General features: G+C 37.6%; 3 protein-coding genes and 1 non-coding gene across 4 annotated transcripts; 3 read left to right on the top strand and 1 right to left on the bottom strand.

Moving 5' to 3' along the window:
• The first annotated feature begins 14,504 nt into the window (after nt 1-14,504).
• Trnas-uga (transfer RNA serine (anticodon UGA)) lies at nt 14,505-14,576 on the top strand. Its single transcript has one exon. It is a non-coding gene; the product is annotated as a tRNA-Ser (tRNA).
• A 19,036-nt stretch (nt 14,577-33,612) lies between these two features.
• LOC139118474 (C-signal-like) lies at nt 33,613-40,648 on the top strand. The gene is made up of 5 exons (XM_070681767.1): nt 33,613-33,835; nt 35,703-35,754; nt 36,824-37,014; nt 37,415-37,564; nt 39,603-40,648. The coding sequence occupies exons 1-5, from the start codon at nt 33,695-33,697 to the stop codon at nt 39,825-39,827; spliced, it is 759 nt and encodes a 252-aa protein (XP_070537868.1). The 5' UTR covers nt 33,613-33,694; the 3' UTR covers nt 39,828-40,648.
• A 7,209-nt stretch (nt 40,649-47,857) lies between these two features.
• On the bottom strand, nt 47,858-105,146 carry LOC139118495 (uncharacterized). The gene is made up of 24 exons (XM_070681788.1): nt 105,003-105,146; nt 101,884-102,274; nt 99,747-99,888; nt 93,368-93,487; nt 92,612-92,737; nt 92,373-92,489; nt 83,726-83,932; nt 75,090-75,302; nt 72,756-72,977; nt 72,070-72,279; nt 70,175-70,405; nt 69,295-69,513; nt 68,753-69,040; nt 68,340-68,492; nt 66,006-66,300; nt 65,419-65,522; nt 65,107-65,270; nt 63,719-63,832; nt 60,792-60,897; nt 60,141-60,213; nt 59,703-59,760; nt 57,464-57,534; nt 53,801-53,876; nt 47,858-48,698 (listed from the first exon to the last, which is right to left on the bottom strand). The coding sequence occupies exons 1-24, from the start codon at nt 105,086-105,088 to the stop codon at nt 48,561-48,563; spliced, it is 3,924 nt and encodes a 1,307-aa protein (XP_070537889.1). The 5' UTR covers nt 105,089-105,146; the 3' UTR covers nt 47,858-48,560.
• A 2,199-nt stretch (nt 105,147-107,345) lies between these two features.
• On the top strand, nt 107,346-116,123 carry LOC139118841 (uncharacterized). Its single transcript, XM_070682337.1, has 3 exons — nt 107,346-108,138; nt 108,665-108,835; nt 116,020-116,123. The coding sequence occupies exons 1-3, from the start codon at nt 107,346-107,348 to the stop codon at nt 116,121-116,123; spliced, it is 1,068 nt and encodes a 355-aa protein (XP_070538438.1).
• The last annotated feature ends 28,056 nt before the right edge of the window (nt 116,124-144,179 follow it).

The raw sequence follows: 144,179 nt of genomic DNA, 5'->3' as shown, positions 1-144,179 counted from the left end.
GGTAAGTGTGTGATAACACTGTACGGTTTTACTCAGCAAGGTCCATAGTTTGTAACAGCAGCTGTTGACTAAACATGCATTTGTAGCGAATACCCGAAATTATAGTCTGATATTTCTCTGTCCCGTGTGAACCATGCTACAGGTATTTATTGTTTCAGCATGTTTGTAGGTATCGAACACCGACTCCTCATGTTTTACAAAACTTTACAAAATCTTGTACACAGACAGCGATTTTACGTCCTTAAAGAGTTTGTCACCATGTTACAGCTTATGGTTCCGCACGCATGATACAGAAAGTTATATTTTCATCTGGAAAGACTTCCTTGGGGTCCTATCCTCGACCTTCGAATTCTCTTTTTTTAAGCAGGACACACTTCATTCTTAAGTTATTCAATTTCTTAAATATTCCTAACGCCAGTTCTACACCCCTTCAAGTTCGGATTCGATGTACTTTCTCTGAGGAAAGTCACCCAATTAAAGTGATTTCAGAAATGTGGCCAAGAAGTATCTTGCCTTTTGACATTTCAAAAGTTGGCAGAATGTCCATAAGAACACTAGCAAGGGTCTAACCGTGTCCCTGAATATCCGATCGAGCAGTCTCTCCTTACATTAGGGGACGACTGCATTAACTTGCATGGTACCGAAACCCGAGTCCTTTCCTGAGCAACTCGGGTGACAAACAGAAGACTTTTAATCCCCAAGGTGTGAATGTTCCATTGTTATGTTTATCTAATCCAGCTGGTGCTATTGTAGTGCCATTGTAGGAAAGGCAGGTCCGTGAAATCGATCCTCCAGGGAAGTAGGGTATTCCTAAGTTAATGGAGCCTTCCCGTAATTAATTGCTTTGGCACACAATTCTGCTATCGTTCGTAAAAATGGCAGAGAGTTGACCCAATATTATTTACTGCAACCATGTGACGTGCAATAAATAAATAAGGGACGTTGTTAACTTTATTCGCTATCGATTTGAGACAGAAGTAAGATAACATGTGGACTTTCGTGCCAACTGATCACACTGATAACATTCGTAGGCTGTGTTGTTGTTATCAACCACTTAATGGCACCTGTCTTCTGATAATGTCATTATCACAAAAATGTCATAAACTGATGATAAAATGCACATACCTAATGATATCTTCGGCTCCAAGATGTCCGGCCCACTTCGTGGTGGAGCGCAGAGAAAACTGAGTTCTGAGCTTATGTGTATGCAATCAGACACAATCGCTCGCTTACGCACATGTTGGATAGATCGCTTTAAAGCCTGCCGCACACGAGAGAAATTAGCTGAGCAAAATTTCATTCGAGACTGTTTGTTCAACTAGTTTACTCTCGTGTTCGCAAAGCGTTGAGCAAAATAACCAACGTATTTGCTATTTTTTGCCTCGCGAGGCAAAAAACTCACCGTGTGCGCCCGAGAAAGTGATTTTCCTCACCCGTTTTTCACTAAAGCACGCGTGTGGAGATCACATGACAGTACAAAATGACCGCCCGAAGCCTGGCCCGTAGCCAATTTATTGTAATTCATGCTGAACAGCCACACACTTTAGTATATACACGATTTCACTAGAATTTAGAAATATAAAACGATGTCACTATCGCCACGCGCCACTACGATCTTAGCGAGCAGACATTTTCCTAATCTCGCGCTGGCTTAATTTGTGTACGAATGGAACGTTTGCGGATAGCAACGTGCGTAATTAAATGGAGGTAGTTTAGAAATGCACGTGATTGCCCATATTTGGGCACCGAGGCGTGATACATAACAAAATGCATGGATGTGAGGGCGCTTCCCCCATAGCTTTACACCGGCACGTGAATGTAGGTATATGATAATTTTTTATTTATTTATTTATTTATTTTATTTATTTATTTATTTATTTATTTATTTATTTATTTATTTATTTATTTATTTATTTATTTATTTCGAGAACCAGCTCATACACCAAAAAACATACAGAAAAAAGGGGGACTGATAAACTATAAAAAAAACTATAAAAACACTAAATCATGATGGAAATTAAAACTGACAGACAGAGAAAACTTTAAAACAGTCTTTTCCAGAACAGGCTACCACACATAATATATGTATTGATAGCAGCACTAATAAGAGAATTTTCACTATTCATCAGCCTCATATAAAATTTCGAGCGTAAAGTGCGCTGTTTACTTTCGAAAGTCAACATGTTGCTCTGAACAAAAATGTCCGAGATACTTAATCTTCTGTCAATACCAAACAAGATTCTAAAACAGTTGTTATAAGCAACGCGAACATTATTGATACACTGATTTGTGAACTTACTCTAAAGATGTGAGCAGTACAAGTACAATATGTTATAAAAAGTCTCGTTTTGACAGAGTACAAACAGTTCCAAAACTCACGGCTTAACATGTTAGCTCTGGCATAAAACAACCTCATTTGACGCTTAATATCATCATTATCATCGCCATTGCTGTTGAAATGACACCAAGATAAAAATGCTTATCTACAAAGAAAGCTCTTTGTCATACAAGTACACATGCGGAATCTTACAAATATTAAGCATATTAGGCAAAATGGCAAGACACTTAGATTTCAAAGCATTAAAGACAATATCATGGTCATTAGCATATTGAGTACAAATATTCAAGAGGTTGTGATACCCTTTACACTAGGATAAATCAGTACTATGTCATCAGCATACAACAGGTGATACATGCACTTTCCACCGAGGAAGCAGCCGATATTTTTCTTAACAAGTAAATGACTAAGTTTATCAACATAAACTGAAAAAGACGTGGAGAAAGTATGCCTCCTTGTCTCACACCATTACATGTTTTAAAGTATTTAGATAACACAGAACCCCATCTTACAGCAAATTCTTGATGCCTATACCAATAAACCACATACGAACTATAAAATTCGGAATACCTCTATCAATCAATTTGCGAAATAATGTCCGATGGTTCACTTTATCTAAGGCTCTTGTCGCATCAAGAAAACAAAGGAAAACAGGGATATTATGACGCTTATAAAAATCAATTATTCCTTTTACTAAAAATACACACATATCAGTTGAGTGACTTTCTTAAAAACCAAATTGATGATCACTTGTGTACAGTAGACTATCACGCTTATCAAGAATGAATAATTCATACATCTTAGAAATGGCAGTGGCAATAGCAATAGGGCGATAATTCCCAAAATTAGTAACGTCACCATTTTTATTCTTTACAAGTGGAACCAAAGTGGTGTCCATCATGCGAGATGGCAAGTAACCATGAATACGCGCTGCAGTAAGCATCACGGAGAGAAGAACGTGCAGGCGTGCATGCGCAAACTTTAAATGCTCAGCTGTAATGCCATCTGGACCAGCAGATTTACCACTGGCCAATTTTGCAATGGAATTTCTAATGGCAGTTGGAGTGACAATCATATTCTCATCGAATGAAACACTCAAAATAGAATCTTTCACAAAACACTCATTACCGTTGTTGGTGACAGAGGAAAGCAGACTTGCAAAATGGTCACGCCATAAATTAGCAATGTCATGTTGCCCATTACAGCCATCAAATGTTGATGAAAGAGGAGACTTATTTTACTATTAACACGCTTCCAAAACTCCTTGTTATTATTGTTACAGAGGTTGTCCGCTAAGGCGTTAGCTCTCATTTGAGACTCACTCTTTTTATAGATCTTAAAAACATACTTAAGCTTAGCACGTGATTTCCTCGTGATATCAAAAATCGGGCCTTGTCTGGGACTGCCAGAGTCCCGCCACAACAGGAAAGCATCACGAGCAATGGCATGATATTCTTTAACATGTTGATTCCAACCTGGAATTGATTTAGCCCCATTATTACACTCAATGTTAGAAGGAATGCTTTGCAAACCAGCATCCTTTAAAGCTTCAACAATATCATCATAGCGTTTTGAAATTGATTGCAAATGATAAGAGTTATTACAGTTTGAATTTCTACAAAAGAAAGCATCTTTACCAATGTTAATTTCTCCGAGTTATTACATGAACTGTTGAGATAACTATGCAATGATATATGATTCACCTTGGACCAGTTAATGTGAGAACAACTAGAGTTAACGACGGGAGTTGAGTCATACTTTTGAAGATCATCAAGGTTACAAATGACACGTAGAGGGAAGTGATCAGATCAAATATACTCGTGTAAAATACTAATATCTGTAATACAGTTATGTGGAGGAGATGTGAAATACATTGATCAAGCCACGAAGTTGAATGGTGTGCTTCACTATAATATGTAAAAATACGTTGATTGTTAGTACCAAGTAGATTAACATCAGAAGGAATGTAATTGTTATCTTCACAAAATCTAGACAGTTCGTTACCAAAGTCAGAATTGCTAGTGATATCGGCATTCCAGTCACCAATAACCATAACACTATTAGTCGGTGCTTCCTCGATGCAATAACGGATTTTCTGTAAATATTCTAGAAATTCATGATAATTGTCTCTGTTTTGTGTTGGCATATAAACATTTAGAATAAGTAAAATACCTCCACTGTGTCTGATCTCAATACCAATTAAACGACTGTCATTGTAACGTTTTACATTTACAGTACCAAGAGATTTCCTCCACATTACTGCAACACCACCAAACGGGCGACCAAGGCGAATACCGACCTCATCGTTCATAGCTGATTCACCAACGGCGTAGAAATTTCATTGATACGGGACAGTAAACTGAGCTCAGGCTTTGACAGCCAGTGTTCCTGAAGAAAACATATGTCACAAGAACCACATATGTCCTTTATGGTTTCAATCGACGATTTAATTCCACGTACGATGTATAGTAAGATTCACAAATTACTGCTAGTTTCTTGCAGGATAGAACTTCCTCACCAAAGTGCCAGTTGGCCACACACTAGCATTAGGATGCGTCTATACAGATTTCCGAAGTCGAAATAAGCTTGAAAGATGAATACGAATCATATTTGGTCTGCAATGTCATTATTTTTACTTCACAAAGGCCAAGGTTTTCTAAATGTGCTGATATGTCATCTGCTTTAGTACCTGGAGAAAGACGGCTAATAAACAATGCACTGGGCTGGGTAGTATTCACAGCTTTAAGTGACGTCAATTCTGCATTGTTCCCAGTGATGACCGATTTAGGTTTGGGGGCAGATCGTTTCGATGGTCGATGCAGACGATTAACAGTGACGGAGCCATGGTTGCTGGAGGATGGAGGCAGGCGGGTGGGCGCATCATACGATACTCCTTGGCAAATGCTGACTACTCGATCTGGTACAGAACGATCGACGGCTGGGATGCCAGAAGTTGCTACTTCGCTATACGAACGCGAAACTATTTCTTTGACAGCTGTAATTTCATCATTATCAGCATCGCCAGCAAAGGTCGAATCATCAGTATTTCTCAAGTGTGATTGGTCACACTGTATATCAGGTTGCTCATTCATCCGTTGACCATCTGTGGACACGTCTGCTTTGGTATGCAATTTATTGTTCAACACTTGTTGCGTGAACGATTTCTTTCACGACATTCAACTCCCGTCTCAGGGATGCAAATTCTTCTCTTAAACTTTCACGTTCATCGAAGGTACCATTGCCCTTCAACTGAGAAACCTCCCGTTGCAGTCCTCTGATTTCTTTTATCAGGATGGACACATCAATGTGAGAAACATCAACAGGTGGCAATCGTGTCAGATCTTGTGCGACAAAACATGGCACATTACTCTGATCAAGTTCATGCAATAAATTCACCATATCGTGTAGGTTATTATTACGTTTGTGTTGGCCCTGGCGTCGTATAAAGCGAATGTTATCAATATTGCATGAATCAAAGAGAAGCCTTTTTGCATATTTGACATCTTTGTCATCATACGTATCAGTACAGAGTTTTACAATCATGTCTGTTGGTAGAATGTCAATTTTGTTCCACAGAAAGCATAACAGCTCATTTACAATGACGCTTCTTTCAGTTACACTGCGAGAAACTTCGAGTTTCTTACTTTTCTTTAGCGAGGCTCCCAACTTTGTCGGATTTTCTCTCCTTGCTGTAGCAATATCGGGGAACGCCTTTCTTCACAGACTGGGCACAAGTCCAAGTCACCCTGGCATAAGGATACATTTTCCAAACTTCCACAGTCCACACACTGCATTTTGACAGTGGCCTCACCAACGACGTATTACATAACAGCTGTACCGGTACATCAACTGAAAATCTGGTGATTTTTTTTATACAACTGGTTTTTCTAGCGAACAGTCCACAAAAGCGCTCAGAAAAGACAAGTCAGCCGACCAGATAATGTTCATGAAGGGATTTGACCTTCAAGAATACCAAAAGTACATCAAATTCACACCAGAAAGACTTACAAAGCAGGACAGCAAAATGACGACACCGTATTCAATATGGTTTGTTTGTTTGAAAGGAGTCCATTAAGAATGTAAAGGTGTTAGACATTTGAAACCAATGAAAGATGTCCTTTGAATATACCTCAAGATGAATTCCGATATACCTTTGCTTTTCAAAATGTTATCCATTGCTATAACTTAGTGCCAGTGCATTTCAAGAAAATGTTATTACCTGAACCTGGACAGTGAAGGTAGGACAGTGTGCTCCATAGCTTAGAGAATTAGAGGGGCAACTAATTCTCATAAGACAGCATAATTTGCATATTCTTTTGTACTGTGAAATTGTTTCCTTTTACACATGAATAGATTGTGGAAATAAAATAGAGGGGTAGCCCACCTCAACCATGACGGGATGCTTGCATCTAAAAAACAGTGCACTTTTTTGGCTCTTTCTGCACTGATAATATGCAATCTAAAGTGGTTATATCAGATATAATCAGACATTACATAACGCTTGGTCAACAACTTCAGATACCAATAGCTTGGCCGGTACTACTTTATGCCAAGGTATTGTACAGTGAAGCGGCACAAACTCAGTCTCGTGTAAACCTTGACAACAGTATTATCATTTCAGGACATCGGAATTTGTTCCTACTTTTATTAATTTGAACTAACATATATTGTAGTATGCTTATAGGTCCTATTCTGCGAAAACTAGGGTACAATGTTCAAAGAAGTTCAAGGCGAACGATTATCTGTGTGAGTGAAGTGTATAAGGCAGAGAGCTCTTCCCTGTACACTCGCTTAATCGCTATCTCTGATCACATATTGCAAACAGCTTACGAGAATGGCAAATAACTTTAATTAGGAGCTCCATACCCCTTCAAACCCTATTTCAAGGGGTGAATGTGCATTAAATGTGCACTGTTTTTTAGAAGGGAACGTCCCGTAATGACCCCCTTGTGAAGACCAACCCTGCAGAGCTATCGAGCTTATGCAAACATTTTGTATCCACTGATGCGTAATCACAAACCAATGAAAATTTGAAGATTTGTCTATTGCAAATGGAAAGGATAACTTTTACTGTGAAATTTTAGTTTTCAGCTTCTGTCTGATCATATCACTAAACTTGGTCTTCTAATTTGTGGACACAATTCTTACCAATATCGCATTACACAAACAAATACCATAAGTTTACGTTATTAATTTCATAAAATACAAAGCAAAGATTCAAACTTAACTTCCAAAATGCCATGAAATTATATTTGAAGATTGTACTTACATGTACACAACTGAGGAGCAGTCTGGTGTGCAGTCTAGAATATTAACAGTTCAATTTGACAGACCAGGAAACTAGAGATAATTTTCATTCTTCAATGATGTATTAACTTTGGAAATTTTGTAAGTTTCAGCTTCTGAGCAGTAGTACGAAATTTCAATCCTTGTATCACAAACTGCAATGGAAAATATTGAATAAATGGTTTCAATAATAATGGCTTTGTAGTTTCCAGATTTCATGGCAAAATTTGTATATGATGATCCTTACCTATTTTTGCAGACAGTGTAAACGAATGATCTATATTATGCGTTGCAGTCAAATCTTTGACTGTTTTTTCATTGATGAGGCTGCAGGGTGCATCACATTTATTACCGACTAGGAAGTGGAAAGCCGAGGAGACAAAAGAAGAGTATTTCAGTTCATAATTAGAAATTCATTTTGATAAACTTTCGTCAAATTACGTTGCACATTCAAAATTGTGGCCGGCCGTTCCACTTCCAGTTAATACACTGACAAGGGGTCACACAAAAAGATGTTTTGGCTAAAAATGCAAAGATTAGCCTATACATGTAGAATGCAAATGACATCATCATTTACATACATTTGAATCAGAATAGCTCAAATATCACTAAAAATGAGTAAAATTTTAAAGGCCAGTCTGACCTATTAAATTAGTTCCCTGTCGCTATCCATGGAGCTTAGTAACAGAGAAAGAGAGACATGTACTTCACATTGTCTGCTTTGCATTGTGTAGTTCTAGTCATTGTCTGATACATTTGCTGTTGCAATTTGTAAGTATTAAGCCTTGCTGTTGGGCTTTTTAAAAAGTAGTCTAGACTGTACTGCTATTGATACTTTTCATACGGTCTCAAAGTCATTCGTTTCTGTCCGCACAACAAAGAATAATATTATGGGTATACCATGAGAGATAGCCAAAGAAACTGAATTTTTGTTATGCGTATACCTGCAACACACACAATGTGTGTTGTGTATACCTGTAGCATTGTATATGTGTTTGTAACTGTAACATAGTATCGAATGTGTGTTATGTTTGTAAGTGGCTAACATTGTTTGTTTATTATCTTTGTAACAATAATATGGTATGTACGTGTTTTGTTTGAAATTATAACATTGTATGCATTTTGTATATGTTACAAAAACCTGTAATATTGCATGTGTATTATGTTTGTTAATATAATGTATATTTTGTTTGTAACTGTATTGTGTATGTGGTTTGTTTGTAACTGTAACATATATAGATTTGTGTGATAACACATAGTTTGTAAGTTCACAGAGCTAGCCCTCCTTCCAGGCCCATATACAAAGGGGGGGATTAACATGGAAAATGGAAAAACATATTTGCACAGTGGAGTGAAAGGCAAAGGCGAGCAACAACAGCGCAAGAAAAACAAAGAAACATCACTCTTGCATACATTAGTGGCTGGTTCAAAATTGAGCGAATACACGTCATAGTAAAACCAGCATATTCCAGTCATTTCTTAAACTTTCTTCTCTTAGCTTAAATGCCTTATATACAAAGTTACAGAGCCTGAGTATCTTTGTTGACCCTTTTTCTCTCATAAGTGTCAAAAACTTATGGAAGTGAGGATCTCTAACGACAATTTCTGGTACGTATTATTTTCTCAGGCTGTCATACAAAGGGCATACTAGCAAAAAGTGGTATTCGTCCTCAACTTGACCTCCTGGACACAACTTACATATCCTTTCTGTGGGTCAATGTTGTGATGTCTCCCTTCTTCTATTGCAAGTGGTAAAACACAACAACGAAAACAAGCAAATAATCTTAAATTTTCATGATTGTAGTTACTCAAAAGATACTTTTCAGGTTCAAGTAATGACTTGAATTGTACATAAGTACGCAACTTGGGTTTTGAGGCACAATATCCTGACCACTGCTGTTTCAATATATCGGAAACTCTTGTTTCAAATGAATGAATAAAGGTTCTTTGCTGCCTATCTCTTGATTTATCCAAACATTACAAAGCCATATGAGTAAAGAATGTGTTTGACAGAAGTAGGCCAAGTATGTCGTCCAAGGTTGTCAAGGTTACGTAACATTAAATATGATTGCCTTGGCAGTCTTTCCCTGGGCATTTCGGTCAGCTTAACCCAATAACGTATGAATCGCTTCACAGTGTGATAATATACAGGTAGGCGACCACATTCCCCTATTACGGCTTCATTTGTGGTATGACTTGGGACCCCTAACAGTTTCCTACACCAGGAACTTTGTACTTTTCTAGAAAACATCATAAAACTGGAATCCCCAAATCTCAGAACCGTAACACAGGATTGGCAAAATCATGGCATCAAACAGTTTGAAGTGACAGTGATATGAGAAAAATCACGTTTACAAACTCATAGCTTTACTAGCTTGATTGGCTAAAGTATGCACTGCTTTAGACCAAGAATTTCGAGAGGAGAGAAGTAAACCTAAATATTTATAGTAAGTAACGACATCGATTTGTGTGTTCCCAAAATGCCACTTTTCCCAACGAGCATTGTGCCCTCCTTTTCGGAATATTACAATCTTTGTTCTGTCCAGATTCACTTTCATACGCCACTTATTACAGAACTTTGAAAGTATGTCTATGAGATATTGTAAATTTCTAACAGAGTCTGAAAATATAACAATATCGTCCGCATATAATAATGAAAAAAGGTTGTACATGTCTTTAGTTAATTGTATACCCATTTTTCCTGATGCTATGAACAAGGAGTTAAAGGGGAAGTTCACCAAGGGGATGATTTTTACATATGTGCTAGCTTTGTGGTCACTTACCCTGGAAAAGCTATTTTCGCCATTATAACTTGCACGATTTTTACAAAAACCGATAGAAATAGTACAGGAAGTTGCCCATGTAATTTGAATCATGAAAAAAGCCCCAAACTTTGAGCTTGTTTTATGTGATATGGAGGGAACCATTGTCCCATGGGTATGGCATTGTCCACTTACTCACGCTCAAACTAGGCTGTGCGTATTTACATAACTTTTGTTTATACTGAGTATCCTTGCATAGACGATGAATCTCTTATAATAAACTGTCCACCGTCAGATTTTGTGTTGCTGTTTACTACCGTGTTACTGTGAGTGGACAATGTGGGGGCCATACTCGACCAAAGATGGTCCCTTCCATATCACATGATGCAAGCTCCAAGTTTGGAGCTTTTTCCCATCATTCAAATTACATGGGCAACTTCCTGTACTATTTGTATCAGTTTTTATAAAACATTGCGCGAGTTATAAATGGTGAAAATAGCTTTTCCGGGGTAAATGACCACAAAGCTAGCACATATGTAAAAATCATCCTTGGTGAACTTCCCCTTTAAGTTCTTCTATGAAACTACTGAACAACAGAGGACTAAGGATGCAACCTTGTCTAACACCGGCTGGACAGTGAAAGTATTCTGTAGTTACATTATCAGCCCTGACACAAGATTTGATGTTGCTGTACATTTATTGAAGGATATTATACATATTGCCCTTGACACCAGAGAGAATTAATTTGTACAGCAAAAGTGGAATGGTTCACACGATCGAAAGCCGTGGAGAAATCTACAAATAAACAGTAAAATTAGCCACGTCTAATGCTCAGGTATTTTTGTATAATAGCGTGTAGAACAAAGATGTTATCTGTAGTACAATGGTTCTTTCTGAAGCCAGCCTGACAATCTGAAATGATATTTACGTTATCAGACCACTTAGTTAATCTTTTATTCAGGATCGCAGTAAATATTTTTCCTAATGCGTTGAGAAGAGAAATACCCCTATAATTGTTCACCTCTTTTCTGTCACCCTGTTTAAAGAGTGGGATAACAATAGCGATAGTCCATTCTGACGGGAAAATTCCAGACTCAAAAATAAAATTAAAAAGCTCAACAAGTAAAGGTAGGATAATGTCTGAGGCATACTTGTAGAACTCATTTGGAAGGCCATCTGGACCTGGGGCTTTACCTGATTTTAATTTTTTCAGACATTTAAAACCTCATTTTCACTGATAGGACTATTTAAAATATTATTCGATTCATCATCATCATCATCATCATCATCATCATCATCATCATCATCATCATCATCATCATCATCACCACCCTCAGGCTGGTTGTTACCATTTGTAAAATGGTTAATAGCCTCTTCTACAGTCGGAGAAAATCCAAATCTCCTGACTCAATATCATAACACTCTTCATAAAGTGACATAAAGTAATTTTACCATGCATCAATACTGATCTCATCGGAAGCGTTACCTTTACATTTCAATAAAGATTTTAACATTGACCAAAACTCACCACAATTATTCTGAGAGGCTTCCTGAAATTGTTTACGTATCGACTCCTGGAATTTTTTCTTTGAGAGTTTACATGTTTGTTTGGAGTGTTTTTTTTTGCATTTTGTTAATCATTTAAGGTTTCCATAGAACTATGTTTTCTAAACAACTTCAATTTGTCATGAGCAGCACGTTTTGCTCGTTGACAAACACCAAACCAAGATGGCTGGTCAGATTTGCGATCATTCAGTCGACTGTATACTACGATATATATATATATTATATATATATATATATATATATATATATATATATATATATATATATAGTAGATGAATAAAATTGCACACGTCTACTGATCTGCTTGTATATTTTCTGTTTATTCTGTTGGTAATTTTGATACAACGTTTCGTCCTAAAAGTAGGACTTCATCAGGTTGAAGATGTCTACAAGGGAGAATACAGACAAATACAGAACAGTGTAAGGATAGTGTTGATCCTAATTAAATGCTAAACGGACTTTACAGGCTGAGTAAATTATAAACTTACAAAGGATATAGAATATGACAATTCTTACCGTTTATGTGTGGCGCAGATGGAAAGTGGCAATTCAAAATTGGCGGTAATGGTTATTTATAGTGCCTGTCCGAGGGCGCTGTGAGCAATTGTTATTTAAATTACTTTTAGCTAAGAATGTTGAGGCCGTTTGGTGACAATGTACCCAGTTTTGAAATCCAGATGGATTCTATTTTCTTGCGAAGCGTGTCATCTTGTTTATTTATTTTGATAATCCCTATTATTGAAACGTCGTGAATGGTGTGTTGATTTTCGTTGAAATGAATCGCGACGGGAGTGTTAGTTTTGAGTCTTATGGTAGATAGATGGTTATTGAACCTGAGGCGAAATTCTGTTTTTGTTTCACCAACATACTGTTTATTGCATCTGTTGCATGTGATTAGATAGACCAGGTTTTTGGATTTGCAAGTAATGTTATGTTTGATGGTGTAAACGGAGTTTGTTACGTGACTTTGAAATTGCGTGGCATTATTGGAGTACTTGCAGATGTTGCAACCTCTGTTTGAACCGCATTTGTAGAAACCTGCTGGAAGTTTTGACTGTTGTATGTCGCTATGGACCAAGAGGTCTCGTAGATTATGGCTTCGTCTATGAGCTATTATTGGTGGGTTTGGAATGGCAGTTTTGCAGCGAGTTGATTTGTGTAAGATATCGAAGTGGGAATTGACAATTTGTTTGATGTTGGGGTGGTGTGGATTAAACGTTGTTACTAATGGTATGCGTGACTGGTCTTGTTTTGATTTATACTGAAGTAGGGTGTCACGGGATATTTGTTTGGCGCGATGTATTTGATCATCTACGAGATTTCGGGATAGCCACGTTTAACAAGTGATGCTTTTAGCTCATTTAAGCGAACATCCCGCCAGTCCTTTTTGGAGCAGATGCGGCAGATACGCAACGCCAAGCCGTATGGAATGCCTGTTTTTGTATGCCTAGGGTGAGAAGAATTGAATAGCAAATATTGATTGGTGTCGGTCGGCTTTTTGTAAAGGTCTGTTTCTATGTTACCATCTGGGTCCACGTGCTGTGTAACATCAAGAAAGGGGACAGAAGTGTTAGAGACGGTCGTAGTGAATTTGATCGTAGGGTGAATGTCGTTGATAAATGTAAAGAACGCGGTAATTATTGATCGTTCACATGACCAGATGGAATTGACATCATCAATAAATCTAGCCCAGTCAAGTGGTTTGTGAGGTTTTGTGCAAATTTTTGATTCCAGTTGGCCCATGAAAATATTTGCATAACTTAGGGCCATCTTTTGACCCATCGCTGTGCCGAATATTTGTAAATAATGTTGACCATTGAAGTTGAATTATTGTTTATTGTTATGCAAAATGAGGGTGAGGAATTTGATTATGGTTTTTGTTGGCGGGTTCTTTTCTTTGCGGTTTTCCAGGGCAATTTCACATGCTTTGATTCCTTCATCGATAGGAATGTTAGAGTAGAGGGATGTTACATCAAATGTGGCCAAGGTACTACCTTTTGGAACTTTCCCTAGGTTTTTGAGTCTCTGTAGAAAGTGAGTTGTATCTTTGATGTGGGATGGAAGCTCGGAAACAGTGGTTGAAGAAAGTGATCTACGAACTCTGAAATCTTTTGAGTAGGGTGATTTATAGTAGAGATGATCGGACGGAAAGGTATACCAGGTTTGTGTATTTTGGGTAAAATGTAAAATTTGCCAGGGGTTGGGTTGGTGCAGATTAAATAATCTTTGGTTTCTTGGTTAAATTTCCCTCTTTGTATTCTTCTTCTATTGCGTTTGTTATGATTTTGTTGATTTGTTAGTGGGGTCTGATCGAAGTCGTTGGTAATGTTTGGGGTTGTTCAGGATTTTGTCTGCTTCTGCGATGTAATCGGTCTTATTCATGACCACATATATATATATATATATATATATATATAACTTGAAACGTTTCTAGTTACATATTTGCGGTTCCTTAAAACAACTCTTTCGAGAGAATAACCAGTGTAAATCTGAGGTCTCATTCGGGGAAGAAAAAGGGCCAACAGGACGGCGCACGTCAAACCAACTGAACTGATCCGTTAGCTCAGTTGGTAGAGCATCCGAACTGAATTCGGGGGACGTGGGTTCAAGTCCTACATGGGTCATTTTTTCAAGCCCCAAAAATTTGCTGTGCAGAGACACTCAGATGTAGTTGTGTGTTTTTCAATTTAGTTTCTACTATATATATATATATATATATATATATATATATATATATATATATATATATATATATATATATATATATATATATATATATATATATATATATATATTATATAATAACGCAAATTACTTCAAGTACATAGTAATGAAATCTGTTATAATGAAATGTGTTATTATCTATAACACTCTGCTTAGCATCGAGCACTGTAATTTCAGTCGAGGCGTTACTCAGAGTAACGCCCAAGCCGATTTTTTTTAATCATTATCGTTAAATTTCCCGACTGAGTGACTTACCTTGAGCTCATAACCAGTTGTTACTTTTGCTAAGTTACTCTTAAACAACCTGGAAAGTCACCATGTGTGAAGATAGACGTCAACAAGAGAAACGACAATGTCAAAGTTCCGGGGGTAACCGAAGTTCGCCCACGAGATAAATGGAGGACTCCGAACAAGGTGAAGTTACTGAGCTATTACGTAACCTGAAAGCAGGTCAGGAATCAATGCACAAGGCCTTTGATGGCAAGATCGATAAATTGAAGAATGAACTTTTTACTACTTTAGAAACAAAACTAAAGGAAATCAGAGATGAATTTTCACTGGCTTTGGCTAGAATGGAAAACCAGATGTCCTTGGTAGAAGAAAGGTTGTGTGCATTGGAGGGTCAAGGTACTGATGTTCAGTTTCAGGAATTCCTGTAACTAACCAGTTGGCTGTATCGGATGTGTCAGTTATAGCAACTATGATTGAGCAACAACCCGATGAGAATTTGACCGAGAAAGTGCATGAGGTAATTTCGGCACTTGGAAAAGAAGTCGCGAACAGTGTGAAATTGGTTAAATGTACCAGATTAAGAAGTCGGCAGGAAGGATTACCAAATTTGGTGAAAATATCTTTTGAGAGTGTTGGCCAGAAAATTGCGGTGCTGAGAGCAAAGCAGAAACTCAAAGACAGTGAACGTTTTTGAAAGTAAATATAAAGTCATGCAAATCTCATGTGGAACGCCTGATTGAAGTGAACGCACGTACTGTTCTCTCCCTACTACCAAATGGTGCAGACTTCTGAATTGCTGGTAGTGGTCGTATAATCCGCAAAAAACAACTATGAATACTTCATCGTCGAATGTCCCTAGCGGAATGTCTCGTGACTAGGACTCAGCCAGCCCTCGGACTGATAACAGAATCACACTCGCACATATATAGGCGAGCGGCAAACCAACAAAAAGGGCCTTATTTTAGGAGTTTAATGTACCCACCTTACATACCGCCACATCATACATCATTTGAAAGCTTATTATCTCTACTTTAAGAAAATGACGATGTGGAGCTGCCAAATAGGGCCATAACCCCCTAACTTGCATAATTCACAAGGGTACCCAATTTGCATAAATCCAATGTAAAATAAGAACATTTATTCTTAACTATTCTAAACATGCTTTAATACTATCGAGTGATATATGAAATGAAAAGTATTTGCATGCAGAACACAAAAATTATATCGAAAAAGCATATGACTGATGTAAATGGGGTCCATCTGGAATAGTTTACTTTATTTCATGCAAAGAAGTATGGGAGCATGGATCGCTGTGTATGTAGGTGAAGTTTCCAATCTCCTTCTCGCTCTGCACGGACATTTAACAGTAGTATTTGCACGGCCTGCAGAAAGTGATCCCAAATTTGAATATAGGAGATTCAGAATATCCCCATGCGTTGAAATCTTGTAATAATGGTAGTATATTGTCTGTTATTGCACGATCCACATTCTTTAGGGTTTGTTGTAAGGCTTCGCCTTGTCATATTGCAATGTTTTCTGTACATCAGCCAGCAACTGCCAAACAGTCGTAGAAATGATGTGATCACTTCCATCACGATCACACCATTTAACAAATGAGGATAACTTCACTGCTGTCAGTGCTTCAAAGACTAGGATAAACCACGAACAGCACGGCAGCACGGCTGAACTGCTTTCCAGCAAGCATTTGTTCTGCTGTGGCTGCTGCATAAACATCAGAATCAACAAATAGGTCTAGAAATCCTGCTTCTCCCCTGAATTTGCCAATACACGAAATGAAGCAATAAAGGCTGTGAAAGCCTTCCAGACGAAGCACGGTGTCATCAAGTTCACCTGGATGAGACCATTTAACTTGTTTTGCTATTGCATACAGCTGTTGATCCATGGTGTGTACAGAATTGCGTGGCCTAAAGCTGTGGACATTTTCTTACATTTCACCATGGTGGTATAGACTAGTAATGTCAGAAGGTTTAGCATCAATGATCGGTGCATATGAAACCGCTGTATAGGTGTTCCTCTTATTGGCCCGTTTGTGATTGAACCCAGTCCAAAATGGAACCACCTGAGTGTGCACGATATCAATATCAATCGGTATTGGTAGCATATCACGAAGAAGTAGTTGCAATAGGCACCACGAAATATCTCGCACAGCTTTAAAATTTAAAATGCACGAGTTTATTGTCTGGAGTACATCATTTTGGCGTGTTGGTTCTGGGCGTCTCTGTGGTTTTTCAAATGGTACGCATTGCATGAGTGACTCAGATAATCCTTGGAAAGTAAGCGACTTTCCTGCTCCACGCTTTACTGACACGCGTTGTGTTGATGTCTGTAAACCAATGGGCTGTTCCTGGAACACCACTCTAGGCATTGAATGGAAGGTATTCTTCCCATCAATTGTCTCTGCATTAATGTCTACATTTTCATCTCCTTCTTGAATTAGTTTCCCGTTCTCAGCGCGTGGTATGATGCCATTTGGAATGAATACATCTCCTAGTAGTCTGCCTATTTCAACTTTAGCAGTAGCAGTTAGAGAACGTCCTAGTTCATCATACCAAATGCAAAAATCACGTTAATGCAGAGTATCAATTAAGTGACGCGATCGAAACTCATGGTGCAACTGGGCAGCAAGACCCATGTGGAGCGGGGTGATCATTTTGGAACTGTTGAAGATTATACTCTCAGCAATTGCAAGACATCATCTGTGTATGTCTACTTCGGGAGTGTACTCGCTGTTACCAGCAATATAAGCTTTGGTATCAATTAACCAAAGGACTAGCTTTTGTAGTAACCTGGGTACAAGTGAATCGAAAATTTCCAAACTGATTTCTTCTGGATTTGGATAATTATCAGAGTGTTTCATTTTAGCCTTTTCACCACGAAGAAGCATAGCAGCATTGTACAACACCATTTCTGCAGTTTAAGCCTCATCACCGACTTTCAAAATATCCACCATCTGTGCTGATGAATGTAGTTCTTGTTTAAGTTCATTTGCAGCGTGCATAGCATCTGCAGATGTAATTGTTTTGCAGATAATAAAAGTAGATTTACCTTGTCCATGTTGTGCATGAAATGAAATAGCAGAACCATAGGATTTCTCCAGCCGTGCTTTTAATTTACTGCTGGTGTAGCTTTCGGAATCTACATCTGGAGGAAATAGTGTTTTGTATTGCAGTAGCAATGTTGAAAGTGAGAGTGCTCGCTCATTGGCATAAGATCGTAATTTATCTTCTCAATCAAACGATGAAATGCATTATCATAACAGGACTCTGTTGTTGCAGTCGAGATGGAGGATTGCCTCATTGCCCGAAGATTTGATTTACTTAAGTATGTCGAACGACAGTCTCTGTGATATACCGCATCCTTTGCTATGAGGTCTTCATCTGATATTCTCCTCAGCATACTTGTATCTTTTCTTAATTCTGCTGACTCCCTTAGATTGGCGACTCTTGTAAATGTTTCTATTTTACAGAGTTTTTTGTCCTGCTTGTGTTTTTTTTTCAAACAAATGATGCAGCACGACCAATCTGTGGCTGGTACACTCGATCTTGTTGTTACGGTAGTACTGGAATGTGGCATGGCCTGCTCCGCATTGTCTTTCGAAAAGCACCGTACATCTCTAATATGGGCCAAATTCGATTTACTTGTATATCTCTGAAAGCAGCTTCTGTGATACATTATTTGTGGCACGTCTTCTAAACCGTCAAACTCATCTGTCAACATTCGATGCAGATCATCAGCCCTCGCCAATGATGCAGACAACACAGAACGTCTGCTACTCAGTACGCCGCGCGCGTGGTATGCGTCTATGCATACAACGCGGGGGCCGCTATGTATCAAACGCACATAACTGTGCTAGTCACCTATGCGAATTCTGGTGGAATTAGCAAAATTTTTTTTGCTATTGTACTCAATTTGTACGCCGAGTCAGTAAGACTCAGCTTTCTCCCACGGGGCATGACCGATCACCCATGCTAGTGGTACTGTGGCGAACAGTAGCGTACGCGTAGACTCGTACTCCATAGCTTAGTTGACAATGGCCCCAGTGCAGAACGTTCGATGTTCGGAAGCTGAATCTAGTGGGCCACCGGAATTCAAACTTTTACTTTTTTGACGACATGTTTTTATCGATATCTCGCGATACGCGCGCAGTCGCCACGTCAAGTATCGACTGTTGGCATTAAAAAATGTTCTTTAAAAATGTTACAAGAGGGAGTGCCACTGCCTTAAGCTTACGCTGCCCTGCAAGTTTGATTCAGAGCGAGAATTTACGGAATTTTTTGTGCGATGAAGGAAATTTATCGTTACTAGTCGAATGACTTTATGCTTGTGCCTCCTATGTCGCTTTCCTGAAGATTCTACTGTACTCATTTATTCAGTTGAACTTACGATGATGTGTAGGTTTCGGTTTTATCGCCAACCGGGATCGCCAGGTACGACGTCCACATTGAGCCTACACGACTCGACTGGAGCCGCGACGTTACTGAGCCATTAAAATAAAACGATTGATGGTATCTCCATTCGATTCTCGGGAAAAGCTATAGTTTTAGCATATTAAATATGCCTTCTATGTTTCCATGTCTGGATTTATCGGGTCACCTTTTGGTAAAAATGTCGTAAGAGCCAGCACGACATCGATCACAATAAATCTGTCTCTGTCGCGATGCCTGCATGTATGAACGGTACCATGCATGAGAAAAGTTCCGGTTGATGACAGGGGTAATTCGGATTTCTTATCCGTTCTGTTCTACGTCACACAACTGGCGATTCGGGCCAGTTCATGTGATAAGGATTATAACAATACTTGTGTCAAGAAATATCAGCACGGTATCGGCAACATGGTCAAACTCGTTTATACATTAACCAGTAACTTATCCCTCATGTACTACCCATATTCTATTGTATTTCAACCACTTGTAGTATTGAGATGCTTTTATTATTTTAATTTAATCATGACGTGGATTTGAAACAAAAGAATTGTAGTATGCCACACACGGCCATGTGATAATTTGTACTTTGCATCTTTTGTAATGTTGGTAGAAATCAAAGTATTGTATGTCATCATATTATTTTCTTTATTTTGTCGGCGTGCGGCATAGCCTAATGGACACACACTAACTCGGACACCGACTCACACAGCCACACACTCACAGGCTTAACCATAGACAGATGTATCAGTGGCTTGGCCGTTAGGCCTAGCCATAGGTCCGTATTCAATAAACAAGTTCAAGTTCTACATCATCACTCGTCGTCAGTTCAAACGTCTTTCTATGATACGACAATGCGTTCGCAGATTTCATTATTCAGATAAACTAGTAAAATCAAGATGAAGAATAAATTTCAAGCAAATTCAACTAGGTCTGGTGGACTTGATTGACTAGACAAAAATTGAATGTGTGTAAATTTATTATTTTCTCAGAACCTGGCTTCGCCCTTTGTTGGGACAATGTTCAGAAAATGGCAACAGCGAGGCACCAATTGAAAAATATGAAGAACAAAATGATGCTTTGGGCTCTCTCGTATGGAGTTAGGAACAGGGTTTCTGCTAGACATCTGGAACAACAGAGCGGTACGATCAAAGCGACCCATCTTCCCTTGTCTACTTTTCTTCCGACAACGAAGGACTGGGATGCCCTATGGAACAGAATGACAATTATTGTCAAGCGCATTATGGTGAAGAGATTTGACTCCTTCTCAGATACTAAGAAGGCTGTTACATGGCACATTCCCCGTAAGTATTCTAAGAAATCTAAACAGAAAAGTCAGGTGGTGAGTAACCATTCACAACTATTTTTTCCAACCCGAGCCATGACCGATAGAGCGATATAAGAGTGATAAAATACCTCGAGGATCATGCTAATACTTGTAACTTTACCAAATCGGTGTTTAAAATTCGAGAGATTAGTCATATTTAGTATTGTGCGGACTCAAACTCAGAGTCCGTTTCAGTCCAGACACAATTTCCTGCTAGGCGTTGTCAGGTGTAAGGTCTGAATATGACCATAATGTTAACACTGAGACCTGTGATGAATCATTTAATTCATGTACAGCGATTTCAGGTGAATATGGGAGTCCTTAAGGAAAACCCATCCTCTGGGAAGGGTGTAATCGAAATCATGAGGCGACTCAGCTCATATGTGCCACTGAAAGATAGACGTGAACCATGTCGATATTATGCCACAGGGATCAGCTATCTGTGGAAAGAATGTTAGATTGCCAGACATCAATGGCAGCCAGTGAGAATTCAATTGACAGATTACTTTGCCTCGTACCACGACCACAAGAGTTTCACAATCAATGTGTGATGATGCAGGTAATAAATGGTTGTTCCAAAACGCATGTATTTGTACTTATTTTGTAATAGTAAATGTATCATTGATTTCAACTATAAATAATCTTATTAGAATAAAAATTGACACAAAGAGGACACTATCATGCCACTCTGCCATTGATTGCAATATAGCGCTCCAGTCATTTTCCTTGCAAATAAGACAAAGTAGGATAATAGCTTTTACATGATGATGTTTCCTATAACAAAACAATCAAAATATTTATCATCGGAAACATCATCAGATAGCAGCTGTATATTAATACTTAAGATAAAACAGCTTTCACAAAAATATTGACAATAAATATACTTTACATTTAATATGAAGGAAACCATGAACAGCTTATTCTGTGGGAAAAGCGTCGCAGATCCAGGAACTCTTTTCACATCAAGATGCGATTTTGTCACCGTTCGGTGAAGAAAAAAGTAACCGATGCCGTGAATCACGTCGTAGATTTTTTGAATTTCAACACGGAGGAAATGGTTTGCCTCCTTCCCATAAAGTTTTGCGGGTTGCAGAGTTTGAGTGATCCGCTACCAGGAGACGACAACATACAGCCCGCGGATCTACTGGAAGACACGGCAAGACGTATCGTCAATTATATTTGGCCTCATATGGACGATATCTATGACTTGGAGCTGCCAGAGGATTCACTTTCAGACAATAATGCCATGGAGTCTGAATATTGCTTTTGCAAAGGAGAAGGTAACATCTTGTGTTTCATTTCGTTTAACTTAAAATTTGATGTCACTTTGCTGTATCATAGTATTCCTTTGTTGGTTATCTGTGTACATCATTCTAACGTTCAGAAACTAGGTAGTGAATATATATATGTACATATAAAACCATAAAATACTACTTATTCTATAGATATTTCAAGACGTTTCTTTCATGTGAGTTGGCGCTTGAAATTTTGATACATAGCTATCCTCGGTGGAGCTGTTTAACTATAGTAAATAAACACAGTATCTGACTATTGTTGTACATGTATACTTTCAGAAGGGATGATATCTGGATAGAATGTTCGGCCGGGGTTGAATGTCTTAATGGCATTTGGTTTCACATAGAGTGCGTTAATATTCAGCCAGGTGATGTACCTCATGATGAGTGGTATTGTAGCCAGACATGTGGTAGGAAGTCGCCGTATTGCTGTAAAGATGCCAGGAGCGTGCAACTCATCGGATGTGACAATCGTAGACACTATAAAAGTGGAGAATGGTTCCACTTAGACTGCGTCGGTCTTGAGGAGATTCCTAGTAAGTGTATTTTGGACAGTAGCATTTATATCTTATGTGATTGTAAATGCACAATGAGACAGAGGTAAACATTGTTTATGTTTCATGACAAGATATCTGTTGAACACACAGCCAAACAACTACACCCGGCGCAGTATTTTGCTTGATTCATAAATCTGCAATCTTTGGTGTTGTTGTTTTATTTTTTACCTGCTCCCTCAATCGAATTAAATTAAAAAACAAACATTTAAATGTCCTTGTTCTACTAAAAAGGAATTTAATGAGGACATAATTGGATCAGCACACGGAGTATTACGGAATGTTCTAAATTAAAATGCGCGTGCATAGGTCAACGATTTTTCAAATATTTATCCTGAAAGCATGCACATTGCATGTTTTGTTGAAAAACCTTGATATTAGGTGTTTCAAAAGGCTTGAGGTAGTAAAACAAGAAATTTCAGTTATTACACGAAACAAAATTCGTGGAAAGTCATTAAAAGTTAGTTACAGCTAGTGTCCCTTTAATAGATGGCAATCAACCTGGAAAGAATAGCATTGACCGCTTCAGTTGTTCAGAGTGATACAATCGAAAGCATATAATGATCAATTTCAGAGGGAAAATGGTATTGCAGCGAATCTAAATTGACATCCCCTTATAAGAATGACAAACAGGTAGACTACCTTTGTAATTATTCCTGCGCAGTAACACACAGAGGATTGCTGCTTATGGTGGAGAAGGACGTGGAGAGAGAATGCCGGCTTGGCAATGATTTCCCATTAGAAATTTGACATGCTGAACATTGGGGTCAACAACCACTACAAGTACCTGACATTAGGTCATAGATTACTGGCCAGTAAGTGTCAGTATTATTTTCCTCTCCGATTTTCTTACTCTTTCATTTACACAGAAAGTTTACCATACCTTCATGTTCATTTTTATAAGGTGTCAACGAATACTTACCAGGAAGACTAGCACACAAGATGGTTTGACATGCTTACTGCAAATATGCAGGGCGGTGAGGGTCATAACATTGCCCTAGACCTCGTCAATGAGTTTTTGAAAAACGATTTCAAAGGTTAGTATGTAGAGATTATGACACATGTAACTGCATAATCTCAGTAGCTAATAATAATTAATATAATTAATATAATATAATATAATATAAGTATTAAATAGAAATAATTACGCGAATAATTTTGGGTTGAAAAGACCAAATATATCGATTTCACTGCCCCATGTTTCCATGGTAACCATTTTAGGGGTTGAAAATTTCAGTTTTTCTAATATCCCATCAAAAGTTACTTTGATTGTTATGAAAATTATCTAGTGGGGGAGTTCGGGTCAGAGAACACAAATACCAGACTTATTTTAATGTTTCAAGTTGCCATGGTAACACGTTTGGGATTGAAAATGTTACTTTTTCCCTCATTCCTAAAAAAGAACTATTGATTGATATAAAAATTGATCATAAGGGTTTTTCTGGTTAGCAAACCAAAAAAAATCACACGCATTTTACTGTGAGATGTTTCCATGGCAACCATTCAGGAGTAAAAATTACCAGCTATTCAAAGATTCCACCTAAAATCCAGCAATCAACAGAATGTGTTATATAAAAGGGATATTTTGGGTTAGAAAGACCAAATATCCAGTGTAAAAATCCAGTAATCAACAGAAATATTATACCAAAGGATTATTTTGGGTTAGAAAGACAAAACATGATATCCATTTTTACTGCCCTGTGTTTCCATAGTAACCTATTTGCATTTTAAAATTTCAATTTTTTCCAAATTCCATTAAAAGTAATCCCAGTTACTATGCAAATGATCTCCTAAGTGTATTTAACACAGCATGAACTCCATGTTCATTTTGTTTTATGTTGCCATGGTAACCATTTTGGTAACCACAGTTGCTTTTATTTAAAACATAATTCACTGTTTTTTATTTATTTTATTGATTTCTAAGTAACAAATCTTAACATGTGTTGTATAATAATGATAATTATTGTAATTTCTGTGCCTTTATTTTAGGAAGAATAATATAAGGTTATTCCCAAAATACCGGAGCAGAGGTATTGTCCAAGACACGTAGCATCGAGGACAATACTGAAGCGTATGATGTACAAGGACATCGTGCAGCAGAGGTATTGTCCAAGACACGTAGCATCGAGGACAATACTGAAGCGTATGATGTACAAGGACATAAATCCCGATATTTTGGGAATAACCTCATTATTATACACCTTTTTAGTCTAATTTTATCTCGAAAAAGTCAAAATTAAAGCTTTTGGGGGGATGCCCGTCCCGCACTGCACTGAGCAATCGCGAGCAAACTGCGAACGCATTCAGCGCATCTGCTAAGCGCACAGAACAAAATTTCAAACCTGCGCAGCGCAGTGTACGTGTTAAAAATTGTAGGTCGGCAGCATAATTTCACCCGAATTCACAGGCTTTGGATTCACCACTACTAACGTTGTGAAGTACCAAATGTTTAGAAGGATATGTTTTTTAAAAACTTAAAATCATCTCTCCTTTTTCCCCACATTGACGTAATGGTGTTTTGAGGTCAAAGGTCAAATAGCGTCCAATAACACCGAAAGTTATTGTACTCCCACTCCGCGTCAAAGTTATTGGACTCTGCGTCCTCTGATACCGAAATTTACTGTATGAAGAAACTCTATAGATTGCAGACGCAGGTGTATAATAATAAAGATAATGTATTGGGGCCATTCTGGTCAAAATTATGTTTTCCGTTACTTTTTCAAGCATTTTTAATTTTGTTTCATGCAGTCATCCCAAATAAGTATTATATAGTATATTACTAACTTATTATGCATTCATCGAATTAAGTTTATGCCTTCAAATTAATTTTATGTGCTAGAATTAATTCTATTAGTATTCCAATTTAATTTTGTGAACCCAATTACCCTTAGCACCCGATGTACCATTATTGCAATTTTTATTTAAAACATAATTCACTGGTACTTATTTATTGTATGGATTTATAATTAACGACGTATCAATATTCATTTTAAAATAATTTATTTTGATTTCTTTGGCTCATTCCAGGAAGAATAATGAAGACAAATTATTTCTGATTGTTTAACTAATGTAAAATTATGACCATGTAGTGGTGCATTATTTTTTGTGTGACCTGACGTGACTCAATAAACTCTATGATTAGCTAGATCCCTTTCCATGGTAGCAACGGCTAAATTTGAACATGGTGCCTGTATACGTTTAAACACTTTTTTTTAAACGCAGCAGGCCAAGACAAGGGGGAAATATTACAAGTTAAATGTTTCACGTTTAATACTGTCCTACTTGACATAGTATAGGTATCTAATTAGAATTAAACTAACCACAAACTCGAACTTAACTCTCAATGAATTTTGCCCCATTTCTCACTTGTGCGAACGTCGTAGCAAACACTTATTGCAACAATTTACCCTAAATATAAAAAATCGGCTGTCAATTAAACTGCGGTTGCTAACCAACCGGAGGTAAACAGTGAGACTAAACGTGCCCAGAAATACGAGCGCAATAGACTTATCGTTTTGGCGTGTGCCAACTCACTTATAGAAACTAAGAAAACCGCAAATACTAGTAGTTTTGGCATGTGCCGGCTAATCGGCTAACAAAAAACAGGAAACCGCAAAACCGCAAAAAGTGACAAAGAAATCTAAATAGCTATTCATAATTCATATAAACTAGTAAAATCAAGATGAACAATAAATTTCAAGCAAATTCAACTAGGTCTGGTGGACTTGATTGACTAGACAAAAATTGAATGTGTGTAAATTTATTATTTTCTCAGAACCTGGCTTCGCCCTTTGCTGGGACAATGTTCAGAAAATGGCAACAGCGAGGCACCAATTGAAAAATATGAAGATCAAAATGATGCTTTGGGCTCTCTCGTATGGAGTTAGGAACAGGGTTTCTGCTAGACATCTGGAACAACAGAGCGGTACGATCAAAGCGACCCATCTTCCCTTGTCTACTTTTCTTCCGACAACGAAGGACTGGGATGCCCTATGGAACAGAATGACAATTATTGTCAAGCGCATTATGGTGAAGAGATTTGACTGCTTCTCAGATACTAAGAAGGCTGTTACATGGCACATTCCCCGTAAGTATTCTAAGAAATCTAAACAGAAAAGTCAAGTGGTGAGTAACCATTCACAACTATTTTTTCCAACCCGAGCCATGACCGATAGAGCGATATAAGAGTGATAAAATACCTCGAGGATCATGCTAATACTTGTAACTTTACCAAATCGGTGTTTAAAATTCGAGAGATTAGTCATATTTAGTATTGTGCGGACTCAAACTCAGAGTCCGTTTTCAGTCCAGACACAATTTCCTGCTGACGTTGTCAGGTGTAAGGTCTGAATATGACCATAATGTTAACACTGAGACCTGTGATGAATCATTTAATTGATGTACAGCGATTTCAGGTGAATATGGGAGTCCTTAAGGAAAACCCATCCTCTGGGAAGGGTGTAATCGAAATCATGAGGCGACTCAGCTCATATGTGCCACTGAAAGATAGACGTGAACCATGTCGATATTATGCCACAGGGATCAGCTATCTGTGGAAAGAATGTTAGATTGCCAGACATCAATGGCAGCCAGTGAGAATTCAATTGACAGATTACTTTGCCTCGTACCACGACCACAAGAGATTCACAATCAATGTGTGATGCTGCAGGTTATAAATGGTTGTTCAAACACACATGTATTTTTACTTATTTTGTAATAGTAAATGTATAATTGATTTCAACTATCAATAATCTTATTAGAATAAAAATTGACACAAAGAGGACACTATCATGCCACTCTGCCATTGATTGCAATATAGCGCTCCAGTCATTTTCCTTGCAAATAAGACAAAGTAGGATAATAGCTTTTACCTGATGATGTTTCCTATAATAAAACAATCAAAAATATTTATTATAGGAAACATCATCAGATAGCAGCTGTATATTAATTACTTAAGATAAAACAGGTTTAACAAAAATATTGACAATAAATATACTTTACATTTAATATGAAGGACACCATGAACAGCTTATTCTGTGGGAAAAGCGTCGCAGATTCAGGAACTCTTTTTCACATCAAAGTGCGATTTTGTCACCGTTCGGTGAAGAAAAAAGTAACCGATGCCGTGAATCACGTCGTAGATTTTTTGAATTTCAACACGGAGGAAATGGTTTGCCTCCTTCCCATAAAGTTTTGCGGGTTGCAGAGTTTGAGTGATCCGCTACCAGGAGACGACAACATACAGCCCGCGGATCTACTGGAAGACACGGCAAGACGTATCGTCAATTATATTTGGCCTCATATGGACGATATCTATTACTTGGAGCTGCCAGAAGATTCACTTTCAGACAATAATGCCATGGAGTCTGAATATTGCTTTTGCAAAGGAGAAGGTAACATCTTGTGTTTCATTTCGTTTAACTTAAAATTTGATGTCACTTTGCTGTATCATAGTATTCCTTTGTTGGTTATCTGTGTACATCATTCTAACGTTCAGAAACTAGGTAGTGAATATATATATGTACATATACAACCATAAAATACTACTTATCTATAGATATTTCAAGACGTTCCTTTCATGTGATTTGGCGCTTAAAATTTTGATACATAGCTATCCTCAGTGGAGCTGTTTAACTATAGTAAATAAACACAGTATCTGACTATTGTTGTACATGTATACTTTCAGAAGGGATGATATCTGGATAGAATGTTCGGCCGGGGTTGAATGTCTTAATGGCATTTGGTTTCACATAGAGTGCGTTAATATTCAGCCAGGTGATGTACCTCATGATGAGTGGTATTGTAGCCAGACATGTGGTAGGAAGTCGCCGTATTGCTGTAAAGATGCCAGGAGCGTGCAACTCATCGGATGTGACAATCGTAGACACTATAAAAGTGGAGAATGGTTCCACTTAGACTGCGTCGGTCTTGAGGAGATTCCTAGTAAGTGTATTTTGGACAGTAGCATTTATATCTTATGTAATTGTAAATTGCACAATGAGACAGAGGTAAACATTGTTTATGTTTAATGACAAGATATCTGTTGAACACACAGCCAAACAACTACACCCGGCGCAGTATTTTGCTTGATTCCTAAATCAGCAATCTTTGGTTTTGTCGTTTTATTTTTTACCTGCTCCCTCAATCGAATTAAAATAAAAAACAAACATTTAAATGTCCTTGTTCTACTTAAAAAGAAATTTAATGAGGACATAATTGGATCAGCACACCGAGTAATACGGAACGTTCTAAATTAAAATGCGCGCGCATAGGTCAACGATTTTTTAAATATTAATCTTGAAAGCATGCACGTTGCACGTTTTGTTGAGGAAGCCGGATATATGTGTTTCAATAGGCTTGAGGGAGTAGAACAAGAAATTTCAATTATTACACGAAACAAAATCCGTGGAAAGTCATCAAAAGTTACAGCTACTGTCCCTTTAATAGATGCCAATCAACCTGGAAAGAATAGCACTGACCGCTTCAGTTGTTAAGAGTGATACAAACGAAAGCATATAATGATCAATTTCAGAGGGAAAATGGTATTGCAGCGAATCTAAATCGACAACCCCTTATAAGAATGAGGAAGAGAAAGACTACCTTTGTAATTATTCCTGCGCAGTAACACACAGAGGATTTCTGCTTATGGCGGAGAAGCCCAAGCCGAGTTTTTTAATCGTTATCAATTTTTACCGTAAATCGCTATGCCATACAGGTATTGAGCACGGTTTTACACCGTGATGATTTCTGAACTTTATAGGATATATATATATATATATATATATATATATATATATCTCGAAGTATACAGATGTCCTCGGAAATTACAGTGCTCAATGCAAAAGCAGAGCGTTATAAATAAATAAATAAATAAATAAATAAATAAATAAATAAATAAATAAATAAATAAATAAATAAATAAATAAATAAACAGATTACTTCAAGTACAAAGTAATGAAATCTATTACTTAAGTTTCATGCATCTTGCAATCCTCAGATAGAGTGAAAGGATTACTAGCTCGACACTCTTACATATATGATTGGGACGATTTTGATTTTGAGCAATAGCACGTCGGTATCATGAGTTGAACTTGGTGGTCTGTAAACAGACGCAAAACAACTACCCTTATGCACAGGGCACAGAAGTAAGTCCCCTGGGCTGGGGGTGGGGAGGGATGTTTTTTGTGCAACGGTTTACTTTATTTGATTTCATTAATTTTGACAGTGATATTTCAAACAAAGATTTCAACTTCAAACCGTCTGACTGCTTTCTATATTACACACAAGTCCTTATCTCCTCTCCAACTTGTGTATACACCACTGTAATTGCTCCGCAAACAACTGGCTAATCAGCTGTCCGTATCAGCGGATTAATTGCTTAAGTCAACAGCACAGCCGTCACACACGTAGTAAAATCCCTTTTTCAATTTCTAAAAACTCAAGCATAACATGCGGTGTTACAAGGGTTTGACAAGGGTGCAAGAATCTGCCATAAAATAGACCTATAGGCTACTTAGAAATGTCTTGATGATATCCTTAATTTTTGAATTATTTTGTCTTTCAAAGCATGTTACAGGATACATCTGTCAATATCCAAATAGAAGCTGCATTCCAAAATGAATAGCCATACCCTTAATTTGAACTAATGTATCACACAAACTTTTAAAAAACATTAGAAATCCGAAGTTCTGTAGCATTAATTTGCATTTCTTTGCATTAAGTAGTGAAAAATATAGAAATTTTTCCTATTGGGAAAATCGCTGGTCGCTGCGGACAAGAAAATAATGGAAAAATCATTCCATCATTAAGCTTAATATATTTTGAGTCTTCATGAATACTCTCTTAAATACATTCAAAATGACCAACAAATAACCCCATTTTAATATGTAAAATCCAAAATTTTCTGTATCTCGAGGGGACACCCTTCCTTACCATCCCCAAAATAGCTGGATTAATTGTGTCGTTTCATTATACAACTACCGCTATCTTAGTCACTTTATGGCACATACTTTTAGCCTACTACATAGACTGAACAAACTTAATCACTAACAGTGGTAGTGGTTTTCTCACAGATGGAGACCTCAGTGACTTCTTATTTGTCCCCATCAGTAATTCTGCTGTAGTAAAAGATCTTTCTATTTTCTTTCCAAATTTACAGCATTCTGAAGCAGGTGTTGTTTGTCTGTAGTTCCATGTTAACGTTGTGCTGCTTGACATCAACAGATTAGCGATGAATTTCGGACAGGGTTAATGAATAAACGTTTGCGAAGTCACTGGCAAGGACGCCACAAGACATCGGAATGGAAAGTCACATTTTCAGCAATGACGAAGCAATTTGACGTTAGAAATTATTGCATATTTATACCTTTCAACCATCGACGATGTGACAAGTTTTGATGCAATCAGTTTCCCCAAATGAGCGCCAGAGCACTTTTGTTAATGGTTTAGTCTTGGAGATTGTCGTTGTGATTAGCTGTCACATATCAACCTCTGCCCTACTTTGCAGACTCTTCGTTACATCAAGATGACCTCAAAAAAGGGAAACGATTGAGAGTCCATCTGTTCACGCTCTTCAAAATGTTTTTCTATAAACATTGAACTTGAACTTGTTTACTTCCTCCTGGTATATGCCCCCTTTCCATCCGCCATGCGTGCACGGGATTGACCGATACGGTCAACTTGAAGTTGAAAAAATAATCAAATTTAGTTTGTATTCCATGGGAGTCTGCCAGTTTTTTTATGTCTACAAAAATAACCCGACGTCCCCCCTCCCTAGGTGGTCAGGGTTAGGGTTAGGGCCTTATATCTTGGTTCTGATTTGCATCCGGTGAAGTTGTCGAAAGACGGCGGCCAGAGACAACAACGGAGGCGATACCGCGGCACGTCGCCTTTGCTCAAGACATATGGGTTGCGAGGCATAAATATTTTATTGCCAATAACATGCCATAATGGGGTAGGGTAGGTTGGTCAGGAACTTATTAAATTTTTCATTTTTATTTTTGCTGTGTTTCTGAAAAGAAGCAAATTTGGCAAAATCATGGATGCCCTTTGAAAATACAATTAAAAGGCGACGATTTTGGGGTGGGGGCTGTTGAATAGGGCAAGTCGGGTCACATCCGTTTGGCGTTCCCAATGTAGTATACGTTACTCTACCCTGAACACTGCAAGCGCCTGTGGTTCGGGTTACCGGAAACATTTTTTTTATTTGGCCTGAAGATATTGTTAGCTCGACTTAGGGACGGACCATTAGATCTTGGGAGGGGGGGTGGTCAAAAACAGAAAAAAAAATTTTCAGAGCAGAAAGTTAGGAAAAAAAAAATCAATTCAAACAAGTTTGCAAAATAAAAAAAAATAAATAAGAAGACAAAGGCGTAAAAAAAAATCTGCAAAAGTCTTTAAAATTTTGAATTTTTTTTAGATTCTACCGACAGTAAGCAACTTTCTGTATTTTTAATACATCCTCCCGGCACATTTTAATTTTGATTTATACATTTAGAGTGACTGTATCCCTTATACAGGAAGTTGTGATTATCTTATCTTTTCAGGATTTTTGTATTCTGATCCCTTGAAATTATGAAATTATAGAGCCTGTTCTCTACTTGTTCCTGCGTACAAACCAAGCAGGTACACTAGGTAAAACATTGAAACTATGGTATGGTTGTCAAGACAGAAAGTTGTATTTGCCTTTTAAGATCAAGGTAAACAGATGCAGGCCACATCAGTTTCATTTTTTTCACAGCATTTTATTACAATGATGAATGCAAGAATGGTGAACAAGTAGAAACACGTCAATAATGATAAAACAACATATCAAGTCATTATGTATTATTTTGCTTTTAAAAAGGCATTTTCAATTCTTTTTTCTCAAAAAACAGCCTCAATAACAACAGCAACACATGTTTTAACATTCAACAAAACACTACGTAGAATGCCATCTATCCAACAAATCCCAACACAAAAACACATAAAAGGGTTGAACTTTGAAAGTTTCTCAAAGCAAATACTGAATAAATCTGCATGGTTAATTGTTTTTGTGTAGCAAATTTCAAAGAAATTGGACAAGCCCTTTCAGAGAATACAGATTTTTTGACCATATATGGCATAAATTGCCCAAAAGACAAATATTGAAATTTCAACACATCTATACACATCCAATCAATTTGGACATGCTGCTACAGAGAAATAGATGTTTTGATCAAAAAAGGGCAACAATTGCTCTAAAAACACAAATATGCAAATTTCACTATATTATTTAGCTTATTTTAGCTTTTCAGCTTGTCAAAATCAATTGTAAATCATGAGATATGCATGATGTTTGGTGGGGTGAATGTAGGCATTTCCCCACGCAGTAGAAAGGGAAGCCAGGAAACCAAAATAGTCAATTTTCAAAACTATAGGAAGCTACTGAGGAGCAAGAAGACCATGTTTCAGAGGAAGATGTGTAATCCGAAAAAAATGCTCCCAAAGTGCCACCAAATAACACCATTTTAATCTCTATTTTTCAAAAGCTCCAACGGGTCCCCCTCCTGACCTCCCCCCGGCAAAAATACTCCCCAAGTGCCACCAAATAACACTATTTTAATCTCTATTTTTCAAAAGCTCCAACGGCAGGAGGGGACACCCCCTCCTGACCTCCCCCGGCAAAAATACTCCCCAAGTGCCACCAAATAACACCATTTTAATCTCTATTTTTCAAAAGCTCCAACGGCAGGAGGGGGACACCCCCTCCTGACCTCCCCCGGCAAAAATACTCCCCAAGTGCCACCAAATAACACCATTTTAATCTCTATTTTTCAAAAGCCCCAACAGCAGCAGGGGGACACCCCTCTCCTGACCTCTTCCAGTGACCGCTTGCGTGGCCGCTTGTGGTGCTTGGCACCACATGTTTGCTGTCTTTATCTTCAGACAGTGACGAAAGAAAAAAAAATTTAAATCTGAAAATTTACTCTGAAAAAAAAATTTGCACAGCTAATCTCAATTGGAAAAAAAAATTTTCAGAATTTACAATAGTAAAAAATTTTCACAATTTCATTGTGACCACCCCCCCCCCCTCCCAAGGTCTAGACGTCAACAACAGATCTAGCAGTCCAAAGGTTACATGCGCATGCGTGAGTGTAGATAAGCTATTTCACCTGACCTTCCGCAACGTCATCTTTCCCGGTATCAGCTATGGATCAGATGAAAGCAAAGTCCGTGTTGATCACAGGAACAGATAGAGGCATCGGCCTCGAAATGGTGAAACAGTTTCTGAGCCTGCCTAATCCACCAGTCCACCTATTTGCATGCGGACTGTCCCCTGAGACATCAGCTGTGAGTGTACAGTGTAAAGCTTGTTGGGGTCCATTTCTGGTATGAAAAGGGGACGGGTATGAGTATTAATTGGTCAGCCATGTGCCCACAAACGCTGTCAAGGTCATAGGATTACGAGTGCATAGAAAGGGCATTGGAGTAGAATGGCATTACCTTGCGAATCCAATTTAGACCTTGTTTAACTTACAACGGTCGACTTAACTGCGACTGTGTATTTTAAGGCTAACGAAAGGGAACTGAAATGAAAGCCTTGACCTAATTTCGGATCAAAGTTACAAAGGTCGCCAAAAGTCGGAGTCGTCGAAATTAAAAGGGATCGAGGTGGTATGAAACCAGGATAGGGTTAGTACCACCGTGTCGCCAAATTGCTCAAACATAATAAACATTGTAGATGGCGATAAATTTACCGTCACTACTTTCACTTGGTTTATATCCCAGGTAGTTGTACACCAGATCAAGCGAGCAAATGACGAAACTACTTCTGCGTCGTCGTCTGCGACCAGCCAGATATCAGGATATAATAATGTAATGCCGATGTCATGAAAATGGCCAATGCACTTATCAAGCATATTAGGAGTGTTCTACAAGCAAACTTGTATGCTCAAAAACCGAATGTATCAATGTTATTGTTTGTCTTAAAACCTACACGACATACATATCATCAGGCCAAAATAATTATCTGAATGAGCCTGAATTTTGCTGGCATTTCAATCCTCCATTTTGAATGGATTGATTGCTTTCAGGTAGTCTTCAACGAGAGAGGGCATTTTTCGTTTAATTGTGTCACATTCATTATGAAGGCTCAACTGTTTAAATGGTTTTCTCGCAGATTTTATTGCCGGCATACATGTGGCTACGGAAAGGCAGGTATCTATGGAGAGGTAGGCTGCGCGATGCGGGTCATCAAAATGTCAACCCCGCCACGGCGATCCGTGGAGGGGTTGACATTTTGATGACCCGCATAGACGCAGCCTACCTCGACGCTACAGATAGCTTGCCTTTCCACAGTGCTGGCATACATGTAGCTCGTTCAAACTTCCATCGTTACTTCCAAGATTCATTTATTGCTGTATTACTTACCGCATTTGCATTTCATTGAAATGATGTTTTCGTGCCGATTTGAAACAAAGGCTTTCTGAAATGCTTTATTTTCTAGCAGTCTGGTAGAGCTCTATTAGGTTTTGTGTTCATTGGCACAGTGAAATTACAAAGTCCGACCTATGTATAATTAGTGAACTTCGCTTTAATATCGACATAGAGCTTAGTCAGTGAGGTATGACAAATGTTTTCATGAGACAAGAACATGTAACTGCAAGAAAGTGGTGTTTTTACTTATTCACTGTGATATATATGTAATCTTTTAAAGGAATAAGGAAAATCAGAGTCCCGAACTAGGCGATTTGCAAATGTACTACACACCCTGTTTTCATGCACGTGCAAAATTTGCCCTCTAGGCCCTCATGCCGTTAATGTCTTTTTCCCAAGGCTTGTATAGTAAGCGTTAAAAACCTTGCAACACAAAATGTAGTCCGGTCTAATGCGAATTTCAAAAAGCACATCTCAATATTTACGGTAAATTTTGGGCCCAAAGGTAAATTTATGTACCGTAAGCTTACAACTCGGAGTCGGAAGTGTATAAAGAATATGAGCTGTATGGTCGTCATTTGCTAGTGTCCCGGTAATGACGAAGGCACTCACGCTTAAGGAGGGAGTGTCTCAAATTTCTTCATTCATTGGTATATTCAAGGTACCAAAGGTCGTTATTCATAACACAAGTTTACAATTAGAGCAATATGCCACATTTTTCTAAAGAAGGTTAAATATTCCAACTAGAATTTGAATTTGAGCTTTCTGTATCTATTTGAAGGAGTTACAGCGAGTCGGCAGGGAAAACCCAACAGTAACGGTGCTGAAGATGGGTAAGTACTGCAGTCGTCGTTGTAATTTGTTATGCTCGACCGCGGAGTGACGTCAGTAGGTGAAACGCATACGAGCGAGGTGAATGAGAGATCAGAGTACGATACAGAAGAGCGAATGATACAGAAACTGGGTGGAAAAAAGCAGAACTAAAGTTATGTCATTTAAGTATATTGAAACTTTGAATATTGTTTTGGTGGTTGAAAAATCCGAACCCCTTCACGGTGCTGTGACGCGAAAATGACGTAAAAAACCGCAAGTACCCGGATGACCCGCGGTCGAGAATATATTGGTAAATTTGCTTTTTGCAAAATAATGAAAACGCATCATTACAGAACGAAGAAAATTTACTTACGGAAGGTAATAAATAGGGAAGGGAATATATTCGACCTCGCATGGTGTACCGCTGGGAATTGCGCATGCGCATCTGTACCCTTTTGGTCTCATATCGTGTATGTAACACAACACAACACAGCACAACATAGCAATTCAGCATAAGATAAGATATGATAAGATAACATAACGTAACATAAGATAAGAAAACATAATATAGCATAACATAGCAAATAACACAACGTGCTGTATATTTAGGTCAAAATAATTGGAAAAACGCACAAGGCTAGGGAATAAAACTTGTAGTTTTTGTAGGTTTTGAAAACATTCATCATGCCTGATGGAAAACAACTACATTTTCTTCTTCTTCTTCAACTTCGTTGAAATATCGAGCATTAGCATTATAAACAGAACGCATTTTGTCTAATATATGCTGTTATTGTTGATAAACGGAATCCAGTCCGGACTAATATTCAGTTTCAACAATCACATGAACCAGCATTAACATACACTATGATATAGGGGCAACGCGTGGAGATAAGCTCCAGATAGTGTTGCTTTCGCCGACTTTTTCAATTACAAAATCAAATCTATGCAGACAGGATTACATCTGAAATACTGTCGTATGCATCATTTACAATAATCTAATGTGCTGTTTACAAAACACGGGGTCGTTGCACAGTGCTGTTACTGCCAAAGAATGGCAGAGTACAACACTTCATATCTTTCTTTCTACAGATGTCAGTGATGTCTCCAGCATTGACAGCGCCGCCGTAAAGGTAGAGGAAATCCTGTTGGAGAGTGGACTAAATCTGCTAATCAATGTTGCTGGCATTGATTACAACGAAGGATCCATTGACGATGTTACCGTACAAACCATGAGACATCATTTTGAAGTGAACTGCATCGGTCCAGTCATGGTTATCAAGGTCACTACGTCTACACCTGTTTTCTCCTATTTTGATTTTTGTTCATAAATGCGTGCTGTACATACATGCATGCATGCATGCATGCATACATACATACATACATACATACATACATACATACATACATACATACATACATACATACATACATACATACATACATACATACATACATACATACATACATACATACATACATACATTACATTACATTACATTACATTACATTACATTACATTACATTACATTACATTGCATGTCTGTTCAAGGTACAACATTCTGAGAGAAAGTTTACCTCTGGCTTCCTTGTATATTTTCAGAAATTTTTACCCTGTAATGTCTGTTCAAGGTACAACATTCTGAGAGAAAGTTTACCTCTGGCTTCCTTGTATATTTTCAGAAATTTTTACCCCTACTTCGAAAAGCAAGCCAATTTGGTCTCGGCGACACGATGAGTGCATCAAGGGCCGCTATCTTCAATTTTTCAAGTAAAGTTGGTTCCCTAGATGACAATAGAAGTGGCAGGAATTTAGGATACAGATGTTCTAAAGTAAGCATGCTGCTTTATTCACTCTTGCAGAATAGTGTTACTGTAAAGTCACCATTCACATTTTCACTAATTCAGCTGTTAAGAAATAATATTCAACTCTCTCGTCCATCTGATGAACATCACATCAGGAAAACTGAAATCTTCCGAAAATCCAGTGGTCACGCTTTTGTTCGACGAAATCCAAGTACGTCACGACACTGTATGCAGTCAAAGTTTTATATATCACATTGTTGATATCACACAAAACACTCTATTTCCCACCAACAATACAACGCCCACATGCATACTACATCACTTACAAATTTCCATGACGTACTCTGACGTTAATAATGATTCAGTATGTAGCCAATCAACGCAGACGTGACTTTTTATAGTGACATCATTAAGGTTGAGCTGCATGTTGCCAACACAGTTTTTTTTTCAAAGCAATATTTCTCATCAAAGATGAAAGGAAACTCCCTCATACTATATATTTTCAAAAAGCAGAGAATCTAAACTTTTGTTTGGTATCAATAGTTTACTAGAATATAGGAGTAAAAAAGCTAAATTTTGGTATTAATGATACAAATTAATTTAAGTCAAAAACTTGACACTATTTTCTGAAATGTAATATTTCACTTGAAAGAAGAGTATATGTAGAAAAAAAAGACTATTTTATTTTGCATTATCTATCCTCATTCTAAAATGGCAAGGGTTGAAAGACTGACACTCAAAAAAGTGATTAAATCATGATAAGCGAAATTACAATGCCTCTTATTCAAAATGTAAGAACTTTATTGCCAAACAAAATAGTCGTTTTGTTATGTAGTATTTAAAGAACATAATGTGAAAATTTCAGAAAATTTGACGTAGCCAGAGTGGAGTTAAATTATTGTGAAATTTTGAAATTTGGAGGAAAAAGAAGCCAGGAAATTGAATGATTTGCATACATTTGCATAAATTAACACTTCTTTTACTGCCTGACAAGCTAACAGGTGAACCCGACCAATATTTTAAACTTGGGTTAATAAATTAATTAAAATTGAACGATTATTTGCGAAAAGTGATTTTTGAGCACAATATGCAATGTAAGGTGCAGCGCCCCCTTAAGCTCGAAGATAACGCAACGAATTACAGCCCCGGCTTTGGCATCAGTCTATGGCAAAACTATCCATTATATTATCCACTATCTTGTTGCCTTTATAGATTTTTCCTCATTCTCATATATATATATATATAAGGATAAATAACGACATATATAGGACACAGTTACTTACAAACTGTGTGTCAAATACAATTGTGATTAAAGGGAAAATGCACTTCATAAGTCAAATAAGTTTTCTTCTCCTTACAATGATGTTGAAATACAAAGCATCACACTGTGTAAATGAGGGATGCTATCAACAACAACCTCAAAAACAGCGATCGACTTTGTCCCTTTGAATTGTTTTCAATCAATATGAATTATGTTGATATCACTGAACAACTCTACTATCATGCAAATCACGCCCATAGCGTAAATCTACCTTGACACGGCTCTTCCATGGCTGCAGCATCCAAATCGTGCACTTCTTTATGTGTTATGGCACAAGACCACTATATTTAATTTCCCATAGGCCACCATAGTAGCATTGAGTTCAATTTTCTTACTTTAAAACATTCAGCGGCACAAATACTCTTGACAGGAGTTAGCTCAATGCCAGCTTGACTACCGGTGAATTTTTCGTGTGGGCAAGTCCACGGAAATTTCGAGTTTGCGATCGATGAAAATCTCTCCCTCAGTGGCGTACTTGTTGAAATTCAGGCTCACTGATATGATTTACATGGGCCATATAACTCCTTATATTACCACAGAACGCTACAGCCATCATTCACAGCATTTTGATTCAAGCAGGCAAAAAATAGTTCAAATTAAAGTTCAAACCAAATAAGCATCCATGCAGGTGTCAAAACTTTAAGGCCCGAACTATTTTCACCCGAACCGGAAGTGAATTAGTTGTCTTGTTTCTTCTGTTTTGTCCTGATATCACACATATAAAATATTCGTTACATTCAACAGGTGGCTTTGAACATGGTGACCAAGAACTTGAGCATCGAGCTGAAGTCGGACAATATCTTGTCCGTATCGTTGCATCCAGGATGGGTAAAGACCATTATGGGAGGAAAGAATGCCCTAATATCACCGCAAGAAAGCGTTCAAGGTTTAATCACTGTCATGGCAACAAGACACAATGAACACAATGGATATTTTTACGATTACAAAGGAGAGCCGATACCCTGGTGAGACTGGCGTGGTCTCGCGAGTCGGTTCAAATGCAAATATGTAGACTAGAATATGAAAAATGATGCTGACGAGGTCTTCCTGGCATGAAAGGCATATTGTGCAGTGTATTTATGATTTGCCTGGTTACTTTTGAGATTTTAATTTCCAGTTCACGATATATAATCTTCGGTTGTGAACTGGTCAAATTTACGGATAAATGTCTTGTTCAAGTTTAAGAGACGAATGGATTAGAATTCTTCGAAGGTATATAGCTTGCCGTTAAGTGATTACAGTAGTAGTTCTGGATGTATTTTAGTTTGCAGATTTGCTGTAAGAATCTGTCAGTTTATTTTTCCTATTTAGCTTGAATATTTTCGAGAACAGACATTTCCCACAAACGCTAGTTAGCCAGAAACTTGCTGCTGAGAAAAGCCGAGCGACTGGGGCTAGTCTGAATGAGGGCGATATTGCTTCCAAGATATCTTTGATGAATTTTACTCAGTGTACTCAGTGTAAACGAATCCATCTCCTAGGGTTTAATCTAGTTTTTGACACTATGGAATTTTTAGAATCAATGATTATTGATGGTCATATTGCCTCTCCTGAGATCATTTAAACTGTAAACTTCCTACAAAGCAAGACAGGTACATATACAGCTTATAAAATACATTGAACCCATATGCTGATGGACTAACTGAAGAATTGATGTTATGAAATTTATCCTATATTCTATCATTTCTGTAACACTGATCTTTTTCTTGCATTTCTTTTCAGAGTTCAATTGCGAAACGTTTAATTAATTACCCCTCCTTATATTGAATACTAATTTGTACCAAAATATACTTTAGTATATGTTGTTCTTTTTATGCGCAGGTTTAAGTTTGGAGATATGATTGTGCGTGTAAGGGGAAGAAAATTGTGAAATGGACAAAATCTGGGTCAGTCAGGCGCGTTGAACAGACGTATTTTCCTTCGCCCAAAGAAATAATTGTACTTTAGCAGCGATCTCAATCATATTTATGAAAACAACTTTCATGATGCATGATGCAATGATGGGTTCTCACCTTGGTGAAGTTCGGGTAACTATAAATAGAAAGGTGTGATGGGGACGCTCAATTTGCACAATGTAGTTGAAGGTTGAACACGGAGACAAGCCCCAGATAATGTTGCTTTCGCTGGCTTTTTTCGTTGTTGGTGTTGTCAGTGTTTAAGCTGTTTAGAAGGACATGAATATTTTCAGCGGTGACATCCGACAACTTCTGGCCAGATAGTTACGCAATTCTGTCCAGAGTGATCTTAATATTATTTAAAAAAATCAGCATGTTATCAAAAATGTTGATAAAAATACTCTGCAGATTTCTTCCCATTCGTGACCATCCCCTCCTACAATCTAATGGTCGGCCGTACAGTCTCAGCCAATCACGATAAACAGATAAATATGATAAGTCACATTTCAAGATAGCCCACTCTTTAGAGTAGTCACAATACAGAAGGAAACAAGACAATGAATGCGCTATGCTGGAAACACCGGATAATTCCATTCTCCTGGTTATAAAATCAATGCAAGCTATTAACACAAAAGTATAATCACATTTGATGTGTTTTCACATTAATTCTCAATACTTCATTTTCGTCATCTATCAAACTGATTATTTGTCTAGAGAGGGCACAAACAGTCATACATTAACACAAATACTCCTATACTGTTCTGCCCTAGCGTCAGTGGCAGAGTTCACGAAGCGAAGTATGGATTGTATTGTAGCATGACTCCTGAGAGTAAAAGTACTATTGTCTTTTTGGCAAGACAATAACCATTGGATCTTTGAAAGGGAGGGACTCACAGCGGGAAAACTGCACAAAAAATTATACTGCTAACTACTTTCTTAAAAGCGTAAATTTTGTGAAAAAGTAGGCAAATTGTGCAAAATCGGCAAAAAAGTTTTCAAAATTCCGGAAGGCCAAAAGCATTGCATTTCAGTCTCGTCTCTTCGAGGATCTAATCGTTTGTCCCGTATATGCAACATATGACGTATCTTTCGTCAACACTTGAGCATGTATTGCTATTTCTTAAATTGAAAATGGTAACAAATAACATAAACAAATTACCATAATTAATATTCAAAGTCTGTAAGCCAACACTCTTTTGGACTCCGGACAGTCTTTGCGTCAAATACACAAGATGGAAAAACGGGCTTATAGTTTGGGAAATTGTATTGGGCGTCATCATAGGAGGTTATTATAGCAACAAACCGAACGGGTTTGTCTCGCGAAAGTACCGTCAGGAGGTGATGGCCGGGTTGTAAGCCACTCTTCACAAGGTGAAGCCGGCATGTGTGATATCTGTATTGCGAATTTATGCAGTACATACTGTTCTTGTCGAGTGTCAGAAATGCAAAGCCGCATTCTTTGCATCCCATGGTAACCACAATTAGGTTACTCGTAAAATTTTTGTAAGGCTTGACATTGAATCGAAATTCTATGACGCTGTCTGGCTGTGAAAGCCAAAAGGTTTTTGTGTCCAGGCGCCCTCGTGCCCAATTTTCCTTGGTCAGACTCCAATTTCCACTGTGAGAAGGAACCAGTTCGTTTTTGTTACCAGACGGCGAGCGTGTTGTCGAGCGGCATTGTGTATGGGTTATGCGTGTCTCGTTGAATAAGGGTTTTGGAAGTTTTCTGCTTTGGATGTTTGGACTCCGAAGTTTACGTGGATCGGAATCACAATCCGCCGCCACAGTTTGAAGCGAATGTTCTATAGCTTCAAAGATCGCATCCTTTAGTAACCGGATGAGAAATATCGACATCATAGCATGTGCTTTTCGACTTGGATGGGCGTTGTCAGGTCCCACTAGATCGTCTGCCCTGTTGCTAAGGATGAGATCGCACACAGCATCCGGCATATTAATGGACGGCACATCGTAGTATTTACTCAGAGGGTTACTGCAACATTGTTCATTATTTACGCAATTTTTCTCAAGTACATGTAGGCCGTATTGGAAGTTAACGTAGACAAGCTGGGGCTGGTTTGGTAGTTTCATCACCAATCTTGTGAATTCTTCCTGAGATTCCGGTCCCAGAGATCCGTAGAAATCATTCGCAGCACATTCCCACAATATCATGTCCAGAATAGGTAAGTCCAAATGGGCTTCCATGCAAAGGGTATGATAGAAACTTGTGGTTCCTCCCAGGGCGCCGTTTTGAAAAACGATGGGCGAACCGAGGATGTCCTCCAAGTGTCGAAGGGTACGATTTGCAAACAGATACCGTTCTCCATACAACGCCGTGCCGACTGATATTGATCCACCGACCAATCCTACATTTAACGATCTACCGGTAAGGAGAACCTCTTTGAGAGACGCCTTCAATCTCGCAAATGACGTTTTGTGCGCCAAAGCTGTCTTCATCATGAATTCAGTGATATCCAGTTCCTTCATAGCTTTGGAAATATCCGATTCCATAATTTCTGCCCTGGCTTTGATAATCTGGAGTTTTCCGTAAAGAGCGGAATCACATAAATCTTTGCCTGCGGCATGTGTCATTGTCACGTCGTGTGGTCTTGAAGGCACTGACATATTTTCATACCCACTTGTGGTTGTAAACTGTAGTCTCTGAGAGATTTCCAGGATGCTTTTTCTGAAGATCAAATATTGGAAACCGTATATAACAAGAGCAAGACAGCCGATGAAAGCCAATCGTTTTACAGTCATGTTGCCTTCATAAATTTCAAACGACAAAAAGAGCGACATTGCGCAGAAAACGCCAGTTCGGATTTCCAAAGTGTTGCAAACATATTCATACAATATGGTGCAGCATTAATATCAATTTCCTGTGTGAATATTAACAATATCACCAAGTACAGGACAGATTAAGTGTGGTAATCGGATTTTAATGATGGTACGTCATGGAGAGGGTTTACGCACAGCCGCTAGTTCTGTAAAAAATTTAAGTTCGGCGAGCTGTCTTCAACATCAAGCAAAGTTGCAGTAGATTCTGAAGAAATTTGCACCGGAAATTCCCAGACAAAATAATGACGTTCGCCATGTACCTTGCTACGTCGTTTTACTCTGGGCGATCCCACCAGAAGCAAACAAAATTACCGACAGCGAGGAAAGACGCATTATTGGCAATGCCTAAATTCAGAATACTAGAAATAATTACGGCACAGCTGTAAATGGGACCAGCATTGGGACTTCCGTTATCCTGCTGATTATTTTCTCCGTCAGTATGTATGCACAGACATGCTGCTGATTATTTTCTCCGTCAGTATGTATGCACAGACATGTCTTGTGTGAGTGATTAGATTTTTGAGTAAGGCTACGCCTGATGGTCCCACAATTGTGCATCTTGCCATTGCGATCACCGTGCGCCGAAGTAAAGTAAAATGAAAAAAAATTAGGTCGAACTGGTCGCTCAGCTATGTTTATATATGTTATGAATCACAAGATAATAAAACTTCTTTCGTTTGTGCACGCTTGCGATTCACTGCAGTGTCGATTCAAATGTGTGACGTTAGTTTGTACACATGTACCCAGTTTACCATAGGACAATATGTACACATGCACCAGCTGAACACTTTGACGAAAGATTCAAACGCCCAGGTAAATGTAAATTAATCGTATTTCAGCCGGTTGTAGCATATCTACTGTAGGAATATATATGCCTTTCATTTACTGATAACCAGTAGGCCCCAGTCGCACGATACACGTAATATTCAAATGTCGTAATATATCGACATTATCATAATTGTGAGGATATTTTATGGTGTTATTTCGAACACTACAGCAGTCACAATATTTAATCAGACTTTCATTTCAGGTATTAACTATATGATTTGGAACATTGATATTTATCAACCAATACGCCATAAGTTAAAAATTTGTGCTGTCGCATAATCAGATTATAATGAATGAACAATTGTAATGCCAGCCTGTCGCGTCGTCAATAGCAAATGAAAGATAACAATTTTGACAAATTTTCATCAACTATATAGCGAGATAGACATAGAAATGGGTTACAATTTCTTAAAAGATTTCATTTGCTTACTTCTTATTCGGTTGACTAGAAAAGCGTTGCATTTGAAACACTTGTGGTGTGCTCGTTGGTGGCCCATTATAAAATAACTTGTTCTTATAGTTGTTCTGACAACGAGTAAATATTTGTATCAAAATCAGGAGACGCGCTGTCTATGGACGCGTGTTAGTTCACAGTCACAGTTTTTTCCGACGGTTTAAGAATGCAGGTCAACAGTTTGTGGCTATGTACCCGTTGAAATAGCAGGCTATTTTCCATAAAAATGAAACCGCTGTTCTGTAAAATCACTGGTTATTGCCCGGTAAAATGCAAGCGACTCCCTGATTAAATTGCAGGCCACTTCACGGTTAATCTGCAGACCGTTGAGATCCTATAAAAGCCCTACTGTCCACAATTAATGTTGCTTTTATATGTGCACATGGGAACCCAGGCCTGGTAAAATAAGTAGAACATGTTGATAATAGCGATTTACCGTTCTTTATATAAACACTACTATTAAAACATATGCGTTAGCAGTATATGTCAATATTTCTGAAGTTCTCAGCGTTGAGGTTGAAGCCAAAGAAAACAGTGGGGGCTCAGGATTGACCAGACCTTTTCTTGCTTTGTCTTGTCTTGTTATTATATCCTCCTTGTATCATTTTCTGTAATAAATGTAAGCTTCTTCAAATGAACAAAAAGGATTAACAATCCATAGTACATCACTGCCTTGCGAATTCTTAGTCATTCAGATTCCATGTCTTATGATTCTTTACTGTCACCAGCTTCAGTGCAGCAGCATGAAGAGGGCCCATCATTGAAGGATAATGAAAGGCGGAACCCTGAACTCTCAATCGACACATTGGAATGCCCCTGCACCCCTGGGCCTTCTCATACAACCCGGAAAACCCTCTCTATCTCGAGGAGATGAACACGGCAACCACAAGTCATACTCATTAAATTAACAATAATCCATACAAAAATATACTATCCAGCACTCGTTCGTGTACTTGCTCTCACGATGCTCCTTTCAAATCAGTGGAATTGGTACACGCTAAACTTCCGTTGGGTAAATTATTACATTATGACATCATTTCGTTTGAAGCTATCGCTTTGTCTTTACCGTCTTTTTACAACTTCAAATGAACAGTATTTATTATCTTTTGAAGAAGAAATGTATGATGTTCATCTTAGAATTCGAACTTCTCTGATTTTTGCAATACAAGCGTGGGTTTTCAGGTCTCAGAGTGTTGGTTGACTTAGATATTTTGTCCTCTTTGTATTTTGAATTTAAATTGTCCATCTCTGAGGTTTCTGTTTGCATTGCGCCCTTATCCATTCCACTGCCCATCTATCTTGGTCAGTGATACCAAAGTAGCTGTTCCAGGCATGGCGAAAAATCTGCTTCAAAAGGTTGCAGATTGCGAGAGAAAATGGATACGACAGTGGCTGAATCCTCTCCGTCGAGGCCAAGGTATTCGTACTGACAATTTAGACAATACAAACCACGTCAGTATAGACTTTCACATACATATGGTTTAAATCATCTGGGGAATGATATTAAATGCAACCAAGAAAAACACATATCCGCTTGTAAGAAAGATAGTGATAATTACAGTAGGTACGTATGTATGTACGTCCATCCATCCATCCATCCATCCATCCATTCATCTCTACACACACATACACACATACACACATACATAGATACATAGATACATAGATACATAGATACATACATACATACATACATACATACATACATACATACATACATACATACATACATACATACATACATAGACACTGGGTTCTGATAATGTTCATTTAGGGATTATGGTCACGTACTATACTGGCTTTAGTAATCTTTTTTTACGTTTCATGTTTTCACGTTTACACGAAATCTATTTGCCAAAAACGTTAACCAGTACTCGTGCAAGTATTTTATGATCTAAACATGATTTATATTTACATGCAAATTTTTGAGTAACTGCGTCTCTTTTTTATGTAACAATGTCATAACCCACTGCTTTGAGAAGTCGCATGATACCCTGTTAAAAATTTTATGACTTTGGCAGATTACTTTGCAAGTTTTCATCGAGGACGAATAGATTTAGATTTTTAATAACATTGGCCTGAAAACAATACATAAGATTTAAATTTAACATTTCAAATAGAATGTACATCCTACCACGTCTACGGGCAAACTTACAACTAAGTAGACATAACATAGTTTTCAGACTTCGATGACGCATTAACATGCTAGTGCAATGCAAGATAAAAAAAACTAATTTGTAGCAACTCTCAGTCTAACATGAATATTTTATAGCAACAAAGTAATGCAGTCTTTGTATTCCAAATTCAGCTGTAGAAATTCACACATCAAAGAGTAATATAACCGCTAAACGCAGCAGACTGCTCACTCGGCATGCCCTTCCTATGATTGTAACGACTTTGCTGATCATATACGTTATAATGGATACTTAGCATGGGAAGCAAAAACCAGTCGCCTTGGTGGTTTGGAAGTGGAATTTCCATAACTGAGATATATTGGCAAAATTTGAATGATTGATATATATATATATATATATATATATATATATATATATATATATATATATATATATATATATATATATATATACGAAGTATGCGGTTCGACTTGTCCGATACAAAGTGCTCAATACAAAAGTAGAACGAGATATATAAGGGTTGCTTGAGAGTTGATGTCACATCTACAACGTTGTTTCGTGAGTCGCGAGACTCACTCATCAGGAGACTACATACATACATACTCCAGTCTAGTCTCCTGATAAGTGAGTCGCGCGACTCACGAAACAACGTTGTAGATGTGAAATTGTAAAATCAACTCTCAACCAACCCTTATATATATATATATATATTATATATATATATATATATATATATATATATATATATATATATACCATTATATAATATAAAACATAAGAAACGTGCATGCGAATACCTCGCAAAGAACGTACTTAAAATTGCCAAAGAATCCCCCCAAACACACACACAAAACATAGAAATAAAACTCTGCAGCACATAAAAATATTTATAAAGTCTAAGGCTTTGAAGTATACCTATAAATTAATGGCAATGTTAAACAGTTATATTGACATCAAAAGGAGTTTATACCTAACAAACACTTAAACTTTTGCAGTAGGTTATCAAGTTGCATAATGTGCACTCTAAACTAGTATCATTTAAAGTTTTTTTCTTACATTGCTGGATATTAGGTTTTGTCTCTTTTACTTAGAATACTTACTCTAAGGCCGTTGCTGGAAATAATACACCAGTGTGACAAGTAATTATATATCTGTTCTACTTACAAACTGCAAGGAAACTTTTTCCAAGATTCGAGCAAAAAGAATTTGTGCAACGCACAATAAAATTATACAAACTGATAAAAAGCTATCTCAAATCACCCAGCCCTAATATTCAAATAAATGCTCTAACAATATTAAGTAGTTTATGTACCTCGTGTAAGGGTCAGAAAAGCGTAACCTCATTGTGATACAAATCTAGCCAATTATGTATCATCCTTTCTATATAAATGCAATAATAAGTAATATTATCAGGCTTGCAAGCCTCAAATGATGACAAGTCTCGTATTGGTAGTAGTATTGTATTGATGATGTGGAGGGCAGATTAACAGACAGCTCAGATGAACGTCTGTGCATCTTGGTAGATAGTCATCACGGTTTCTTGCCTTTATTGTTCCTAGTCATTTCGTATTCTTTTGAAACTGACTTTTCCACACAAGTTGAAAATAAGTCTCACAAATTCACAGACAGTGATGACGGAGAATCCAACGTACAATCCGAGAGTACCACCCACATCGCTCAGTAGATCTTCCCACTGAATATAATAATTTTAAAAGAGAAAAGTTTCACCAAATAAGTTACTTGTCATGTTTCATTATACATTGTTTGTAAATAATAAGCTTTAACAAAGTCTGTGAAACAACTTTGCCAAAAAATAGTGTCTTATTGAAAATAAATTCTTCTTTGATGATGATGATTGTTTAAATTTAAAGCTCAAAAGAAATAGTTATGCCTTCATCAGAACACCTGAGATTTTTGGCATGATCCAAGCTCACACTGGTTGGTCCCCATGTCACATTTCTTACTACAAAGTGTTGCGTTCTTGGGTGAACATTCGGGTTCGATTCTATATTATAGTGACGACTGGACGACTGACGTTTAGTTGAACACCAACAAGTAAACTTTATTCAAGAGACGTAGACATGCTACATGCACATCCGCCATGCCATGTGGGGAGAGCGTATATACCGGATGGCGGGGAACTATATCATGTGACTACATTTGCATATATGAAACGATACAATCAGCATGCATAAATTAATTAACTCAATAACACAACATCCCCCTGTGTTTAAAAAAGAAAACGAACGGCAGTGCTCCAAAAAGAGAAGTCCCATCTCATGAAAATGATTGTTCCGATTCAATGAGAGACTCTAAATACTGAGGCACTGAAATAACAACAAGAGATCAGTCTCTCTAGTTCACAAGTCCAAACGCTGTGGTCTCTTGGATACACGTTGTGAACGTCGGAGTACAGGTTCAGCTGAGTCCGGTTTCTTCAAGGGTGTGGACGTCGTTGTGATATGCGGTTCAGACGCAGTATCAACGGGGTTATCATCGTAGTGAGATGTTCGCAAGTCTTCCTCGCTGAAGTTCTCCGCTGTTGGTCTGATGTGGCGTCTATTGCGTCTGTATACGCCTCTTGGAGTCTCAACTGTATATGAACGTGGTTCGTCGGTGCGTGCAACAACTCTGCCCGGTTCCCAAGTTTTGTTGATCGGGTTCTGTACGCGAACAGGTTGTTGTGGCGCTAGTTCCGGCAATGGGCGACTATGCTCCCAGTGTCTCTTTACAGTGTCTTGGCGGCGCTGTAAGATGTTGCCATGGCGACTAACACCAGTCGGTATCTTGCTCGGTAGGTTACAGCGATACATGCGCGAATTCAGTAATTTACACGGCGATGGTAGGTTATGATCGATTGGCGTTGTTCGTAGACATAACATCGCTAGATGTGGGTCTGTGCCAGTCTCGCGGGCTTTAGTAAACACATCCTTCACTGTGCGTACTTGTCTTTCGATGAAGCCATTGCTTGACGGAAAATGAGGTGATGACGTAACGTGCTCAAATCCGTAAGTTCTAGCAAACTCCTTGAACTCTCGACAATCGTATTGTGGGCCGTTATCAGAGAGTAGGCGTTGGCAAATACCGTGCTCGTCGAATATTGATTTCAGGTGATTGATGATCGATCTCGAACAGAGATTGTTCAACTTTCTTACCAATGGAAACTTCGAGTATTGATCAGCCACTAACAAATAAGTGGATTGTTCCCAGTGAAACAAGTCTGATGACAGCGTATGCCACGGACCTGGGGGTACATCGTGTGAGTGTAGTGGCTCTTTGGGTTGTGATGCTTGGTATTTCTGACAGATAGAGCATTGACGAACGACTTTATCGATGTCACTATACATACCAACCCAGTAGACTACCGATTTAGCGCGTAGTTTGCATTTCTCTATGCCTTGGTGTGCTAAGTGTATTTTCTCTAGTACCATTTTGCGTAGCGACTTAGGTACAACGATTCTGTTGCCTTTAACTACGATTCCATCGGACACTCCTAGTACCCCGAAACGTCCAGTACGGTAGTAGGTTGGCGGGACACTCTGAGCGCGTGTTTGGCCATCCCGTCATGATGACGTCTTGTAGTGCCATGAGCTCGGTGTCGCGTGTAGTTTCTTCACGGAACTGATCAAGTCGTGTAGGTGATGCGTTAAAGTGCATTTCGTGTACCGTAACATCAAGGCCTTTCACCGTTTCTCCCTTCACAGGGTCAACGCGTGACAATGCGTCGGCTAGCGGCACGCATTTTCCGGTGACATACTCTAGCGTGAAGTTGTACGGCTGTGTGCGTAACAGCATCCTAGCGAGTCTTGGGGTGACGTTCGCTATGTTTTTCTTCACGATGCTTACCAATGGTCGGTGATCAGTCTCAATCGTTACACGTCGACCAAAGACGTACTCGTGAAAGCGTTCTAGGCCATATACTATGCCTAGCAGTTCTCTCTCTATATTTGAGTAGCGTGTTTCTGTATCAGTCAGCGCTTTGCTCGCGAATGCGATCGGGCGTTTGTCTTGTATGAGGGCGGCACCTAGCCCTGCTGGACACGTCTACTTGTAGCGTCAGCGGCTTCGTCGGATCGTAGAATGGGAGGTTGCGTGCAGCACAGATCTCCGCTTTGATACGGTTGAATGCGCGATCATGCTCAGGACCCCATATGAATTCTGAATCTTGCTTGCAGAGGTCGCGTAGTGGCGCGGTGAGCTCTGCCAAGCAGGGTATATACCTGTTCAGGTAGTTTACAAGTCCGAGAAAGCTCTGTAGGTCTTTCACGTCGCTAGGGCGGCTCATTTCTCTGACAGCCTTCATTTTGTCCGGATCGGATGAAATGCCATTCTCGCCGATGTGACCGTAGAATAAGATGCTTTTACATCGTACCACCAACTTCTCATCGTTGAAACGTACATTTTTGTCTCTTGCACATTGTAGTACGCGATGAAGTGTAGCGTCGTGATCATGACCGTCCTGGTCCCAACCTGCGACGATAAGATCATCTGCGATTCCGAATACACCTGGTATGTCACAGAATGTCTTATCCATCTGTCCTTGGAACACGTCTTGGGCACATTTTAGTCCCATGGGTAATCTGCGATAGCAATACCTGCCAAACGGCGTGTTGAAGGTAGTCAGTAGAGCGCTTTCATCATCTAGCGGTATATTCCAATAGCCAGAGCGTGCATCGAGAATACTGAACCACTTTGCACCGTGCAGTCGACTGACTATCTCGTCAAACGTCGGTGTTGGATAGTGCGGTCGTCTGATCGCGAGGTTTAAGTCCTTCGGATCTAAACATAGACGAATTTCACCATTTCTCTTGGTGACACAAACGCAACTGTTAACCCAGTCGGTTGGCTGTATGACCGGCTTGATTATTTCTTTCTGTACAAGTCTATCCAACTCGGTTTTGAGAGCGTCTCGAAGGGCAAACGGCACACGTCGCGGAGGGTGTACTACAGGTGGAACGCTCCGGTCGATTTCAATGTGATACCTGTCCTCGAAGCGACCAATCCCCTGAAATACATCAGTGTACTGGTGAAGTACTCTTTCTCGCGCGGCGGGGTCACCTTTCGGTCTTGATGATTGTGACGTCATGTCTGACCTTGTATCAGGTTCAACACTATCGTCAGCAATGTCAATGTTGTAGTGAAAAGTAACCAGCTGTAGTGCGTTGCATGTGGGTAAGCCTAGTAACACAGGACCCTCTGATTTACTCACGTGAAATAGGCAGCGTTCAGTCCGCTCGCGGTGAGATAGCGTGAGGTAACACGTACCATACGACTCAATGGTATAACCTCCATAGGCGACTAGCCTGGTGTGTGATGGTTGTAAACCTGGTAATGCCTCTGTGCTACCTTGTGTAGGCACAAGCGTGTGATACACTGATGCAGGCATTATATTTCCCTCTGCGCCAGTGTCTATCTTGCATTTGATGACTCTAGTTCTGTGCTCAGATTTGGCCATTGCGCATTACCCAAAGGCTTGTTTCTCACTGTTTCTATCGATCTCTCTGCGCGCCATGTCTGCTTGGAGCGTGTGGAAGTAGACAATGTCGGTTTTTCATCATCCGCTGTAATTTCTCTATCGGACTCTTTCACCGTGTGAATACGAGCGGTTGGTTTAGTGTCTTTGCTGGGTGATCTACACATTTTTACCCAGTGATTTCTCTTGCCACAGCCTCTGCAGGTTGATCCTCGGGCGGGACATCTTTCGTCTTTCTTGTGAGCCTTGCCACAGTTGCCGCACGTCGGGGATGATGGGACCGCCACTGACCGTGTATTTGGCCTCTTGGCACCCTTCGCCCGGTGAGCATTTCCTTTGTTTTTCGGTGCGTTGTGAACGGCATGTACAGTCTCTTGTGCACCGCTTATATCGTCCAACTGGCGTGATGTAGCCTCATGTAACTGAACGATACGGATAGCATCTTGAAGCGTGGTTTTCTCACCAGCTTCGAGCAGCTTTGACTGTATACGACGCGAGTTGATACCATAGATCAGCGTGTCTAACATGTGTTCGTCTGGTTCTTTGTACTTACAGTCAGCGCAGACAAGTCTGATGCGTTTCATGAAAGTGTCAACCGGTTCATTCGCCTCTTGCTTCAGGTTGCGCAGCTTGAATCGTGCCACTCTGAAGTTACTGTGCGGTTTGAGGTACGCCTCAAATTTCTCCCAGTGCTTGCTCAGATCATCTTTGTCGGCGCCTGTCAGCTCCCACGACTTGGCTATATCTCGACCTTCCTGCCCTATCCAAATCAGTAGATAGCGGATTTTCTTCTTTTCGTCGGTGGATGCTAAAGGACCTTCGAAGTATAGCTCGCACAGGCTTTTGAAGTTGGCGAGGGCAGTGCTGGGATCTGCAGCATGCCAGTCCATCTTGGGCGTTGGTAACCCGCTGAGTTCGGCCATGTTGCGCAATACGAAAGGTAACTGCGTAATGTATGGGGGTGTTCTCAGGTCACGTCGCAATCGTTCACGGATCCAGCGATGAGGAGCAGTTTATTGGCTGGATCCCACTCCTGACACCATGTTGCGTTCTTGGTTGAACACTGGGGTTCGATTCTATCGATAGTGACGACTGGACGACTGACGTTTAGTTGAACACCAACAAGTAAACTTTATTCAAGAGACGTAGACATGTTACATGCACATCCGCCATGCCTTGTGGGGAGAGCGTATATGCTGGATGGCGGGGAACTATATCATGTGACTCATTTGCATATATGAAACGATACAATCAGCATGCATAAATTAATTAACTCAATAACACAACACAAAGGTCACATCTACTTATATTGAAGTTCCTACCGTGTAAGCTGGCAGTTCGGACGTCAACTCATGATTCAGAGTTTCAAAGTAAATCTTCAACCGGACAAGATTAGCCCTGAAAACACAAAATCAAACATCGTGTGAAACATTTGTAGGGCCTTACTTCGCAACTGTTATGTTTTGCAAGATGAAAAGAAGGGATCGGTATATCATTTTTAGTTTACAACGACTAGGATAGCCTGTTTTAATATATATCAAGTACAGAATAGTACGAAGGTTTCAAGTATTTCTAGGTTTCTATGTGATAAATAGCTATTGTCTCCACATTTCTTTCTCGCGTGATATTACTAAACTCAAGTTTCCCCAAAATAGCTTTATCCCTCCCTACCCATCGGCTCATACATACGAGTATATATAATATATGTATCGAGCGTAATCAAAACTCACAGATTGTTAAATTAAGTCCACATTTACGAAGTTATGTTGAAAGGAGGCTAGGTTAAGTGGCGAGAATTCGAAGATATATTGAGAGGGGCTGAAGTTAGAACGCAAGGATTAGAAGGTAGGTTGTAAAGAATCGACGTTAGGACGCTTGAATCCGAAGTTATGACGCCAGAATTCGAAGATTTCGTGATTGCTTCAAAACGTAGGTTGCTTGAATCTGAACTTTCGACGTGAGGATTCGGAGATAGGTTGATAGGATTCAAACTTAGGATTTTCAATTTCAAACATTGGTGGCCAGGGTCCTAAGATGTTTGCGAAGGCTGCATTCACGTTTCACGTTCCTGCTTTCAACAAAAAAAACGGCTGAGGCAGATAGAGACCGTTCTGAGCGTGCTGACAGACGAGATGTTTGCAGGACCAAGCCTACAACGTAGGACGATGACTGCTGCTGACAACATGGAAAACGGAAATAAACCATACAAGCTTTATGTGTTTGACCTAGAATCTGACCACAACTTTTCCAATATTGTTAGTAAACTTTGAGGTTAATTAGCATGAGATCAATGGACAAATTGAAGTAAAAGATGCTGGAAAGCAAAACAAATTGAACGCGGGGAAATGGAAACGCTATATAAACCACAGTAAAACTCTCTTACACTATTCCTGACCGTTGACGGGACGCGAGAGCAAACCCAATTTTTTGATGAAATATCGGGTGTGCAGTCCATGATACGGGAATAATGTAAGATTTTGAATAGATTGGATATTTGCTGACATAATAGATAAATCGTAGACTCAGGAAAATGTGTGTTATTTTTACCTATACAGTTAATACTAATGTATCGAAAGACAATGCGTCGTGTTTAAAAATAAAACACTGCATGAAAACGCAATAATACAGATAAATTCACACTAATAAGTTGACTGTATTATAGAATAATACACGTGAATTCATGTGAATCCACATGATACACGCTTGCTGAATACAAACAATGGATTATTGACTGTATTCATCTGTATATGCACTCTTCAGCTAAAAATACAGGCAATAATCCATGCTAATACAGTAAGTATTATTTGGTTTTAAAGCAGTGAAAGGTGCCACTGTCAACATGGATCCATTAAAGCCAGAGGAAGGTCAACACCCGCACCCTTTATGCCTAGCTTTCAATCTAAATTATTCACATCAATTTCAAATAAAAGTTTGATTGATGAACATAAGTAATAGTCTGAAACCACTTTAAACGGGTCAAGAGTTCTAAGCAAAAGTAATATGACTATGTCTGAAACCAGATTGATATGGAGAAATGATCTCCATATGAATCTGGTTTCAGAAAAAAGAACAAAAAGGAACTCAATACTGCAATATGCACTTAACAATTACATAGTATCATGTTACCACGCACCATTCTAATTCGACGAGAGCTAACGGGCCCCTAAACCGGCATTTTCGAAAATTCCAATGTCGATACACAGATAAAGTATCACCTCTTGGTGAAATAAGTTGAGGTCGTTAATGAAAGAAATCTCAGAAGCAGCATATTTTGGATGGTGACTGTACACAAATCATTGTATTAGAGCGACAGCGCACCGTGCACTTTGCTTGATGTCGCTCTTTAAAATGAAGCTAGTATTCGTTGATACACATTACAAGTAAGTTGTCAGTTCTTCAGAGTAACGGTATGTCAGATATTCGTTCCAAAAGTTTGGGTTATAACAGATAAGGGTGTTCTTACGATGTACACCAAGAAGTTCAATATAACAATGACTTCTGCCCCTGCGACTGCGACGAAAGATTACATCAGCTGCACGAGCAGTTGATCACAGTTGCTGTCACCACACTTCTGGACTATTTCAAAACCGCGCGTTTTCTGGTACAGTTAACGTTGAAATTATCCATCAAAAATAGCACCTGCGACCTCACTATATCACATATGAATGTTGCGACGGTTTTCGCGCACGGTACAGTGAGACAAAATATATTTTAGTATGCCAAAAAAGTCAAGACTGTTGTTCTCATGTAAATTTATGAGAAGTATTGTTACCCTGTCTTTTGCTTTGAACTCTTGACCCATTTTCTGATTTTTGTTGTGTCAATGCATCATATTGAGGAAAACACCAAAAGATACCTCCAATGGGACTTTAAGCAGGGATATTGCCAGCACAATTTCCACACTGTGTTTAGTATCTTTGGAAATAAGTGTCTACGGTAAGACGTTAGCTTGGACTATAAATACTGATGATTTAATGTTGATCTAATAACCTTAAAAGGCTCTTCAAAATTGCTAATATTGCCATCAACAAACTCTCATCGTGAATGAATCATTCCGGGCTCTCTTTCAGTTTCAAAAAAGTCTATCAGATTAATTGCGGAGGAGTATTATTTTGGTGCATATAATTAAAATTTTCAATAATTCAGTCAAGTGCCTAAATATCGACATCCCTGCTTTATGCCGTGGTAATAAAATTCACGATCGTAAGTTACAGAGTATTTATCAGTACCGGTATCGGCATACCGATTAAAGGGCCGACGATGAGACGGCAATCAGATTAACTTTGCGTGCTACATATCATTGTTTTTGGGTACCTCAATGAGGCCTGGTTGTTGCTGCGTGGTCGGCATGATAGCAATAGCGATTCCCGAAAACCCTTCATGTGAACACGTTGAAAAGTATTGAGAGTACGCAAGCTCAAAGCACTCTCGACACGGCTCTTCTAATTGCCATGCTACACTATGGTTGCGACGAAGAGCCTTATGTGTAAGCGCAGTGCCCCTAGATTCTTAATGGAAATCAGAATCATTAAACTTCGAAATCCGTCTTGGTAACCAACTTGGACAACTTTGGAACATCACAGCCTTAACTTCTGATTCTATCTGTACCTATCTTCGAATCATCGCATCCTATCTTCGGATTTAAGCAATCTAACTTCAGATCCCCATCAATCTATCTGCCAATCTCCACTTCCAAAATCGAAGTCAAGCGACCTAACATCGGATCTAACCAACCTATCTTCATATCCTCGCGTCCTAAACTTCTAATCCTATCAACCGATCTCCGAATCCTCTTAACCTAAAATAGAAAAGTGTGAACCTAAGATGAGAATCTGCGAACTAGGTTTTGGCGTTGGTTACTCGCCATATTCACGTGTGAAGCCGTCCGTCTGTCCCTACGTATAAACATCCAGAAATGCACCTTTTGTACCTAAACACTTCTACGCATGTAAGCATATAAGCAGAAGTAAATTCTTAACTCTTACCTTGCACTTTCTAAATCATGCATATTTTGGGTTTTCTTATTGCTGGCCTGCACCGCTTTCAGCAGATTATTCTAAAGTTTTGGAGATAAAGTATTATTACAGGAATTTCCGAATCCTAAAGTAATATTACGACGTTTGGGATCATATTTGCAAAGACATTTGTCGTGTCAGTAATCTCATCGAATTTTCAGACATTTACTTCTCATGCACAAAAGCACAAAAAGGTGTATGTGCGCACGTTTCAGTGCGCGTATGTGAGTCGTGTTTACCCTAAAATGAGACCAATACTGCTCACCATTTCCCTTCGGGAAATAGCTAACGAGAGGATATTTGGATATAGAAACACAGAATTGGCTCAAAGTCTTTTAAAGATAACACCGTTTATTTATTAAACATGGATGTTACATATATTGCCAGGTGCTGTCTCTTCTTTCTTTTACCTGCTACCTACATGCATTTTGCTGTCAAGTGCTCATGTTCGTAAAAACACCTACTTACAACCTGTACAATGGTTATTTAAGCAATAATGCACCCCCTCCCGGCCCATAATGGACAAAAGCAAACTTTGTACGACATAATGTACGAGGCGAAGCCGAGTACATTATGGAGTGCAAAGTTTGCTTGAGTCCATTATGGGCCGGGAGGGGATGCATTATTGCTATTATTTTATAGTTTTGGCAATGCCAGTGAATTTGTAGTTGTAGAAAACGAATAAAAAAGGAAATTTAAACTGAGTTTGAAGCCAATGAGCGTCGTCCAGCATGATCGGCCCTGACTCTGTACACTGCACAGTGCACTGCACTGAACACGCACGTTCAGCACAAAAAAATAACCAGCACTTTCACGGTTCATTTTGAATTGAAAAACGATGTATTTTCGAAGGAAATGAAAAGTTACCGCATCCCTACCGTCTATATCAAACTTGAAACACCACCTTTAAATATCATGCCATTCAAAAAGTTGACACGGTGAAATGTCAGAGATGAAGAAAACGGAATGTTCATGCATCGACATCAGTACAGCTGATCAGCGAGCTGCATGCCATGGTATCAGCTGATCAATACGATCATTATTATGTCGCTAGTAGTACAGCATTCATTGCAAACGATATCAACAGAGTTCAACATTGTTATTCAAATGTTTATATTTCAATAATAATTGTGTCTATAAATTTAATTTTCGATGGCTTCTTGAGAAGAGCTATTTTATTTCGGCGAACGACAAAACTTGACGTAAACGGGTGCTTGAAAGGTACAGTTGACAAACATACTGGAGGGTTTCGGTACCGTCGCGATATCGAGAACAAGGCAAGGTAAAATCACAGACATGGAGAAAAAAAAACGATGAATGAAAGTTGTCTCCGATTACAGTCAGTGCATCAGAATTAGGTGGCCGAGATGTTAGATCAACGGAGAGTCCACGGTCGTCATGATTGTGGCTGACCTTGGACCGAGACTTTGAATGGCTCCGTAGTATATCCGTAGACACTTCCGGTCAAGGTTGATGACAACAAGCTGCCGTTGTTGGCCCGTTTACGGCTGGTTCGAGTAGCCTTATGGCCACTGACATACATAATATGCCATGTGTCAAACCCAGTATCGTCTAGGAGTTTGCAAAGGTACTGAGTTCTGTTTCACCTATACGGCAACGAAGCGAACCATGTTGTAAACAAACGTAGTAGTATAACCAGCGTATCGGACGGGGACTGCATGCTCAGCGAGGACTCAAAAAATGTGATAAATCGTACAGTAAGATATTATTATCAATATTGTGCACCATTATAAAGATTTTTATAGTTTTGTGTATAACATGGTTTATCCGATATTTTCCCTCCTTTTAAATGCGCAGTCCTTTTTCGTTTTCAAAAAAAAACTTGCTCGCTGTGGGGCGCCCGGCCGCAATGCTGAATAATGGAATACATTATCAGTAATAATGTATGGATATGACGTCACAAAATCACTGGTATTGACAAAGCTATAATATAATTACATACAATTGAAATATAAACTCGTTATATCTGTACTTGTTAACATCATGCGTGATCTGACCCTCTCACACTGCTACATCAATATCATTATCATTTTAAGGTTTTGTTCCTTATTCCTTGACTTATTTGTCACAACAGCAAAGGTAACAATTCACTTTAGTGTAAAAAGTTTTTTCTAGATAGTACATAATAATAGCAAAGTTTACGTCAAAGTGAATGACCTCTTAAACAGGACATGATATGGTCACTTACCAAATAAGCGTGAGATGGCCACTGTGATTGCGATATAGTCATGTCGTATGTAGTTTCGCTGTAATAAAAATTACTTTAGAAATGTTATCAGTTTGAGTGATGAAACGCTAGTTTTTTGTCATTATAAGATATGAATTTGGGTTGATGTTCATATTGCACGTGTAATTTTCAACTTGATTTGTTTGGAATGGTATGGAACGTATATGCCTCTCTTCTCTTCTATCAGTTAACGATGTGTTGTGACATAAAATTTAAAATACCAAGAGATGCTTCAGCAATTTGCAATTTGTCGTAAGTCTGTTTCTGTCCACTTAAGAAAGAGATAAAATTAAACTGTAGAAAGTGAAGCAATTCATGAATACAAAATTTGAGCAAGCCATTATCAATTTTGTGCGCTCATTGTGTGACCATGGATGCATTTATTGGCAAAAAGCTTACCTGCAAGGCGGAGGGCAATCGCACTGAAGTAAATCCTTTTGGTACATGTAGTAAATCAGTTGTTTGCATACAACTTAAACAAATTCAGAAAAAACATTGAATGAAAGTTGAAGTTATTGACGTGATCGTTGTGAAGATTAGTCGTTGAATTTGTCTATTATTAACAGTGTTTAGCAAGAATGACCATAACACAGCTACAATTTGCTATTCGCTGTGATCATGTGATCTCAACCCACGGCAATTGCAACATATAGATGTGCGATAAGTCTTAACGAATGTGGGATATGTCAAGAGAGAATGAGGGTACAGTGATTGATATTCAGATTTATATGTTGAAATACTCTGCTACCATGCTAAAGCAGCCATTTTGAATTAACGTGCATTCTTGATAATTCGGATTTTTTACATTAAAATTTGCTTGTTATTGTAACGTAGGAATATATTTGTTTTTGGAAAAAATGCTTTCAATTGATATTGATTCAAAAATAATTTTAAGGTACAGTTTAAAAATTTTAGGCTTATATTGTGGGGCAATTTTCTAAAGACAACAATCTAATAGAACATGTCCTCGTATATGTTTAATCGACCATTTATGTGGAAAAATAGGGTGCAGTCTACTGAAGAAATTAAGGAATGTCGGGAGAGATTCACCTTGCGTTTCATTCAGCATTCTGCACGGCGGTGCATCGATGCCCAACGTATCTGTGCAACCACAGTATACCACTAAGGCATTCTGGAGGCACGCCTTCCCACACCCCTGAAAGGAAAATGTTATGTATGCAAGTGAAAAATCGGATATGGCAGTGATGAACTTGCAGGCAAGTATACACGATAAATTGTATGAGAATTACCAAGGAAACGCAGTTTTCTTCTTTCTAAATTATACATTATACATGCCAGACATTGTGAGATTTTGGGTCTGTAAGAGCGAGTCGAAGTCAACCACTGGATGTTTAATAATGCCACCTTACTGTATTGATGTAATACGTAAAGCCCCCGGACTATAGTTGCAAATGTTATGAATTATTGTAATGATTTTATTTTCAAACCAAAGGTGGTTCATGAAAATGTGCTAACTGATGGACATGTATGGAAATATCACTGCTTGCTGATTTGGACTATGCCTACGCGGAGGTATATACAGGTACCAAAAATGCAATCTGGGACTGAAAACTGAGACTCCCAGTTCACCAATGCAATCTGGGACCGGTCCCAGAATATGTTTTTGGTCATCTTGGACCAGTCCAAGATTGTGTTTATTGGCTATCTGGGACCGGTCCTAGATTGTATTTTTTGGCTACCTGGAACCGGTCCCAGATTGTGGTTTTTGGCTATGTGAGACCGGTCCCAGATTGTGTATTTTTTAAAATCTGGGACCAGTTGTGCTTTTTTGCACGTAATCTTGAGAAAGTCCCTGGTCATGTCCATATTGTTTTGCTATCGTGGACAATTAGTCCCTGATAAAGGTAACAATTAATGACAGTCACTGCAAGTCTCAGATCATGTTTATTGGACAGTTCCAAGTTCATCGCAAGTCTTGTGTAAAAGAAGAATTATGGAAAGTAGAGAATATTTGACATACATCTATGAGCTGACTAAACATAATGCCTAGCATGTGTAAAGTCCAGTTTGTTCCTGATATCCACAAAAACTAACATTTCACAGTATGTCTGATCTGTGCATTAAAGATCCATAAATGCAACTGCTTTACTCTATGTCAGCTAATCAATCTTTAATTTTTCTGTCTGAAAAAAGTCAATTTTTCAACTTGAAGCTTGTAATATTCTTTTCTAAAAGTCATCCGTAACGAGCAGTCTCATCTTTTACACAATAGTCTATGTTAACTTATGGATAAAGTGTGAAGAGGTCATCTATTGCCATTGTCCTGTACTTCTTCCTTGACACTTCAAAGCTCTAAAAGACTGAAAAAAGTATTATATGATTATGTCCCCCGAAACCACCATTGGCAAAAAGAAAATGACTCCAGAAGGATGTAACAGTTTAATCAAATCCTGATGATATATTCAATGATATATCCAAAGAAATGATGCCAAATTCGCTGACACACCAGCAGCGACACCATTCTACATGACACCAAAAACGTACTGCGGAGCACTCTCTTGCGCTTAGAGCTACAAAACTGGAGATTACCGATATTACTTTTTTGAACAGGAAACAAAACAGGTCTGAAAGAATAGCCATCTCAACAGTATCAAGAAATGAACATAATGATTAAACCATTGATAAGGAAGAACTTTTTTGTTGAGACAAAAGATTATTGTGACTGAGTGACTCTTTATATTCTCTATGCAATGTGTGCATTGACAATACATGTCGAGCTTGATGCAGAACGCGGATCCTGGAGCGGACCAATCACAGTTGAGTTAAATGGACCAATCAGGTTACATTACGTTGTCACTTTAGGACCAATCACAGTGAAGCTGTAATCTATGTATCATTTTCTCATGTTGTTTTGGCTACAATTTTCCCGCCTAACGAGCACTGTAGTTTCAGAGTTTCAAGCAACTTTGGGGAGTTCAGAGTACCAGTTCTGTTTGTCGCTTTTTCGATGCAATAAAACCTCAAGTGTTTTATATGCTTTACTCCTATTGCCGGTGTCCGAGACTCGTGACTGCCATCAAAGAACCTGCTTCATCACTCCCCACAAAGATATTACATATATAGAGTGTTTTAAAAACAGCGCAGCATTGACAAATATACAAACAGTAGATTATAAATCATACTAAATTGCACACTAAAATAAAAGAAAAGTTCAAAGAACAATTAACATTTATGCAATGGTCAATGCACAACCAGGAGCCACTGTCCCTGTATTACACTCAGATATCATGCAATTTCATCTAGCAATTGTTCAAGTAAAAACAAATCTCCGTCTGACTGTCCCATAAACATGCAAAAAATGCAATCCGGGGACAGTCTCATACAGCCACAATACACGGTCTGGGACTGGTCTCACATTGCAAAAAAACACACTCTTGGACTGGTCCCAGATAGCCAAAAAACCCTTTCTAGAACCAGTCCCAGATTATCAAAAAACCCAATCTGGGACCGGTCCCAGATTGCATTTTTTTGTAAACTGGGAGTCCCAGTTTATGGTCAGACATTGGCCATTTAGGTACCTTTACATACCTGCTACGCGTTTTAACTGGTTAAATAATAAATGGGTGCGCACTCATGAAATGACGTCCTAAGGAAAAGTAACAAAAATGCTTTATTTCCTGTACATGCACATCGTGATATTAAAGGAGACAAGCATGATGTTTTTTACTTGACTGCACAACACACGATGGCCAATATTTTGTTGTTGTAATCTTTATTTTCTATGTCACATGATTAGTTTTTTATAATGGCGGGTTGCTGTTAAAACGTTTTAATTTATGTGCCACTTTCTACACTAATGACATTGTGAAACACTTTTCAGTCATTTATAGGTCTTATTCAAAGACACCTCTTAGAAAACTGATGATATTTCGAGATCGGCTTATTACACATTCGCAGCAATTGGGCTTTAAGGTGATAAGAGACGACACTAACGGCTGAAAAGTAATTATTCTTACCTCCAGCGTATATTGTCCCGACCCATACATAGCCGCTACACGTTCATCTATGCCCTTGTTGTTGACTTGGTTGCTACAATTTCCAAAAGGATAACTTTGACGATTAAGCTTGCTCTAGAAGATATGACAGTGTCGTAACACACTGATTACATAAATCTGTAAACTTCTTCGAGGCTTTCAATGTTTCTTTCTATTTTGTATATATATGTTTTGCGGGCTGTAGCTAATTCTTTATGTTTGTTTATCATTAATCGTTGCACTAGTCAGTTCGACCGTACAGCGTATTCATTCACAAGAAAAGTCTACGACAATTACTCATTTATGTCACCATTCTACTAGCTGCCTTGTGCATGGAGTGTAGACGAGGGCTACGAGCCATTTTGTGCATTTTGCATTGAAGGGAGTCACGCAAAGACATTTCGGTACTGAATGACAAACGAACTGTGAGCCCCATGACTTTGATAAAATGAATGGAAGCTGTTGACCCAGAAAGGTTGCAGTTAAATGTACTGTCGCTGCCGTGCTTTATTGAGATAAAGTTTTGCTCTCAATTCATTTTATCAAAATTAATCTATAAATACCCGCACCAACTTTCGATACGAACAGTGTCTACGACTTTGAAAGAATTTTTGTCAGACGTTTTGCTTGTACCATCCAACATGCATAAGCCAAACTACAAACTGCTATATCTACTTATTACATAGACGCAAGTAGGAAAAAACGGCTGGCCTATACTGAATAATACAGCAACTACTTATGCCTCAACGTTTTAGTTTTGTTTTTATTAATTCTATTTTTAGAAATGGGCACAACTTGATCAAAACATTGCAACAACATTAAGTTACAATAATGACATACTTGACAGATGTAACTTAAGTTGATACATTTTGACGTATATTTTATAAATGTGTATTTTGTGTCAGGCACAGAAACTTGGACCACCTTGATCATTTTATCTAAGTTACATTATCTGTTTGATTCCTTGCGAAACGAAGTAAAAGACCGCCCATTTCGGTCTGGAGCGAATATGACTTCGTTGTCAAAAAAAACCATAACAATTCGTTATTTTCAGCTCGATTTAAATGAACGTTTATAGCCAAATTGCGTAGAATATTAATATTGTAGTTGTTTAATGAATGAGCTCTAAATATTCAATGCTGTGGTATCTACACTTCAAATTGGTGTTTTAATTTTTTTTTCCATATTCGCAGATGTTGACTCATGATTTATTTCGTATACCAAATTCTCGTTCCAAATCAGTACAGAAAAACAACCCTAGCACCCCACAGTGTACTAACACTCTATGGCTTACTTTTGTCAAGTTCCTCTAATGCACTAAATGCCCAATTTTTATTGTAGCAAGATAATTCATGCAGCGTCACCCTTACCATCGACAGTGATACCGATGTCACTGTACCGGGCAGTGCAAAAAATCCTTGGTCTTGCGGGAAATATTGACTGCCTGGAGGCGTTATTCCGACCACTGCGGCCGAGTCTTGTCCGTAAATACTCAGGTACTCATCTTGTTCCATAAACAACGTCATAGTCAAGCCTTAAAATATATGATTAAAATTGTGTTACGTCCTTTCTTTCTTCAAATGTCCTTTACGGTATCGTTCGATCGTATTTACGAAGTGTATGAACAGGAGAGCTAGATGTTCTGTAAAAGTCATTTAAACACAAATCAGACGATTATTTACCTTGTTCAGGTCCAGTACCTGTCGATAGTCTTGTCGTCTCTGGATCCCCATTAAAGTGGAAACAGTTGCCGTAATATTGGTCTTGCGAGACAATAAAATCATTTCTAGACGTAGTGAAGGGATAAATCATAATACTTTGATTAGTTAATGTGCAAAATGTAAATAGTCATCAGACCAACTTGTTTGCACAATTATGTGTATCTTTGTCAAAGATGTGCAATTCAAATTCCATATGCATGCAAAGTTTGTTATATGATGTTGACAACGAAATCAATTAGATTTTGATGTCGTCGAATTCCAGTAATTAGCATGCCAGTATATCCAAAATAGTGTAACAATTTCCACGAATATTAAGGTTTTGCAATAGAAATTAGGCAATTAATGTCGCATCCTCAAAGGAGAGTGCGTTACATATACTGGCGTTGGTATATCACATGTTAGTACTATTGCTATCACATTAGGCTTAGTATGTGCACAACATTCCTGACGCAAATCTCTATCTCACACACACACGCAAACACATTCGCTAACACACTTACACAGACAAACAAACAAACATAATTTGTTGTAGAGTATCAAATGCTTACTTTGGATCACACTTTTCCCCTGCGTATGTACACTGGAGAATGAAGTCTTCAGCCTGGTGGCCTAACTCACTTATCTCATCAACGCTTAGTTGTAGAACTCTAGTGAGCTCCGAGAAGTCTGGAGATTCACTAAACATTCTAAATCTTATCCAGTCGGGGGGATCTTCCCCTTTCACGCGATCAAAGTTATGGTGCACGTAGACATTTTCCTCGAAGTGGGTGTAGACCGCAAGGTCGTCAGTTATCGTTAAGTACGGTGAGTACCAACCGGGAGAAAAGTTAAACAAACGACCGCCTGTGGAAAATGAAGCACTCAAACGAATCAAATAGGAAAATATGCAAAACATACGTTATCAGCTACAATTCTTAAATATCTGAATATCGATGAGAACATTTGTACATCACATAAAAATCAATATTTAATGACAACAATTTTACACCTTCATTAAAACTTTAGGTTAGCCTTTAGAGCTTGCGATAGAGCATTAAGTCCCCATCTGTCCCTAACAGTGAACACATGATAAAATTAAATTTTCTCTCGTTACGAAAACCATATTCATTATAATCTGTTAGCGAGATTGGAATGTTTAGTCGAGTGATGGCGCACTACTCTGGTACCTCTGATGTCGCAATCTATTTGAAACACTCCTCAATGCTATTCCAGATTCCTGGAAGCAAATCATCACTTCAAACATCCAAAATGAAGAAACCTATGATATTCTAGACTTAGAGAATTATGGTCTGACAAAAAGCAATGTGAAAACCAAGTCACTTTATTTGAAATTAGTTGATAAAAAATGGCATGAACTCAGTTGGACAAAAATAGACTGAGAATCTTGTTCTCACTGACAATTACAAAGCTACTTTATTCAGTCGTTTAAATGCAACAGGAAATGTTAGCAATTCAGTAAATGGTTTAAATTAGAAGATTTTCTGTAGAGGTCTATTCACAGGTAACTTGGCCAAAACTTTCAATTTAAGTGATGGGAAATGCCATGTTTGTGGCCAAGACGAAACACTAGATCTTATTTTAGTGTAAATATGTACGAGAAATCTGGCAGAAATGTATTTCTTTCTTTGTCAGAAAACACAATTTTGATAATAGTATCAATATCAAAAGATTAGCAATGATAATAACGCAACATCTGACATTATCTACTGCATTACTTCCTTTGTTAAATACACAGTTTGGAATATTCGAAATTCGGTTACTCTTGATGGGATTAAAGTTTCTCTTCAATCCTATGTTATGCAATTAAAATGTTATCTCTCTCATGGATGAATACATTATATTTCACATTTTATAAGATGATGAACAAAGCTGAAGATTTTATCACAAAGTTTTCAAGCCTTGTAAGACTTGAAGGAGAAGAATTCATCTTTAACTCATTTATATGATGATCTTTGTAGTTATATGACCGATTTTTTTTTGCTTCTTTCAGACAAGTAGAATTGTCATTTCAACGCATTCACAGCTGTGTAGATTTGTTTGTTCGCGACTTTGTTGAAATAAATTTATCTTTGTAAAAAAAAAACGGTAATCTATTTGAATGCAAAAGGCAGTATAATTACAGTTCATTGTACACCTTACGTAATTGTCTCTGCAATTTTTCAGGTCTTTTGATTTTGACAACAAAGCATATGTGATGCCTTTACTGAATAATAACATTCACGGGCGGCATTGACATGGCCTAGGGATCTTCCAAGGACAGGCCATGGCCTTTCAGACACTTGATAGAAAATCGAACGACTAAGAAAAATAAATGACAATGCAGAACTTTTTATCAGTCACCGGCGTTCTTTTACCCCATGAAGAAACACGAACGAAGGCAAACCTAAAAACTATATTGGCCTCATTCTCCAAATGGCAGAAATCAGTGCTTGCAAGGGACTTTGAAAGTTAGTTCATGCAGACATACATGCAGCGCTCTAACGGCGATGGGTAGGAATCAAAAATTGCAAACTCATTTATACATGCCTTAATGCATTAATGTATCGTTAGAAATAAGCGTCGTGCATTTAACTGAAGAAAAGACAACAAAAATTCACAGATAAAAATATCAACCGCCTTGTGAAAACTAAGTTCGATGATATGTCTGAAATAATCATAGAGATATCGTTTTTTTCTAAAGTAAAACAATGTAGTTTTTACTGTCAACGCCATACAGTCAAGCAAAATAAGTTTAAATACTCGCTGTTAACGATTAATTTTTATTGTCATCATCATAATTATCATCGCCGTCGTCGTCATTGTCATTGTTGTTGTTGTAATATTTATTATTTATTACCAAATATAATCTATCAAAAAATAGAATAGTCCGTAATCCGACTTACCATTTGACTCAGAATTGACACACTCCATCTCATCAAAACCATCCGCACAATCAACGATCACATCGCATATCTTGTAAGGATGGACGCATTCACCAGATGTACATCGTATATAGTCATCGGGGCACTCTGTTTCATTGTCCGATGAAATAAATGCTACGCATGGCGGAAGAGAAAAAGTGAGTGACGTCATTAGAATGACGTTGAACTTGGAATTTTAGTAGGCAGCAAAATACTAGCACGTTATCATAAGTGGCTTTACATGTGGAAGTTAATATCGATCAAATATTTTAACACATGAAGCGAAAAATTGATATCAATTAATATTCTACATTAAATAAAACTAAACTACCTTCAAAGGGTTTTTCAGAAACGAAGAAGGTTCTATATTTTAATTTCAGAACGTGTTTGCATACCAGTTAGACGTAATCTCTGATAATATATATTTCCTGCTGATTTCACCACTTGTACGCCGTCGATACCTTCTTTCAGGTTATGGAGCCTGCACGTCTTTGAGCCATGGTGGAAATCAAACGAGTGACATTCGTATCGTTTCCACTCCATGCACTTATACATGCACTTGTGCAGCAAAAGTTCCGAGAATACATCTGTAGAATTTACATCGAGGATCAAACCATCGCGAGCTTCAAACATTGAAAACATTCTCATCTCCATGATGTCGGCGATTTGGTTTGTCACATATTCTGCAAGAAAATAGATTTGTGTCAAGTTAGAAACAATCATGTAAACATAGATAGATATAGTGCACCCAGAAATGTTAAAGGACTCGTCTCTAGAGGCGTGATCACAGAATGTTCAAAATACATTCTAAAATAAATAAACTCGTAAATTTATCATCTGCTTACTGTACACATTAAAATGTATTACTATCTCTTTTATAAACCATACATAAAATTGTAAGGTTAACACATGTACCAAATCAACTATGACAACATACCCGAAGCAAAAACTTTAATTTCGCAGAAATGCAAGTAAGTCACTTTGTCTTGTCCATTTTGAACGATGACATATTGACCCAGAATCGGAATGATACAATCCCTTACGATGGTCTTGTCCTGCATATCTCTGTCTGCTATCTGACCTCCGCACTGTGCGTTCCTGCCAATACCGTCTCTATAGTAACCGATGCGTATTACTGCTCCAACAATCCTTGATGCTGCAAAGCAACGTTATAATTTTATTTACGTATGTTCGTTCATACGTACGTTCGTTCGTTCGTTCGTACGTACGCGTTAACCCTCCGTTTATATCGCGCACAGGACGTATGTATGTATGTATGTATGTATGTATGTATGTATGTATGTATGTATGTATGTATGTATGTATGTATGTATGTATGTATGTATGTATGTATGTATGTATGTATGTATGTATGTATGTATGTATGTATGTATGTATGTATGTATGTATGTATGTATGTATGTATGTATGTATGTATGTATGTATGTATGTATGTATGTATGTATGTATGTATGTATGTATGTATGTATGTATGTATGTATGTATGTATGTATGTATGTATGTATGTATGTATGTATGTATGTATGTATGTATGTATGTATGTATGTATGTATGTATGTATGTATGTATGTATGTATGTATGTATGTATGTATGTATGTGCAGTGTCTATAAGTATGCCTACCTCCCTGTCGGACAAAAACGCGTATACGTTTCTGTGTATGTGTGTAAAGAATATGCACGCATGCATTTACATTCCATTGATTTATATGATCAATGCGGTAACCATAATGGTTTTGTATAAGGAACATTTTAAATTACATGGATGGAATAATACAGTAACAGACGCAATACCTACAACAACAATCATAACGGTTGGTGATAACCACTTTGTATACGGCATAAATATCAATCAGGTCAACCCTCCACCAGGCGCCCCGCTCTTTAGCAGAACATATGCAGCTTAAGCCAGTCAACATAGCCGGGTCCTCATTACCATCCACAGCTTTGTATGCATCGAAGTTGTAGTACGTGCTGCTTTGCTCTGCTGGCTTGTTGATGGCTACGTTTGGCAGATTATCGACGATATCTAGTAACCGAAGGATAATTATTAATGATGATCACGGTATTAAAATGCACATCTTGGGCAGTTGCTCTCTCTAATGTTTGCAAGTCTCCGCTGATCTACCACTTATCGGGGTTCATTTTAAAGCTGTTGGCGTAAGGACAATTTTACACTGAAGAAGTTTTTTGGAAACTAGAAACCGTAAGTTTTTTCCCACAGAGTTGACTCACGGATAGAATTAATTTTCATTTTCAAATATCATTGAATGTTAGGTAACTCGCTTCTCTGGTGCCAGATTTTGCACGTTGACCCCTTGATTTTACTCTTAATTTGGTAAATGAATGGCTGTAAGTTTCATTAAGAAATGTTTTAAAAAGTTTCATTTTTTTCCCTTTCGAGATGCATACTACCATAAGCGATTTTGAAAGAAACGCAACTTCGAACTATTATTGACGTGGTTCAGTTAAACTGAAGCGATTGATAATACATATCCTACACGGACGACAAGTTGAGTTTGGTGAAGTAATGACAATTTAATTTACAAATGTAATCTCATTAGCTTTTCTTTTTACATTACACACTTGTTGTTATGAGTATTTCGTATTATCGCAACATTCAACTATGTAGCACCTAACACTTTTGAGGAATTTAAAAACTATGACAATCCAATTAAGCTTATCCCAAATGAGTTCCAATCGTGTTAGTGTAAAATTTTAGGAGTATTTATATACATTAAACAACCTAACCCACATGGTGTTGTCAAATGTACATCGTTGTTTAACACGTCAAATGTTTTTTCTTAACTTAGATGGTTGCCCATCGATACGAACCGGCGAAATATTAATTGTGGGCTGTCTTTATGTCTTTTACGTTTACCATTTTGCCTATGATCTTCATTAAAGCGTTAAACGAGAGTAAAATTTATTTACGAAAATGGTGATTACATAGAGGTTACATCATAGTATACATGGGAAGAGTCTACATGTCCGTTGAAAGGTGACAGTCAAATCAAACGTGCCATTGACAAGGCTAATGAATCAATGGGAGTCAACAAGGAGAAGGTTTACATCGGAATCACTGATAACACCTTCAAAACACGCTTCGCTATTCATATGCAATCGTTCCGGTACATGCATTCGTTCCGTAACAAGAAATATGGGAACAGCACAAGAGTTGTCAAAGTGTATTTGGTCTTTAAAAGTTAAGGACCAGGTCTTTGACGCTCGTGGTCGATTATTAACAAAACATTGAGACTCTAACATAACCAAATGATGTGATCTTTGTATATCAGAAATGCAAGACATTATCAGTGCTGGCAAATCTACGCTGTTCGACAAACGCTCTGAATTGGTTTCATAATGTCGCCACCAAAACAAAATTAATTCATCAAATTTAACACCTAAAAATGATACGCCCAAACCTTATAAATGAGAGTGTGGAGCTAGCCCCTTCAGTTTTTTTTCCCTGAAGATTGCAGGATGCATGAAATTAAAGTAATCTGTGTGTGTGTGTGTGTGGATGTGTTTGTTTGTATATATATATATATATATATATATATATATATATATATATATATATATATATATATATATATATATATATATATATATATATATATATATTCTACCTTGACTTTATATTTTTCCGTCTCATGACATGCAATTTGATTATTTACAAAAACTTCTTACCTTCACCAAAGACTTGGACTTCACATAGACTGAGATAGTCTGTTTTGTTTTCGAGTTGCACAGATACAAAACGGCCTTGAAGAACACATTCAACTGTCACTTCACCATCTTGGTTGATATCGCCCTTTGTTACGGTTTGTCCGCATCGTTCATTATTTTCAATGACGTCATCGTTACCGACTCTGACCACTGCGCCGGAGAGACGGTCATCTAAGGACGAGAAACCGATTAGCAGCAAATTATTCAATGAAGACTTATTTTAATATTTTAATGATAATATTTTCTGCCCTTCTCGTCATTTGCAACTTACAGCATGACAGGACACTCCCATCTAAAAACAGTGCCAAAACTTATGAGCCAGGAAGTCGGGTATTTTCCTCCTAAGTAAACTTGTTTGCCATCTTGTAAGCTATTTACAATGTATGCTATTAGAAGCTCAATGCATCTACACTTACCTCCTACAGAGAATCATTTGCCCTTGAAGTTGTTGACTCACTGTTATGTTATATCTGATATGACTACTTAAGATTGCATATATTATCAGTGCAGAAAGGGGGCTACAAATGCTCTATGAAATAATATTTGACTAAAGACAGGGATACACCGAGAATAGAGTTATTGTGATTATTAGCCATACAGAATTCATTGTCATTAAAAATAGTGAATTTTATCAAGATAAAACATACCACAGCAGTCAGCTCTGTTGGTTATAATTACTTTGTCAATTTCATATTCTCCACCAAGATCCACCTTCCACCAAGGCTGGTACTCTTTCTGAGTGTGCGTACAAGTTCGCTCATTGTAGTTGTTACTTTTGTCTCCGTCCACTGCTTTCATGGCACTGCCATACGCAAAGGTACTACTTTGACTGGCTTTTTGTTTGAATGCTAAGCTCCAGTATTTTGAATCTGTGCATAAAAAATCGAGTATTGTATCTTATTTAATCTTATGTATTCACCTTTGTGAAATTTATACGCCAGCTTTAAAGCATATTTGCTATTCGGGGAGGCGATTCCGAAGAATGCGACTTAGCTTTCCTGTAGTCATGTGGCTATTGCTTTCAGATAGTGTACGTGACTATCATCTCTCACCGTCTCCCTTCGGGGATAGCTAATGGGAGGATGTCGCCGGGGATACCGAAAATCTAAGCAGTGGCTCACAGTCTTCAATGAATTTTTTTCTTAAAGAGGCACTCCCACTTAGTAACATTTTTAAAACACATTTTTTTTAATGCCAACGGTCGATGTTTGACGTGGCGACTGCACGCGGATCGCGAGATATCAATAAAAACATGTCATTTCCCGAGCGTATTTTTCACATACCCAAGTTTTACGATCGTTTCTGATTTGACCCGAAATCACCCGAAGGTTTGTTGTTGTGCTGATTGACGATCTTCTAGAGAGTTTACAATAAGTTCGAACGACGCAATGAATTTACTTCCCACTGCAAAGACTTTATATACAGCATTATGCCTTTACCTCAGGTAAGTTTTTTTAAATTCTCCTTAGTTTTTGTCGTTTTCATTATTCTAAATCAGTTGTATTATATTTTGAACCAACACACATAAACATAAGTTTTTACGTATTAAATATTGGCCGCCTCCGATGACTACATTTTGTCGTCTGCCACACAGTACGTGTGGTTCGCCGCGCGCATGGTATGCGTCTATGCATACCACGCGGCGGCCGCTATGTATCAACCGCACGTAACTGTGCTAGTCACCTATGCGAATTCTGGTGGAATCAGCAAAAATTGTTTTTCGTTTTTTCGCCAAGTCAGTAAGACTCAGCTTTCCCCCACGGGGCATGACCGATCACTGACGCAAGTGGTACTGTGGCGTACAGAAGCGTCAGCGTAGATTCGTACTCCATAGCTTAGTTGACAATGGCCCCAGTGCCGAACGTTCGATGTTCGGAAGCTGAATTTAGGTGGGCCACCGGAATTCAAAATTTTACTTTTTTGAAGACATGTTTTTTTATCGATGTCACGCTATCCATGCGCAGTCGCCACGTCAAATATCGACCGTTGGTATTAAAAAAAATGTGTTTTAAAAATGTTACCAAGTGGCAGTGCCTCTTTAAGCATCGATGTGTAATGATGCCGGGTATTTTCCCTGCATCTTTCTCCCTTCTACTTGATCCCTCTGTATTAGATTTAGTAAAGATACCTCTTGTGTACAGTGTTAATTTACACGCAATTAGAATGTTAACCCCGTACATGTAAATATCATGCGTGATTAAAACATATTGATTCCTCAATGACATCATGTTATGTTTTTTGTATGAGTTATTGAATTATTGGTCTCTAGGCGAAAGGTAACAAGTAACACGATTGGAACTAATTTGGGATGATTGGATCTTCATAATTTTCAAATTTCTCAAAAATGTTAGGTGCCCTATAGCTGAATGTCTCAATATTACGAATTACTTATAAAAACAAGTGCGTAACGTAAAAAGAAAGGCAGATGAGCTTACATTTGCAGATTTTAAAGACATCAATTCACCATCCAATTTTCCAAAATTAGTTCCAATCGTGTAAGTGTCGGTATTACCTGATATAAGCTAAGTTGACGACAAAGTGAATGACCTCTATAACATGACAGTGCTACTTATTCGGTCCCATTAAAACCTTATGATATTATGTACTTTGCTGTAGACATCTCGATTCTTGAATCAGGATATCCATCTCCATACCCGCTACGAGGTACGCCTCGGAAAAGGGAAATGAACAGCGAGAAAAGTCGAAAGTGCAACTCTTTCTCGTAATTGGTTGATTGTCTTACCATCATGCACAAAGCGTTCGCCTGGGAAAAAAGTAAGTTCTTGCTACTGGACGGCGAGAATGTACTCTCGCTCGCTCACACTCACTCACACTCTCTCTCTCTCTCTCTCTCTCTCTCTCTCTCTCTCTCTCTCTCTCTCTCTCTCTCTCTCTCTCTCTCTCTCTCTCTCTCTCATTAGCTGCAGTTGCAGAAGTGCTGTATGATATGTTGCCTGCGGAAATGTCGGTAATATTATTACCCACGGCCATAACTTGAACTTCACAGAGTCGCATATCTTCCTCTTTGCCTTTGACTTGTATGCTTACGTAGCGACCGGCGACAGCATTTGGTGTGCACTTCAACGTGAAAGATTCCGCTTGCGTCTGGTGCTTTTGGACCTTAGTGTAACAGACTTGGTTATCGCTTGACATCGCATCTGATCCAACTAGGACTTCGCTTTTGAAAAGTCGAGCTGTAAAATGATTTATCAAATACGTAGTGTTCAAATCCTGTACTATCCCATGAACAAAATGCAGGGCTCTATTCTGAAAAAGCTTAATGTAAGCCTACATATATGGACAAATTTCGGGTTGGATGATTTTTTCAAATATAAGCAAAATGATTATTGAAACACTGTGTTCATTCACAATTGCTACGAGTTGATATAGGGGTTGTGAAATTGTGCTATAAATACTTAATTCTTGGAAGGAGTTTTGTTGACACAAATTAGTGCCAACATTATTAATTTACAACTTAACATCTCTATATATTGAAAATCATAGTAAAGGAAACAAATGATTAATGTTGTCGTCCATATATTTCCCAGGTCGCATCACGATTAGGGACCGTTCAGTTTTTACGGCCTGGGGGGGGGCAAAATCTTGTCGCCAGTGTTCAAAAAAAATATAGACCCCCCCCCTGCATTTTTCGTGAAAAAAAGATGATCCCCTTTGTCAGACGAAAAAATTTGATGATCCCCCCGGCTGAAAAACAACCAAACCCCATATGTAAATTTTGGATTTAAACTCCGGTACGCGGCGCACTTTATTCGTGTAGCAGAGATGCCAGTGCACAAACTTCTCAGCCACACCCATGCAAACGTCTGTTAATTAGGACGAATGTAAGGCAATATTTAACTTCATTTCCATAGACAACATATGTCCATGAACATTGTATAAAATAAACTTTATTGGAGTGGTTCGCCAAAGGCAGCCCTCCGGTTAAGAGGGTCATGGGCCATTACGTAAAGTGAACTTTATTCTTGGACTATTTGGCCACCAAAGGTGGCCCGCTGGTAAAGAGGGTCGATCACGGCCATTGCATAAAGTAAACTTTACTGGACAGGGCTGCCGAAGGCGTCCGGCTGTTAAGATGGTCAAGGGCTATAACATAAAGTCAATTTATGGAAGTGGGCCGCCGAAGGCGGTCCGCTGGTAAGGGTCGATCATGGCCAAGTACACCTAATTGGAATGGGCCACCAAAGGCGTCCGCCCATTAAGAGGGTCATGGGCTATTACATAAAGTCAATTTATTGTAGTGGGCCGCCGAAACTGGCCCACCAGTAAAGAGGGTCGATCATAGCCGTTGCACGAAGTAAACCTAATTGAAGTGGGCCGCCAAAGGCGTCTGCCCGTTAAGAGGGTCATGGGTAATACATAAAGTCAATTTATTGTAATGGGCCGCCGAAACTGGCCCACCAGTAAAGAGGGTCGATCATAGCCGTTGCACGAAGTAAACCTAATTGAAGTGGGCCGCCAAAGGCGTCTGCCCGTTCAGAGGGTCATGGGTAATACATAAAGTCAATTTATTGTAGTGGGCCGCCGAAGGCGTTCCGCCGGTAAGAGGGTCGACCATGGCCATTGCATAAAGTGAACTTTATTGTAGGTATTATGTTTTTGAAAATGTGGTGTCCCCACCTTTCCTACCAGTGAAAAAGCGATGACCCCCCTTCGCGGATTCCAAAATTACGATGACCCCCCCCTGGATTTTGCCGCCGCGACGGTCCCTTAGATGATCAGATTAAAATCCTGAAAGTTTCATGAACGACACTTAGCCTTGAATATTTTAAAGTTCCATTAGCTGTATCTTCTGGCGATTTTTCCGTTAGTTTTGATTGAAATGATCACTGGCTCATGTTGAATAGCCTGTCAAATAACAGAGAATCGCATATTATTCGGAAACATTACGTGCCCTACAACTAAATAACAATGTGATTTTACAACGAAAATTTCAATTTTTGTCCGGACAGAAAATACAAACTGTTGACACGCGAATTGCAACGTAGGCGTTCTTCTGCACCTGCGCGAGTTATTTACAGCAATTTCAAAATAAATATTCATTTCTTATGCCCGGTACTTACGTCGTAGTCCATTGTCCAAGCACGTTGCGTAGCCAGATGTCTGGCAATCCACGACGCAATGTTGTTTTGATCCGACATAAACGTGAACTTGTACATCTGGCGTGATCGCGGCGTCACCATATCTGCGTTCTCCCCACCAGCACGCTGAGCACGACAGACGTCAACAACGAGCTCGGAAGGGCAATACGTTTGAACAAAAATTAGCAGTTTATGTGGCTGTAACATCACTAATCATGTTTGTTTCTTCCTAAAACAACATTTTGCAACAAATATTAGCCTCCAACTTGGAATTTTCCGAGGTAAAAATGGTCAAAAGTTACAAATAATGCCCCTTTAAATACAGATAAAATGCGATCTTGAAACATTAAAGGAGAAATCGTTTATTGCATTTAATCTTTAAGTTGTTGTCGATATTGAGTATATGCATGGTGCTGACCCTTCGTTTTCCGTTAGATTTTATCATGTTGGCAAATTTGCTTTCAGAAAAAGCTAATAAATGACCTGCCCCTACACTGTAAATCTATGCGACGTGTGACGCGTTTAGAGATTAAATGCCAGCGTTTAAAAATTAAACACCTGTGTTTATTAAAGTGTCGATGTGTTTAGAAACTAAATGCCTGTGTTTATTAGCATATTCCAACTGTGAGTTCCATGATCACGGGGAACTCTGACATGTTTCCTGTTTAAAGTTTACTCGACGAACTTTTGCGTATTATAAAATTTTATCATTTAACATACCTATTGTAACATATATATTAAAATATTAACTTTCAAAATATTACACCATTGCCGTTTGTGTAATTTTATTTAATATTGATTCGGATACATGTAAATCTCATTAATTCATTATTTCACATGGAAAAATACATTATATAATAATTTTGACCTATATTTTTTATTCTAAACATACTTTTGTTAAACGTAATGTACATGCAGCTACGGAATATAAACGCTGGTGTTTAATATGTCCAATGTTGTAAACACAACCGTAAACACCTTATGTGTTACTCTCCCATGTTGCACTGCGGCTTTGCAGGGGGTAGCGCATGCGCTTAAGTCATAAACAGTGGCGCGTCCTACGAAGATGTCTGCTGCGTTTCGGACTCGCCGTTTTGACGTCCGTTTTCGACAGGAAGACCATAATTCAGGTAATTATAATGTTTATCTGTAAACACCCAGGCTTATAAAGCGTTTGAATGAGTATTGTTTGTTTTTGAAGATCACTTTATTGATAATTTTCACGCGCAGTTCTAGTGTCAATACGATAGCAATGCAAATTGCCTATGTATACATCATAACATTGCCGTCACATTGAAGGTGTACGATGTAGATTCCGGACATATTTTTCGGGACATATTATGCATCTTCTTGACTGAAAACTATACTGTAATTCTTACCGACAATAAAAACAATGGGGTTCTGTCATAATATTGAATTAATACTGCGCGTGACAAACTGGTATTTTTATCAGTCTATGCAAATGAGGTAATCGATATGCAAATTTAATAAACAAGGTCTTTGAGGGGAACTACTTTCTGTTTGTAAATATCTCTTCGAGTATAAGACGCTGCAGACCGTTTATATTTATATCATTCCGACGATTCGGACTGAACTGATTGCTGTTTTCAACATTTTGCCGATTCTAATGTTTGGTACTATTTTTAACCCAATTAAGAACCACATTTTGCTGCAGTTTGTTTTAAATTTACCTATGGTATTTAACAACTTATTTTCTTGTGCAATAACAGTCCAAATAAGTGATAATATGCAAACTCTCATGAATGTGTGGTTGACCTCATTTAGATTTTTTCAAATAATGATGAAATATGTATATTTGTGTTTTTAAGGTGATGTTTGTTGTTTTTTGGTATATCATCTTCAAATCTACTTGCCAGAAAGCTTTGATATTTAAGATTAAGGTGTATTGGGTATTTCAGATTTATCAAATTGTGCAGAAATATGTAATTTTGTACTGTTATGCCTAAGGCAAATTTTGTAATTTTTGGTCAATGTTTTTTTTAATAAAACCGCTTGTTTGATAACTTTGATATTTTGTTAACAGGTTCAGAAAGATGATCAAAATATGATATATTAAAATTATGATGAAATCTACTACTTTGTATTTTGAGGCAATTTTTCCAATTTTTGGTCAAATAAATTTGTTTCTCAAAATGTAATCATGTGATAGCTTTGATATTTGGTATGCAAGTTCTTAGGGATTAATTTTAATGTGATATATCAAAATTATGACTAAATCTGTAATTTTGTATTTTTGGAAGCAATTTTTGCCATGTGTTGTTAAAAAATTTGTTTCTCAAAAAGTACACATCTGATAGCCTTGATATTATTTGGTATGCAGGGTCTGAGGGAGTATCTTAAAGTGATATACTGAAATTACAAAAAAATCTGGAATTTTGTATTTTTTGAAGAATTTTATTTTACCATTTTAGGTCAAAAAAAAATTGTTTCTCTGAAAGTGCACATCTGATAACTTGGACATTTGCTATGCAGGTTCCTCTAGGGATTACTTCAATGTGATATATTGAAATAACAATGAAATGTGTGATTTTGTATTTTTGGAGTAACTTTTGCCAAATTTTGTAAAACAATTGTTTCTCAAAAACTACTCATCTGATAGCTTTGATATTTGGTATGCAGGTTCCAAGGGATTAATTATATGTGATGTATTGATTCTGTGATGAAATTTGCAATTACTTTTTATTGGGGAAATTTTGTCATTTTTGATCAAAATATTTTTTTCTAAAAGACTACTTGTCTGACAGCTTGGATACTATGTAGGTTTCTAGGGATAAACTATGTCTGATATATTGGAATTACGATGAAATTTGTGATTTTGTATCATGGGGAGCTTTTTTGCCATTTTTTGTAAAAAAATTCTTTCTCTGAAAGTGCACATCTGATAACTTGGACATTTGCTATGCAGGTTCCTCTAGGGATTACTTCAATGTGATATATTGAAATTACAATGAAATCTGGTGTTTTGTATTTTAGGGGCAATTTTTGCCAATTTTCTTTAAAAGCGTTTCTCAAAAACAACTTGTCTGATTGCTTTAATATTGGGATGTAGGTTGCTCATGTGATAGTTTAATATTCGGTTTACAGGTTCCTAATGATTAACTAAATGTGATGTTTTTGGTGCAATTTTTGCCATTTTTGGTCAAAAAAGTACTTGTCTGATAGCTTTCAAATTTGGTATGCAGGTTCATAGGGATTCTCTTAATGTGATATATTGAAATTACAATGAAATCTTCATTGCATATTTTGCAGCTATTTTTGCTACTTTTCGTCATCCCATCCTGAAATGAGCTATCAAACATTGCCACCTTCATCAACACATGTGTCACAAATAGTTATTCTCTATGTAACACAACAGAGATCTTACGACCGTTAGGTCGCTTGTTTCACTAAATTCAAAAGGATGAACCAAACTGCCTAACACTTTTAGTATTGAGGTATGGACTTGGAGACTATTTTTAAAGACGTAAAATCTATTGCGGTAATCTGATGCAACCATTGCGGAAGAATGTATGAAAGCCCATCATGTCTTCAAATCAAATCTTATGAGATACTGACTTTTTAGCTCTGCTATAAGTGACAAATCATTTAGAAATGTGTGTATTTGTATTTGGGGCAATATTTTGTGTTTATGGTCAAAAAATCATCATCACTAAAACCGTTTGCCTAAAATTTGTTATACAGGTTGCTCAGGGTGATCTTAGTCAGTTTGGTTAAAAATTGTAGTAAAATTTGAAAATTTACATTATTGAGGCAATTTTTACTGATTTTGGTCAAAAACTCTTCTCTGAAATCACTTGTTTGATTGCTTTGATACTTGGTGTTAAGGTTCCTTAGATTGTCCTCAGTAAATTTTTTTCAAACTATGTTGCAATTTGCCTATTCTTATTTTTTGACATTTGTTTCCGTTTTTCTGTAAAAAAATTTTAAGGTTCCAAGACAAGAAATTTACTTTAATTTTTAATCTAACAATTCTCTGGTGGTTAATAAGCTCAGAACCCCCATAAATTATAATTTCCTGAAAGCCTAAGATATAGGGAAACGTTTGGTAACCACTGTATCACAATTGCTATATAACTATCACTTGACAGATAATTAGGATAACCTTTAAAAAATTGGTTTTCCCAATGTTTTGTCCAAATAGCCTACTTCAAAATATCTGACTTAAACTTTCTAGAATGCAAGCTGTCACAACGCTCTTCTATCGTCCTTAGTTTTTTTGGAGTACAATTTTAAAGAAATCAACTTGGGTTAAACTCACCACTCTAGAAGTTTTTCTGGCATAAAAATTGTTTTAGGAGGTTTAAAAAATTCTGAGACACACTTTGGAAGATCTTTAAGACAGCTTGAGCTCACACATATTTCAGCCACATATCTCAAAGCATTGAAACAAAACACTGGGGAAACCAATTTTTGAAAGCTTATGCAAATTACCTGTCACGTGTTAGTTATGTAAACAATGGTACACTATGGTAACCAAAATGTTCTCCTATATCTAGGCTTTCTGAAATATAATTTACAGGTGGTGTGAGCTTATTAAGTACTAGAGAATTGTTATCTTAAAAAGGTAAATTTCTTGTTTTGGAATTTTAAATTGCTCATCAGACTACTTTGAAATTTGATGTGAAGGTTGGTGTGGATGATCAATATCAGTTTTGTACAAATTGTGAAAAAATCTGCAAAACTGTATTTATCCAGTAATTTTTGCTGTTTTTGTTTAAAAAAATCCAAAAATCATCTAAGTTCTTAGAATCCCATTGTCTGATTGCTTTTGTGTACAGGTTTGTAGGGATGACCTGATTCAGATTTGTTGAAATTATTTCAAATCTTGACACATATTTTGAGTATTTTTGCTGGTTGTGGTCATTCAAATGATATGTTTGTCTGGGAAGTTGGCTATACATGCTACATTATTCTTGCACAGATTAATGATCAATAGTATCACTATGCAATATTACATCCCATAATGTACAGGATAAACTGAATGCAACAGTTATCACAAGATGTATAAATTATGGCTCAATATCTGGTTTCATAGAGTTCATCTGATTTCTTACATGTTTTTGTCTGTCACAGCAGACAATTTATCCTGTACATTATGGGATGTAATATTGCATAGTGGTACTATTGATCATTAATCTGTGCAAGAATAATGTAGCATGTAACAATAGCTTGCTTTAGTCATACTTCTAATCACAAGTATATTAATCAATGCATTACACATTCTCTATTTCCAATAGGAGGTTCCAGATGCTGACATTGAAGTTTATTTCAAGACCAGGGAACTTGAATCGCCGAATCTTGTCGTCTTTCTTGAAGATAATGAAACTCAAACGCATTTTGTAAAGGCTGACAGTAAGGTTATTGACTGTTAATGTGAGAGTGTTGAATATGGCAGTTCACGGTGCCAGGTATATGAACAATGGGACCTTTGATTATGTTTGCTTCTATACAACATGTTTCCTGTGCATTCCATTTAGCACACTGTATCCAGTCTTTTTTTGGAAACTATGTCCTCTCAGCTAGGCGACTGATGCCGTATGTTGTTGGTTCGAATCCGATTGAAAACTATCTGTATATCCTATGACATAATTTTGAAGGTAATTGTTAGTGTGATAAACACTTTTGATAAACATGTTTATATGTTTTTTGAATAAACATGTTTAGGTCATAAACACTTATATGTGTTTAAAAAGTGTAACAACCCAATAAACATGTAAGTCTGTTTAGTTGTTAAACGCGTTGACACGTTTATTAATAAAAACACCAGGTGTTTAAATCCTAAATATGTGTGTTTATTAATTAAACATTTCAAGTGTTTACTATATCTTAAACACCTTAACGTGTTTAAAAAGTGTAACAGATAAGTGTTTAGTTATGTGTTTAGAAGTTAAACACTTGGATTTACAGTGTATGAAACATAACACTTTATTACACCTCACTCATTCAACGTGCACTGCCATTGGTTAAACACGACTCACGTGACATGTAAAAGAACGTGATGATGCCCTCTGCGAATGTAATGATGCCCTCTGCGAACTTGATGATGCCCTCTGCATTTGATATTACATGGATGACGTCATTTTACTTACTGCGCATCCTTTCTGCGCAAAACAAATTGTCGTTCGCTTGTTGTACTTTGCAGTTGGCAACTTATGGCTGTGAAACGTCATGCAGAGCTGGTCACCGGCACAGTTAGACGATATTTTGATGCAGGTAAACAGCAAACGAACGAAAATGGCAACAAGGAATGCAATTTCTGTGTTCAGCGACTATACAAGCAACAAATTTGGATACGCCACCGAGGAGATCGGCAAACTTTAGCGGCAACCCTAGACTCGGCACTCGCCTACGGCTCGGGCATCATCAGTATTTCGATCATGACCACCATCCCTTGGCAGGCAATAAATCGTGATCTTGCCCTCGCTCTCATGTGTTATTATTTAACTAGACACAGTTACTATTTGCTTGGGATAGAGATCACACGCAGTAATACTCACGATTCCAAGTTTTTCTGTGTGTAATCCTAATTTCGTAGACAAGATAGGTCTTTCCGAGATCCACTGACCACATAGGTGCATACTGTTTTTCTGTGTGCGCACATGTGGCATTGTCACCATCTACAGCATTTTCTGATGTACCGTTTACTTGGCTTGGTACCGAGTGCTCCGTAGGTTTGCCTAATGCGACATTTCTCAGAACTGGCACTGAAAATAATAGCAATCTTATAATAACACACTTACAAAATCATTGCATTGGAATTTATACATACTTTTTTTCTTGTATATTTAATCTTTAGTGCTTAGTATACAAAATGTCCGAAACGTAAATATCTATATTCCCAGTCTGCTAAAGGGTCACATAATTGCTTTCTATGACAATCCGTGGCACATTTCGGCCAACCAATAAACCAATTTGCACCTTCAGAAAAGAAAAGCGAAATGGAACTAATTTTCAATTTTCAAATGGTTTCATCATCTTGGTTATTAACTTTTAGGCCCATTTTTAAATTTAAAATCTTTGGTCTGAGATTTAAGTGTAGGACATAGGTATATACTGATGTGAGAATGGCACTTTGCGGCCATCACAATTATCCTGTGACAACTCTATTTCCAACAATGCACTATTTCCGGGGTTTTTTTTTCAATTTTCAATATACCAAATAACCAATTTTCCCCTTTCATTTGGGGTGTGGCTGCAGCATCTTTGGATACTATGGCGGAAACAATTGTATCGAGTTGGAGTGGTTCCACTCCGGAATAAAAAGGACGCGATGCGTTCTACAAACTTTAAGTATGCCCAAATAATCACGTGATGCCGGTACAAACAAGCTCACATGTGTGTACTAACGCGTATGGAAATACACGTACGTCTATGCGCATTTGCGCACATGGCTTTGTTTGTACCGTGGTCGATTCGAATTCCGGGTTTAGCCTATTAAGGTGTAACATTTGTCTCCGCGTGACCAAATGTACTGGGGCGGGCTCGGTAACGATAATTGCACAAAACTATCAGCCAATAATATTTTACTTCGTCATTTCGGGTTGGACTTTGAGTGTGATTGCTTCCGACTTAGAGATCGCATGATTGGATAGCGCATCCACATGTCCCCATCTGTAGCAAACTTGTCTACCAGCACTCTGTTGCCACGGTAACATTTCATTGCGACTTTCTGGTAATGAAAACGATGTCCGTCACCCTTTCCCCAATATCACTGTGATTTACCACAAAGATGTGTTTGCAACCAAGTGCGAAATTTTTACCGGTCTTTCCATGCGTATAAGTTTGAAGTTTGAAATTAAATCACAGATGTCATGCCCGAATTTTTATTCTCGTTATATGGTATAATGTACAATGATAACGATGTATTTAGAGCGATAGACTTTGTTTTGTTAGGGGTGTACTCTTGAAAGGTCACTGAAAGTTGCAGGGGCACAGGTCCGATGTCGCCTCTTGGTATCACTGAACGCAGGGCAGACTAGGAATGGTGTACTTTAAAAACGGAGACGTCGACCACCGAGCTCCGATCGTTCTAAATTCGATTTCATAAACTTCATTTCTATTCATAAATTTCAGCGTATTTCACACTAAGCCAACATCACACTTTTTTCTTTCAAGCTGACACGTAATTTGGTTGCTATTCTGTGCTAAATTGAAAAAAAAATCGCGATGAACTGCCGAGCTGCCAACCCTATCATTTATAGCATCATCTAACTCCGTTTGGCGAGATTGCACGTAGCAAAATTATTGTTTCCGTTGGCGCGATGTTGCTTATTGCGCAACAAATTGCGCCCATTTAATCATAGACAGTGGAGGGGAGGGGGGAGTCCCCCTCTACTGTCTATTATTTAATCGGGGAACGAAGTGTAAGACGATACTGTCTCAAACATGATATCATCGCCTTCAAGGTCAATATTTGGATAGGGTTGTGTAGGCAATTCATAAAGTTGGCCGGCATACGGTTTAAAGCGAAACAAATATTGACAGCTGATCATGAATAAATTAATCAGATAAAATTAAATGTGGATGCCGCACTGTTATTTGGCTGATGGCTGTCACAACTTTTACACCGTACAAGTTTGCGACATTGACGGATAGCGCGTAAAACTTTTGAAGGTCAGGTCAAACAACTTTTCTTTCTGGCCGCAACACTATTGTTCCTTGCATGTTCCTTACTCAGTTCATTCAAACAAGTTGCCGCGCAAATAAATGTCACAATTCGATGCATTCCTAGGCCAAAGATAGATACTATCTGTTGCAAAGCCCAAAATAAAATAATAAAATGAGATCTTTGGTAAATCGAAAATTGGGAAAGCGGAAATAGTGCATTGTTGGAAATAGAGTTGGTCAGAGGGAAATTTGAATGTCCTTAAAGTGCCGTCCTCACGGCAGTACACACCTATTTCTATATTTCAATCTCAGACCATAGAATTTAAATTTAAAAATCGGCCTAAAAGTTAATAATCAAGATGATGAAACCATTTGAAAATTGAAAATTAGCTCCATTTCGATTTTCTTTTCTGAAGGTGCAAATTGATTTATTGGTTGCCTAAATGTACAGCCTAAGGTGCTTACAGAACTTGAAGTATAGTTATTACACTATGTTAACAGTAATTTGCACATGCATTTGTTAAAAAGTACTTTCAAATCTAACACACGATTTTTGCATTCTTACTTTGTTGACATTTATTTATGGGGAAAGTTACGGACAAGTGATAAAAAGGACGGCAAATGCTGCTTAAAGTAGCACTCCCCCTTTGTAACATTTTTAAAACACACTTTTAATGCCAACGGTCGATAGTTGACGTGGCGACTGCGCGCGGATCGCGAGACATCGTTAAAAACATGTCATTTCCCGAGCGCATTTTCCACATCCAGAAGTTTTACGATCGTTTCTGATTATGACCCGAAATCCCCCGAAGTTTTGTTGTTGTACTGATTGGGAGTCCATGATAAGTTCGAACGACGCATTTAATTTACCTCCCACTGAGAGGACTTTATATATAACATCATGCCTTTACCTCAGGTAAGTTTTTTTTAAACTTCTCCTTAGTTTTTGTCGTTTTCATGATTCGCAATCAGTTCTATTATATTTTTAACCAATACCACATAGATATCAGTTTTTTGCTCACGTGTTCACACACGTGAGCATATGGTTTAGCCATGTCTGTGTGTGTGTGTGTGTGTGTCTGTGTGTGTGTGTGTCTGTGTGTCCGTGTGTCTGTATCCCCATTATCTCAAAAACGGCTGAACGTATTTCAATCAAATTTGGTAGACATCTTCAGAATTCAAATGGCTAGAACTGAAAAGGTTTTGGTGGGCGTGGCTTGCATATTAATGAAGTTATCACAGTTTTAATTTTTCTGATACATGGTAGTCTATGGGAAGCATGATGACCATGGTTCTGGGTATCTGTGCACGTTACACTCTGGCCAGACGATGCTGAAGTTAGACACGGTTTCGGATTCGGTTTTGGATTCAGTTTCGGATTCGGTTTCGGATTCGAGAGACTGAAAGAAATTTTATATTTTCAGCCAATTGTTACACTGTGGAATACTGGATTTTCCTTACTTTCCCTGGACCTTTTTTCAGCTAAAATAATATCTAATCACACTAGACAAAGTGAAAATAAGATCACAATAAAACAATGCATATATTTCATGGCATAAATTGTGTGCATATATTCACAAATGGTTAAAAAATAGAAATTACAGAAAGCTTCAAAGCACTCTAATTTAAAATTTAAAGGAAGTGTCGAGCAAGGAAAACAATATTTAAAAAAACATACTTTAATCATTTTATATGTCACAATGTGTGTCACATGGTTTAATGTTAATATGTTGTATTAATTTGATGTTTTGATTGATGTTGTTTTACATAATATGTTGCGTAATAAAGATAGCATTGAATGCATTTCTTGAATTGTGCGTAGTACTGTTAGCTTGAATAGTCTGAGCTGCATAATGCCCATAATTGAGATGGACAGCTCATAAGTTGTAATTTTGACTGATTTTTCAGCAGTTTTGTCTTGTGTAGTCATGCATTACAGTTCCTTGCTCTACTGCCTAAAGTGTTTTGATTTTTTAAACTTTATAAATTATGATTATATATGAAACATTTATGTCATGAACTACATGCTACATTTATGTGATAAAATACATGCTATTTGTGCAGTAATTTCATCTAGTTAAAATATCTCCTTGTGTATCAGTAGTTATTATATTCTTCGAAAAAATAATAACATGAGCTGGAAATATAAGAACCGAATCCGAAACTGAATCCGAAACTGAGTCCAACTTCAGCATCGTCTCTGGCTAGAGTAAAGCCGTAGTACTCATCGTCAGAAATATCGTCGAAGGCCGGCTATTGCTGGCAATCCGGAGCAAGGTAACGGCACTCAGCTGCTTCATAAACCTTAGTGCATCTAGAGGACCGTCACAGGAAAAAGTCAGGTAAGTGTTTCACTCTTTTGTATGGTAACAAGTCGCGATGATACGTGTTACTGTTAGTGGAAAAACAAGGTGGCCGATATACGGATATGGCTAAGGTGTACGGTATGCGTATCCTTACGTCGGAAGATTTTGCGTCAAAAGATTAGACTTTGTATTGTGAAAATAGACAAGATTTCATCTAGCTAAAGGTAAATTTGTTCATTATGGAAGCGATCAACAATTTTGAATCTCGAGAACGGTGTCCTTGATGAGTCGTAAATATGAACAAGTGGTGAGGACACGTGTTAGTGGAAAAACAAGATGGCCGACGTGGCTAAGGTGTACTTGTATGCGTATCCGTGCGACGTCAGAAGTTTATTGCGTCAAAAGGTTAGACTTTGAATTTGTGAAAATAGACATGATTTCATCGAGATAAAGATAAATTTGTTCATTATGGTAGTGATCAACAATTTTGAATCTCGAGAACGGTGTCCTTGATGAGTCGTAAATATGAACAAGTGGTGAGGACACGTGTTAGTGGAAAAACAAGATGGCCGACGTGGCTAAGGTGTACTTGTATGCGTATCCGTGCGACGTCAGAAGTTTTATTGCGTCAAAAGGTTAGACTTTGAATTTGTGAAAATAGACATGATTTCATCGAGATAAAGATAAATTTGTTCATTATGGTAGTGATCAACAATTTTGAATCTCGAGAACGGTGTCCTTGATGAGTCATAAATATTTTCCTCAACACAAACATCTCAGAAAATTTGACGCTTGATTATTTTTCCTTTACCACAGACCACTGGAACAACCACCATCCTCACGTGCTGAGACTACCAGAAAGCCATCACGAGTGCCACCAACACAAAGTAGCAATTGCCATCACGACAGCATTGCTAGCCAAACCTCGGCCAGTGTTAGGGATTCATACACATACATTTCATCAGGTTTAGTACTGACCCAAAAATTGTGCGTGAACGGTCTGCAGTACTGAACCGGCTTCAACTTTTGACAGTATTCCTGGGCCGGTTTGCGGATGAACTTCACTCATCAAATCATGTGTGCACAGTTCAGTCAGTTCAGAACTGGCTAACAGTATTTTCCAGTCTTCCTATTGACTCATGTATACATTTGTTCCCATTTTGTTTCCTATTATATTATGTAATTGCACTTTGCAACCTTTGGCACTTTCGATTCCAAGTTTCTGCTCTGGAATATTTTAAAGGTATACTGTCACCTGTTCCAATTTTGCCACAGTTACCATGGAAAGAAAATCTAACCAATCACAGATTTTAAACGGGTGGCCACTTTTTAAAAACGGCGTCATCACATGAGCATTTTGAATACCAAGGAACGCCCCTTTGACCATATATGAGCATAGTTTGATAACAGGTGACTACCCTTAATTGATGAACAAACAGTCCAAAATAAAACTCATTGAGAAAACATTAAGTAAATTTCATAGATAAAGAGATTCCTAGAGTGACCAAATGTCAGAATCTCCTCGAGTGACTGTTATGCAGTCCCCTGTGGGCTACGTTAACCATGTTTGTTGCAGTTAATAGTTTTGGATATTACCTATTGTACACAATGATGTACTTGTTCTTTGTGCATGATAATGTTCGCAATAAAAATTTGAAAATCTGACTACTTGCTCATTCCTTTTTTAGCTCCCATCACTATATTCGGAACTGTCTCTGCAGCAGTCTGTGCACACAGCTATCTCAGACTTGCCCAATTTCTTCCAAAAGATGTACAAGGATAATACATTATGACATACATCTGCACATTGATTTCTGTAATCATTAATTTAAACTTGGCCCTGTTACAGAACTTTATTTTTAAACTTTTCAATAGAATCACAAGTATTAGCAGATGTGGACGTTTGCAAGGGCAAATATATTTGCTGTAGAAATTTAAAAAGGGCTAAGAATTTTGAAACCTACACTTGTAAAAAAAATCTTAATCCCATCCTCAACTGACCAACCCCACCCCAGGATAACACTCCTTGCACTCCAAGCCCAGATATGTAAAAGCACCCTCAACCCCAATTGTTGACCCGCGACTTTCACCCTCTTCCCCCTCTTAACAGTTGACAGCTCACCTATTCAATTTCAAGTATCCCTTTACAAATTTAATAATGGCCGATAGCTGGTACACTGCTGTCTCTGTATGCTGCCTTTGCTATCTGATATCAAAAGATTTGTGCTGAACAATGGCAAAAGTAACAGTTACTTGCCGATCACTTTGCTTCAGAACTAACACAAACTTGGCTGGAGACAACCATTCTACAAAACTCATTTTGTAGATCCAAAGCGCCCTCAGTGGTAGACATTGCTTTTTTACCAATTGCTAGCCTGTTCACTAGAGACAAGGTAAAAATATACTTCAAAAAAAGAAAATCACTATCTATATGTCAATACTATATCACAGTGTCATAACGTACTATACCTGACAGAAATATGAAAATATAATACAGCTAATATCTTATAATCTACAAAATACCAAGACTAACTTTACATTGACTTTCCAAACTTTTATTGCTATCTCAGTTTAACAAGGAAGTCATATTCTACATGGCCAATCCACCTGTATTGAAAGTTCCCTGAACATTGAGTAGTATAAACTTTCCATTTTCCAGTTTTCTGTAATAAGAACAAAATTTTGATCCAGAACAAATCTTCATGTTTATATATGGGATAAATACAAAGTTTAAAGATTGTCAAACTTTCATGAGACTGAATTCTTGGCAGAAATTGGACGAAAAGCCAAAATTGTCATTTTTCAATATTAAAAAATTCATAACTTTTGATTGAATGAATCAAGGTCCTTCAACCTTTTATTTTTCACCTTCGTACCATACCACTTTACTGTCAAAAGTAGAAAAATATGCCTTGGCCACCCAACTATAAACAAAATCAGTTCCAACACTTTTATCTAATGTTCTTGTCATTCTGTCAACAAATCACACTAATGCACGTGAGCATATTCAGTTCATATCTGGTTAGGTGTAAAACATTAGCCGCCTCTGATCGGACTACATTTTGTCGTCTGCAAGTGCTGAGACAGCCTCTCGGCCGAAACTAAGTTCCATTTCGTAAAGGCATAATGCTATATATGTTTCCAATTTGAATATGCAGGTATATCACTGATATAATCTACTACCGCGTCAAGGTAGTTTTTGCCATATTCAGTTTCAAAATGTTGAAATGTTGAAATCCTGCTAATTTCCATTGCTACTGTATTATATTGCATTGTCAACTCGAGTCGGATATCCGTGCAGTGCGCTCTTAGCAAGGCAAAGATGTGTTATACTTAGGTGTACCGACCGCGATTATCCAGGGTGTTTCCGTGATAAAATGTTGGTTTATTCAAATCAAATGTACCCTAATATTTAGGCAGTTTTTCCGTAGAAAGGGTTAATCTGTGTGCGACCAGAATTGAGTCACAGACCATCGATGCATCGATTATAATTGGGTAAGAATGCCGAGGCGCTCCCGATAGTTTTCCCAGCGGCTATACTCGTCATTTCTATGCGAATTCTGGTGGAATCAGCAAAGTTTCTTTTTCGTTTTATGCCGAGTCAATAAGACTCGGCTTTCTCACACGGGGCATGACCGATCACCGACACGAGTGGTACTATGGCGTGCAGCAGCGTCAGCGTAGACTCGTATTCCCTTGCTTAGTTGACAATGGTCCCAGTGCCGAACGTTCGATGTTCGGAAGCTGAATTTAGGTGGGCCACCGGAATTCAAACTTTTACTTTTTTGAGGACATGTTTTTATCGATATCTCGCGATCCATGCGCAGTCGTCACGTCAAATAGTCAAATATCTACCGTTGGCATTAAAAATGAGTTTTAAAAATGTTACCAAGTGGGAGTGCCACTTAAAAGTTGCATATTTCGCTCACAAGACACAGACAATCAAGGTCAAAGATACATTGGCACAGTCGCAACGCTCAGTAAAGTAGCAATACATGACTCGAATGATTAAGAGAGATCATTGTTCAAATGAGCAATTTAACTTCACTTTCAGAGTCCAATCGTTCAATTCAATTTTAAACGTAGAAATATTTTTTTTAACTTTATGTCGATATTCAGCGTAAAGGAGACTGTCACAGGTTTCTCCCTCAGAATTGTCTGCATACATCATCAAAATATGTATTATTTTTATTCGTTGGTACTTGGGTAATTACGAAGGTATACTGCTTACCACACATGCTTGCGCTTTCATCGCTTCCGTCTCGACAGTCAAATAGTTGGTCGCATGTTTTCAAAGACGCTACACATTCCCGTGAAGTAATGCACTGAAATTCATCCTCAGAGCATTCTAAAATTGAACAAGAGTCTGTGTTGTTTAAAAATGAATAGAATTATCACATAATCTTGACATACGCAAAAAAGAATATATTTACACTTCTGTACACGATTATGACTTTCAGAGAAGCTTACCGCCACAGCTAGTCTCATCTTCTCCTCCATAGCAGTGACTTATTCTATCGCAAAAGTAATCGTTTGGAATGCAGACACCAAATTCACTGCCAGAGTCACATCTAAACTGGTTAGGCCCGCAATCAGCTGTCATGGTAAGAAGAGATAATGTTTATGTAAGGAGTCTGTAGTTCCACGTTTTTCTCCTTGACTTTGCATGAAGGTATCTTCGAGTACTTGCCTGTATGACAGAATTGCACGCAGTCTACTCCAACTTTTGATGGTTATATGTCCGTTCTTTATGCACATTTAATCGTAATATCATCTTAATTATTTTTATGTTAAAATTGAAATATTTATTTAATGGATGTCGACGCCGTCGTTGTTCGATGCGATGACTCTTTTACATCCTTAGATTGCATGAATTTCCTTGGGCATATAGACGGGAATTCCCTTCAGTACAAGCATGTTCAAACTACACGACTCAAGTTCTACAATTCCGTTGAATTGGGAGGGGTGTACATGTTTGACCAAATACATACATCCCAACTCAAATATTTCTACAAATGACGTCACTTTCACATATGAGGGGTCAAAGCTGGGCAAGAGCCCGAAAGAGGCACAAAAAGCTTTATTTGTTGCTTTTTCTTCGACAAAATGTCTTAATGGCTAAACGGGAGTTAAAATTTAGGTTTGTACGTATATGACCGGCATGTTATTATTTATTTCTATATTTTAATTGTTCCTGCTTTGGTGATGGGAAAATTATCAACTCACGATAAATGCAGTCATATTCGTCACTCATATCACCACATTGGTTGACACCATCACAGACCAAGAAAGGCCTGATGCAATGTATGCCATTCCTACAGGTAAAATCTCCTTCTATGCAAGGTGCTGGGGAAAACAAACAAACATGATTAAAGATGAAAGCAACGTTTGTTGGGAGGAGAGAAAAGAGTTTGTGCCAGACTGGTCAATATCCGAGAAAGCTCAAACACGGCTCGGGCATCATCAATATTTCGATCATGACCACCATCCCTTGGGCAGGCAATAAATCGTGATCTTGCCCTAGCTCTCATGTGTTATTATTTTTATTACACCGAACAACTTCTTCGAGTAGGCTAGGCCTACAGTTCACCTTTCTGCATGAGTCCGGACCTCAGCGTAAATGTTGTCAGTGCCAAGTCTAGGGTTGCCGCTGAAAGTTTGCCGATCTCCTCGGTCGCGTATCCAAATTTGTTGCTTGCATAGTCGCTGAACACAGAAATTGCATTCCTTGTTGCCATTTTCGTTCGTTTGCTGTTTACTTGCATCAAAATATCGTCTAACTGTGCCGGTGACAGCTCTGCATGACGTTTCGCAGCGATAGTAGCAAGTACAAGCGAACGACAATTTGTTATGCGCAGAAAGGATGCGCAGTAAGTAAAATGACGTCATCCATGTAATATCAAATGCAGAGGGCATCATCAAGTTCGCAGAGGGCATCATCACGTTCGCAGAGGGCATCATTATACACATATTGACTGGCTATGAGGGCAACAGCATACGTCTGTACCCCGAGGGACTGTGAGTCACCCCGAAAAAACAGACTGTTTCCCGAGGCCGTAGGCCGAGGGAAACAGTCTGTTTTTGGGGGTGACTCACAGGCCCGAGGGGTTAAAGACGTATGCTGTTGCCCTCATGCCAGTCAATATGTGTTTTGTAACACACCTCATCCGTAGCCATGCATAAGAACGTACTATACACAACACTTGTCGCATGTAGGTCTATGATGTAATATGTTTGAGTGGTTCAGTGAGAAAAAAGTTTTTCCTATATAAAAGTTCGCAATACTTCTGCAAAACGTTCAATTCACCTTTGATTATAGTTTTTGTCCGTATCGAGTCCTTGTTGGAAACCAAAGCATTCAATTCTTCTTCAGAAAGTAGGATAAACCAAAAAAATTCTGGATTATAGTTTCGATCGGCCGCAGACGACATCTTTGTTTACATTCCGGTCCGCGTTCGCGTCAAATATCGTTTTTGACGTCAGCGGGCATCATTTTTCGGAACTGATGCCTGGCAGGCAACAGTTCAAACAAATGATGCCTGATGACGTCGTTTACGTGGATCAGCACAAAAAGAACGCATCCCACGTGACTATCAATTGGCGAATTAGAATACAGACTGCGGATGAGGTGTGTTACAACACGTTCTTTTACATGTCCCGTGAGTCGTGTTTAACCAATGGCAGTGCACGCTGAATGAGTGAGGTGTAATAATATTTGTTCACTTGAACTTAAATAGTCTATTGGTTTGGTGAAGACGATTTTTTAAATATTAGTTTAGGGACCGTGGACAATTAAAACAAGCGCATGGTAAACAAAACTAAAAGTATTTGTCCTCAGCCCCCTCTCCCCTCCCCTAAACGAAAGTTTTGAAGTGCGAAAATCCAACCAAGCCTCATTTTGTATCTGCATCCAACAATCGATGATTACGTCGATATGAAATCACGTATACGCCACCGACAGCCCCCCCACACCCCCCTAAATCAATCTGAACAATGACGCAATCAATAGAATGAAATCAAACAGTGTATCCAACATGATTGCTACGTTATTTTACTCGTGCACTGGTTCACATGTATGTCACCAGACTGCTGATGTACCGCCGGTGCCGTAATGCTGGTAACGAGATATTGCGATAGGAAAACTTGTAGTGCGATTTTTGCGCACGGTAATCAAATAATAGCCAAACCCCCCGCCCCTAAAGACTAAAGTTGCGTTCACCGTGGGCGTGCTCTAATTACCCAGGGCCCTTACGCATATCGCAAGTTTATTCTTCAATGGCAATATTGCTTTCGAATCTTGGGATTAATTGGCACAGCTTTCGCAAACTGTATATTAATTGCATTTATGATCGTATGTGCAACATTTGAATTCAAATGGTCTTTTATATCTAGGTAAGAGGAATTCTGAATAATATGTCATGATAATTAAAGGTCTTTCGCAAAAACAGATATGTCTTGCTAAACACTCAGCTGATCGCACTGCATTTTGAACACTAAGAAACACACAAAATACTGATGATATGAGTAAATACAGTTTAAATGGTGCATTTGTTTTCGAGAAGATTTTTGACCATCATTTCATGAATATCATATGTTTTTCCGCAAATGACGATATGTCCTCCGAACCATTTGATTGGTCCCAAAGTGCTTTCAGAACAAACTTGAACACACACATGCTTAAGGTGACTTGAGTGAAATTTTAATTTGAATGGTGTGTTGGTCTTTTAGAAGATGTTGATGAACACACTTTTAAGGCTAAATTAGGTTTTTCGCAAATGCCAATGTGGCCGCCAAACCATGTGACTGATCCAAATGTGCAGACAAACTTGAGGACACAGATATTAATGATCATAGTACAGTTAACATTGTGTGTTGGTCTTGGAGGTAGTTGTTTTGAACATTATTCATATATTTTTTCGAAACTAGCAAAATGGCTGCTAAAGCACGAGATCGATCTGAATGCATTTGCAAACTCGATGCTTATATGAGTAAACTTTTAAGTTCAAAGGATGTGTTGGTTCTAGAGAAAAGATGATAGCTTTTTGGCAAAATGCAATGTGGTGTCCAAACCACGGGACCGATCCATATGCACTACAAAAACTTAAATGTACACAGATTGATGATGATATGAGTAAAATTTCACTTAAAATTAAAAGTATTATGAACATTATTCCACGGTTATCATAGGTTTTCGGCAAAAGGCGATATGACCGCCAAACGTCACATCACCGATCCTAGTGCCTTTCAAAAACTTGATGACATTAGTAAAATTTCAGTTCAAATGGTGCATTGCTTTCGAAGAAGAAAATTTTTGAACATAGTTCTCCGATAATTGTGGGTTTTTTCAAACACAAATATGGCCGCCACACAGAATGACTCATACAAATGTGCATCACAAAGTCATATTTCAACATACTAATGATCCTATGGGTAAAAAGCTAACTTCAAATGGTGCCTTGATTTTCTAGAAAAATGTGAACATTAATCTATCGTTTTGATAGTTTTTTTTCGGATTTGGACATAGCAATATTGCCGCTAAAGCACGAGACAGATCTAAAGCCCATCGTACACTTGATGATGAGATGAGTAAAATTATTCAGTTCAAATGGTGTGTTGGTTCTGGAGAAAAATATTTTAATATATTTTTTGACAGCCGAGGTTATATATCCGCTCGCAATTTTAGTTGTTGAAGTACAAACATTCTACACAAGAAATTCATACTGGATTCGCCTTGCAGTTTTTGAGAATAAGCAATTTGCTAATTTTGACAAAAAATGCAGTATGGGCTTATAGTCATCTGACCAATCGAAATTGGAACGGCCTAAGGCTTGTTGGCTTGATGAAGTATTTTTCCTTAAAGTAACACCTGCCAATTTCTTAACATATCAATTTTCTTTTGCGGCAGTTCGCGTGCATATTTTTACTGTTGACTTCTTCTTTGCAAGTGTAGCACTGGTGTATTCTCAAGAGTTTAAATACATTTAATATTGTTCGCTAGGGTTTCTTAATTACCCCTTGATGTGAAAAGCCACTCTCCTTTTCACGCCAGGTACCAAAACCCTCATATTCTTCATTTTTACGATGTCTTCACGACAAATTGAAGTGAAATTTAACTCTCTTCGTGTGGATATACATGTGATTCATGTTCAGTACGTTTTGAACTTGCCACATGGATAAAATCGAACGTGTTCCAAATCTCATGTGAGATTGATTAAGCATCCAAAAAGCGCACTGTCAAAGCATAGTTAAAATAGAACAAACATCATGGAACGAAAATTTGTGCCAGAAACTCAGCAGTTTAAATGTTGTCGTAAGCATAACCACTCGACAATAAAGACTCCCCAATGGTATATTAAATTCAAAATGGAGTGTGGCTAATCCAAAGGCGTATGATGCAGCCAGAAAAATAGTCTAACATAATTAACATTTTATCAGATGTGAATTTTTGATTGTTGTGTTGCAAAAGTCCAGCTTTCCAAAGAAATTCACGACGTTATAGCAACTGTGTAACTCACTCTACTTCTTCCGATACACTTGACGGTAGTAAGCGGTCATGCCTTCAAAGACTAATGCCCGCATTTCATACGCTTGTACATAAATGGGCTTCTTAATCATCTTTCCAGAATGTGAACAAATTAGTGCTCTTTACAACAGATGGCAATTAATGAGGTTTTTCATCGACAAATCCAGTATAGAGTTAATAACTATTAATTATTAAATGGCTGAGCCAATGCTATGTTTATCTGCAAGGCAAGTACAACCGAGGGCTATCATTTCAAAGCATTATCTTAACTACAACCCTTTCTTCTTTGAAATTCCTGTGTGTATGCATATATATATATATATATATATATATATATATATATATATATATATATATATATATATATATATTCGCTATAAGGTAGAACGATTTTAGTCGTCTAATGGCGCTTTAATATGTAAATCATTTGTTATGCGCTTTATCGACTTTACATGCATAATTTTCAAAAAACAAAGCAAAAGGGATTTTCTGCGTCAAACACGTAATTTGAACATTTAAGAAAATTTGTCAAATTCAAAGTTCTTCCGGTCCACTTTTAGTCAGACATTGACTACGGCCAGTGACTTCACTGACGGGTTACCGTTGAATCGCAGTGTGTGTGCATATACGATGTATGTAATTAAGCAATAACCCCCGCCGCAGGAGGGTATACACGAGATTTTGGTACAATGCGCGACATATAGCCGATGGGCGAGTGCTATATGGAGCGAATTGTACGAAAGTCGAGTGTATACCCGACTGCGGAAGGGGTTATTGCTATTATATTGTATCAACTTGCGTGTCTTTGTCGTCTTGGTCCGGTATTTTCGTCAGTTTCAGCCCAAAATGCAGAAACCGACGTCTGAGAGATCGAACGTCGGAAAATCATCGCCCGAGACCGAGCATTTTTATAAGTTTGGATTACGTTGACAACACACGAACACAATATCCTACTAGTAATGTAACATACGCAAATACGTTCATCAAAATTTCATTAATATTTTACATGCAACACGAACTGCTTCAGACAGAGAAATGGGTCAAGAGTTCAAAGCAAAAGAAAAAGTAACATTTTTTTCGTAAATTTACATAAAAACAATAGCGCTGGCTTTTTTGGCGTAGCCTAGTACACTAAAAATAGATTTGTCTCATTCACTGTCAGTCTGGTGTGCGCCAACCGTCGTAACATTCAGACAGAGGAGGTGGTACAGCTAGTGGGGTTACAGGCTCTATTTTGGATGGATATTTTGGATGGATAATTTGTACCAGAAAACGTGCAGTTTTGAAATAATCCAGACATGGATTACGGCAACTGTTATGAACAGTTGCAATATGCAAGCAGAGTGTGTTGCCCGATTCAGCGAGAGCTGGACGCCGACTCAGCGATTTTCGTCGCAGTCGCCAGGAATGATCGCATTGTTATTTTGAATTTCTTCAAGTTCTTGGGCTACATCGTTAGAACACCCTGGTCTGTTATAGCCCAAACTTTAGGAAGCAATATCTGACGTACCGTTACTGTGAGGAAGTTTCAATTTATTTGTGTATGAACGAATAGTAGCTTCGTTTTAAAGAGCGGTATGTCGCGTCTCGACTCCTGCTGAATCGATCAAGCAAACTACACAGTGCGCTGTTACCATATACAATTTTGTACATCATCGTACCAAAATAAATGTGTTGCTTCGGAGATTTCTTTCATCATAGACCGCTTACTTTCACCAAGTGGTGAGTAACAGAACCATACTTTATCTCTATATCGAAATTCGAACTCGGTCTTTGAAACAAAGCGGACTGTTTCGGATTAAGTTCAGAGCCACATCATTCAAATGCACCGACCGGGCAATTTAAAAAAATGCTGGTTTAGGGGCCCGTTTTACCACCGCTATCAGTGCTAAAACAATATTTAAGCATCGGTGGACTGAGCTCTTGTCCAATCAGAATGGCGCATGGTAGCATGATAATAAATGTTTATATATAATATAATGATATATGTATATACTAGCACTTAGAAAGGACCAGCAATTGAGTTAACGAGACTCACAACTGTAGCTTGCAACTGAAGTCATAGGAAATTAAAATACTTACTGTAATATGGCGGGACAAAATTTCGCTCAAGCATTAACATTTCACTGTACTTCGAACTTCTAATAGCACTATGCCGAAGCTTATTGGTGTTGCAGATCGTCACTGATGGAAAGCCAAGTGCCTTCTCTGAGACCAGTGTCACCTTGCAGATTCATGGAAAACGAAATGAACATCGATAAAAATTTAGATAACGATCCAGCCCATCTTAAAATAAGGATCATCTACGGGAATATCGTATAGTAAAATATTGTGGTAAATTACTGTATCTAAAATATTGTTTATTGTATATATTATTAACCTTTCCTATCGAAAATTGAGGCTCCAGCAGAGTGACCCTGAGAATGTTATTGAACATCACACCTTTCTTCTTTACAAAGCCGACGCATCTCATTACGCACAATACGAAAGTCTTGCTAGTTTTTAGAGAAAAAAGAACGGAAGTGTGGTCCAGCTTGTAAGTTTTTCGATATAATTCTTACTGATGTCACCTTTGATGGCTTGAAGACTTCCTTTTGTAAGCATGCTTTAATAATGAACGTTTTTTAATCGGATTCTTGGCTAGAGCAATATACTCTTTTGTAGACATCCAATCCAATAGAATCTGTTCTTCGAATTTTGAATTTTACATCAACGATGAGAGAGAAGTATGACTGTTACCGTCAACTTTTCCTTATATGCAACTAAACCTTTTTGTTTTTGTATTGACGGTTCAAAAGCTGTTATTTAAAAAAAAATCTAAAATTCAATCCAATTAACAAATTCATATTCTTTTCCCAAAAGTATGTTTTAACACTGTTACGCTACTTGTGTTAAGTAATTTTGTGCTTGCCGGTGAACTCGTAAAAATTCTTTAATTCTGTAATGCACTGATACTGTTGAACATTATTACTCTGTTGATATTAATTGAAAAAAAAAATCATTATTTTGTTGAAATAGATGCCAGAAGAAGAGAGGGAGAAAACGTGAACAGTCTAGAAATTAGAGCAATGCATCGAGTAGCGTTATCTACATAATGAAAAAAATCATATTTTTTACTACGGACAAGACGAATTTTTCCTTCTGAATCGCATGACAAATAGCTAATCTTTTCCTTGAACGAATGACAAGGTCTCGCCAGTTATTAAGAGCCTAGTAGTAGCAAGTGGACTTCATTGACGCGTTTACTCTAAGAATTTACTCGCTCTCGGCAAAGCGCAGGTCACCATTTTATTGCCTTAATAAACCAGTTAATGAAAATTCAAATCGCCGTCAAGCATGAGAATCGATTTTCAGCTCTTGTGTCGTAACGTCGTTTTAACGCATGTAGCTAGAAGTGATCCTCTGGTGCCATTCCTATTTTGCAAAAGTTATTAGTATTTTTGTCTGCATTTATTTTAATCGTCTTCAGATTATTACAAATGTAAAATCTCCAAAAACTGATTTTTTAAAAGTTTGAGTAATGAACATTATTGATATCTAAAAAAAGGAGTAAAATAGAAATCGTATCTTAGCTCAATTTAAGGTGCAACAGTTAACCTTGTTCTTAACGAAACTATACTGACAGTGTCTGCTTTCTATGAGACCTCCTGAAATTTCGACAACACTGCTACTTCGACAAGTCAAGAACAATTTACTACGATTCATCTTTTGTCGACGTCCGTCGATGATGAGTGTGAGCAAATTAAATGTAAATTATTAAGTGCCTTCGAAATTAAATTCATTCATGTTGAACGATGCTCATTAGTCCAGTAGATAGGCAATTTTTTAAGTGGTACTGCCAGAGCTTTGACTGTGTTATAGCCGTGAATCCATCTTTTTGAAACCATATTATAAATAATTTTTGCTGCATTTTCTTGCCTAAGTGTTCTTTATTATAATACGATTTCTTTATCTCCGCCCAATACATTGTTTAATGACAAGAATTAACCTTACCCAATTGTTTATTGACTAGCGGTATTGTCCAGTGAATTCTAGTCCGTACTGAAATTAATTTTCTCAACTATAATGTTGCATATAGCACATATGTATTTCGTTTCCAAGGATTAGAACAAGTAGCGTTGTATTTTTTCGTACACAATATGTGTCAATTAAAGCCTATAATTCTCCTACTCATCACGGTGAACACCGATTAATGTAAATTAAGATATACTTCACCTACCTTGACATGGACGTTATATTCAAAGTATTGAATCAACAACAATGTCATCTGAACAAGCATTGCACACGCTGCCACTAGGACGATTATAATCCATGTTGAGCGGGTGACGCTCGACGTTGCATTGGTAATGTGAACAATGCCGTGAGCTGTTGTCTCCCGTCCGAAATCTTCAAGCACATGCTTCACAGATTCATCATGTTCTTCTGTTGTTTTGTCAGAAAGCTTGAAAAATTCGTGCTGGACATTCGTTTTATCTGAAAGCTCTTTAGTTCCCTCATTTGTGTCACTAACCCGTCTGTCTGTTGGTTGTTCTGCCTTTTCAGTATTGTCGACGTATGGAGAGTTTACCGACAAAAGTGGGAATGGGTTATCAGAACGACCATCTTGCCGACTGAAATGGAAAATTCGTTAGGCTGTGGTCAAAAACGCTGTTGCAGCATTTCTGCTTTAGATGATTTTAAGGTTCTTTTTCTGCAAGAGGCAAAATTTTAATACACCTCTCGAACACAGTAAAACGTTTCGAGTCATCATTGTAAACATAAATAGTCGAAGACAGGCGTAGCTCTGCTCATAGATAATTTTTTGAAAAGTTTAAATTACTTCTTGAATACAGCATCATGATTGTATATTAACTTGTCAGGTTTTCAAATATAGAGTGACAAAAATGTTAAAAAACAAAGTTGATAGGAGAGTATTCCTGATCAAATAATATCAAGGGACATTTTCCATGATATAACATTCTACTGCTAATGAATTCACTCCCTTCTAACGTAAGCCTTATAATGCGAAACTGAAAACACCGTGTAATCGCAACAAATATGGACAAATAAGATGCTGGTTTATTGCAATTTTATGAGAATCGTTATTCTGTATAGTTTGATTTCATCACGTGACATAGCGTGAGGACCATGGTAATGGGACATCATGCTGCTAATTCGCACTATAAAGTTTCGTTAGACTTTAATAGTTTTCCATGGTCAAGTCTTAGCACATAGTATTTGTCTCTGTTCTTATCGAAGGTGCAGTAGCCCTATGACTAGTAGCTGTGCCGAGAGAGAATATACCATCACGGTTGTAACACAGAAATTAGGAGATTCCAAAGCTAGTCCTTGTGATGCTCAATATAAATGACCGCCTTCAACCAGAAATATAATCGACAAAAAACCCAAACATTTTAATCCTCACAGTTCATAACCTATATTTCTAGCGCCAGTTCATATGCTTTTCGAAAAACAGCTCCTGATTCTCTAATAACATATCCCGTACAATATTGCACACGAGAGTGACATTGCCTTTTTCATTGTGGGTCTTTGACCATGCTTTTGGGACTTTATTTAAATCTTAATTGAACTACATCTCGTAAAAAAGAACGTTCCCATTTGTTCAACTTTTGCTACTCTTGGCTTCCAGCCATATTCACAACTTCCTTCCTTACTTGCATTTGCCGTTCAATGTGGTGCAATTTTATCCAAAGGGAAACAAAATGTATTGCCTCTAGACGCTTATTTTCACATCAGACTCTACTAGATTTTTAACTTTAACACTCTTGACAGACTTTTCATTTAGAAAGTATATTTTTCAGTAATTCATTAGATGTAGTTTCATGCCTTATGTTGTAAAATATATGGAGAAATGTGATCACGTGACGTGTAAGTTGAACTACCTATCGGCAAGTCAGCATGATTACGTAACATTTTATAATCGATCGTCAAACGGAACAGTACGGTATTGGAACAAATGATACCCATCACTTTTTAGGTCTCGATATTAACACTCACAGTATGTCACTAACACATTAGCCATTACTCGAAAGTGCATAATTATGAGCATGGCCGACACACTAGCTCAAAGCGTATGGGAATCGGTAACGTTCGCGAAATTTGCCTACGCCGGTGGACTGCATATTATTTTATCCATGTTTACGTTTCGATTATCTTTTTTCGCTAACTTTGTGTTTGGAAAGAATTAGTCATTGAACATTCACTCAAAGATAAGATGAGAATACATGTACCTCATGCTCGTCAAAATGGAAGAATATTGCTCATTTGCTCGTATGAGTGTATGCTGTTATTCAAATTAGCTATATAATTGTTGATTTCAAAGACCTCAATTTGAAATTGTCGAAATGAGTCTATTATTCACCTTGCCTTTTTGTATTGTATACTCAGAAACGAAGTTACGAGCGTAAAATTTAATCAATACATATGCATATCGTATACATTAATTTAACCAAGCGTTAATCAACGATTAATAGATATTTAAGGTCAAGTTAGAGCCGCCCACTTTACGTGCATCGTCAAAGCAAACACCCGGTGTGGTTTGCGGATCTGCTTTGAAGCTGTACACACGAGAGGTCAGAAAATAACAGCTCCTATTAAATACACATAGAGAGTACATCCTTCAACCAAGAGTATCAATATTCAAGTATACGACAAATATAGTGATGCATAATAGAACTGTACAATTGCAATCAACAAAGACTATAGTAACCAAAATAAAGCAGTTAACAGCAGGATAATCTGACAATTGATTGTAGATGTAACAAAAGTAGTAATTGCGCAATTCACAGAAGAAAATTTCGGCATGATCATACTCACTTTCACAATGCATTACTTGCAAATACAATTACGAATCGGTTTTCTGAATCTACTTTTTTCAGTTTAAAAAAATGAAGTATAAAATTCAGACGTTACATTTGCTTGTCAAAGATGTTACTAACATCCTTTATTGAAATGAAGCTATATTCGGCACAAAAGCAGATATACCTATATGGTTATCTAATAATTGGGGTCTGTCAAAGCATCCATTCCGACAACGACAAATAAAGCCTCCATTTTCCATTTGTATGATAAATAAAGCATGCAATACCCCTAACCATTAGCCATGCGATTGTCGTTTTTCATCTATACTAGAGTAAATCTTACCATGAGCACCTGTCTGCTTCTCCAGGCCAGCGCTTTGAAGAATGCACCTAAAGTTGTTTAAATTAATGCTTAAATTCCTCATTGAGGTTGTCATCAAATTAAGCAGAATTATTTAATGCTTGCTCATTTACCGTCTTGTTGCAGCTAATGGCCTTTCCGCCTCTTTTATGAAAATTGTTTGTCAGGGCTACCCACCTGTCATTCACTATGCCACTGTTTCTTCCGTACAGCCAGGAAGCACGATACGCAATTGGTGTGGCAAAAGTTCTGTATCTTTCCATCGTATTCCAAACCGATCATGTACGCCGATAAAATACTTTGTCTTGCGAGCAAACCTGCTGCAAACTCAGGCTTAATGAGATATATGAACTACTTTAGTTCACAGGGGAAAATTTAATCAGATATTTCTTTGTTTAAGCACTGTCATTTTGCTAATTTTGATACATCAATAAACCAGCGAATCCGAGTTCTTGTTGACGATGAATAACTCAACTATCAACTCTGTCACGTGACATATATCTTTAAAATTCACTTCACGTGTCACATCTTAAGGTAGTACGCTACAATTCGAGTTTGAAACAGCGCCCTCTTTCGTTTGGACATGTAGATGTTAAAATCAGACCGCCTAAGCTCGCGAGCGTGAACAGTTACATCATGGCGGCTCGTGAGGAAAGTCGACGTCGAGACTGCAAAGGAAAGTTTGTATCATACAAAACAAGTCGTCGTCGACAGAATACTGACGTATTTAACTGTAGGACATGTACTGGCATTCCATTTTCTAGTGAAGACAGAAGAAGCGAATCCAGCAGTTAAAATGCGGTGAATAGTACTGGTGATAGAAACTCGTCCACCGCTGCGTCCTCAAAAGTCAGTTGTTTGACAGAAGATGTCAAATAACTTCGCCAGAGTCTCCAAAGTTGGAGGGAGGGTCGCCGTATTGTCGAACTTGATATTCTTGCTGAAGGGCTAGAATGTTGTAAGCATTGTGCATGCGGCCCCTTCTCTCTACAGTCATGTTTCAAAGAAACGAAGTACGGCCTTGGAAGCTTATTGTACTTGAAGTGTAGATACTGTGATAGTATCAACTGTGTGAGAACAGGGAAGGGGCATCGGTCGCCGTTAAAATGTGTGTCTGGCAGTCAAATTTGGGATGTTAATACAAAAGCTGGAACAGGTAGGTAGATGTTATTACTTTTTTTTGACAACCTTGTCTCAGTTGACTTACATACGGTACCGTTTGTTTTTGCTGTCTTTGTTCGGGGGGGGGAGTAATTATATCGGCAGTATACATTGTTTCGATTTAATCACTTTGGTGTACGTTCAACGGTTCATGATGTATATTCGTGTCACTGAGTACCAGTGTCAAGATTGAAAGCCACAATTATATATATCTTTATAAAGCGAATGCTATTCTATGGAACGGTATGACTAACTGTGTGATATGAAGGAATTTTTTCATATATTGACAAAAATTGTATTTTTTTTATTTTTCAAGCCATGCTACACGTTGGAATTGGGGAAACTCAGCTGAATTCCTTGTTAGGTGTTTAAATATTCCTGGCATAACCCACAGGAGTCTGAAGGAGAGGGAGCGTAAAGCAGGGTCTGCTGTTTCCAGAGTTGCAAGGAAGTCTTGCAAGAGGGCTTTGCATGAAGAGGTGGAAGCTACTGTGCATAAGAAAAGGTAAATCAAGCAAAGTAATTTTTAAATATAACTGTAAATATAATGTTTGGTAACACTATCCTATTAACATATTTCATGATATAATAATGTTTGTACCTTGAAAATTATGAACTTACTGGAGCCCATCTGACAAAATTGCTATGAAAAGTTTAATAAAAGGTGAATGTATTTGTACAAACAGATATACTTGTGGGTTAAGTTAAAGGTCATCCTTTTATTTTATTAAGAAGTTTTTTAAGTTTTCCCTGTTTTTCTTTTCAATGACACTGACATACATGTACCTAAATCACACTATATGTTTTTCTCCAAAGGAAATGAGATTCTTCAGAGGTGCTACTTTGTGCATCATACGATGCTGGTTGGCAGAAAAGAGGTAGTGGAAGAGCGTACAATAGTTTAACAGGTAATCTCATGTGTTTATTGGTTTAAACCACTTTTATGACGTGCAGACAAGTTTTTTTGCAACTGTTAAAAGTGGTGTAAATTTGTATAATATACATTGACTAATAGTTCCTCTACCACATTGACTCGACAGTGTAATATTCCTGCGCATTGAGTTCCTGACACATCAGGACATTTGGTACATAAGTTTGCGTTGAACTTTAAATACAATACCATTCATTTGCTAGATTTTATGTTTCGTCCAGTATATTAGACACCCTTATTTATATGGTCTATATCTTATTGTTTTTTGTTCCAAAGGGCATGCCACCTTGATAGGGAAGGAATCTGGTAAAGTTGTTGACTACACAACACGTTCAAAAAAGTGTAGGATTTGTGAGCATGCAGAATCCTCAAAATGTGAAGTGAAAGTGCACAAATGTTGCAGAAATTGGCAAGGCAGTGCCAAAGCAATGGAGCCTGATATGGCTGTAGAACTGGTGAACAATGTCAACTCAAATGATGAAAAGAATTACATTGGAACAATCATCATGGATGATGACACAACAACTATCCATCATCTGAGAGACAAAATAGATAGCAAAATAGAAAAACAAAGTGACAGAAATCATGTGCGGAAAGTTCTAGGTAACAACTTGTTTGAACTTCAAAAATCTCACAAACTGCTGACCAACAAAGTCATCAAGTATCTGCAGAAATGTTTTAACTATGCAGTATCACAGAATGAGGGCAGCAGTGATGGTCTTGCCAAAGCACTGAGAAGTATCATACCACACGCCTTTGGTGAACATGACAACTGTGGTGAGTGGTGCAGCTTTGCTAAGGATCCTGTCAACTACACTCACAAAAGCTTACCCCATGGCAAGAACTTGACTGGTGATGACTTGCGTTCAGCTCTAGATTCACTGTTTAACTCCCTGGTCGATCAGTCAGTTAAGTTGGCAAACCTTGGCAGCTCCCAGGCCAATGAAAGTATCAACAATGGTATAGCAAGCAAAGCACCAAAGTCCAAATTCTATGGAGGTTCTGAAAGCCTTGTGCATCGTGTTAGGTCTGGTAAACAGCATGCGCAAGAAACGAGAGAAGGAGAGACATATGAGAGTGGTATAGACTTTACTACATGTAGTTCTACAGTACCTCCCAATATCAGTAGCATTCCTGACCCATCGAAGCCCCCCATTGCAGAGAGACTACCAGACAATAACTACACAGTGGAATATTTTGATTTAGAGACCATATCTACTGGTATGTATAGGAATGCCTTGTCATGTTTTCATTTGTCCCCGCGGATGCAGTCCAGAGGGGACAAATAGATTGGGGTTCCGTCCATGAATTCATCCATCAGCAGCCATTTCTCATATACCCCTGAACTTGTTTTGTTCAAACCTGGCACAAGGATAGAGTCCTGCACCATACAGATGCATATTTTAAGACCTAGTTCAGATATGCGCAGCCAATTTGCTTCAAACTTGTCACAGAGCAAATGATCATGACATACATATTCTCATGAATTTTTGTTGTGATATAGTAGAAAATGACTGCCAGGATGAAAGCCCTCAATTTACTGGTATGTCAAAAATAATTATATCAAACTCCCAAAGATTAAAACAACATTGAACTGGCAGGGACTGTGTCATCGACTGATGACTTGTTTATGTCAAATCATCAACCATGCTTTATACACTGGGTATCTGAGCAAAGACTTTATTTATTGTCATAGTAGAATCAGAAAATAAGCACTGATGGTAATTTTCCCCCCTTTATTTCACAGGTTTGGAGGCTCATATTGTTCAGCTGTCAGCCGTCTGTGGTAATGAACAGTTCAATCAGTATGTAAACACAGAGAAGCCGATATCACCCCAAGCAGCAGCAATAACAGGATTTTCATTTATTGCTCACCAGTTGTTTTATAGAGGACAGCCATTGGACACAGTGCCAATTCGTGTTTGTTTAATTAATTTTATTCAGTGGTTGAGTCATGTATCTAAACATGTTTTACTTCTTGCACATAACTGTAGAGTGTTTGATAGTCGTCTGCTTGTACTTTAGCAGCATGCAACATGTTGGAGATGTTTTCATCTGTTGTAGATGGGTTTACAGATAGTTTGCCTCTTTTCAGAAATTTACATCCAGGTAGGCATTCATATGCACAAGAAAGTTTAGTGGCAGACTTTGTTGGAAAATCATACAATGCTCACAATGCAATTGATGATGTGAAAGCATTGCAAACTCTACATACACAGTGTGCTATTCGTGCTGAACAATTGTTACAACATAGCTTTACAGTTCCATATATTGTTAAATCAATTGAAATCTCTCTGCTGAAAAAGAAAAATGTATCCTTTTTTGACCCACTTGTTCAAGGCAATGTTTTAAGTAAAGGCATGGCTGAAAAAATATCAGCATCAGGTCTGTGTGTAGACCATTTGAAACTTGCATACCTCCGAGATAGTCAAAATGGTATTTATAATTTATTTTCTGAGAAATTCTGGAACAAACCAAGAATCACATCTAATAGCCGTATAATTGCCAATGTTACTGCTTATTTTAATTCAAACACATAATATTCACATCTCCTTACATTTATAGATGTTTCTATTTATTGAAATGTATATGTATATTGACAATAAATTAATATTTTATATAAAAAATCATATCAAATAATATATTCAAATAAAGTAAATTATCAATACAGAGAAATGTTGTTCTTGTATGATACTTTTCACAGTTGTTGAAAAAATTTGCTTATTATCCACAGTGACTGGTATTTTTATCTGTCCCCACAGTGACTGGCATTTTTATCTGTCCATAGAAAAATTAAAAGCATGACCAATTTTTCACAAAATTTTGGCATTGCACAAAATGAAGTATACGTTCATGTATGTGCATAGTCATGTAGTTATAATGTACCATTGAAACACAGAGTACAGGGAAGTAGAAAAACTGCCAGCAATTACCTGTTATCTGAATCGCACCTATAATGAGCAACCTAGGGGGTCAGAATTGCTTCACCTAAAATGGCTGCTGAAATTACTATTTTTCCACCATATTTTGTGATTTTACAGGAAAACAAGTATGGGCACCCCCATTTTTTATTGATGCATATGAAAGAGTGTCCCCTTCTTGTAATTTATCACAAATTTTATTGATAATTTCGATATTGAGTGATATTTTTAAATTGCCATACGTGTCTTTTTTGAAAATAGTTACGGTGATAGAAATGTGTTTTTAGTTATAAATGTTCATTTGATGGAGCTATTCACAAAAGATTTCTGCTAACATACGTGACCTAGGTATCATGTTAATGTCATAAGTCAACTTCTATTGCAAATTTTAATGAAATTTGCAAAATTAATTTGATTTTAGTTGAAAAATATGGAATTCTTAAAAATGGTAATTTTGATGAATTTTTGGTATTTTTAGCACAATTTTATGAAAAAGTTTGCATGGGGACCCAATTTTTTTTTCACATTTTTTCCACCGGGGTACTTCAGCAAAATGAAAAATACCACTTTTATGAATATCCGGAAATGTTTTTGAATGGTAGCGTACCTCCTTAATTGTAATCTTCTATTGGCAATGTTTTGAATCGCTTGACAAGCTTATTTTGTATGAATAAAATTACCCTTATACATTCATTCACTAATGTATTTAATCTTCATCTACTTTTTTACCTTCACAGTAATAAGCTTCAAATTCAAAATTTCACCTATTGTATATTTCTGATATTAAGTGCACTCAGTGAAAGTTTAATGCTATTGAACGTTGAATATTAATTTAGAAGGAATGGTACTGCAGTTGCCTTTGAATAATAATTAATAATAATGACATGTATGACGCCAATTGTTATGAATCCATCATCTTAAAATGGCTGTGTAGAATTACATCTATTGTAGAATATGGACAATTTCTTGTGCCCTGAAAATTACCCCTTCTCTCTCTGTCTCTGTCTCTGTCTGTTTCTATCTCTGCTTGTTCGTCCGTCTGACTGTCTGTCTGTCTATGTCTGTCTGTCTGTCTGTGTGTGTCTGTCTCTGTCATGTTAATATTATACCTTAATTCTAGTCTAATGATCAACAACTGTCAAACTCCCAAAAACAAATATTCGGCACTTTTTATTACAGTGAAAATACAGTAGGGGAATCTGTTCTGATAATTGGGAAAAAAATCATAGCAATTTTGAGAAGGTCAGGAAACATCATTTTGAAAATATACATGACACAAAGGTTTCGCAAAAATACGAGCCCATCAAGACGTAAACGAGCTGGGATATTATCACGACCACTTGAATTAGACAGGTTTCATGTAGATCCAAATAATTCTATAACAACATCTTGTTCGATTAAAGGGTAAACAAAACTTTTTGTTGGTTGAGAAATAAATAAAGCAATATCTATCTATGAATTATTATTGTTGTTATTATTATTATTATTATTATTATTATTATTATTATTATTATTATTATTATTATTATTACAAGTTTAGGGGCTATAAGTATTATATAGAAATCTAAAAAACAATTCATTGAAGCTGTGGGACTTCTCAAAAAAAATGTTGTTACTCCTGAATGGTTGCCATGGAAACATCTCACATTAAAATGAGTGTGATTTTTTTTGGTGTGCTAACCAGAAAACCCCTTATTATCAATTTTTTACATCAATTAATAGTTCTTTAATAGGAATTAGGGAAAAAGTAACATTTTCAATCCCAAAATAGTTACTATGGCAACTCGAAACATTAAAATAAGTCTGACATTTGTGTTCTCTGACCCGAACTTCCCCACTAGATAATTTTCATATCAATCAAAGTAACTTTTCAAGGGATATTAGAAAAACTGAAATTTTCAACACCTAAAATGGTTACCATGGAAACATGGGGCAGTGAAATCGATATCATATTTGGTCTTTTCGACCCAAAATACCCTTATGGTGAAATTTTCACGGAAATTGAACCTATTATTATTCGTGTTATTATTTCTATATAATACTTTATTAATTATTATTATTATTATTATTATTATTATTATTACAAGTTTAGGGGCTATAAGTATTATATAGAAATCTAATAACAGATCATTGAAGCTGTGGGAATTCTGGAAAAGAGGTGTTCGAATGCAAGCCCATCGTGGCAGTTGCGGGCGCACACAACTGTGGAGAGCCTATGCCAGTGTATTTGCTGCAAATATACCATCACGCATGCGCACTCGTTTGCCAGTGTAGTCTGCCAATATGAGCATGCGCAATTGAGTTTACTGAGCGTGAATGTGTAGTCTGTACACTATGTCTCGTGCTATAATCTTGTCGTTGAGCTTTGCATGTTGACAGAAACTGGAATTACTGCAGAGAATACTTTTCAGGACATCACAAGTGAGTCCCTAAGGTAACAAGTAGAACGTTTAGGAAATCCTTTCAGAAAGTTCACGCCGCCTGTGGCCATTTTGTGGAGTATAAGCTTATACGTACCTGGAGCGACGGTATACAGTATTTGAATATGCTTTGGAATTTTACGTTTCACGTCGTTCAATCATTCAGATGGAAATGCCGGCCTTCTCCAAACTTTGAAAAAAATCAGGGTGACAGACTTTGGAATGTTAACTCTTGTATAACAATGACGTTGAAGACATTTGTATTCGAGCTCGGCAACATTTTTTGATTTGAGAACTCTCATCATGGCGGATTCACTGAAACAGTGAGTATTCAACAACCTTTTCTATGTCCATGTAGCACTTGTGCAAAAATAAGCAAGTCCGCAGGCCTTTGGCGAATCAATAAATGCGTTTTTCACCAAGCTGAAAGGTTGAAAGATGCGTCCGTCACTTTGGGACGAGCTAGATAAATGCAGTCAAACCCAGCTGGGCATAGAAATTTGCCACAGTATGACTTTGTTCTGGAGACGACCGGCCGTGCGGTGGAACTTTGCAACAAAGTTTCCATATCTGAACTGACGTACTTGAATGACAGGCACAGGAAACGATGGCCAATAAAAACGCATTCTCGTTGCATTTTGATAATAATGTATCAATCTAAATGACACGGAAATTATGCCTACTCCCAACAGAAGGGCCATGGTCTATTTTTAGCTCTGCTACAGTATGTCTCCGTGCTGTAAAGGCCATATTGGTGTCATGTTGTCATGGCGACTTTTAAAATTTGCATACAACTGTGAGAATGAAACGGGTTGTTTATAGGTCACAAAACTTTTGAGTCCCACTGTCGTCCATTACACCTGTTTCCTTGGGTATTAAAGGTGTGCAAGTATACACATAAAAAGACTAGAAAATTCACTTCATGGGCGGAACGTTGTATAATGGCCCTTTCTTGTCTGGTTAACGAAAAAATATACCCCTGATCTAAAATATGCATGGGCTACCAGCCAGTGTAACCGGGCTACCAACTTCAGAATATGGTTGCCCAAGTTGACTACCAGGGGAAAAAAGTTAATTTCGAGCCCTGGGCAATATCAAACATGAAACATTTAACTTGTAATATTTACCCTTGTCTTGGCCTGCTGGGTTTAAAAAAATGTTTAAAGGTATACAGGGATCATGTTTAATTTTAGCCATTGCCACCATGGAAAGGGGAGATCTAGCTAATCATAAGAATCATAGAGTTTATGGGGTCACGCCAGGTCACACAAAAAATAATGTACCACTTCATGGCTATAATTTTACTTTAGTTAAACAATCAGAAATATATTTGTCTTCATTATTCTTCCTGGAATGAGGCAAAGAAATCAAAATAAATTATTATAAAATGAACATTATTTATACGTCGTTAATTATAAATCCATAAAATAAATAGGTACCAGTGAATTATGTTTTAGATGAATATAAATAAAAATGGATATGATAAATATAATGGTAAATTGGGTGATAAGGAGGATCGGGTTAGGATACTAGTAGAATTAATTTCAGGACATAAAATTAATTTGAAGGCATAAACTTAATTCGATAAATGCATAATAAGTTAGTAATATACTATATATACTATATTTTAAAACGCAAATAGGTTAATATGGAAACACAGGGCAGTAAAAATGGATATCATATTTTGTCTTTCTTAACCGAAATAACCCTTTGGTATAATATTTCTGTTGATAACTGGATTCTTACACTGGATATTTGGTCTTTCTAACCCAAAATATCCCTTTGATATAACACATTCTGTTGATTCCTGGATTTTAGATGGAATCTTTGAAAAACTGGTAATTTTTACTCCTGAATGGTTGCCATGGAAACATCTCACATTAAAATGAGTGTGATTTTTTTTGGTGTGCTAACCAGAAAAACCCTTATTATCAATTTTTACATCAATCAATAGTTCTTTAATAGGAATTAGGGAAAAAGTAACATTTTCAATCCCAGAAGTTACCATGGCAACTCAAAACATTAAAATAAGTCTGGTTTTTGTGTTCTCTGACCCGAACTCCCCCGCTAGATAATTTTCATATCAATCAAAGTAACTTTTCATTGGATATTAGAAAAACTGAAATTTTCAACCCCTAAAATGGTTACCATGGAAACATGGGGCAGTGAAATCAATATCACATTTGGTCTTTTCGACCCAAAATACGCTTATGGTGAAATTTTCACGGAAATTGAACCTATTATTATTCGCGTTATTATTTCTATATACTACTAATATTAATTATTCTTATTTATTAATGCAATATAAAAAATTGGATATGCGTTTTGGTGACTTATACTTGAGTATATATTTTCCGCTTCTTGGTAAAGTAATTAAAAGGTTACAGATTAAATTATACCTACACAGACACATTTTCTTTCACAGTCTTACAGCAAGTAGACATGCCACACGGATCTGACAAACACTCCGGCCAAAAGTAGGACAAAAGTCACTTTAGGCCCAACGATGTAAGTTGATTTCCCTTTTTGACTTGCCAGTTATTTAGATTATCATTTCGAATGCAGTGCTTAGATATTTTTTATTAGAATTTTAGTTATTTTCTTCCGAACATTAAGATAATTCCTACTCTGAGCTAACTATAGCTGCAGGAATAGATAAAAATAAAACAGTCAAATTACTCATGTTATATCTACAGATTGTTTAAAGTTTAAAAACCATTAACAGTCCTTACTTATGTAGAATATTTTGTCAGTAAACATCACATTTACAAGCACTAAAGTATCCGAAAATAATACCAATGTGTGAAACTTCCTTTTAATAGATAGAGATAGATCTTGAAAATGTCTATTCATAACATGTTCGATACATGTCGCCACGTGTTTGCTATGTTTATGATATTATTAAAAAGTACACTGACACTTTTTTAATTAAGCAGAAGCCTATTTGGTTAAATGACCAGTATAAAATGACCACTGCGGATAGCAATTACAGCTTCGATAGACATGCATTGGCAAAACATAGAAGCTAGCAATATTTCTCTTTTTATTTACAAATTATACTTGATTGATTAATGTATTTGCTATAGACCAAAAAGAGTACTTACTTACTATACCAGTAACTGACAGACACACTTAATGATTGAACGCCATACAACAAGTAAAATGTTCTGCTCTATAATTGACAAAAATTCAATCGTTATTTCTGCTCATGATGTCGATTTCGTCCTGGAAGTATGACTGCAAAGTTCTTCATTGGTTGAATATTAAAACCACGACGACAGAGACGTGCACAACAGCGGAAGTAAACCCTTGACAATTAATCACTGGATGATTACAACAAGCGGAATATTCTGCTCTATAAATGACAAAAATTTAATCGTTATTTCTTCTAGTAGCTCATGATGTAAATTTTATTCTAGAAAATGACTGGAAAGTTCTCCATGGTTGAACATCAAAATTACGAAAACTGCGCAGTGCACATCAAAGGAAGTAGCATGAAATGCCGCTTACTGATTATAATCAATCACTGGGTTACGATTTTTCGGGCAAGACTGCCTCGACCTTAATACTCATAGACAAGTTCCGAAAATGGCACATGAAGGTGTCACTTTGCATGTCTTTGGTACTAAATAAGTGCACATGGAACTTAATAACATCAGGCTGAGCGACCTCCAGACGGTTTTTCGTTTAACTTATGTTCTTCTTAAGGTCAATTAGAGTCGTTTATGGCATTACCATTCTTCGTTTCTTTCCCCCTGCAGCAACCCTTTCGGCACAGATCCAGGAGAAGCTTCATGAATTCAAAGACCGTGATGACGGAAACTCCAACGTACAATCCGAGAGTACCGCCGACATCGCTCAATAGATCTTCCCACTGCATAAATCAGGGCCAAGGTAGAAATGTCAATAAAAGTTTGTTGAATTGTCGTACGGGTTTCAAATGTTCGTAGATAAAATAGCTACGCTGTTACGTCATACTAACAGTTACAACAGCATGTTAATTTGTATAATTATACAACTTATTTCCAAGATGTCAGTCAGGAATATGTATTTTCTCGTATAACGTCAGTAACCCTACACATGCATTTTTATAGCGCACGTTTTGCATGCCAAAACAAAGATTGGCATTGCAAATACAGGAGACCTAAATCTTCTACGGGACGATCACAGTACTCTTGTTAGATAAGCTATTGACACAATCTCTAGGGCTTGAAGTTGTAATACCTCAAATCTGTCAGTAGCACCATTCAATCATCGAAGCTGGTGTAAGATTCTTACCATGAAGCCGGCCCTTGGCTACAAAATTCCTTTTTTTTTGCATCAAAATATTTTTGCCATGTCAATCTGTCTGACTAGAAACCCCCTCGAATCTATATATGTTGTACCGAAGATAACTTCATCTTACCGTATAGGCAGGCAACTCAGAAGTCAAGTCGTAATTCAAAGTTTCAAAATACACCTTTAAGCGGACTAGGTTAGCTCTGAGTGTGGAACAAATACGAAACCAAGTATTAACGTTTGCAGAAATACCTTGAGAAATGCAATATCCCACCCTTTTGTGTTTCTGTATTCCAGCAGAACATTATCGATAATTAGAAAATCGATGGACCGTATTTGTAGGTTACGTATAACTTAAAGCCAGTCGGCTATTTATTTGATGTCTGCAAACAGCCTAATTACAACACTCTACTTGTATGTAATTCCTATCTCGGGTATGTGATTATATTTGATAAGAACTCATTCTATCGATGTTTGATATTTCGGAATTGTATACCAATGAATCTTTACGTTAAAAGAGAACGAAAAGATTGAGTATTTCAGGCTAAGACTAGGTGCTCATTTGTGAATCGTGTAGCCAACAAAATTGGTAACCTTACCTTGCAGATTCCAGATCATATAAAATGTTAGTTTTGGGATTATTAGCCCACACCACTTTGAGTAAATTCTCCTGAAATAATTAAACAAAGGAAATCACAATAGAAATTTTTGAGCATTGATGTCATGATATTTTAAAATGACAATTCATTATCATTGTATCATCACTTTTACGAATTCATTCAAAAACACGAAAACAATTATTCCCGTTGGCAGTGCACTTGTGCAACTTTTGTGTGATCATCTTTGCTAAAATATTGGCTACCACAGGTAGTCCAGTCAATCTACGAGATTTTGGCACCCAACCCACCACAAATTGAAACATAATTTTTTCTTCAGAATGCATTTTGGAGAGGTACCCGAAACAACACATTAAAAGTTTACTCGAATCTACCCTGGGGAAATATGTCTAATTTGCATAAATCAAATGTGGCTGCTAGCCATCCAACAAAATGACTAATTATATGCTTAGCCGGAATCCGGCAATCCGATTGGCTGGGGCCGGGGTTTATATCCTAAACAAGAAGAACTGTGCGCCGCGTAAGATTTTTGAGCTCGCGCAAATTTTGAATGCCAGCTTGAGAGCTCAACGCACCATAAGGTCGAACAAGTCTATGGCTTGAGATTATTGTGATTGTTAAATTTTAGTCTAGTGTCTTGACGAACCAACAAATGAAGAATTTCTGTAAGCAGCGAAGGCTATGTAACAAGAACATGTTGTTTATAGTTTTCTTGAGCCTTTTTTTGAAGTAAAATTCTTCAAGTTCGATGTCTAATCGCGATATCGATGCGTTGCGTTTACCTTATTTTATGGAATCGCGCGTTCTGAGTTCTGAGTTTTCAGGGCGCTCCTGAACTCTCGTTCCAACTTCGGCCCTAAATAATGATATTATCCACTTGTTAATATCTTTAACATATTATAATGAGGTTATAAACGGTGCGCTCGGGTATTTGGTTGCAGAAGACCTCTGGGATGAAAATTAGCATATTTGGGTGAAATAATCACCTCGCTTCGTTCGGTGATACATTTCCGCCATTAATTTTCACCCCAGAGTTCTTATATCTGCAACCAAAAACCCCAACTTGCCGTTTATAACCTCTAAATAATTGACAATATATCACATGTTAAACGATCTATTTCAGTGATTTCAAAGTCTTATATTAGTTATTTGGCTCGCGGAATCATTTGTGAGATATCTTGTTTTACATGGACACTTCGTTAATTTGCATAATTCCAATATGGCGGTCAACATTCCTACAAAAGACAAAAGACATTGTCGGCCATATGCCACGTATTAAACAAGCCTTTTTAGTGATTTTAAAGTCAAAAGTATATTTTCGGCATGGACAAATGATTTTCGAGATGCAATGATTAGCGTAGGAACTGTGTTAATTTGCATAAATCAAGTAGGGCGGCCAACATACCTCTTAAGACATTTTCAGTCATATATTGCGTATTGAAAAGCTATTTCAATGATTTTAAAGTAAAAAGTACATTTCGTCGGCATGGACAAATGATTTTTGAGATACAATGATTAACGTAAGCTCGTTGTTAATTTGCATAAATCCAATATGGCTCCCAAACTTACCTATTAAAGACATTTTCGGTCATATGCCACGTATTAAACAAGCTATTTCAGCGATGTTGAAGTTTAAATATATTTTTGACAGTGAAGAAACATGTGTTGTAGTTCAATGTTTAAGAAAGTCGATTTGATAATTTTCATAAAGTAAATATGTCTGCCAAATTAATGCCCCATTGTTTAATATCCTTTAATATTAATATGGTTGTTGTTAGTTTTTAGCACTAGGAATCTATTAAGAACGAAATGTTAAGGGGCGCTGCACCATTTATTTTTTAAAAGATGGAAGAAAAGCTATAAATTTATTTATAAAAACGATCCATTCAAGAATGAAAGTTTATTTTAAGAAGTGTCTGTGATACTTGAATATGTTAATATACACCATAATTGCATTTTATTTCGAAACGAATGTAAAGCGAATTTGGCAGACTTACATAATATGACCTACTAACTGAAGTATATGTTGATGTGTGTTTGCTTTTGAGATGTAAGAAAGTCATGGGATTTTAATTTTATAACCGCTAATGATGGTCAGTCGTCTGAATAATATATATTGTCTTTCTTTTTGTAAAATTGGATTCATTTGTGTAAGGCATTATTTGTGACTTTTAAAGGTATTTTACTCTGTACAGAGTCAAAATATGTAATCCGTAATGTTTACTGCTTAAAAACAAGATGTGTACAAAATATTTAGATTTTAATTTAGATAGAACCCACTTCTCATGGACGAGTTCACCCTTAGTAGAACCCGCTAGATGACAGGCAAGAAGTCATCACAAATACAAAAATACAAAAAAAAACAACAAAAAAAAAACATAACAAAACTAATAAAAACGCAGAAAAAAAAAAGTGACTATAAATAACAAATGCCACAATCACATCAACACACAAATTAAAACTTCACGCTGTTGCAAACAACATCAGACTGCTTAGCAAAAGCTAAAATGATTCAAAGCTAAATTAATTCAAACAGCTAATCAGCCCAACTAAATCCAACCGTTACACGATACAAACAACACATGCAATGACACTTTGAAAAATGACTCAAGATGTACTTGTCTGTGTTGTGTAATAGTTGGATTCTGTTAGGATGATTAGGTGTTTGGATTAATTGTTAGCCTTTGAAAATCATGCAGCTTTCAGTTTTTGTGAGTTTTTTTGTGTTATAGGCTTTTTATGAAGCTGATATTGTTGGCAACAGTGCTAGGTATTAATTTGTGTGTATTATGGCATTCTGTAATTTTGGTCATGTCATTTTTTGTTTTTTGTTTAGTCTTTTTGTGTTTCTTCTATTTTTGCTGTTATGTGTGATGACTTCTTGCCTATCATTTAGGGGGATCTACTAAAGACGCACTTATCCATAGGAAGGGATTTCAGTTTAAATTAAAAGCGAAATATTTTATACACTTCTTTCTTACAGCAAATATTACAGATTACATTTTTGACACTGTACAGCGTCACACACCCATACAAATTACAAAAATCCCGTACACAAATGAATCTAATGTTATTTTCAGAAAGACAATATTTTATTCAAAAGACTAACAATCATTTACAGTCGTCATCTATAGAAAAATCAAAACTTTAAAAATAAATATCCAAGGATTTAAATGTTTCATCTTGAGAGATTCCCTGTGCTGAAAACTATACCACAACCTTATGTATAAGCTATCACTTCTTTGTCTTCTAGCCAGAGGTCCATATATCTTTCTTTCATGAATATGACTTTGTTTTTGTACCGTCTATTTACTGTCTGTTCTGTGCTGTATTGTGTCTATGTTTACAACTATGTCTTACGAATTCTGACCTAATGTCATTGGATTATGGATTGTTATGATTGCAATTATTACTCTATTAAGCGATGGGGCATTAATTTGTCAGCCATTTAATTTTTGCAAATTATCAAAGGGCCTTTGTAAAGAATTGAACAACCAAAATCGTTTGTTCATGCCAAAGAAATATACTTTAACTTTAAATCACTGAAATAGCTTGTTTAATCCGTGGTATATGACGCAAACTGTCTTTTGTAGGTATGTTGGCCGCCATATTGGAATTATGCAAATTAAAGCAGTTCCTATATAAAATGATATCTCTAAAATGATTCCCCGATGCAAATAACTAATTTCAGACTTAGAAATCACTGAAATAGCTTTTTGAATATGTGAAATATAACCAATTATGTTATTTTGTTGGACGACCTAGCAGCTATATTTAATTGATGGAAATTAGACATAATTCCCCAGGGTGGATTCGAGTAAACTGTTCATATGTTGTTCTAGGTACCGCTCGGAAAATGCATTCTGAAGAAAAAGATTCTGTTGCAATTTGTGCTGGATCTAACCCTACTTTGACTGAACTGACTTTCACTCACCAAATACGCATGAGATGGCCACTGTGACTGCGATATTGTCATCGAGAATTTCGTTTCGCTGAAATGAAGTATTGATTAAATGCCATCAGTAGTGTGTGCAAAAGATGCGAAAGCTGCGTGTTCCCATTACTATTGTTTGTGGTCCATCTGTTGTTGTTATGATACTCCATCAGTGGTGGTTATGATATTTATCATACGGAGACGACGAAGACGACAATGACGGTGATGAGGATGAGATTGAGAAGGGATAGGACATTGACGACGATGATGATGACCATTATGACGTTGATGATGACGAAGATGACCCAGGCAACGATGATGATGATGATGATGATGATAGCGGTATGATTATAATAACACTGAAAGCAATTAGATTTGTAATAAGGGATTTATTGTCATGATGGTTGCGATGTTCATGTTAATATTCATTATTCGCATCACATTCACATTAATTTTTATTGTTGTCTATTTATTCAAATTATTTTTTATTGTTACCATGCAATTCAACAACACTAGTGCCACTGAAAAATATCAAAGGAAGGAAACACAGAACGGTCAAGGTTTAGGTCACATATTTTAAATTGAGTAGGTATAGTTTCGATTTCTTTAGTATGTTTTTGGCAAGAGCTCGAAATCCATATACTCTTAAAATTTAGATTCCGGGTTAAAGATTAAATAAATCAGCAGTGAAATACTGCCAAAACCCATGTCAATACTCAAATTTACGACAGCTTCCTTCATTAGGACAGTTTTCTTAAACTCAATGCCTCTTTTTTAACATTGTAACTCTGTTGCCATAGATATATTGTTACCTTTCAAAAACTAGGCTCACCTGCAAGGCGGAGGACAATTGCATTCAAGTAATTCCTTCTGGTACAGATAATAAATCAATGTTTTGCAAATAACTTCATGAAAAAACAAAAAAACCAAAAAACATATTTGGCGTTAACTATGTAAACATGTGGACTTGTGCAAGTGTGTATTCTAACAAACTTACGTTAAAAAATTTTATGATTAAAATTAGGACTAAAGGTAATACGCGCTTTGCTAATGTTGATAATCAAGGAGGTCTTGAGATAGGCTCGTTAACATGAAATAACGTCAAAACGATTTCAGTTTATATCGTCATATGAAAATGCAGACGAGATGTACGCAATGTAATATAATCACCACTAGGAAACTATAATCGTGATACCTCAACTTTACCTTGCGTTTCGTTCAGGATAAGGCACGGTGGTGCATCGATGCCCAACGTGTCTGCACAATGGCAGTATACCACTAAGGCATTCTGGAGGCACGCCTTCTCACATGACTGCAGGAAAAAGCAATTTGTCTTTAAAATAAATTGGGGTACTGTCAACTTAGGTAATGCATAAACAAATAGTTCGCGTGATGGTAGTTGAACAGTGTAGGCTTAAATTTGACTTGTACAAAGATCTGACATGAAATCCGTATGAGATGTAGCATAATTTTCACGGGTTAGCAAAGGCTTAAAATTAATTCAAACAGCTAATCAGCCCAACTAAATCCAACCGTTACACGATACAAACAACACATGCAATGACACTTTGAAAAATGACTCAAGATGTACTTGTCTGTGTTGTGTAATAGTTGGATTCTGTTAGGATGATTAGGTGTTTGGATTAATTGTTAGCCTTTGAAAATCATGCAGCTTTCAGTTTTTGTGAGTTTTTTTGTGTTATAGGCTTTTTATGAAGCTGATATTGTTGGCAACAGTGCTAGGTATTAATTTGTGTGTATTATGGCATTCTGTAATTTGGTCATGTCATTTTTTTTGTTTTTTGTTTAGTCTTTTTGTGTTTCTTCTATTTTTAATGTTATGTGTGATGACTTCTTGCCTATCATTTAGGGGGATCTACTAAAGATGCACTTGTTCAGTCAGTAAGTCAGTAAGTTTCATCGACGGGAAATGAGATAAAGGTAATATTAAAGAATGTTCAAGCAGTCAGTGAACGGGGAGTTTCCAATGGGAGCGCGGCAACACTGGCGATGTTGGCTGTGGCACAGTGAACGTCGTATTGGGTTTTATTCCATGCTTCGATTTTAGTGCAAATCAGTGCATTGATTTGAATAGGAACATCAAGGAAGGTAGCGGGCAGTGTGAACGATGGACTGACCGGTTTCCTTAGTTACCCGATCCCATGAAGCCCTTCGACTTTTTCGACGTCAAAGTAGAAGCTTAACGCTAGATTTAAATATCCATGCACGCACTGCTATTTTTATCTTTGTGAAATATGTTTAATGCTGCTAGATTATGGTGAAATTGTTTTAGAAAGCCCTGCAAGTAGCTAAATGTCGTATAGCATTAACTGTGAAGAGGCATTATTGCCAGAATATATCGGTTCGTGTGCCCTCACAGCAGAGACAATTTGCCCTTCTGGCGTCGGGCAAATGGTCACCTGCTCTCGGGCACTCAATTTACCCTACTTTGTTCATGTATCCCGACGACCTCTTGCAAGGAATCATACACTGAATTATGCGAACACAGACGTCGCCAACATACATTTTTAAATGAATCAATCAAATTATTCACAGTGGAAATTTCGCAATGAAGATAAAGATAAAACGACACTGACGTAAAAGAGACAGAAACTGGGCTGATTTTTCGACAGACAGGAGATTTTTGAAACAAACTGTCTGCCTCATTCCCGACTTTGAAGCAGCTGATATAAAAGGCAATATGTACATGTGAATTGTTCACGTAATATAATTAGAATTCTTTGATGAACTTGCATTCATCAACTTCAGGAAGTATTTTAGACACTCTAAGGGCTTGAAACAGTATTTCGGTTGTGATTGTCGAAGCAACGAATGCGTATAATTTATGTGTTTTTTTTTATTTTCTGTACTGTAAGAGCCATTCGGTAATTTCGCATAAATTATGATGAAATTTAAATACACGATTAAGTATTATAGAAAATATTCATGATTAGTTGAAAAAATGAACGATGTCTTGCCATGGCTAATGGTTCCGAGCTGGCACTTTATATTTGCTTTCAACGCTTACACATACAAACTCAAAGAATACTTTCTTTTATGTTCTTTTACCCTGCTTATACTCCGGTTCATGAAGTACAAACACCAGCCAGTGACAACCATAAAGGGCACTTGTTGCAATAGGTATATATCCTGACACGGTCAGTGCTTCAATATTACATAAAAAGATCGTAGAAATGCAGTATTGATCAAAATTCCGAATTTGCGCTTACAGTATAGAAAATAAAAGACACAAAATAATTGGCTGTTATTTACACAGACCTCTGTATGTCAGCCGTGTCAATGACACGGACATCGCTGATTTTCTCCGGCGATTATCCCATTACCTGGAATCTGTGTTTTATCATAGATGTGTTTCGTGTTTACACCTAGCTATCTGCCTTCCTTACATCTTCACTGTCGTCCCCTTAGCCAATCGGCTCTTCTACCCATGACTGTTATCAATCCTCCTTCCCAGCCAATCAGCCACGTTTGCACAAGACACTACATAATCAAGCCTTTGTCTCATCGCTCCCATTCATTCTTCATTCATTCATTTTCATTCATTCATTCATTCATTCATTCATTCATTCATTCATTCATTCATTCAGCCGCTGGGTTCATGCCATACCAGCTCAGCCTAACCCACCACAATCCCCTGTCTCCTCCTCTCTTTTTCCCTTTCTTTCAAGTGTCCGGGCTTTGGATTCCATCCTGACCCCCATTTCTCGGGAATTCCACTCCTTTCCCACATTGCGGCCTCTCAGGGTGGATTCATCATCAAGGTCATTCAGACCTTGACCCCAAGATCACCAATGACCCGTTGCTCGGTTGCTTGAAGGGGCCCTATCTTGTGCTTTATTCTATACTTTGTTGGCGTTTACATTCTCCTTTTTGCAATAAACCCTCCTGTCTTTCCTCAACTTAGCGGTGGTGTGTTCACAAAATGTATATACCAAATAATTGACTTCTAAAATTATACACAACGACAACAAGAATGTCTGTCGACATTTACTTAGTGTTGCTAAACCAGCAACAACGGATTACACTGAACCTAAAATAGACGTCGACGATTGCCTAATGTTATAGACATAACGGGCGACGCGCTGACCATTAACGTTTATTTGTGGGCAAGGGCGAGAGGAAAGCCAAAAATTAACGGGCGAGGCTTCCGAGCCCGTTAATTTTGGCTTTCCTCGAGCCCGCGCCCACAAATAAACGTTAATGGTCAGAGCGGAGTCTGTTATTTCCATTATATTATCATCGAACTGGAGAAAACCGTCAAAATTTGCGAAAATTTTCGGAGCGAACGACAACTGGGCCCCAGAACTGAGCAATACGCGACGCACTGTCACGCGCGCTGTAAAATATTGGCAAATCCGGAGATATTTTCAGAAAAAAAGTATCTCAACTTGGCCCACAAGTGCTCCATTTTATTTTGTGATTGATTATGATTTACGTTATTATTCATATTCACGGGCATGTAAACAGACCATTACTGTGTATTTGTGGTCAGTCACGTGGTTCAGCTCGACCAATCAAAATGCTACAGGCAGGGCATGGTAATATAATATAGCGTATATCTTGACGGACGGTTTCATTTGTGCTGGATGGTCAGTGATAAAAGAGCCCCCCGCATGTGACTAATTAATTTAGCTGTCCATGGCGCCATCACACGGTGGATTTTTAGTCACGATGAATGGATAAAATGACAAGAAAAATATTTATGACACTTTATTTGTGTGTCCATATAACTATTGCGATTGTTTTCTGGGAAAGACATTTAGTCGTAGTGGGTTTTAGGCCAGCTCCTTTGCTCACTGTGTCAGTTTTAGAGAAAGATCACGGTGTTTGTACAATATCAACGATGTGCTCGTTTAGTTGTGCACATTGTTAAGTCATGGGGCGGGTTTATTGGCAAGATGGGTCTTCATTTGATTTCACAGATTTTATCTACCCTTTTTGTTAAGAAAACTTCGTTAAAGTTGAAATATTTTGTATTCAGCTTAGATTCATTCAATACCACAAATTATATATTATTGTCTGAAGACAAGGGTTTGCCCGACAGCAGTTGACAATTTGCCCGACGCCAGAAGGGCAAATTGTCTCCTGCTATATGAAGACACATAAACCCATGTACTCCCTAATAATATTGTTATCACATCCCACTTCCCAGTTAACGCTATATGACATTTAGTTACATGCATTGCACAATCAAACAGTTTTACCATTGCCAACCAGCATTAAACATATTTTAATGAAAGTAAAAATAGCAATGCGCGGATGGATATTTTACATGTTGCGTTAAGCATCTACGTTGACGTCGAAAACGTCGAAGGGCTTGACCGGACCAAGTAACTATGGAAAGCGGTCCGTAAATCGTTTACACTGCCCCCTTTACTCCCTGGAGGTTCCCTTTCAAATCAATGCTGTGTTTGCCCTCACATCATGGCATGTAATAATGTACTTCACTTTACTATCAATATTTTACTTCAAATTGCCTATTCACAGAAGGAATGAATATCTGTATTATTAATTTCAGCTACACTAAACAAACTGTTTTTTACAACTTGTGTAATCAATTGATTGGTTTTTTGGCTGGTGTGTTGTGACAAAATTCTACAGACAAACCAAAAGTAAATTGCGGCTAATCAAATCTCCCAACAGAGATCATATTAGATTTACTCTAAGGATGATGTGTCAAGGATTACGTAACTGATTAAGCTGTTTGAAAAGAGTATTCTAATTCTGTATTTCAACATTATTATAATCTAGATAAGGCTGGTTGAGCGCGCTGATTTTGAAATGTTTGAAATACCACGTTACATGAGAAATTATGAAAAGTTATCTTTACCAAACAAACATTTCTAAAATGTTTATCAGCAGAAACAAAATCAGACAAAAATCACATTAGTTTAATCTTCGAAACACAGAAAAACGTCCAACAAATGTTTTAGGTAAAATACCAAGTTTTTTGCTAAAAAGTGTTGATCTTGGAGAAAATCAATGTATTACCAAGAGGTTAAATGAATAACTTTAGTCACTGTACGGTGACAAGGGATGGAGATTTCATGAAATCGAAGGTAACAATACATTACAAATATTTGTTTTGTTTTTTGTTTTTAAATTCGTCTTAGACAGTGGCAATAATCATAATATAAACTCATGTATACCCTCTACTGCAAAGTGCATGACACTTTATTTGTACACCTTCATCACGGATTATAACTTTCACTTTAATTTCGTACAATAATGTTATACGTATTGGCGTGCACGTCGTGATCAAATGACTGGGCGGAGGAAAGGAACAGAAGACCGCCGTCAGGTAAAAAATGTGCCTAAACGAATGAACGAAAAGGATGGTAATAAAGGACTATCAGCTGCAACTCTGAGAAATTTGTCCAATCTCAAGATACCTCCAATTTCCTCAGACATTCATTGCAATCTGCAAATTGAACAATATAGTCATTCACTATGCCTCAACAACGTTTGCTTCTGAGAGAATGGGCAAAATAAATTGAACAGATGTTTGTTCATTTTAAATTTCCTGACATTTTCAAAATCTTTCCATCTTATGTAAAAACCGGAGAATATTTTGCAAATGTGGAGTGAATCCCTTTCCCGTAATTTCAGTGGGTTGCACCGTTTTGTACTTGTAAAGATTTAAATGTGAACATGCACCATTTACGCTGCTTATCACTTATTGGTATGGAAGCGGCAATATTTGGGTGCGGCACCCATTTAATATTCTTACTAAAACCCTCAATGCAGTGCATAACTATACTTGAGTTAACATTTTTGAGAGGAAAAATTTCTATGAACTAGTTTTAATCTTAATACAAAATCATGAAAATAATGCCAAAAGTTGCAGCTCATGTGCATTTAATTAACTTTTCGATGTAGTCATACGAATGAAAAGAGAAGATACTCAATGGTTTTAGGGTTACGGCTCTCGTAATATCCACCCAACAACGTTACATTAGTATTGAACGCCTTATGTCATGGTGCCAAATAGTGTCTAGAAATTTCGTAATTTTGATTCATGGTGTGTAAACTAACTTTACCCTCTGGCAATTTCCACAGAATGTAATCTTGGTAAAGATACAAAGATTCCAACGTGTATGTTCAAAATAACACTCACTCATATGCTGATGTAATTATAAACGGAGTTTGTTTTATTTTAATACATGTATGTAGTTACTGTAGTTTATCATTTAATTTTGCATCGCTATATTTGTGAGCTATATTTACAAAATCTTGAGAAAGTCACATATGAACATTTTCAAATAGTGCCTGATCATTTGTATTTCAGAAACTGATATCCAGGTTAGAATCCTTTCAAATATGACTTGTCAGAAAAGAAGGCGAAGAAAGTTGGTATTATCTAAAGACTTTTATCCTCAGTATCAAGCCCTGTAAATGAACTGAAGCAGCAGTATCAAAGTTGATTGAACGGGGAGAAGGTCCACTCCAAAATCGTTATTTTTACTGCTGTTTTCCGAATCATTGAATCAAGTCAGAAAGATTACCAAGGAATGATGGTGCACATAACGATGGCATTGACAAACAAAGCAATCTTCTTTCTTCCAAGAATGAAACCCGGGGTGGCGCTATACGGTCTGAAGGCCTTTTCCTCAAAGTTAACTTCAAATATGTCATACAGTACAAACTATTACCAGTGTGTTTTGCTTGAATAAAGTATTGTAAGTCGTACAATTTTTATGATATTAAATATAACATTCATTACCTTAAAATAGAGACCCAAATTTGTGTATCCTTTAATGTATCTGTCCGATTTTTTGCAACGCCAATCAGATTAAATCTCATAATTCACAACTTGTATATACACTCTTACCCTGGTTTCTCAAATCATTATAAAATAGTTAATTGGAGACACTAACTGAACGACGAAAGACGTGAAATGTGACAGATATGTGACAACATAAATGCTAATAATAACCATGCTGAAATCATGAAGTAAATGTTCACACACCTCGTTTGCGTACTAAGTTCGACAAATTATAAGTTGTCTACTGGTCGCGTGTTTGTCCTAAAAATGCACAATACGTTAACTCCCGTTAATTACTAAATATGAATATTTTTGTTGTTATGTTTCACTGATACATATGATGCACACAAAGACAATCACAGAAGTCAGTTGGAAATGGAGATCAGAAAATCAGACGAGCAGATAACCGGTATATCTTTGAGGTTTAATGGTACATCATTTGCAGATATTCAGATATTTCTGTAAAGTGAGATGTACATGCACAAGTTCAGCATACATTTTCATTTGATGATGCAGAATAATTTGCAGACTCACAGTGAAAGTTTTAAACATTAGGAATTAAAATTGGCGAAAGCCAACTAGTTTTTACTTTTCTCTCTTTTTCAAATGGGTTGCCATAAAACCAAGTAGCTGCCACTGAAAGCAACAATGCTGAGGAATAGTTTAGAACATTTCTTGAAAAACACCTTATCCATAACATGAATGCAAGTTATTCCGGTCATTCCATTCACAATCCTATGTTCATATTACAATGCAGATAACCCCGTGTAAATCAAAGTACAAATTTTGACAGCAATATTTTTTACAATTGACAGAGCATTTATACTTCAATTTTTTTAACAAACTTTAATTTAAAATATTCATAATGCACATGTTTTCAGATGACAGGAAACAATACATGTTAATTTGTTTCTTTGCCTTTTCTGCCAGCCGTCACTGAGAAATCTTTGATTATATATATCAGAATGAATGAGACACAAAAGTATTAGCATCAATACACAATGTGTAAGCCTATCCACATTTCTCCTAGCCTCATACACACTAAGATCACTTCTTGAACTACAGCAAATTTCTTGTGTACATAATATTAACTGACACCATAGCATTAATGCAGTGCCACATGGTCTTCTGGATGCACATACAGTATTATTGGATTATTGCATTGATCAGAAATTCTGGCAAATATTGAATTTATCCTTTTTTTTTGCCTTAGCCCCCCCTAAAAGCTTGTATTTTTGTCTGCTCCTCTCCCTAATTTTTCTTGGAGAAAATGGATGGCCCCCGAAATCCTCTGCCCCCCCGGAAGTAAATTCTGAACAGTCCCTTAGATGCTCCGAGACTCAGACGTACGTAGTGATTTCTGTGCTCTGGCAAACCCAGTCAGTTTGGCTGGTGGGCCTTTTCTTGGTTGATAATAGCCTTTAACTATTATTACCGTGTTGAAGTATCAGGATTGTTAAATTTCGCTGAATCAGGAATTACCTTTCTCCTGTAGTTGTGTGAATTGCAACTTTTTCCACATGAAATTATCAAGGTAATTCTTAGGTGGGCAGGTGTTACTTTTTATGAGGTTACAACTCACATGTCCTTCCTTCAGAAGTTCTTTTGATTCCCCCTTGCGCTGACTGTTAAACCAGTAGGCCTCTATAATTAGTCATAGTCTCTTGGATGAGCTTTTATAATTTGCAGCCGGATAATTTTACTAACGAATCTAACAAGTGTAGTTTTCACACAATATATACGCTTTTCTTCATGGCAAGACACGACATGTTTAAACCTCGAGAAGATAGTTAAAAAGCGTCTATGCATTGTGATTTTACTTGGGACTATGATTTAAAACGATTTTACATTTGCGATTAAAATATATCGCATTTGTTACAGTTTGACAGTCTGGTTTTTTATATTTTATTTTTTTGTATCCGAAGAATCCTCATAGCCACTTTCACGCACAAAAACTAATAAGGATCTTACAGCTAGCTCTCCTTGAACCAGGGGATTCCGTTTCTATAGCTTGTCGGCTTTTCTGATCGTCAGCCCCAAAATGACCCAACGTATATTTGATGATTCACAGTTTTAATTACTGACCTTCGCTTTTATTGTGATTACGCAACTAAAACAATTCGCAGGTTTGAATTGTATTTTTATGTTATATTGAACCTCAGGTTACGGGATTTCTGTACGAAAGCTCTTTTATCAATATCGATTGATTTTTTGCTCCTCAAATGGTGAAATCAGTTCAATCAAGGCAGGTAAGTCGGTATTTTACCACGGTTTGGCGGATGTAATGCGGCAAGCAAAACTTAGTAACAAAATGACTTTTAATTTGGCCGGTGTCCGGTGCAGTCGATGTGAGTGGAGGTCTCCACTGAGTCAAAACTACCGGCGGAATCTTCTGATCAAATTGCATTCAGAAGGAGCATGAAGGAAGACGAGTGACATCCTTTGATCCCGTCATCTTAAGATCGGTGTGATGAATGACATCTGCTGTACTTGAATAGCGTGATTGGCCGAATCGACCACATTTATTCGGGGACACCGATTGCCGAGGTCCGACGATTAGGGATGCTCGCATAGGTTTATAATCGCTGATGAAAGCTGATGTAAGTCGCTAATCGCTGATGAAAGCTGGTGTAAGTACGATTCAATCGTTGCTAATCGCATGACACACGGATTCGATTGATGAAGCCACGGCCATTTGGCATTCTCCGAACAAAGCACAGTAACGCAACGAGCCGCCCAACTCTACTCTACGCCGATGTCTAACTTGTGGACAAATCATTTTGCGAGCTAGATTACTCGCCATTTTAGTTACTCATCGTTCACAGAACCTATCTATACGCTATTGTTAAGCTTTATTAAACGTTTGAACGAACACTGAACATCATCGACAAGCCAATTTCCCAGTTGAACTCGTACGTAGCATATCACGAGTAATTTCTTATTAATTGACTTATTGCCAAGGCATGCTTTTTCGACTTGATTTCCATAAAACACGTCGCTAGGATAGACGATAGCTATTATCATCGATGCTCGAAACTCATTTTGATTTCGGAAGCTACTCGATATCACTGTTGTTTGTTAGACAACACCCTCATCGGTGGAAGTCGGTGTTGTTTCTCACCTTTGTTTATGAGCTGAATATTGGTGTTCACGCTGTACTTATGTGAATACGCCCTCTACGTTAGGTATTTACTATTGAACGACGTCTTATGTGACCTTTGGAAGGCCATGCTACGACCATTTTCTCCAGAAACGTATATCCAGGGAGGAATGTTAAAGCGTCACTGTATTATTAGTCGCGCCAGCGGCTTACTGACTACGCATGCGCTTATTCATAATATACTATGCGAGTAACCGGAAGTGTACCCTTCTTTTTGGGCGCTGCCATGTTTTTTTTTTGAGTACTCGTAAATAAACAAATACGAAACAAATTATCATTATATAACATGCCATTTATAAAATATACCTCTTTTATTAGCCAGTAAATGTTATTATGCACCTTGTCGCTGATACAGATTATCGTTAATATAGATAAAGGGAGAAAACTGTCGTGCATATGAGCGGTGGCATACGCAAAGATGCTGGATTGAATTTTAGAAAAGTGCCCCCAGTGTCAATAATTAAATTCAAAAATTGCCAGTTTTTAGACGGAACGCTATAGTTTTCAGCTTGCAAGTGGAAGTTGGGCAGTGCGGTTACCATTGCAATGATAATGATTGCATGATACGTCCCTTGTTTACTGCAATAGGCTGTTATCAATGTAAAACTTGCCAATTTTTGTCCAAAATTTTTACACATTACAGAAAATTTATAGGCCTACCTGCACTGCTGCAGGGTTGACGTCCGCACGTGTACGTACGTGAACTGTTTTCATCAGAGGGAAACTGGGCATAGTTGTCATATATACGTTTATGAAGTAACAATTAATTACATTTTATCATGAATCAATACAAATAACATTGCCAATCTTGACCCCAGGCGCGACACCAGGGCTGAGCCCTATATAATATTAATGTTACTACATATATGTCCAATAAACTACTGCTGTGGACACTGTACTGTTGTATGGCAACCTTAAAGCCTTTGATCTGATTTTTTGACAAGTGAAAGGGCAACGAGTTGTAACAGCTGAACATTGTTACTATACAGGTTAGGCAAAGTAATTAATTTTTTTGTTTTGCGTCCCCACCCGCATAGGTTTTTAAGGTTTTCATGAAAAACACACACAATGAATTTGATAGGAAATTTTAGGACATGACCGCTTAGCTTTTCTGAACTAAAATTTTCTTACAATTTTGTATTTGCTTCAATCAAATTACATTGTGTTAATTTTCTTGTGTGTTTTTTTTTCAGCCGCTTAGACGTGTACATTTTCCCATTTAGAGTGGACGCAAAACAAAGAATTTATTACTTTGGCCTTACTTGTTCTCAACATACCAGGTTTGGGATGACATTTCGCACTATTAAATAAATATCTTTTGTTTTATAATACTGAGACATATCAAGTGCAGAAGTAAGCTTGTTTGATTGAGGAATAGTAAGTTTTTGTCAACAAGATTGTAAATCGATACTAATTCTCTGTACCGGTACCTTACAATTTCATGGAGTTATCGTTGAGTACATTTTATTCATTGGTTACACTTAAAGTGTCATTACCATTTTTCCAGTCCCTACACTCGTCTTGGTATACTTCTACCCGCAACGCAACCGCACTTGCCACGAATTCCATGACCCAACTCACAAGAACGAATTTGGTGATTACCCTTTTTGAGTTTGCTCAGATAGAGCTAGCCCATTAAGCACACCGAAATAAGCAAGAGTAACATTCAATTGTTGTGCTGAATATTCCTTGTGGTTGTACCCAGTCATCAGAGGTAGTGGGGTTTGTCGTACTGTAGAGCGCCGCCACCGTTGGAAAGATAGATAAAAAGAGTTGATAAAAGGGCAGATAGAGCTATTATCCAGGCATGATCGACTTATAGGCTGACTGGGTGTATTTAAGAATATGAGATATGGACAAGGCGGAAGTAATGAACGTAACACTCAATAGCTTCATCTATACTGCAATCCTTGCAATTACCATCCTCGAACTTCGTGAAATGTGTCATTTTTCTTTTATAAGCATCATAGAGAGAAAATTAGCTATTAGAGGCATAGAAGAATGATTTCACTGTACAAAATTGTTTTATCGGTTAAACTATCGGTTTTATTTAGCGTTCCTTATGTTTTAAATACAACCAAGGCAGGGAGTCAAATGTGAAAAAACCCAATTTATATATATGTGTATCATGCATCGCGTACAAACAACTCGTTCACATTATGACTATACATAATAATAATTATATGATTTGCAATTTAATTTTATCCCTAGTATTTTGTAGGTGTAGCTGCATCAAATCAAACACGTTGACGAAATAAACTTATCAGTTGCATGGTGCCCTCTAGCTATGGGAATGAAGTTACATCGAGTTGTAATTTACCTTCCAATTTGCTAGCAAATTTTAAGGTTCATGGGTTATTTAATCTTACGTTTTAATACATGTAACAAACTGACGCGTACGATTGAATAACCATTAACTTCGCCACACAGCACTAGATGCGAAGGTGTAAGGGAAAGTAAACAATAAGGTATCGGCCGATAAGTTCATCAGTGTTATATGCCATATCAATCATAATTATACTATATCCATGTTCATGGTCTTTATGAATTTCTGTCAATACAAATATCCACTATTTAGGTGTATCTTCCCCATAGATACACAATTTTAACCATGTATCCCGACGAAACTTGCGGGATTAGTAACAATTATCATAATGTGGTTATTTCGAGGGACTTAAATTGAGTGAAACACAGCGGTTGACTTAGCGTCACACAATATCTGTGTACCTATCTTTGAAAATATCACGTGCACCTTTTTAGTATGGACATAAGATTAACCTAAGGTTAAAGTATATGCCGTCAATCATCCTCTAATGCACAGGTCTTCCACACTATTGGCTAACCGTATGGCGTTGGAAAAGATAAAAGAACATTATGATTGGTACCGATGTAATTATGAAGACCAGCCTATATTGTTAATTTGCATATGATTATAAATACCTGCATATACATGCATTAAAATTCATGTACAAGCGACAGTGCTTAGATTGGTTTATTAATACAGAACAAAGTTACTAGCGCTAATTCTAGCTCATTCTCCGTAAGAATACCCAAGAAAGATGGCGACAAACGAACCTGAATCGGATAAATTTGTAGAATTGATTCATGGTATTGCAAAGAAAATCAGTCAAGGCATGGATCATCAAGAAAAACAAGGTAATTTACGTTGTCATAATACTGTACCATGGTTTATCGTGTTTGGTTGGTTGCTAGCATTAGCAGAAATTGCAAAATATTTGGTCGAGTGAACGTAGACGATGTTATAGTGCTAAAGCGCCAAAAGCAGTATTTTTTTGCATTCACTTGTATAAATACATTCCAATCTTGGGAGAGGTGCTTTGGATGCTTATCTCCTGATCATTCATTTCTCAATGAAGACGTGCCTTGGTATTGCAATTAATGCAGAAATGTATCAAATGTAGAGATATTGTTGTACATGAGAGTTAGCTGTTCATGCACACGTTGTTGTGTTGTTAAGAGGATAAATAGAATAAGCAAAAATAAATTAGATATAAGCTTATCTCATTCACCGTGAGCTACGTTCCTACGTAATGCTCTAGCACCCTAGAATGTGTGCTCCAATATTTGCCACGACATGTTTTATTCACACGAGCAGTAACACGCAGTTCTCAATTACTTTCTCTCGTGTACTACATGCATCGGTATGCTCAAAATTTCATTCGTGAACAAACCAGCGCAAGATTCTCGTTGTGATCGTGGTGGCAACACTCTGTAATGCCGGCAGTATCGGTTGATATTCGTATTGAAATTCGGTGAAAACTTATAAAGCACAATACTGATAATCGCTGTTTTTCCGAAAGGTGAGCAAATGACTGAAACAATGTAGGGGGCCGTGTATAATTAAACACGCGCACGGTAAACGAAACTAAGTGCGTTTGTCCTCCACCCCCTCTTCCCTCCCCTAAACGAAAGTTTGGAAATGCGAAAATCCGACCAAGCCTCACTGCATCAATCAGTGATTAAGTCTTTATGAAATAACGCGTACGCCATCGAAACCCTGCCCCACCCCTACCATGCACCCTCTAAAATCAATCTCTGTTCAGTGCCAACGCAATGACCAATAGAATGAAATGCAACAGTGTATGCAATGTGATTGTTACGTTGTTAGCTCTGTTATTGAACCAATCTTTTTGAGATAGGGGATATGTCTGTGGCTTCTCCGCTAGGTGATTGGGTAGCGTACGTTGTGAGTTAAAACCCGATTAAAACTATCGTATTCTCTATCCTGGTTGACAGCTCTGCTGTTTGGCCTGAATTGTCTCCGAGGCTGTCTTTCGCCCAGTTTAAGAGATGTATTCATTGATTCGCTTCGCTTCGATACAGTACAGTTTGTGTACGATGTATGATAGTGAGCGTACGAGCGTGAGTGCTTCGAACTCTACAGACTGTGAAGAGGTCGCAGTCAGAATTGTAACAACTAAGCTCGGTTATTGAACCAATCTTTTTTTAAAATTGGGGATTTGGCCGAGCGTTTTGTCTGTGGCTCCGCTAAGTGATTGGGTACCGCACGTTGTAAGTTCGAACTCGATTGAAATGATCGTATTTACTCGTGCACTGATTCAAATGTATGTCAAAAGAATGCTATTGTAGCGCCGGTGCGGTACTGGCCTAGTACGCGCCAAGAAATATAGCGCGATGTTTTGCGTTACAGAAAAAGTGTAGCGAGATGTTGCGATAGGAAAACTTGTAGTTCGATTTTTGCGCTCGGTAATCGATAAACAGCCCAACCCCTCCCCACCTCAACACAGAAGTTGCTTTTAGCGTGCGAATGTTTTAATTATCCACGGTGCCTAATCTGAACAGGTGCGATCATGCAATGCTATCTGGGCCAAGCCGTCGCTCTTCGCTAAAATTCAAGTGCGCGGGAATGCCATCGCGCAATGGTAATAAACTTTTGCAAACTTTTTATGATCGGATTTCGCTCACTGTTTGTAGAGTTGACTTTTCAGATTCTCAGATTTAGATCCTCAGATTCAGACCTTAGATTCAGACCTCAGATCTCAGATCCAATAACTTCAGTCGCAGATTCGAATTTACAAGCCTTTTACAATACCCTTATTAACAGTACGATTGCAATATTTAAAATAATAATTTGAATATGTGTACAAGGCAGGCATGAAAACAGCCGACATTTACATGATCCTCGCGATACGGGGTCTTGATCGTTCGACCGATGGTGTGTTTATCTCTATGTATTGACTATAGAGGGCGCCGTATATCGGTACGGCGCTTATCTGACAAAACGTGGTAAAAAGTTTTGTCAGATAAGAACGTATTTTCAGATAGGCGCCGTACATACGTTCCTTCTGCCATGATTGCCTGATTACCTACAATACCTCACACACGTGACCACATAACAAGTGGAATCATTGTGCACCCTGTCTTGAACTGATGACGTTCTGAATCTGAGATCGAAGTTTTAAGTTCAAGATTCAAGTTAGAAATAAAATAATTTCTAAAAGCCTTTTTGTAACACATTTTTAACACGTCTGGACGTTCAGAAATCTAAAATTACGTGTTTAACCAACGTTCAATTTTTAAACACACGTATGGAGATTTTGAATGTTACGTGTCCATCAGACATTATATTGAACACCATGGTGTTCCATATCTTAACACACGTTGCACATGAAATGTGTTCAAAAATTGAACGCATTTACGCGTTCAAAGGGTTGTAATACTTTTTGAACGCATGGACGCCGTTCAACGATAAGTGTGTTAAAGGCTAGAACACGTGATACGCGCTTGTTGAACACCTTTAATTTTGGGCGTTCAGGGGGTGTTCATGCCTTTGAATAACATTACAGACCACTGATATTAAGTAAAATTATTTTATTCTAAAAATACACAAAACATTTCTAGAGTAAATACAATAATTTACTGTAAAATGGGCAAATAAACATTGCCACTTTGTATGTAAAGTTTGTCAGGGGAATATACCAACGGTGTTAACACCCTCTTATCAAAACATAAGCAAAAATCCCCATAAACACTGTAGATCGTTTAAAAAATATGAACAAAGTAATAAAAAAACAGGTTTTACTTAAATTTTGTGGATTTTGTTTTATGTTCAGACTTGTTTAACACGTACAAACATTATCTTAAAAAGCTCAAAATTTGGTTACTTGCTGTGTTGAAAACGCGTATATGTATAAAATACATACTCCATTTTTGTAAGAGAGTTTCTTAAAGACGTTCCCTCTCGTATAGACAATTGTAAATCTTGAAGAAAAAAGTTAGTCAAGGCATCTCTAGTGCACATGGTATACAGTTGTCCGCACTAAAGTAAACACATCATGTCAAGTTGTCAAAGTGTCAGAGTAAGGAACAACATGCAGCACAAGACGAAAATCCAGAGAAATTGTCATTTCGAAAGATATATAAATTCATAAAAGGTGAAACAGCTCTGACAAACTGGGGCAAAATTTAATGAGTAGCCATACCATTCAATTTTACTGGTGATCAGCTAAAATTAAGCCTGCCGCGTCGGACAGCATTGTCAGTACCACGGCTCTAGAAGAGGGACTGTGCTTTGCCCAACGTCTATTTTGCTTCAGTCGATATCTCATTCACATCTCTATTTTGGCAATAGTGTTGCCGTCGTGTCCAATTGCTCAAGCAGGGCACGCTTTGAAAGTGCGAACAAAGAGTGTACCCTGTACTCAATACAATGCGATGTTATATTGTTTAATACAAAATACGCTGATTTTACGAATAAAGAAACAATGGCAGACCTGAAAAACTCAAATTGAAGACATATATTTACATACGATATCGCATAGGTTATCAAACTGTTTAATTAGATATCGGCAAAAAATTAAAGGATATCGGGCCGGGTTCTGTAAAACCATCTGGTGTAAAACCTGTTTTGTCGTTGCTTTGTTCATATTTTTTAAAACGATCTACAGTGTTTATGGTGATTTTCTATTGCTTATGTTTTTGATAGGAGTGTGTTCACAAAGTTGGTATTTTCCTCTGACAAACTCTACATTCAAAGTGGCAATGTTTATTTGCCCATTTTACAGTAAAGTATTGTATTTTACTCTAGAAATGTTTTGTGTACTTTTAGAATAAATAATTTTTCTGGATATCAGTGCTCTGTAATGTTATTTCAAGGCTTGAACACTTCCTGAACGCCCAAAATTAAAGGTGTTCAACAAGCGCGCATCATGTGTTCTAGCCTTTAACACACTTCTCGTTGAACGGCGTCGATGTGTTCAAAAAGTGTTACAGCCCTTTGAACGCGTAAATGCGTTCAATTTTTTGAACACATTTCATGTGCAACGTGTGTTCAGATATGGGACACCATCGTGTTCAATATAATGTCTGATGAACACGTAGCGTTAAAAATCTGCACACGTGTGTTCAAAAATTGAACGTTCGTTGAACACGTAATGTTAAATTTCTGAACGTCTGGACGCGTTCAAAGAGTGTTATAAAAAGGCGTTTAATTGGTGTTCTATCCTTGAACACTTAACTTTACGGTGTAGTTTGTGTAATTTGTTGAAATAAACATCGACATCTATCTAGTCAACTTTAACTTTATTTCGTCCCTGGGACGAAATACCACTATGATCGATCGATAGGCCGTGGCCAAAAGCACCACTGCGTATTTACAGAGAGCATGGTATGCATCCAATAAGTTTTTGAACACTTGAAGGAGATGGTCGTTTACATATCGTGTTCAGGTTAGAACATCATTGTTAATAATATGAACACTAATGTTAACAATATGAACACTAGCCGTTCAAATTTGAACACCAACATCTACATTTTGAACGCGTGAAGACGCTTCTACACTGTAAAAATAGTGGACGCTAGACGCGTCTTTACGCGTTCAAAATGTACATGTCGGTGTTCAAATTTGAACGGCTAGTGTTCATATTGTTAACACTAGTGTTCATATTATTAACAACGGTGTTCTAAACCTGAACACGTAGTGTTAACAACCATCTCCTTCAAGTGTTCAAAAACTCAGCATCACAGAAATTTTACAATACTTTGAAACAATCAACAATCTTTTGTGTTTTTTACTTTACAATGGCTATATTAAATTTACTACTGCCTCGCTGTCCGGCAAACGTACACGGATTTTGGTGTAACGAATTTCTCACTAAGTGAAAAATATTTCCGGTCTACAATTGTTGAAAGCATGTTTTTTCTAAAAAAGGAAGCATACAAAATAATTTTACACGTTTATTACGGGTTGAAATTTTGAAAATTTGACAAGAAAATCAGAAAACCACCATGAACGTTTAAATTTTAACATCGGCGTGCAAGAGGCGTTCTACTTCTAAACACTTGGTGTTCAAGTTTGGTGCCTTTTCCTATCCCATGATGCATCAAAACGGAAGTTGCGACATTTTTCTTGTAAGCGCACCCTGAAGTCGTGATCGTGCGGATTCAAGACCAGAAAAGGTAAGTTTTCTCTCCAAAATAGTAAAAGGTATTGGATTTTGAAGCATCTGTATTATTATCCTTTGAAATTAATTGTATTGTACTTTGAAATAGCTTAACTACATGAAGAACCCTTTTTTCAGTGGCTGGTATACCAACAGCTAGCTGTGAATACGCAGTGGTACTTTTGGCCATGGCCTATCGATCGATCTCACTCGGGTCAAGGGTCATCGCAACACAACTGTCGTGATAACCCTTGACCTGAGCGCGATCGATACACCTTACATAGTGGTACCGCTGCGTAATCACAGCTAACACATGTCTCTTAGTAGAGACAATCGCATGTAAAACATCAGTTAAATATCGTATAGTATACAATGTATTGTTTCAGCATATGAGAGTTTGGCTTTTTTATTTAAGTGAGTTGATGACAAGAAGCAGCAAATATTTGGTAACAATATTGAAAAGAGGCACTGTATATGAAAGTTTCCCCTTTTCCTTAACCTAATTAGCCCCTTGTAATTCATTTAAAGTCTCATCTCGCCATATTACCTATTTTTGCATTATTTTCAGGATGTAAAGAGTTGGATTTGACTGAAAATCGAAGAGTTGTTACAGAAGCTGGTGGTACAGATAATGAAGAAGATGAGCGTACAGGTAGCTGTCTGCAAACAGGCTTGAGAGCCTCAGTTCATCTCTTATGTAGATCACAGACAAATAGTATACATAGACTGGAAACGCGGCATGCCTTTTGTTCCATGGTCGTCTCGGTAGACTATTGGCTTTTCATATTAAAATGAGCTTCAAAGGTGTTAAACTTTTTGGAGGTTTTGTTTGTGGTTGATAATTACACGAGATTATGCGAAATATACGACGAGATGGCATCGTACTTCCAGTCGCGTAGCAACCATAGTTACATTGTGAGCTCTCAGGCCAGAAACACTGCTTCACGCCAATTAAAACATAACATGCCAGCAGTTTCAAAACATGTCCTTCCTTGACGCATGTGTAAAAGACGGTATGACTGACCGTAAACCATTGAGTAAAACCAGACAGTATCGATAAAAGACTTTCAAATTTGGTTCAAACACACTCATTATATATTCATAAAAATATGAGAGGAATTTTATAAAACGGTAAAACTCACTTTCCTGAAGCTCAAAACACTCCCGTTTTCGCCAACACGTCAATTCCGCTCAGCAACCACACGACAACAACAACACAAACTTTGCCGAACATACTTTCGCTTAAAGGCGGAACCTCCCTTTAAAAGGACGCCAAGGTATGGCAGCGTTCACTGTGTAAGTGGACACCAAACAGGCAACACGCGGGCACACGCTCCAGAAAATGCCATTTTTTAGTTTTCCCCGGCCGCAAAAACACAGACAGACTGCCAAGCGGTCAGCGTGAAGTTGCTGCCGATCGAACTCTGTGGTTGTATTCAAAGTTTAACGCGACTGGAAGACAATTTTTTAGGAAAATCGAGCGTTTGTGGTGGGGAATCAATGACCGTTGGCGATTTGAACCGACCGTCAATCAAAAGCTTGCATAAACTCTGTTTGCAGGATTAGCAAAATGTGACAAAAGGTTGAGATCAGTTTGTGTAATTAATGTTATAGAAATCAAACATCATACTGGCCATGTGTTTGACTGGGAGGAGAACTTCACTAATGCGAGAACCGGGGATTGAAAAGTGCGGCTTTAACAGTCGGCGAAAATCCGAAATTTACCGAAGGATGCATGGTCGGCACTCTTCGGAAAAGAGAGGTGAGAGCAACCTGAGGCGAGGCGAACATGGATGGGTTACGTAACCGCTTCACGCCTTTAACAATACCCGTTGCGAGTCTGATTATGTTTCTATGTGTGTAGATTCAAACTTCCAAGGGTCAGTAACTGAATTTTGATAAGTTCTGTATTTTTTTTCTGAATTAATCTAAGCTTTGGTAGCATGCTATGATCAACTAAATGTTGCCGGAGAATAAGCTTTCACAGACGTGTAGTCTCCCTTATCAGATGCAAGGGTGGAATGAAAAATTAAAGCTGAAGGCGACAGAAAATTCAGAGTAAAAATGTCCAATCTGAATTACAGAATTTTCTGAAATTTTCACTCTGAATTTTCTGTCACTTTCTGCTTCAATTTTTCATTCCCCCTTGCATCTGATGAAGGAGACTTCACGTCTTTCGAAGCTTAAGCTTATGCCCCTGTAACATTTAGTTGACCGACTGCCAAACCTAAGATTACTTTGTATTGTAGCTCAACTCGTCTCTTGTTCTTAGCAACTGATTTTTAGCTTTTCTGTAAATAGGTGAATGTGTAGCATCGTCCTCAAATTTGTACATCCAAAGTTTTTCTTCAGATCAGCCTATACAAATCCTTTAATATTTGGATTACAGGTCCCCAGGGATTACCCTAATCAGATATGTTCACATTATGATAAAATATGCAAATTTATATTTTTGAGGCCAATTTTGCTATTTTTTGGCAAAAATCTTCTTCTCTTTTACTGACGTCTTCAATATTTGGTAAACATGTCCCTAAGAATCACCTTAGTCAAATTTGTGCTAGTTGTGATGAAATATTCAAATTTTTATATTTCATGGCAATTTTTTGTCGTTTTTGGTGACAAATCTTTTAAAAACTCTTCTTCAAAACTGCTAATTGAACAGCTTTGATATTTGGGACATATATCTCTTCTGATAGCCTCTTCAAATTATGCAGAAATTTGCAACTTTGCATTTTTAAGACATTAAAGACATTTCAGACATTTTTAAGATATTAGGGATTACCAGGATGTGATATATTCAAGTTATAATGAATCTACATACTTTTATTTTAAGGGTGATTTTTACCATTTTTCATAAAAAAATTGGTATAAAAATTAATAGCAGGGTACACCAGAATTTGAAAGGTGTTGACGATTATGTTTTTAATTTCTGAGAAGTAGATTTTTTAATTTCGGAGAAGTAGATATTTGAAATGTCACCATTTATTTCAGTGTTTATTTAAAGATATTACAAACAAACAAAACCTTTTTGTTCATGAAGGACTTGGTTGGAAAAGGAAATAGGTTTTACACTGCCAAGGACCCACTTTCCCCACTTTCTGCATGTTGTGCCTTACTGTGACACTTTGACATCTTGACATGTGTTTACTTTAGTGTGGACAACTATATACCATGTGCACTAGAGAAGCCTTGACTAACTTTTTTTTCTTCAAAATGTACAATTGTCTATACAAGAGGAAATGTCTATAAGAAACCATCTTACAAAAATGGAGTATGCATTTCATACATGTACGTGTTTTCAACACAATAAGTAAGCCAACTTGGAGCTTTTTCAGATGATTTTTGTACGTTTTAAACAAGTATGAACATAAAACGTAATCCACAATATTTAAGTAAAACCAGTTTTATCATTACTTTGTTCATATTTTTAAAACGATCTACAGTGTTTATAGGGATTTTTTATTGCTTATGTTTTTGATAGGAGGGTGTTAACACCGTTGGTATTTTCCTCTGACAAACTTTACATACAAAGTGGCAATGTTTATTTGCCCATTTTATAGTAAATTATTGTATTTTACTCTAGAAATGTTTTGTGTATTTTTAGAATAAAATAATTTTACTGAATATCAGTGGTCTGTAATGTTATTTCAAGGCTTGAACACTCCCTGAACGCCCAAAATTAAAGGTGTTCAACAAGCGCGCATCATGTGTTCTAGCCTTTAA

The sequence above is a fragment of the Ptychodera flava genome, chromosome 19, assembly GCF_041260155.1.
Source record: "Ptychodera flava strain L36383 chromosome 19, AS_Pfla_20210202, whole genome shotgun sequence".
Lineage (NCBI taxonomy): Eukaryota > Metazoa > Hemichordata > Enteropneusta > Ptychoderidae > Ptychodera > Ptychodera flava.
Note: the sequence above shows the minus strand (reverse complement) of the source record. Positions and strands in the feature narration are given on the sequence as shown.

What these genes read in the sequence shown, in the direction of transcription:
- LOC139118474 (XM_070681767.1), top strand. Translation starts at nt 33,695, where the DNA reads ATGGATCAGATGAAAGCAAAGTCCGTGTTGATCACAGGAACAGATAGA. An exon ending in TGTCCCCTGAGACATCAGCT is followed by an intron (nt 33,836 to 35,702) that starts GTGAGTGTACAG and finishes ATCTATTTGAAG; the next exon opens with GAGTTACAGCGAGTCGGCAG. An exon ending in TAGGATACAGATGTTCTAAA is followed by an intron (nt 37,565 to 39,602) that starts GTAAGCATGCTG and finishes TACATTCAACAG; the next exon opens with GTGGCTTTGAACATGGTGAC.
- LOC139118495 (XM_070681788.1), bottom strand. Translation starts at nt 105,088, where the DNA reads ATGGAAAGATACAGAACTTTTGCCACACCAATTGCGTATCGTGCTTCC. An exon ending in CGAATATGACTGCATTTATC is followed by an intron (nt 92,738 to 93,367) that starts GTGAGTTGATAA and finishes TTACCATGACAG; the next exon opens with CTGATTGCGGGCCTAACCAG. An exon ending in AGGTACTGGACCTGAACAAG is followed by an intron (nt 65,271 to 65,418) that starts GTAAATAATCGT and finishes ATATATTTTAAG; the next exon opens with GCTTGACTATGACGTTGTTT.
- LOC139118841 (XM_070682337.1), top strand. Translation starts at nt 107,346, where the DNA reads ATGGAGCCTGATATGGCTGTAGAACTGGTGAACAATGTCAACTCAAAT. An exon ending in TTTAGAGACCATATCTACTG is followed by an intron (nt 108,139 to 108,664) that starts GTATGTATAGGA and finishes TTTATTTCACAG; the next exon opens with GTTTGGAGGCTCATATTGTT. An exon ending in ATTGGACACAGTGCCAATTC is followed by an intron (nt 108,836 to 116,019) that starts GTGTTTGTTTAA and finishes TTCCCCCTGCAG; the next exon opens with CAACCCTTTCGGCACAGATC.